This window comes from Chiloscyllium punctatum, chromosome 30 (assembly GCF_047496795.1).
Source record: "Chiloscyllium punctatum isolate Juve2018m chromosome 30, sChiPun1.3, whole genome shotgun sequence".
Classification (NCBI taxonomy): domain Eukaryota; kingdom Metazoa; phylum Chordata; class Chondrichthyes; order Orectolobiformes; family Hemiscylliidae; genus Chiloscyllium; species Chiloscyllium punctatum.
In genome coordinates, this window is record NC_092768.1 from 42,308,479 (window position 1) to 42,450,620 (window position 142,142).

A 142,142-nucleotide genomic window follows, 5' to 3' on the forward strand; every position below is an offset into this window, starting at 1 on the left:
CTGACCTTTTCTGGATGTTACCGTTTGGAGTCTTTTTTTATTGTTGTAATGTTAAATGTCTCTTCACTTGCCTCATGCTCTGCAACTGAATTGTATTGTGGGACAGATCACAGAAACAAGGCTCCTAAATCTGATTTAGCTTCTCATCAGCATCACTTTCGGACAGCTGACTATTTATATCGAGTCTGAGTTGGTGTGAGTCTGGAGTCACATGGGAGCCTAACTAGGATGTTCTTCCCTGGAAGGCATTAGTGAGAAACATATGGGGTTTGATGAAAATCACTCACCATTCGGCTAACACTCAGTGAATGCCATAATTCCAGATTTTGTCCATTGAATTCTAGCTTCACCAGCTGCCATCATGGGACTTGAAACCAGAATATTAGTTTAGCGTTTTGGATTACTAGTCCAGTGACATTACCATGACCTAACATGTGAGACGCTGCTGAAATTTCCCCAGGGACTGCACACTGTGTCCAATTCTGTACCTCTGGTCCCAGTGTGTCTCCAGTGCAAACTGCCGAGCATCACTTTCCAATGTGTGTCCGCACTGGTGAAGGAGGGACACAATGATTAACTGCTCCCCAGTGTATGAACACCAGTGACCTGGAAGGCTACTGTACACACAAAACTGTCTTTGCAAAGGACACACAGTTTATGGGTTGAATATGCGCTGAGCTTGAAAGTCTTGCGATGTGAGTCCCACTTCTGATTACTCATCTGTGACCCCTGCTGGACGGTGTATGGTCGTGCAAGTCTGGTTGTGACCAGCCTCCCAGTGCTAACTCGGCGAAAGTGAGGACCGCAGATGCTGGAGATCAGAGTGGTGCTGGAAAAGCACAGCAGGTCAGGCAGCATCCGAGGAGCTGAAAAAAATCGATATTTCGGACAAAAGGTCCTGATGAAGGGCTTTTGCCCGAAACGTCGATTTTCCTGTTCCTCAGATGCTGCCTGACCTGCTGTGCTTTTCCAGCACCACTCTAACCTTGCTAGTGCGAACTGTTGCAATTCCACACACGTGGCATTCAGGAGAGAAGGGGCGAGTAATCAAGGCACAAAATGAGTGACCTTGACAAATGAATAAACATGACCTAACTGTACAGTTATACATCAACGATGATGACTATACCCTTGGGCTGTAGCTTCTACCACCATAGTCAGCCACTCATCAGGTTCCCCACTCCCGTGCACTGTTCAATCTTCTTGCATAGGAATGCTTCTGTTCATCGGCCCTGATGCTGTACTGAACTCAGAATCTGTGGGCTATCATTGAGAAAACTGCTTGTTCTTGTGAAGTTACATAGTGACTGCTGTTGCTTGACAAAAGTTAGTGAAAATAGCAAGAATATAATATTAAAAATACAAAACAGCCTTAAAATTAAAACATAATTTAGTTATTTTATTATTGACTAGTGGCATGGATTACAATTAAGCAGAATATATTAGATTGATTGATTAATATATTTTGATTATTTGACATTTACAAAGAACTAAACAACAGTCTAATTGTGAATGAATATCACTGGAGTACTAAGTTGTAGCTTCACAAGGTTGGAACTTCAGTTTGAGACATGCCTTCAGCCTATCCTTGCATGTCCTATTGCACTCATCACTGTGCTTGTGAACTAACAGATTGTGGTCAAATACAATTGCAGATGCTGATGGGCCACAGTGCCTCAAATATGTTCACAGTTGAGTTCCTAGATTTTTACTGAATCTTTAGTCGTAGTGTCATAGAACATGAAGGCTAGGTCTGTGCAGTTGTCACCACCAATACTTTATGAACCCATATATCTGCAACAATCAGATGGTGAGATTAAGTAAGTTTTGTTCCTTATTTGTTGCCTCACACTTGCGACAGTCCCAGTCTCAGTGCAGAAATGTCCTTCACTACATGGCCAGTATGGATATGTAGTGGCACTACTAAGCTACTGTTGCTGATTGACATGGGAATCCCTCATCCAGAGTGCATTCTGTATTCTTGCCAATCAAGTAGTATCCAACATAGAAATGTACTGATTCAGCAGCTACTGGAGGGCCAAAGAGAGTAATGGAAGGTTTCTATGCTTGTTTTAGACTTCATCCTGAGAGACAACAGGGCTGTGAAGACAATGTTGAGAACTCATCCTCTGGACTATATACCAATATACTTCCACCCCTCCTGTCTGTGATATAGGACATACCCAAGCTGTTTTCTCAATGATAGCACACAGGTTCTGATTGGGTTTTTAGAACATTACAGCACAGTACAGGCCCTTCGGCCCTCAATGTTTGCTGGGATATTGGCTGTAGATGATGACATTGTGAATACAACAAGTTGTTTCTTGCTGAGGCTGTAGGACTATTTAACATGAAATGTGGCACAAGGTCTCATTTGTTAGTGTGAATTTCACAAATTCTTCAGGTCTAGCTGTGGCACTGCCTTTTCTGGTGTCTTGAGGGATGCTGCGCAGCCTGTATATTTCGATCCATTTTAACCAAGTCCAGAAATATTTTAACAGTTAAATGCTTTTAAGATTGTGGTGGGTCTGAAGTCACATACCAGATTGAGTAAAGACCACAGAATTCCACTCCCCCCTCCAACCCCAATTAAAGCATTTGTGAATGAGAAGCAAAAAAACATCTAATTTTATTTCTATTTTTAACAATAGTCTGGGAATCCCCGAGTCAGCAACCCCAATGCAATATTTCATATTTAAATTCCCCAACTGCCAGAGTTGGATAGAATCGGAGATTCATACAGTACACAAGAAATTTCAGTCAAAAACCTTGACTTTATAAAGAAAAGTTATTTCCTGTGCAGTACGATAAAACTTTAGAAGTAAGCCACATCTACAACTCTTGCACAATCAGAATTGTGTTTTCAAAAAATAGATTTCTGATTTGTAATATTCTCTTCTCGAAGAATATTGGTTTATCCCCAAGCAAAATCTTTGCACTTGCTCATACTAACGAAGGCCCCCTGATCATCTTGTATTCCCAGATTACAGTGATGTAGATCTTTACTTTATCATAGAATCATAAAATCTCAAGAGTGGAAACAGGTCATTTGGCCCAACAAGTCCACACCAAACCCTCCGAAGAGTAACCCACACAGACACATTCCTCTACCCTATTACTCTACGTTTATCTCTGACTAATGCACCTAGCTTACACATCCCGGAACACTATGGGCAATTTAGCATGGCCAATTCACCTAACTTACATATCTTTGGATTGTGGGAGGATATCAGAGCACCCAGAGGAAACCCACACAGACACGGGGAGAATGTGCAAACTCCACACCAACAGTCACCCAAAGCTGGAATCTATCCTGTGTCTCTGCACTCTAAGGCAGCATTACTAACCACTGAGCCACATGCCACTTGGTAATTTATATGATTACCAACGTCTGCCTGTGTGTAAAAGATGCAGTTTCCTCACACTGACTGTCATTACTTCATCTCATTACACAGAGGCCAGATTCACAAAGTAGCAGAGGTTCTGCCAGGGGAATGACCAGGACTGAGTTGGGAAGTTCTGACCAGGGAGTTCCCTTGGTTGGGAAGCTGACGTGAGGAGCCAAGAAGTGAAATTGGAACAACTTCATGCTACACAGTAACACACACTCCAGTCAGTGAGTACACTCCAAATGGTCAGGACAAAAACACTTTCCAACGCAGGCTCTCATCCCCCACTATTCATCATCAAATTCCTTTTTCCTGGCGCTGTTCCTAAATGTGCCTCAATCGTTACTTGTAATATGTGGAATATTCAGCTAGCAGTGGTCACATTCTCCCCAGAATTTGAGACAATCTGTAAGTTACATCTACAGTTCTAAATGACGCAATTTAAGAGGAGCATTATCGCTTGTTCCAGGATAGAATAAAGGAAAGAGTTTTTCGGTGAACATGTCAGTGAAAGTATAGAGAAGGGACATATCTTCAGCATTGTAAAAGATCACCTGTCCTCCCTCATAGTCTAGGTAAACACCAATCATCCTGGGATTCACATTCGGAGTCAGTTGGGCAAATGGACAATCGTTAGCTCTATACTCATTGCCACCGGTAAGCCACACGGTCCAGTAACCGTATTCTGGCCCGAGGTGGAAGCTTCCCTTCCTACTGGATGACTCTTCAGCCACACCCAGTGTCCACTCAGTCTTATCCTCCACTTCCACCTCCCAGTAGTGTTTCCCTGATGTGAATCCCTGTGATCCCATGACAAATGGAACGGTGCCGAATCTCTCCGGATTGTTAGGAAGCATGAATGTGCTGTTTCCGGCTCTCACACTGGTCAGGTCCTTTGACAGGATGAGGTTACGATGTACGGTGTTTGGATCCAGGGTCAGTGAGGCTGGAACTGGCAAAATAAAATAAACATTATGTTCAATATTTTACTGAGGAACATGGACACAATATTCATAATTTCGGAATCAGAAAGTCTTACAGAGTAGATCCAGTATACAGTAATGTTAGGACGTCTATATTACGCCACAAGAGCCCCGACACAAAGCCAAACATTTTTTCCTTAATCAACATGTTCAGATGTGACACACCTCTGAAGTGGTGTGACTTGAACCTGCACCTCCTGACTCAGAAGCAGAGACAGTACCACTGTGTGACAGAAGCCCCTTTACAGAGCAAGGCTTTAATGCAAACTTCTCTCCACCAATTCTGAAGCTGTCCTGGTTTCCCCTTAAAGGGACCTGCACAGGGCTCTCGTGGCACGGTCTCCTATCTTCTAATGGATCGGTAAAACCAGCATGGACTTCTGAAAGGACTGTCATGCTTCATGGTTCTAATCAAATGTTTTGAAGAGGTAAAGTAATGGATAGGAAATGTCAATGGATGCTCTTTATATCAACTTCCAAAAGGCATTCTATAAAAGAACTCACAAACAAAAATTGAAGCTCATGGTACTGATGACAAATTGGCAGAGCACAAGATGCAGAGAGTCAAGACAAAGGAGAAGGAATCTAAATTAGGAATTATGACAAGTGCTGTCCTCGAAGGGGCCTCAATTATGAACCATCTTCATTCCCAACTTTGATAAAGCAATAGAAAATCATAATTCCAATCTTGCTGATGATACAAAGCTGGGTAGCATTATAAGCAATGCAGATGAAAGAGTAAAGCGATAAAAGATACTGACAGACAGAGTAAGTGGACAGAGCTCTGACAATCAGACGCCAATGTTGGAGACTAGGAGATAATTCACTTTTGGCATAAAATGATAGAACAGGGTACTTCCTAAGTGTTTAAGAGCTCTCAGCATGGAGGTGTAACGTTATCTGAAGATCCAGATGTCAGGGATTATTAAAATGTCATGAGCAGGTGGGGAAATTCATTAAAAGAGTGATGGAATGTCAGGCTTTATATCGAGAAGACAAGAAAGCAAGGGAGAACAAGTTATGCTTCAGCAATACAAAATATTCATCATAGCGGATTAAAAACAAGGTACTGTGGGTGATTGAAATCTGAAATAAAAACAGAGAGGGCAGCAGAAGCTCAGCAGCTCAGGCAGTGTCTTCTTTAGACTTTCAAAGCAGTGTCTTCACAGACCCGGAAGTCTGTTCCCCTGCCCACAGATGCTGAGTTTCCCTAGACACACTACACCCAGAGCTCTGCAGGCAATCTGAGCCCTGGCTGGAGCACAGTGTAGATTCACCAGAATGGATACCTGGACTGCAACTGGTAATAATAGGAAGCGAGGTTAGAAAACCTGTGGTTCTTTGTCCATTGGTTTGGGTCAAGGAGGGATTTGATCCAGTTTTCCAAGCAGTTTCTGATTATTTTGTGGCCTTGGGAAACAAATTGGACGAGGGCCTGAAGCTAAACAATAAAATTAGTGTGATTACTGCGAACCGGTGGTGGCCACGTCCAGCTGAATCAAAGAGCCCCTAGAGCACAGAAGCAGGCTATTCAGCCCATCGAGTCCACACCGACTCTTGCAGAGCACCAGCTTGTACTCAATGGATCAGATTGCCTCGTTCTGTGTTGTAACTGTTCGGTACTGGGAGGCCGGGTGCAGTAAATAGGGAGAAACTACGATAACAAATGTGATTACTGTCAGCTAGATTCTCAGACACGATCGTCAAAGTAAAAAAGTTGCGTAAACCGGACAGTAACATTTCCCTGACGCATATTCAAATAGCTGCCAATTTGTGTCTCTACGCAGCCTCATTCCATTTCATGGAGGTACAGGGTCCAGGAAGATCACAACACAGACGGTAAATCCTCAAGAAATGTGAAAGGTCATATTTCCTATGCTTTAACAAAGCCTTGAGACAAGTAGGTGTAGGTTAGCTCACCAAGCTGGTGGGTGGGCATACAGACGTTTCATCACCACAGAATTTAGAACATAAAAGTGAAATACAGGCCCTTCGGCCCTCGATGTTGCGCCGACCTGTGGAACCAATCTTTCCTATACTATTCCATTCTTGTCCATATTCCTATCCAATGACCATTGAAATGCCCTTAAAGTTGATGAGTCTACTGCTGTTGCAGTCGGTGCTTTCCATGCCCCTATTACTCTCTGAGTAAAGAGCCTACCTCTGACATCTGTCCAATATCAATTTAAAGCTCTGTCCCCTCACACTAGCCATCACCATCTGAGGAAAAAGGCGCTCACTGTCCGCCCTATCTAACCCTCTGATCATCTTATATGTCGCAATGAAGTCACCTCTCAAACTTCTTCTAACAAAAAACAGCCACAAGTCCCTCAGCCTTTCCTCAGAAACCTTCCCTCCATACCAGGCAACATCCCAGTAAATCTCCTCTGAACCCTTTCCAAAGCTTCCACATCCTTCCTATAATGCGGTGACCAGAACTGTACGCAATACTCTAAGCACCAGAGTTTTGTACACCTGCAGCATGACATCACGGTCCTGAAACTCAATCTCTCTAACCAATAAAAGCTAACACACCATATGCCTTCTTAACATCCCCATCAACCTCGGTGGCAACTTTCAGGGATCTATGTACCTGGACACAGATCTCTCTGCTCAACTGCACTGCCAAGAATCTTCCCATTAGCCCAGTACTCTCTATTCCTGTTACTCCTTCCAAAGTGAATCACCTCACACTTTTCCACATTAAACTCCATTTGCCACATCACAGCCCAGGCTGCAGCTTATCTATATCTCTCTATAACCTGCAACATCCTTCGTCACTATCCACAAATCCACCGACCTTAGTGTCATCCACAAATTTATCAAACGCCTTACTGAAATCCAGATACACCACATCAAACGCTTTACCCACATCCACCTGTTTAGTCACCATCTCAAAGACCTCAATAAGGTTTGTGAGGCACGACCTACCCTTCACAAACCGTGTTGACGATCCCTAATCAACTTATTCCTCTCTAGATGATTATAAAATCCTATCTCTTATAATCCTTTCCAACACTGTACCCACAACCGAAGTAAAGCTCACTGGTCTTTAATTTCCAGCGTTGTCTCTACTCCCCTTCTTGAACAAGGGAGCAACATTTGCTATCCTCCCAGTCTTCTGGCACTATTCCTGTAGACAATGACTGCATAAAGATCAAAGCCAAAGGCTCGGCAGTCTCCTCCCTGGCCTCCCAGAGAATCCCAGGATAAATCCCATCCGGTCCAGCGGACTTACCTATTTTTCCAGAATTGCTAACACCTTCATTTATGCACCGCAATCCCATCTAGTTCAAAGTTTGTGAGAAGATTTGTAGCTCGGGTGCTCGTTGTTGTGGTTCTGTTCACTGAGCTGGGAATTTGTGTTGCAGACGTTTCGTCCTCTGTCTAGGTGACATCCTCAGTGCTTGGGAGCCTCCTGTGAAGCGTGAAGTGAAGTGGTCAAACCACTACAATTGCCGGAGGAAAGATCACAGAAGTGCTTCACAGGAGGCTCCCAAGCACTGAGGATGTCACCTAGACAGAGGACGAAACGTCTGCAACACAAATTCCCAGCTCGGCGAACAGAACCACAACAATCCCATCTAGTATTGTAGCCTGTATCTCAGTATTCTACTTGACCACATTGTCTTTTTCCCATGTGAATACGGATGAAAAGTTTTCATTTCGTGCTTCCCCTATCTCCTTGGCCTCCACGCACAACTTCCCACCACTATGCCTGATTGCCCTAATCTTACTCTAGTCATCCTTTTATTCCTGATACAGCTGTAGAAAGCCTTAGGGTTCTCCTTGATCCTACCTGCCAATGACTTCTCATGTCCCCTCCTGGCTCTTCTTAGCTCTCTCTTTAGGTCTTTCCTGGCTAACTTGTAACTCTCAAGTGCTCTAACTGAGCCTTCATGTCTCATCCTAACATAGGCCTTTGACAAGAGCTTCAACTTGCTCAGTAAACCACGGCTCCCTCACTCGACAACTTCCTTCCTGCCTGACCAGTATATATTTATTAAGGATGCTCAGTAGCTAGTCCTTGAATAAGCTCCACATTTCACATAGGTAACATCATCACTGCCACTTCCACGTAGTGTTGTTGTTCTACTCAACTTAATATTTCTATGTCCCGATCTGTTAAGGTGATTAGGCAAGCTAACCAACAACCACATTCACAACCTGAACTACAAATGTTCACAAGAACATTGCGACAAGTGTCTGAAAGTCAATTATTGAAAACCAGACTTTGGACTCAGTCACATCTAACCATGAAATAGGCCCCAAACCATTCCTGCCCTCCTGTTAGAGCTTTCAGGAGTAAAATTAGGAAATACTTTCACACAAATGGTACGTGTGTTGGAAGTTTGAAATTCATTTCTGCGAAAAGCAGACTTATTCCTCATTTTAAAATTGAGGCTGGCAATTTATGTTTAACCTTAAGGGATACAGGGAGATGGGACAAGCATGTAGTGAGATGCAAGGTCAGCCACAATCATTGCGAATGGGTGAACAGGCTTGAGGCGAAACAGGCTTCCTCCGGTTGTTAGCCTCACCATTCGGATTCTGAGGTCAGACAGGAACATAATCCACCAGGGCTCCCAAGTCTGATCACTGTCCAGTCAGTCACAGAGGCAAGTGCGAGTGTCTAATTATCAAGTAAGATAGTTCTGAGGAGGGGTCACTCAACCTGAAACACTAACTGATTTCTCTCCAAAGGTGCTGCCAGAGCTCCTGAGCTTTTACAGTAATTTCTATTTTTGGTTCTGATTTACAGCCTCCACAGTACTTTCAGTTTTTATCCAGTAAGATGGTTCCATGACTCCTGCATGCCTGTGTCACATTAAAAAAAATGGTCTCTCTTGAGTGAGATCATAAAGACTGCTGCCCCCTGCTGTTCTGAACTTAACAACAGGCAGCAGTTACAGGAGAGTGGAGAAGAGAAGAGAAGAGCCAGCTTTCCAAAGAGAGGACGCAATACTGTGGGGTTTCTTACCTGGAGAGATCATCTGTTTCATCTCCTTCCACACGGTGTAAAGCAATGGGCCTTGGAATTCTATGTACTTCCCTCTTGGAAATGTCAGTATTTCTTCATCTTCACTGCACTGTGAATCATCCTCTTCATCATCTCCTTCCTCCCCTTCATCCAAGTACCTGTTAAAATGGAACGGACATAGTCACTTGCTGCTAAATAAAAACTGGGATCACAGAGTAAAACCATGTGTGGGTTTGGATTGGATACTTGCCTTTCTCTCAGTCTTTTCAGTTCCTGCAGAACAGAGAAACAGATACACATTATTATACTTGTGATGCTGTTTAGAATGGGTTTATATATAAATGGTGCTTTTAGATAAACGTAATGGGAAGTAGAGGAAATTTTCACAGATTCCAGGAATGCAATACCACGTCTGTCACCATGCACCAGCTCAGCACCCCCACCCTGTAATAGACCCACTCAACAGGACCTCTTTTGTAGAAGGGTCACTGATCAGATCCATGTATTCCAGGTGCCTATTTATTCAGTGACTCAGAGGCTGCCTCGGGTCTGTGCAGCACTGAACTGCTAGCAATGATGTTACACCTTCTTCAGCAACACAAGAGGAGGTTCCCCCTTTCTGTGTTTGTGTCTTGTTTCCTCTGATCTCCCCCCTACCCCCACTGCCATTATCATTATCATCTTCTGCTTTGAAAGATTTTCAATTGCTGTGCCAAATCACAATGATATCGATACAGGCCACCTCTTCCTGCTTCTCCGCAGTTATACTGCAGCCAGGTGTTGACAGTGCAACAGAATCTCCACAATCCTCACTGGGAAATGGGGATTGGGGGAAGCTATTTGAAGGAAAGTCCACGTTTGATATGTGGGAGGCTTTCAAAGATAGGTTGAAGATAGTGCAGGATAGGCATGTCCCTTTGAAAACCAGGGATAGGAAAGGCAAGATTTGTGGACTGTGGAGAAACTGCGCGACTAACCAAGAGGAAAAGGGAAGTGTACATAAGGTCCAGGCAGCAACAACAGAACAGACTTTGGAGGAATTCAGGGGAGTAGGACCAATCTTAAACAAGGAATCAAGCGGGATAAAAGGAGTCATGAAATAACTTTAGTGAGCAGAATTAAGGAGAATCCCAAAGGCTTTTATTCATATATAAGAAGCAAGAGGGTAACTAGAGAAAGGATTGGTCCACAAAAGGATAACGAAGGAAGGCTGTGTGTTGAACCTGAGAGAATGGGTGAGATTCTCAATGATTACTTTGCATCAGTATTCACTGAGGAGAGGGACATGATGAATATTGAGATTAGAGATAGAAGTTTGTTTACTCTGGAGCACGTTGACGCAAGGAGGTAGGATGTGTTGGGTAGGCTAGAGGATATTAGAGTGGACAAATCCCCAGGACTGGATGGAATCTATCCCAAGTTGCTGAGGGAGGTGAGAGAGGAAATAGCTGGGGCCCTGATAGATATCTTTGTATCATCCTTGATAACAGGTGAGGTGCCAGAGGACTGGAAAGTTGCTAATGTTATCCCCCTGTTCAAGGAGGGTAGTGAGGATATTCCAGTTAACTACAGACCAGTGAGCCTGATGTCAGTGGTGGGAAAGCTGCTGGAGAAGGTACTGAGGGATAGGATCTATTTATATTTGCAAGAGAATGGGCTTATCAGTGATAGGCAACATGGTTTTGTGCGGGGGAAATCATGCTTTACCAACTTAACAGAGCTATTTGAGGAAGTGACCAAGTTGATAAATGAAGGAAAGGCTGCAGATGTCATATACATGGACTTTAGTAAGGCGCTTGATAAGGATCACAATGGTAAACTAATGGAGAAAGTGAAGTCACATGGTGTGCAGGGTGTTCGAGCTAGGTGGATAAAGAACTGGTTAAGCAACAGGAGACAGAGAGTAGTAGTTGAAGGCAGTTTCTCCAAATGGAGAAAGGTGACCAGTGATGTTCCACAGGGGTCAGTGTTGGGGTCACTGTTGTTTGTGATATACATAAATGATCTGGAAGAGGGCAGAGTTGGTCTGATCAGTAAGTTTGCAGAAGATACAAAGATTGATGGGGTAGCAGAAAGCATAGGGGACTGTCAAAGAATACGGGAGGTTATGGATAGACAAGAGAGTTGGGCGGAGAAGTGGCAGAAGGAGTTCAATCCAGACAAATGTGAGGTGATGCATTTTAGGAAGTCTATTTCAAGAGCCAACTATACTGTAAACAGAAGAGCCTTGGGAAAAGTTGAAGAGCAGAGAGATCTGGGAGTTCAGGTCCATTGTACCCTGAAGGTGGCTGTAAAGGTTGATAAAGTGGTCAAGAAGGCATATGGTATGCTTGCCTTCATCAGATGGATTATTGAGTATGAGCTGGCAGGTCACGTTAAAATTGTACAAGACTTTGGTTCAGCCGCATTTAGATTATGGTGTACAGTCCTGGTCACCACATTACCAAAAGGATGTGACACTTTGGAGAGGGTGCAGAGAAGGTTTGCGAGGATGTTGCCTGGTATGGAAGGTGCTAGCTATGAAGAGTGGCTGAGTAGGTGAGGATTGTTTACATTAGAACAAAGAAGATTGAGGGGGGACCTGACTGAGGTCTATAAGATCATGATGGGTTCAGACAGGGTGGAGAGAGATAAGCTTTTTCTCAGGGTGACGGATTCAGTAACGAGAGGTCACGCTGTCAAGGTGAGAGGAGAAAAGTTTAAGAGGGATCCATGTGGAAAGTACTTCACACAGAGGGTGGTGGGCGTTTGGAACACGCTGCCAGCAGAGGTGGTAGAGGCAGATATGGTAGGTTCATTTAAGATGCATCTGGACAGATGCATGAGTAGGTGGGGAGCAGAGGGATACAGATGCTTAGGAATTGGGCAATAGGTTTAGACAGTGGATTTGGATCGACATAGGCTTGGAGGGCCGAACGGCCTGTTCCTGAGCTGTACATTTTCTTTGTTCTTTGCTGATACCTAGTTGTCCTCATTGTGGGGTTTGAGCTTCATTATGAAACATTGCTTACAGCTTGGGGATTGGTTATAAAGGGTCACCTTGAGAAAAGCGATTCCATCTTGCTGCTCAATTTCTAGACGAAGGTTCCCTATCTGCTCATCAAGTGACACAACTTCCTCTTCAATTTCTTTCAGATTTTCCTCCATCAGTCGCAGATCTTCCTCCTTTTGTCTCCTCAGCCCTTCCATTAAACGTTTCTCTTTCTCATCAAGATGTTGACGGATTTTTGCAAACTGGGTGGAGATCTCTTGTTCCAGTGACCCAGAGAGTTCCTAAGATAGTGAGAGAGAGCGTTGGAACAGCAGGTTGCTAAAGGCTCATTGTCTTTAAGGGGAAACAAAAATCATACTCACATCCAGTTCAGAAATCTTCCCCTCCTGCTGTCGCTTTAATTCACTCTTATGTCTCTGTTTATCCTCCATGGAATCCAAGGATGCTTTCAGCTGGTCCTATAAATGGAATCAGATCTCACTATAATCCATTGCAATGTCTGCCATTGTATGACAAAATGTGAGGGCAGCCGTGAGGAGCATGTTACTCATTACATTTATGGGAAACTTCTCTTTATAAAAAGCAGAATGAAAAATCTTCCGTGATTCGGATAGGTTCAAACTAATAACCGGTTGACCAGTAACTATTACATAAAACAGATTAATGGATTGGAAAGGTCAGACATAATTATTTATAACTAACTATGTGCTGGTCTTGGGTGTTAAATGGGGATTCTTGAGCCTCTAAATTGGGCATAGACTAAACCTTTAGCAACAAACACAGAGAATGCCGGAGAAACTCAGCAGATCTGACTCTTCTGCAAAACTGAAAAGGGGTTAGAACATTTTTTAATACATTTGACAGAGGCGGAGGAGAAGCGAGGGGAATAAAGGGCATGGGGACCCAGTGCAAACAACATAAGTGTTATTTATTCATTCACAAGACGAGTGCATTGCTGACAAGGTCAGGGGTCAGTTAAGAGACAACCACGTTGCTGTGGGTCTGGAATCACATGTAGGCCAGGCCAGGTAAGGATGGCAGTTTCCTTCCCTTAAGGACATTAGTGAACAGATAGGTTTTTTCCAACAATGGATTCATGTTTGTCATTGGATCTTATTTCCAGATTTTTATTAAATTCAAAATCTTTTCATCGGTCATGGCAGGATTCAAACCCAGGTCCCCAGGACATTACCTGCATTGCTGGATTAACAGTCCAGCGACATTACCAGCAGGCCATCACCTCCCTGATAACGATTGCAGTGAAAGAGAAAGGAGATGTCAAATTGGCGTAATTTCAGGTGTGAAAGGGAAGCAATGGATCCTTTATACCAACAGCAAACCAAGACAGAAACAAAACAGGGCTATTTGTTATGGGGTTCGGGGGAATGGTGGGAGAGGAAAATGAAAGAGAAATGGATAACAGAAACTGTGAGTGATGTCAAAAGTTCTTGAATTCACATTTGAAACCTAAAAAGGGTGTAAATTGTTTCAGCTGAAAATAAGGTGTTGTTCTTTGAGCTTGTGCTGAACAAATCTTAGTCAAGATTATAAAATCAGGTTAGATTCCAAGACGTTGTTTCCCCTCAATCAAGAACACAAGAGCAGATCTCCAGTTTGAAAAACACCCTTCCACTTCTGCTCTCTGTCTTCTATGACAATCCTGTTCCATATCCATCTTACCAGCTCACCGCAGATCCCCTGTAACTTCACCTTTTGTATCAGCCTGCCGTGAGAGGCCTTGTCAAAGGCCTTGCAAAAGTCCATGTTGACAACATCCACTGCCCTCGTCAATCATCTTGGTCACTTCCTCAGAGAACTCAGTCACCTTTGTGAGCCATGACCTCGCCCACACAACGTCTACACTAATAAGTCCACATTTCTGTAAACGTGAGTAAATCCTATCCCTCGGAATGTTTATTTACCCACCACTAATGTAAGACTCGCTAGACTGTAATTTCCGTGATTATTTCTGTTGCCCTTCTTAAACAAAGGAACAAAATTGGTTGTTCTTCAACCCTCTGGGACTTTGCCTGTGACTAAAGAGTATACAAAGTTTTTGTACAGGTTCCCAACAATTTCCTCCCCCACTTCCCTCGGTATTCTGGGACAGATCTCTCAGGTTGTCTACCTTCATGCTTTTCAAAACACCCAATACCTCCTCCTTTGTTTATATTGACATGCCCTAGAATATCAACATACCCCTCTCTAGACTCACTATCCAGCACATCCTTCTCTTTGTAATTACCGATACAAAGTATTTGTGAAGGACCTCACCAACTTCCTCGGGCTCCACTCTTTTAGCCCTCTTAACTCCTTGTTTAAATTCTTTCCTGCTTCCTTTATATTCCTAGAGTGCTCTGGCTGACTTCATATCTCTAAATCTTACACCCGCCTCCTTTTTTTTTGAGGAAGCTCACAATTTCTGTCATCATCCAAGGTTCCCAAATCTTGCCATCCTTATTCTTCATTTTTAAAGGAACGTGCTGGTCCTGAACTCTAATCAACTGGCCTTTTCAAGATACCCACATGCCAGATGTGGACTTACCCTCAAACAGCCTCCCTCAATCTACATTCCCCAATTCCTGGCTAATATTTCTATAGTTAGCCTTCCCCCCAATTCGGTACTTATACCTGAGAACTACCTTGTCCTTATTCATAGATAACTTAAAACTTACAGAATTATGGTCACTGATCACAAATGCTCCTCCACAGAAACTTCAGTCATTTGGCCAGGTTCATCCCCCAGTACTAAGTCTAGTGTGGCCCCTTCCCGAGTTGGGCTGTTGACATATTGCTTTAATAAACCCTCCTGAATCGAAAGAACAGCACCCCCCAGTCATCCAAGCCTCTGGCAATGAGGCAATCCCCAGTCAAAATAGGAAAAAAACTGTTGGTTTTACATTTCTCTCTAACCTGTCCATACATCTGTTCCTCTATCACCCACTGGCTATTGGGAAGCCTGTCATGCAGTACCACCATAGTGACTGCACCCTTCCTATTCCTGAGCTCTAACCAGAAGGCCTCACTGGATGAACCTTCCAAGATGTCCTCCCTCTGTACAGCTAAAATATTCGCTCGAAATTCCCCGTCTTTTACATCCCCTCAATCTTTTTTTTTTATTTCAAAATATACTTTATTCATGTAAATAAATCTTTGGTACTTGTACAATTTTCCATGTCGTTCATAGTTATATACATTGCATGTCTTAACATTACAAAGAACAAATTGAATTAATCGAATTCACAGTTATCCTATTAAGTCACCTTTATTAACTATCCAGTCTCTTGGTATTTGGCTGTGGCTTCAGCGGAACCCACCTACTGAGTGGGTGCCCTGTTATATGAAAGCAAATGAAACTTCTTTAACCCCCAGTTTATGGAGTTACCATTGTCCATTTGACTGTCCTGTCTCTGGGGTGGCTGTCTACATCCCCAAGGTAAGCACGAACTGCTGGACCTTCGCTGGGCTGAGGTAGCTATCCAGCTCCTCACTGGGGTCATTTACCCGCTCTGGTCATTGAGCCAAGGCAAGGGTCCTCCCTGTCCAGTTCTGTGTCTGACAATGGGACTGTCAGAGGATCACAGCTCTCGGTTGCCTGTAGTTGTGGGGCAGTGGGTACCCCCTGGTTCTCACTGGGTGGAGGCTGGACTTCGAGGGGTCCGTTGTTTCCTGGTTGGGAGGAAATGCCCTCCTTTTTACTGACGGCGCTCTGTCTCTTCTTCTGGTGGTGATGGCCTTCTTTGCGTCCATCTTCCCCCTCCGAAGAGCTGGCCATCCCTCCCTGGTGCAGCTGTCTTTTCCCCCTTTGCTGGGAGGCTTTGGGGGCCTGGCAGGATTTCCTCTTCCTGTTTTTAACAGGTATCCACTCCTCCGCCTGCTTGATTACCTCCTCCTCCATTTCTTCCATCTGCCCGGCTAGAGCTAGGATCAGCTGCTGTGTCTCTCCGCTGGCTGCCGCCTCCTCCACTCCAGCCTGTTCTTCTTTCTGGGTGCCACCAGACTCCGTTTCCCTGCTGTCTGGGTGCACCTTACTGGTCTTTGGGAGTCCACGGGTCACATTGCCACCTCCAGCCATCTGTGCGTAAGTGGGCCCCCCCGTCTTGGGCAGGTCTTATACATGTGGCCCGCCTCTCCGCACAGGTTGCAGCTCTTTTCTTCCTGACAGTCCTTAGTCAAGTGACCCTCCTGTTTGCAGTTCCTGCAGATGGTCACTTTGCAATCCGCCGCCACGTGTCCCGACTTCCCGCAGGTTCGGCACACTTTCGGCTGCCCTGCATATGTCAGGTAGCCTCTGCTCCCTCCAATTGCGAAGCTCGAGGGTGGGTGGAGGATGTTCCCACTATCATCGGCCCTCAGAGTTACTCTGACCTGCCGCTTACTGGTCCAGATCCCAAAGGGGTCGATCACATCAGTGGCTTCTCCCTCAACATGGACGTACCTTCCCAGGAAGGTCAGGACATCAGCCGCTGGAACGTAGGGGTTGTACATATGGATTGTAACAACCCGATTCCTCTGTGCAGGAAGCACACACAATGGGGTCGCTGACAAGATGGAAAACAGCGGCTCCCCTTCCTTCTCCTTGAAGACCTTCAGGAGCTGTTCGCACTGCTTCACGCTTCTGAAGGGCACATCGAAGTAGCCTGCCCCAGGGAAATCCTGCAGGTTTTTTTTTATTTCAAAATATACTTTATTCATGTAAATAAATCTTTGTTACTTGTACAATTTTCCATGTCATTCATAGTTATATACATTGCATTTCTTAACATTACAAAGAACAAATTGAATTAATCAAATTCACAGTTATCCTATTAACAGTTACATTAATTAACTATCCAGTCTCTTGGTATTTGGCTGTGGCTTCAGCGGAACCCACCTACTGAGTGGGTGCCCTGCAAATGAAACTTCTTTAACCCCCAGCTTATGGGGTTACCATTGTCCATATGACTGTCCTGTCTCTGGGGTGGCTGTCTACATCCCCAAGGTAAGCACGAACTGCTGGACCTTCGCTGGGCTGAGGTAGCTATCCAGCTCCTCACTGGGGTCATTTACCCGCTCTGGTGTCATTGAGCCAGGGCAAGGGTCCTCACTGTCCAGTTCTGTGTCTGACAGTGGGACTGTCAGAGGATCGCAGCTCTCGGTTGCCTGTAGTTGTGGGGCAGTGGGTACCTCCTGGTTCTCACTGGGTGGAGGGTGGACTTCGGGGGGTCCGTTGTTTCCTGGTTGAGAGGAAATGCCCTCCTCTTTACCGACGGCGCTCTGTCTCTTCTTCTGGTGGTGATGACCTTCTGTGCGTCCATCTTCCCCCTCCGAAGAGCTGGCCGTCCCTCCCTCGTGCAGCTGTCTTTTCCCCCTTTGCTGGGAGGCTTTGGGGGCCTGGCAAGATTTCCTCTTCCTGTTTTTAACAGGTATCCACTCCTCCGCCTGCTTGATTACCTCCTCCTCCTCCATTTCTTCCATCTGCCCATCTAGAGCTAGGATCAGCTGCTGTGTCTCTCCGCTGGCTGCCGCCTCCTCCACTCCAGCCTGTTCTTCTTTCTGGGTGCTACCAGACTCCGTTTCCCTGCTGTCTGGGTGGACCTTACTGGTCTTTGGGGGTCCACGGCTCACATTGCCACCTCCAGCCATCTGTGCGTAAGTGGGGCCCCCCCGTCTTGGGCAGGCCTTGTACATGTGGCCCGCCTCTACGCACAGGTTGCAGCTCTTGTCTTCCTGACAGTCCTTGGTCAAGTGACCCTCCTGTTTGCAGTTCCTGCAGATGGTCACTTTGCAATCCACCGCCACGTGTCCCGACTTCCCGCAGGTTCGGCACACTTTCGGCTGCCCTGCATATGTCAGGTAGCCTCTGCTCCCTCCGATTGCGAAGCTCGAGGGTGGGTGGAGGATGTTCCCACTGTCATCGGCCCTCAGAGTTACCCTGAACTGCCGCTTACTGGTCCAGATCCCAAAGGGGTCGATCACATCAGTGGCTTCTCCCTCAACTTGGACATACCTTCCCAGGAAGGTCAGGACATCAGCCGCTGGAACATAGGGGTTGTACATATGGATTGTAACAACCCGATTCCTCTGTGCAGGAAGCACACACAATGGGGTCGCTGACAAGATGGAAAACAGTGGCTTCCCTTCCTTCTCCTTGAAGACCTTCAGGAGCTGTTCACACTGCTTCACGCTTCTGAAGGTCACATCGAAGTAGCCTGCCCCAGGGAAATCCTGCAGGCAGTACACTTTTTTTTATTTCAAAAATATACTTTATTCATAAATGATTTGATGGTCTGTACATTGGATCATGCCATACATATGTCCATATTTACAAACACAGATTCGACTTTATTCTTGTCCTTTACAATCCTGTGCATTTTTTCAATCTTGTATATATACATATATTTGGCTGAGGCATCAGCAGAGCCCAAAAAAACGTCTGTATGGGCCCCCTGTTCTTCTTTCGGCAGGCCGATCTTACACAGTGGTCTTTCCCCACCGCGCCTTGGCGGCAGCTGCCCCAAGCTTCAGCGCGTCCCTCAACACGTAGTCTTGGACCTTGGAATGTGCCAGTCTGCAACACTCGGTCGGGGTCAACTCCTTCAGCTGGAAGATCAACAGGTTTCGGACCGCCCAGAGAGCGTCCTTCACCGAGTTGATGATCCTCCAGGCGCAGTTAATGTTCGTCTCGGTGTGAGTCCCGGGGAACAGGCCGTAGAGCACGGAGTCCCGCGTCACGGCGCTGCTCGGGACGAACCTCGACAAGCACCACTGCATTCCTCTCCAGACTTCCTCTGCATAGGCACATTCCAGAAGGAGGTGTGTGACAGTCTCGTCCCCCCCGCAGCCACTTCGAGGGCAGCGTGCGGTGCGGCAGAGAGTCCGGGCGTGCATAAAGGATCTCACAGGCAGAGCCCTTCTCACCACCAGCCAAGCCACGTCTTGGTGCTTGTTGGAAAGTTCTGGCGATGAGGCATTCTGCCAAATGGCTTTGACAGTCTGCTCAGGGAACCGCTCGACAGGATCCGCCCTCTCCTTTTCCCGAAGGGTCTCAAGGACGCTACGTGCTGACCACTTCCTGATGGACTTGTGGTCAAAGGTGTTTTTCCTCATAAGTTTCTCCACGAAGGACAGGTGATACGGAACGGTCCAACTACTCGGAGCGTTCCGCGGCAGCGAGGCCAGGCCCATCCTTCGCAACACCGGGGACAGGTAGAACCTCAGTACGTAATGACACTTGGTGTTTGCGTACCGGGGATCCACGCACAGCTTGATGCAGCCACACACAAAGGTGGCCATCAGGGTGAGGGTGGCATTGGGCGTGTTTTTTCCCCCATTGCACCGGTCTTTGTACATAGAGTCTCTTCGGACCCGGTCCATCTTTGATCTCCAAATGAATTGGAAGATGGCCCGGGTGACTGCGGCGGCACAGGTCCTGGGGATAGGCCAGACCTGTGCCACATATAGCAATACTGAGAGTACCTCACACCTGATGACCAGGTTTTTTCCCGCGATGGAGAGCGACCGTTGCCCCCATCTGCCTAGTTTCTGTCTCATCTTCCTGATCCGCTCCTCCCAGGTCTTGGCGCACGCCCCAGCCCCCCCGAACCAAATACCCAGCACCTTCAGGTGGTCAGTCCTGACGGTGAAGGGGATAGAGGATTGGTCGGCCCAGTTCCCGAAGAGCATGGCCTCGCTCTTGCCTCGGTTTACCTTGGCCCCCGAGGCCCGTTCGAACTGGTCGCAGATGCACACGAGTCTGTGCACGGACAGCGGATCCGAGCAGAAAACAGCGACGTCATCCATGTACAGGGAGGCCTTAACCTGCAGGCCCCCGCTGCCAGGAATAGTCACCCCTCTCAGGCTCGCATCCTTCCTGATGGATTCGGCAAATGGCTCTATGCAACACACAAACAAGGCGGGTGAGAGGGGGCATCCCTGCCTGACTCCAGATCTTACAGGGAAGCTATCTGATTCCCACCCATTGATTGAGACTGCACTGACAATGTTGGTGTAGAGCAGTCTGATCCAATTTCCGATTCCCTCCCCAAAGCCCATTTTGGAGAGGACATCCCTCATATATGTATGCGATATCCTGTCAAAGGCTTTCTCCTGGTCCAGGCTGATGAGGCAGGTGTCCACCCCCCTGTCCTGCACGTAGGCGATCGTATCCCTGAGGAGTGCGAGACTCTCAGAGATCTTCCTGCCCGGTACAGCACAGGTTTGGTCCGGGTGGATCACCGATCCCAGAGCAGACCTGACCCGGTTGGCGATGACCTTTGACAGGATTTTGTAGTCTGCATTTAACAGTGAGATCGGTCTCCAATTTCTAATTTCCTCCCTCTCCCCCTTCCGCTTGTAGACGAGGGTGATGATGCCTTTCCTCATGGATTCACTCATGGTACCTGCCCGGAGCATACTGACATACACCTCCAGCAGGTCCTGGCCGATCAAGTCCCAAAGAGCGGAATAAACCTCGACCGGTAAGCCGTCGCTTCCGGGAGTTTTATTCTTTTCGAAGGACTCGAGGGCCTTGGTCAGTTCATCCAGAGATAGCGGCTGGTCCAGCCTCTCTCGTGTTCCGTCATCTAGGACCTCCGTGATAGAGGACAGGAACGACTGGGAGGCCGCGCTGTCGGTCGGCTTCGAGTCATACAGGCTGGCGTAGAAGGATTTGCTGATCCTCATGACGTCAGCCTGAGATGACGTTACCGAGCCATCTTCTTTCTTCAGGCTGCTGAGCACGGAGCTCTCTTTGTGCACCTTCTGGAAGAAGAAACGTGAGCACGTCTCGTCCTGCTTCACGCTTCTGAAGGTCACATCGAAGTAGCCTGCCCCAGGGAAATCCTGCAGGGAGTACACTTTTTTTTTAATTTCAAAAATATACTTTATTCATAAAATGATTTGATGGTCTGTACATTTGGTCATGCCATACATATGTCAACATTTATATGCCAGGTAAATCACACCTGAAACATCTAAGTCTCGAAACATTAAGTAACCAGACTTGTCCCTCTCTCAACCAAGTCTCTGTCATAGCTAACAACATCACAGTTATATGTATTAATCTAAGCTGCCTGACCTGTCATACTCTGAATTAAAACTGGTATACCTCAGACCTCAAGTCCTTGCATGTTCAGTAACCTCTCCCTGTCTGTTCTTCCTCTTATCCTTAGGCTGGAACTCCTCCTCATTGATGTCACTTGCTAACGCACTGCTCTAGTTCCTAAACCCCTGCCATACTCATTTAACCCCTCCTGACTGGTGTGAACTAACTAGCACAGAATATAAAGACAGACAGTAAAAGTTTCTATAAATATATAAAATGAAGAAGAGTGGCTAAAGTAAATGTTGGTCCTTTAGACAATGAGATGGGGCAGTTAGTTATGGGATATAAATGAAATGGCTGAGGCATTGAACAGGTACTTTACATCGGTCTTCATAGTGGAGGATCCTAATATCATGCCAGTAAGTGACTTAGAGACGAAGGTAGGTGAGGACCTGGAAACAATGACTATTACAGAAGAGGTAGTATCAGGTATGCTAATGGAGCTAAGGACAGATAGACCGGATGCGATGCATCCCCGGGTACTAAAAGAGATGGTGGAAGAAATACCTGGTGGACTGGCAGCAATTTTCCAACATTCCAACAAACAAAGGAGGAGGTATTGAGTGTTTTGAAAAGCATGAAGGTAGACAACCTGAGGGATCTGTTCCAGAATACCGAGGGAAGTGGGGGAGGGCACTGTACGAAAACTTTGTATACTCTTTAGTCACAGGCAAGGTCCCAGAGGGTTGGACACTGGGGCAGTCCCAGCAGATTGGAAAATAGAAAATGCGATGCCACTGTTTAAAAAGGGAGGTAGACATAAGATGGGGAATTATACAGCAGTGAGTTTAACCTCTGTAGTGGAGAAGAAGCTTGAGTCTATTACCAAGAAAGAAATAGCAGGGCATCTCAAAAGAAATTACCCTGTTGGGCAGACACAGCATGGGTTCATGAAGGGCAGGTCATGCTTCACATATCTTTCAGAATTCTATGAAGACATTTCAAGCAAGGTGGACAACGGGGACCCAATGGATGTGGTGTACCTAGATTTCCAAAAGGCCTTTGACAAGGTGCCGCACAAGAGGCTGCTGCATAAGATAAGGATGCATGGTGTTAGGGGTAAAGTATTAGCATGGATAGAGGATTGGTTGACTGACAGGAAGCAAAGAGTGAGGATAAATGAGTGCTACTATGGCTGGCAATCAGTAACTCGTGATGTGCCTCAGGGATCGGTGTGGGGACCACAACTATTTACAATTCAGACAAGTGATTTGGAGTTGGAGACCACGTGTAGGGTGTCAAAAGTTTGTTGACACTAAGATGAGTGGCAGAGCTAAGTGTGCAGTGGACTGTGAAACTTTGCAGCGGAACATCGATACATTGAGTGAGTGGGCAAAGATCTGGCAGATGGACTACAATGTTAGTAAATGTGAAGTCATACACTTTGGTAGGAGTAACAGCAAAATAGATTATTACTCGAATGGTAAAAAGTTGCAGCATGCTGCTGTGCAGAGGGACCTGGGTATCCTTGTGCATGAATCACAGAGGGTTGATCACCAGGTAAGACAAGTAATTAGAAAGGCAAATGGAATTCTGTCCTTCATTGTTAAAGGGGTTGAGATTAAAAACAGAGAGGTAATGTTATTACAGCTGTACAGGGTGCTGGTGAGGCCACACCTAGAATACTGTGTACAGATTTGGTCTCCTTACTGGAGAAAGGATGTACTGGCACTGGAGGGGGTACAGAAAAGGTTCATTAGATTGATTCTGGAGTTGAGGGGGTTGGCTTCTGAGGAGAGACTTAGTAGACTGGGATTATATTCATTGGAGTTTGGATGAATGGTGGGGGGGTGGGGGGGGGGTGGGGGGGGGTGGGGGGGGGAGTCTTACAGAAATGTATAAAATTATGAAAGCAATTGATAAAATAGAAATAGATAGGATGTTTCCATGTAGGTGAGACTAGGACAAGAGGGCATGGCCTCAAGGTGAGAGGAAGCAGAATTTAGAACGAAACTGAGAAGGAACTTGTTCACCCAGAGGGTTGTTAATCTATGGAATTCCTTGCCCAGGCAAGTAGTTGACGCTATTTCAGCAATCACTTTTAAAGCTCAGGTCGATAATTTCTAAAAAATAAAGGAATTAAGGGATATGGTCAGTGGAGCGGAGGTCATGAAAAGATCATCCATGATCTTATTGAATGGCGGAGCAGGCTCAAGGGGCCAGACAGCCGACTCCTGCTCCTAGTTCTTCTGTTCTTAAGTTCTGACAAACCTCCCTGCCAGTATATTGATGCCCGTCCAGTTTAGATACAAGCTGTTCCACTTTTGTACAAGTCCAACCTGCCCTGGAAGACATGCCAATAGCCCACACATATGAAGCCCTCCTTCCTACACCAGCTCCTTAGATACACATTTAACTGTTCTATCTTTCTATTTCTCACCTCAGTGACATACGGTACAGATAATAACCCCAAGATGACAACCCCAGGCACCTTGATTTTCTTATTACCTAAATCTGAACTCCCTCTGCAAGACCTCGTCGCTCCTTCTGCCTGAGTCATTTGTACCAATGCGTACCACAATCTCTGGCTGCTCGCTCTTCCTTTTGAGAATGATTTGTGCCCACTCTCACACATCCTTGGCCCTGGCAACAAGGAGGCAACAAGGAGGCAACACATCGTCGTTAGCAAAATTTCAGGACTTTCCCAATGACAAATCCAGTTCACAGGCCTGCTTCCAGTTTCCTGATTCTCTCCTTCCTTCAACAATGGAAAGCATTCTCTTCTTTAATATATGTTGTATAGTATAAGCTTCAACATATCAAACCACCCTGTGCTCTCATCTTGAGTTGCAAAACCAGTTCAACTCCCCAGTCAAATTTTGCAATTGCCTTGTATTTTCCAAAATTCCACTGTCCAACTTCTGACATTATCAACGTGGCTGAGAGAGATCGGATGTGTGTTCACTTCCTATCAGTGCATAGCTATCAGTTCTGCCTTGAATGAATATAACCTTAACTCAAACTGCCCCACACCACAGTAATAATGGAAACACTGAAATGAAGGAAACTTACTTACAGAGTAAACTATCCAGTCACAACAGAATCAGTCTGTAATGAGGAAATTTAAAGATACACTGCAGCTAGAGTTACCAACCCTCCTGGACTGTTGTGGAGACTCCAAGAAAGGAACAATAATCTCCAAAACTCTATAGTGCACAAACCAGGAGGAAAAAAAACGAGTTTTGAACACTTCAAGATGTCAGTGATAGGGAAAAGGGTTGTGTGACTGACAATCAGGTAATGTTCACTTTTCAATTGGTTGGGAAGGTTTGGATGTGGAGGATGGGAACCAATAGCTAGGAGCATGTGGGCAGTGTGTTCACAGACATGTAATTATGGCTGTTCCACAGACAACAGCAATGGCGGAAACACAGCACAGCTGACACTGAAGGAAACTAACTTGAAGCTGCATTAAGATACCAGAAATTATTACTTCCTGTTCAGGGGTTGGGAGGTCATGTTGCAGCTGGGCAGGACATCGGCTAAGCCTCTTTTGGACTACTGTATTCAATTCTGGTCTCTCTGCTACAGGAAAAATGTTGTGAAACTTGAAAGGGTTCATAAAAGGCTTACAAGGATGATGCCAGGGTTGAAGGGTTTGAGTTATAGGGAGAAGCTGAATAGGCTGGGGCTGTTTTCTCTGGAGAGTCAGAGGCTGAGGGGTGACCTTATAGTGGTTTATAAAATCATGAGGGGCATGGACAGGGTAAATGGACAAGGTATTTTCTTCAGGTTAGAGGAATCCAAAACTAGTGGGCATAGGTTTAATGTGAGAAAGGAAAAAGAGATCTGAGAGACAACTTTTATACACAGAGGGTGGTGCATGTATGGAATGAGCTGCCAGAAGAAGTGATGGAGGTTGATGCAATTACAACATTTAAAAGGCATCTGGATGGGCATAAGAAGAGAAAGGGTTCACAGGAATATGGGCCAAATGCTAGCAAATGGGACTAGATTAATTTAATATATCCGGTCGGCATGGACAAGTTGGACCGAAGGGTCTATTTCTGTGCTGTACATCTCTATGACTCGAACAGCAGAATATTTGGAACATCACAATCTAATCATGTACATAAATGATTTGGATTTCAACATAAGAGGTATAATTAGTAAGTTTGCAGATGACACCAGAATTGGAGGTGTAATGGAGAGAGAAGAAGGTTACCTCAGATTACAATGGGACTGTGATCAGATGGGCCAATAGGCTGAGGAGTGGCAGATGGAGTTGAATTTTGATAAATTTGAGGGGCTGCATCTTGGAAAAGCAAATCAGAATGGGGCTTATACACTTAATGGTAAGATCCTAGGGAATATTGATGAAAAAAGAAACCTTGAAGTGCAGGTTCATAGCTTCTTGAAAATAGAGTCGCAGATAGATAAGATAGTGAAGACGGCATTTGGTATGCTTTCCTTTATTGGTCAGAGCATTGAGTATAGAAGTCTGGAGGTCGTATTGTGGTTTGACAGGACACTGGTTAGGCTACTGTTGGAATATTGCATGCAATTCTGGTCTCCTTCCTATCAGAAAGATGTTGTGAAACTTGAAAGAGTTCAGAAAAGATTTAGAAGGATGTTGCCAGGGTTGGATGAATTTTGAGCTATAGGGAAAGGCTGAATAGGCTGGGGCTGCTTTCCCTGGAGCATTGGAGGCTGAGGGGTGACCTTATAGAAGTTTATAAAATCATGAGTGGCATGGATAGGATAAATAGACAGGTCTTTTCAGAACTAGAGGGCATAGGTTCAGGGTGAGAGGGGAAAGATATAAAAGGGGCCTAAGTGGCAACTTTTTCACGCAGAGGGTGATGTGTGTATGGAATGAGCTGCCAGAGGAAGTGGTGGACACTGGTACAATTACAGCATTTAAAAGGCATCTGCTTGGGTATATGAATAGGAAGGGTTTAGAGGGATATGGGCCAAGTGCTGGCAAAATGGACTAGATTAGGACAGGATATCTGGTTGGCATGGACAAGATGGACCGAATGGTCTGATACCGTGCTGTATATCTCTATGACTCTAATCAAGGTGAGTGCGCTTGGCTTCCTAAAAGAGCCACTCCTATTTTATGGTCTTTTCACAAATGATGAATAAATTATCTCGGAGTAGCAGCTTACTGGTAATAATTTTCAGTCCTTGTCATTTGCTGACTAAGGTCCCAAGGTTAGTGACAGAACGAGTCCATATTTGTTCTGAATGCCATGGTATGCGATGGATGTGAGTGCACTGGAGAGACTGCAGATGATTAACAAGAAGGGCTCCAGGGATGAGAAACTTCATTCATGAGGATTGTTCGAAGAAATTGGGACTGATCTCCTTCCAGAGAAGAGGATGGAGAGGAGATTTGATTGAGGTTTTGAAAATCATGAGCGGGTTGGACAGAACAGATTGGGCTAAAATTTCTAAAAGAGAACAAGAACAAGATTTAAAATGATGTTCAAACAAAACAAGGATATGAGTGGAAATAAAGCTTTTCATGGAGCAAGTATAGAATACACTGCCTGAAAATGTCATGTGGGTAGGATAAACTGAGGCCTTCAAGAGGTACTGGGTGATTATTTGGAAAGAAGTGGTGCACAGGCATATGGGGAAAAGGCAGGAGGTGGGGGTAAGGTAGCAGCACCAATGGCCATAATCATACTGCAATTCTGATTTCTCACTGCAGGAGGTCAGCATTGGGCTGAAAGTGAACAAACAGAAGGAATGTGCAAATTTCACCAGGAACTTTAAACTGCCTTAAATACAACCCAGTAAACAATAGAAGATTGGTCCCGGATAACTCTCCTCTCTGCCCCCTACCCCCCCCAACCTTACCTTGTACTTTTGAACCGCCTGCTGTAGTGGCAGGAACCTGTGATCTGAATGGAGGGGGGTACCCACACAACTGGCACAGACCAGAATCTCATCCTCCTCACAGAACAGGATCACCTTCTCCCCGTGTTCCTCACAGACCTGGTGTACACTCTCCCCCTGACCCTCACAGTCAGAGTGACCCTCCGGCAGCTTCAGCTCCAGTAGCCGGGCCTTCCCACAGAGACTAGCCAGCACCCTGTTACTGGTGTAGCTCCTCCGGGAGAGAACGAGCTGACATTGTGGGCAGGACACCGCCTGACGCTGCTTCCCCCAGTATTTCTGGATGCAGCATTTACAGAAGTTGTGCTCACATTGCAACCGCACCGGCTCCACAAACACAGCCAGGCAGAGGGAGCAGGTTAAATCCTCATTCAGGGATAAGATGTGTTTACTGAGGGCCATCTCACCGACTGCTCCTGCTCCTGTCCCTGTCCCTGTCCCTGGCGCTCACTTTACCATCAGTTTCGTTTCTCCCAGTTTGTTGTGAAACTCATTTCCCGGTCAGGCTTCTTAAAGGGACACTGCAAGGGTTTGCCGACCCAAAACGGCAAAGATCTTTCTTTGAATGTGTAAAACACAAATCCGTGAGCCGGAGAGAGATAGTAGATGAAGATAGTAAGGGGAGGGGGGAGGCAGGAATTTGAAGAGCCTTTGATGGGAATGTCGACACAGTTGTACCATGTGGCCACTTCCTAGAATTTGGCAACAAAACCATTTCTACTCTTCACTTGGGGGAAGCTGGTCAAAGTTATTTCCAAAGTAAAGTTAGATTTGATTCACAGTATTAACTGTTTCTCTCTCCACAGTTGTTGCCAGTCCTGTTGAGTTTCTCCGGCGGTTTCTGTTTTTTTTTCAATAAATGCAAAACTCCAACATCTACAATATTGTATTGTAGATACATTAAACGTGGACCTTACTCGTAGGGAGTGAGGAGGTTGCTAACGTTTTGGGGTAAGCCAGGGAAATTTTCCTGGTTTGCTTGTTCTGTTCAGTTTTGGTAGAATGATGTGGGCATCATTGCCTAGGCCAGCATTTTTTGCCAATCCCTAATTTCCTAGAGGGCAGTGTGGAATCAAACCACATTATTGTGGATTTGGAGTTGCATGTACACCAGGCCAAGATGGCACTTTCCTTTCCTAAAGGGCATTATTGAAACAGATGGGTTTTTCCTGATAATGGTCGTCATTAGACTCTTATTATCGGACTTCTTTTTAATTGAACTCAAATTCCACCATCTGCTGTGGCAGGATCTGGACCTGATTTCCCAGAACATTGTCTGGGTGAACAGTCCAGTGGTAAAACCATCACACTGTCACATCACCATGAAAGCACTGCATGTCTTATGACAATAGATCAGAACCTTGAAGCTTTTACAGACTCTTTTTTAAATTCAAAAATGTGTATCATTTTAAACAAGGACTACAGCAGAAACAAAACTGTGGTTGTAAATGCAGTGGCAAAGTTATGTGTGAAGCCCATGGAATGTCACAAAATAAAGTGTCAGGGAACGCTGAAACAAGGAGCGATTTCACAAGATGAGATATGAGGGAACTTATTACACTACATCTCAGCCGTAAGCTATCTCTTAGAGACATTTTATTTACCCTCCAGGGATGTACAGAAACAAGTGTTAGAAACAAAACTCACTTATAAATCAGCCGGAGACAAAGCCATGGAAACAAGGACAATTTATTACAAACTTGCAAGTCCGGACACCCCACTAGCCTGACGACGAGTGCAAAGATATCAGTTATACAATCATTTTTATACAGTTTGTGTGTTGCATGCTTACGCCTCCCTTTGCCCATTGGTCCTATCACAAGTTGGTTACCTCACTTGTTTTTCAATTCCCTTATCTATGTACCAAACCATTCCTGGATTCTGCATTCTTTGTCTTGTTACTATAAGCTTTATTGTGAAAGTACCCTTACTTCTTTTTTTGTGGTCAGCTACAACACTCCATCGTTATTTCCGAGCTTAAAACTATTTTCTTTAAAACTACTTCTTTAAAAGAACCCCTATTCATTAAAGTCTTACCCTTAAATATATTACATGCTACAAGAATTCCATGACCGTTTGTATAATGTCTCACCCCTCCCCCATCTACAGAAATTACACTCTACTAGCACTTGCAACAATTACATTTCTATATCGCCTGCAGAAAACTACATTTCTTATTTCCCACACAAGGGTTAAAAACTGACTGCAATGGTAATCTGTGTATGTTATTAATCTCATCTTCCCTCAAACTGAGTGTAAAATGCAGTCACATTTTGTTCGTTTCTATCTAGAGATGCCTTCACAATGAGGTCATTATTGGATTCTACTTCATTGTATTAGATCTAAAATAACTTGCTGTCATGTTTTAAATGAAACAAGTATTCTTCATCAAAACAACAATTATAATCTTAATGAACGTGGAATGTGAGGGATGAGTTAGACAGCCAGAACTAGAAAAACCAGAAAGAGAGACTGAAGCCCTTCCCAACATGCAATATAAAGAGATTTGCTTCTCTTCCCTATTGTAAGATGGAGGGAAACTGGCAGGTGGGTTACTTGGAAAGTTTTGCCTTATATACTATACCCGTCTATGCCAGGCTGAGGAAGGTTGTTATCATAACTGTAACCATAGGCTGTCTGTGAAAGGGTGCCTTCATTGAGTCCTACTGTTAAAACAAACTGTGAGTGTTCATGAAAATGAGTGTTGTCTCAGTAGCCTGTCCCTCCAACTCAGCCACCTTTTGAGAGGTACTCCCTCACCCCCTGAAGGAAGCATGCCATGGAGATAGCCATAGTGTCATGCCTCCAACAGAGCTCAAGCACAACATCTGGCCTGCGCAAGTCAAATAAATAGACAAGAAGCAAAGCACTCATCCCAATTTGTGGATTAGAGGGAGAGTCACATCAGGGAGAACTGCCATTTTAGCAACCCTCTTGCAGCTCAAACAAAGAGAAGGACTCTCTCTCACACTGGATGTTGGAATTCTGCTACTGTCAAAAGGAATCAGAGCAACAGAAGCTCAACCAACTTTCAAAAATTTAAATTCTAATCTCAGACTTTGTGCATGTTCTCTGCAGCTGAAACATTATACACTTTGCTCTGTTCCATTATCCGAATGCACATTTGTATGATATGATCTACATGCAAAACAAAATTTTTCACTGCACCTTGGTACATAGAGTCATAGAGCTGAACAGCACAGAAACAGACCCTTCAGTCCAACTCATCCATGTCGACCAGATGTGCTATATTTAATCTAGTCCCATTTTCCAGCATTTGGCCCATGTACCTCTAAACCCTTCTTGTTCATATATCCATCCAGATGCCTTTTAAATGTTGTAACTGTAGGCAGCTTCCACTTCTTCTGGCAGTTCATTCCATACATGCACCAACCTCTGTGTGAAAAGGTTGCCCTTCAGTCCCTTTCAAATCTTTCCCCTCTCAACTGAAACCAAATCAAATTTAAGAATCTCAAAAGTAACTGCTCAATTACAAAATTGAAAGATCCGGTACTATCCAATAATTGCTACCATGTCTTCACAACTAATTCATTCCCTTGTTGCCATTTCATTTCATCTTCGGTAATTAATAAATTCACTCTTTGTTGATTTAAGCAAGCCTGGTTAACTGGCTACTTTAAAACATAAGGGAGAAAGGGATCCACTAGGAAAGGAATAAAATTCACCTTGCAGTGATCAATCAGGGATTGGAAGTGGGGTGTGAATGAAGACGGGAAACCAGTTATTGAATCTCTACAGCAAGGAAGCAAGATATTAGGCTCATTGAGCCCATGTTAACAAGCATCTCACCCAGACCTGCCCTATCCATGCAACCCTGGATTTCTCACAGCTCACTCACCTAGCCTGCACATCCCTGAACACTATGGGCAATCCACCAAAGCTGCACATCTTTAAACTGTGGGAGGAAACCAGAGCACCTGGAGAAAACACACACAGACACAGGGAGAACGTACAAATTCAACACAGTCACCCGAGAGGGGGATTGAACCGGGGTCCCTGGTGCTGCGAGGCAACAGTGCTAACCACTGAGCCACCATGCCTCCCTCGTCACCCATAAGTGTGAAAATTTTGGGTATCCCGTGAGGAATTGTAACAAATTGGGCATCGTCGTCAGTTCATTACATAAAGCGCTGCAGCTTTATAATTCATTGCATCTGATCAGAACCACTTGACCTGCCTCAGTTTCCCCCTCTCCAGAGCTAATCAGAATGTTGCTGAAAATGTGTTGCTGGAAAAGCGCAGCAGGTCGGGCAGCATCCAAGGAGCAGAAGAATCGATGTTTCAAGCATGAGCCCTTCTTCAGGAATCTGAAGAAGGGCTCATGTCCGAAACGTCGATTCTCCTGCTCCTTGGATGCTGCCTGACCTGCTGCGCTTTTCCAGCAACACATTTTCAGCTCTGATCTCCAGCATCTGCAGTCCTCACTTTCTCCTAATCAGAATGTTACGGACTTTTGAAGGTCACTTTCACTGCGCTAAATGTGGGAAGGGGTTCAGATGAAAGCACTAACAGTGGAGAGAAAACATATCCCTTTCAAATAAGGAGACTCGATACATCCTGTGGCCTGATGCCAAGCTCACACCAGTTTGACCGTAAGGTGGGTTGGTTCTTGTTCGCATGTTGAAGCACTGCCGAGGGGAGGGATGAGTAAGACTGGTTGTAAAAGACAAAAGGAAAACGTGCATTTTTAAAAATGTCATCAACTCGGTGAAGGACGCTCTCTGGGCGGTCTGAACCTGTTGATCTTCCAGCTGAAGGAGTTGACCCCGACTGAGTGTTGCAGACTGGCACATTCCAAGGTCCAGGACTACGTGTTGAGGGACGCGCTGAAGCTTGGGGCAGCTGCCGCCAATGCGCGGTGGAGAAAGACCACCGTGTAATACCTGCCTGCCTAAAGAAGAACAGGGGGCCCACCCAGTCATTCGGGCTCCGCTGACACCTCAGCAGAAGAGCTGGATAGTAAATGTACAGACCTGTATATAGGAAAAATAAATTTCGATGTCTGTATGTAAAGCAACGTAATGTGTGCACAAGAGTGGCATGACCAATTGTATAGAGATCCAAATAATTTTATGAATAATGTATATTTTTGAAATAAAAAAAGCACTTTAAAAAATGTCATTAAAGTAAAAAGGGCTTTGGAAAATAAGGTGTGAGAGCTGAAACAATGATGCTGAAGTGAAGTATCAATGGAGTCAGGTTCAGTCAGTGAAATCCCAGAAGTTAATAAAGTGCTGGGCTCACACTGTGCCACTGAAACCGAATCAACAGAACCGAGAGGCAACTCGGCTGAAAGAAAAGGGCAGGGATGTTCTGAAATGGAACCAAGCTTGAGGCAAACCAAAGAATTGAGGACCTTGGTGGAATCTGCTGGACAAGGAACTCATCATCTGTTATAGAGACCAGAGTGCCGTGGACTGATCAAAACTGTCCTCTTGAGTCAGCTCCTTTTATGAGTGTGCCCCAAGCAGCTACTGAAGAAATTAAGAAATCATTTTGTTTGAAATGTAAACCTGTTTTGAAAATGCTCGATTATCTGAATATCAATTATCCGAATTTCAGATTATCTGAACAAGCTCTCAAGGTCCCGTAAAAACGCTATCCATTATCTGAACAATCCGTTATCCGCACTCTTAGTTATCCAAACAAAATGCTCCCCGCCCATCTCATTCAGATAATTGAGATTGTTTTGTATTGGCAGTGGAGTTCCTGCAGGAATGGGTGGCATGATGGCACAGTGGTTAGCACTGCTACCTCACAGTGCCAGAGACCCAGGTTCAACTCCAGCCTCAGGCGACTCTCTGTGTGGAGTTTGCACATTCTCCCCCTGTCTGCGTGGGTTTCCTCCGGGTGCTCCGGTTTCCTCCTACAGTCTAAAGATGTGCGGGTCAGGTGAATTGGCCACGCTAAATTGCCTGTAGTGTTAGGTGAAGGGGTAAATGTAGGAGTATGGGTGGGTTGTGCTTTGGCGGGTCGCTGTGGACTTGTTGGGCTGAAGGGCCTGTTTCCACGCTGTAAGTAATCTAATCATTTCTGTTTTCCAGCAGTGATGATCTTCTGAAATTGGCACAAGATTTGTTGTTTTTTTTGGTGGGGTGATGATGGGTTAGATTCCTACTCCCTACAGATCACAAGCAGTGCTGGAAAAATATTTGTGCTAGACCTGGCCGTTCTCTCTTCAGATAGTTCATGGGCTTTCAGTACGCAGGGAGTCCCAGAGAGACAGTGATAAATTTGATTTGGTTTGATTTATTACTATCACATATACCAAAGTACAATGAAAACTGTTTTCTTATACGCTTTACCTGTAGATCATACTATACAAGTGCATCCTGGTAAGAGAACAGAGATGGAGCTGCGGAGAAAGTGCAGAGAGAGAACAACATTATAGGATCCCTACAGTGTAGAAACAGATCCCCCAGCCCGACAAGTCCACACAGACCCTCCGAAGAGTAACCCAGCCAGACCTACACATCCCTGAACACTATGGGCAATTCAGAATGTCCCATTCACTTAAACTGCACATCTTTGGATGGTGGGAGGGAGAATGTGCAAACTCCACACAGACAGTCACCCGAGGCAAGAGTCCAACCCTGGTCCCTGGCACTATGAGGCAACAGTGTTAAACACCGAGCCACCGTGCCACATTGTCACAAAAAAGTTAATAATAATCCCATTTCCCTCAATGTCTGACATGTCAATTTTGGAATCTATAGTTTAAGATGACGCAGTTTAAGAGGAGCAGCATTTCTATCACTGTACGACCCAGTACACATAAAAGGAATGAGTTTCTCAGTGAATGTGCCAGAGTGCATGTAGAGAACGGACATATCATCAGCATTGTAAAAGGACACCAGACCTCCCTCATAGTCCAGGTAAACTCCAATGGTCGTGGGCTTCACACTCGGAGTCCGAATTACTGAGTACTGTCTGGCATTGTATGTATCCCCATTTGTAAGCCCCACAGCCCAGTATCCCTTTTGAGGTTGCAGTTTGAGCTTTCCCTTCCGATTTGCCGACTCTCTGGTCACACCAACATCCCAGTCAGTCTTGTTGCCAACCTCCACCTCCCAGTAGTGCTTCCCCCATGTGAATCCCTCTGAGCACAGGACACACGGATGCTGATCAAATCTCTCTGGGTTATTAAGAAGCAGAAGTGTTTTTTTTGTATTGATTGACACGCTGGTCAGATCCTCAGACAGGACAAGGCTATGATGAGCTGTGTTCGGATCCAGTGTCAGCGAGACTGGAACTGCAGGAAAATAGAAATCGTGTCAAATATTTTATACAGAGGAACGTGGATGGTTAATATCTCTTGCCTTCACACCTGGACTCAGCACCCAGCTCATAAATTCTGCCTGAGAAATACTATCCACTGGAGTAGTGCCAGATGATTGGAGGGTGGCAAATGTTATTCCCTTGTTCAAGAAAGGGAATGGGGATTAGCCTGGGAATTACAGACCAGTCAGTTTTACATTAGTGATGGGCAAAGTATTGGAGAAGATTCTGAGAGAGAGGATTTATGACAACTTGGAAAACCATAGTTTGATTAGAGATAGTCAGCATGGCTATCAAACCCTATTGAATTATTTGAAGGTGTGACAAAACGCATTAATGAAGGTAGAGCAGTGGATATGGTGTATATGGATTTTAGCAAGGCATTTAATAAGGTTCCCCACTGTAGGCTCATTCAGAAAGTATGGAGGCATGGGATACAGGGAAATTTGGTTGTCTGGATACAGAATTGGCTGGCCCATAGAAGACAGAGGGTGGAGGTGCAGATGGAGCTCAGGAACCAGTGGTGTTCCGCAGGGATTGGTTCTGGGACCTCTTTGTAATTTTTATAAATGAAATGGATGAGGAAGTGGAAGGGTGGGTTCATAAGTTTGCTGACGACGTGAAGGTTGGTGGCGTTGTGGAGAGTGTGGAGAGGGCTTTTGTAGCTTGCAATGGGACACTGACAGGATGCAGAGCTGGGCTGATAAGTGCCAAATGGAGTTCAACCTGGAAAAGTGTGAAGTCATTCACTTGGAAGGTCAAAGTTGAATGCAGAATACGGAGTTAAAGGCAGGATTCTTGGCAGTGTGGAGGAACAGAGGGATCTTGGGATCCATGTCCATAGATCCTTCAAAGTTGCCAGCCAAGTTGATCAGGTTTTTAGGAAGGCATATGGCGTGTTCACTTTCATTATCAGGGGCATTGAGTTTAAGAGCTGCAGGTTATCCTGCAGATCCATAGAGCCCTGGTTGGGCCACACTTGGAATACTCAGTTCTGGTCACCTCATTACAGGAAGGATGTGGAAGCTTTAGAGAGGGTGCAGAGGAGATTTATCAGGATGCTGCCCAGACTGAGGGCATGTCTTATGAGGAAAGATTGAGGGAGCTCGGACTTTTCTCATTGGAGCAAAGATGAATGAGAGGTGACTTGATAAAGACGTACAAGATGATAAGAGGCATAAATAGAGTGGATAGCCAGAGACTTTTTCCCAGGGCCGAAAGGTCTATCACAAAATTTTAAAGTATTTGGAGGAAGGTTTAGGGGAGATGTTAGAGGTAGTTTCTTTACTCAGAGAGTAGTGAGTGCATGGAATGCACTACCAGCAGTGGTGGTTAAGTTGATACATTAGGGACATTTAAGCACATGGAAGATAGTACAATGAAGGGTGTGTAGGTTAGTCTGATCTTAGGATACGATAAAAGGCCGGCACAACAGAGGGCCAAAGGGCCTGTACTGTGCTATTCTATGTTCTAGATGTGCAGATCTCTATATCCCTAGAGTCCAGTCGAAGCAGTGGGTGGGCAGGTAATACAGAGACCACTGGAGAAATGCAGCCAGCTTCGTAGCTTCTGTGCAAAGAGAAGCAAAGTTAACACTTTGAATCTAGTTCCCCTTCTTCTGGTTACTATGACAGACTGCAAACACATCAGCGAATACAGGACCCTGATCCTGAGTCCCAGTGGAGTGGCTGGATATTAAACACAATGTTCTGATGCTGTCGTGTTTGAATCGCTCACTCTATGGCCCCCCCATGAAGAAGAACCCCCCCCCAACAAGTGAGAACTCAGGCTACCGCAGCAAACCGTACTCACTACAGGCAGCACTTTCAGGAGAGGGAGGGGATAGAAGAGAGCAGAAAAATCCCCAGAGTGTGGAAATAAAGCTGTGGGGTCTCTTACATGGAGAGATGATCTGTTTCATTTCCTTCCACACTGTGTAGAGAAACGGGCCTTGATATCTTCTGTAATTCTTTCTGGGAAACATCAGTATTTCTTCATCTTCACTTTCCCATTCATCCTCTCCATCCTCTTCCTTCTCTTTGTGCAGGTATCTATTTAAATCAGATTGATTTTATCACATAGCAACAGCTTGATCGCAGTTTAAAAATATTGATGCGTGTAAGTGAGACACTCACCTTTCTCTTACACTTTTCAGTTCCTGCAGGACAATGAAACATCAGAAATGGTTTAATCAGCACACAATGCTGTTTTGGTTTTACATTTTAACACACTCAAATAATCAGTTGGTTTAGTGAAATGTGAAACTGTGTTGGTAGCATTTTCACTCACGATTCCAGTGAGGTGACACCAGTCCAGTTCCTGCTTCCTCACTCCACCCCTTACCCCTCAAATATATCCGACAAGATTTCAGGGTTTTGCTCCACTGCTGATTCATTCATTTTGGTTTGGGTCGTAATTTTCTCTACTTTTGACTTTTATTCCCTGAGAACTTCAGAGCAGCTCTAAGCTGGGAGAAATCAAACCACATCCTCAGCCTCAGCGACCCCTTAAAAAGCGATAGCATCTTGTGTTCCAGATCCTACTCACCCAGGTAGCTGCGGGATAGTGTACACATCAGACATGAATCGCGTTCGCACAGAATTAAATAATCTCCTATCGCTTCATCTTTAAGTGGGTATCGTCTATGAGACTCAAACACATCACTGCTCCCAGAACAAACAAGGAGGGGGAAAGAGAAGCTAAGGGGCTGATAGTGAAGCCCTCAATGGGCCAACCTCAGTACTGGAGCCTGTGGGAGATATTTAGATCATGAGAATGTTAGTAAGGGAGAGATAAATACCTGCTAATATGTGGCAATGTGCATTCTAAAGCTGTTTCTCAATGGAAAAGGTACATTTTTAATGGGAATGTCCAATCCTATTAAATATTATTCATAGTCCTGTGATGTATTTTAAACTCACATCACTGCCTCTGTATCCAGACCTCTGGTTTAATAGTGTAGTATATAACCCAGGCATATATGTTCATAGGAGAAAGTGAGGACTGCAGATGCTGGAGATCAGAGCTGAAAATGTGTTGCTGGAAAAGCGCAGCAGGTCAGGCAGCATCCAAGGAGCAGGAGAATCGACATTTCGGGCATGAGCCCTTCTTCAGGACTGATTTTTAACTTTGTCCACCCCAGTCCAACACCAGCATCCCCGAATTAGGTAATACTCTTGATGTCAATACCATATCTAGGTTGCCTTCTATTTCACAATTGAAGTTTAATTTTGACTTGCATTCTCTATCCTATTCAACCTCATGCCTCAATAAAACCGCCCGCTCTCTCTCTCACACACACACACACACACACACACACACACACACACACACACACACACCAGTTAATGTGGCATTGGTTAATTATGTAACACAGATGATATTGGTTCAGTCAACCTCATAAATACTACCCCGTTCCTGTTCATCTTGAGTTCAAATTGGAATCATTGAATCTCTACAGTTTTAAACCAACACCTCTCTTCTTTCCAAAGCGATATGGACAAGTCTCTACAGTCTTTCCTAAAGGTTAAGACCCAAAACCAAGGACTGACCTCATCGTTTCTCACTTCATTGTCTTATTCCTCAGTGAGTACAGCCCAATGCACAAATGGCTCCAATCGTCAGATCTGGGTCTAAATCCCTACTCCCTATTAAGGTTACCTGCTTAATTACCCAGGAATTTCTGGACTTCTGATCTGAGACCCTTCCTACTAGATGCATTCCAGAAATCTATGCAGGCAGTGTTAGTGTGATGTGATTGCAGGATGTGGGACCTCCTGGATGCCAGTGTGATCCAGGATAAGCACATCTGCAGCAAATGCCTGCAACAAGAGAACAAGGAACAAAGAAAATTTACAGCCCAGGAACAGGACCTTCAGCCCTCCAAGCCTGAGCCGATCAAAATCCACTGTCTAAACCTATCGCCAATTCCTAAGCATCTGCATCCCTCTGCTCCCCATCTACTCATGCATCTGCCCAGATGCACCTTAAATGAATCAAAAGTGCCTGCCTCTACTACCTCAGCTAGCAATGCATTCCAGGCATCTGTGTAAAGTACTTGCCCCTTAAACCTTTCACCTCTACCTTGAATATGTGACCTCTCGTTATCGAATCCTTCACCCTGGGAAAAAGCTTATTTCTATCTACCCTGTCTCTACCCATCATGACTTTGCAGACCTCAGTAAGGTCCCCTGATTGGCTTTGGCTCAGAGTTTATGAGCTGAAGGCTGAACCACAGATCCTTCAACACCTGAGGGATTTGGGAGGTTACCACAATAACAAAGAGTCCATCCGACTACTCAACAATAAAAGCCACTTGTAGCTGCTGATTCCTCATCTTTGGTCCAACTCGTCCATGATGACCAGACAGCCTGAGTTAATGTTGTCCCTTTTGCCAGCACTTGGCCCATATCTCCCCAACCCTCCCTATTCATATACTCATCCAGATGCCTTTTAAATGTTGCATTTGTACTAGCCTCCCGCACTTCCTCTGGCAGCTCATTCCACACACACATCACCCTCTGTCTGAAAACGTTGCCTCCTAGGTCCCTTTTATATCTTTCCCCTCTCACCCTAAACCTATGCCCTCTAGTTCTGGACTCACCCACCCTAGGGAAAAGACCTTATCTATTTACCCTATCCATGCCCCTCATGATTTTATAAACCTTTATAAGGTCACCCCTCAGCCTCTGACGCTCCAGAGAAAACAGCCCTAGCCAATTCAGCCTGTCCCTTTAGCTCAAACCCTCCAACCCTGGCAACCTCCTTGTAACTCTTTTCCAAACCCTTTCAAGTTTCACAACATCCTTCCTATAGCAGGGAGAGCAGAATTATTTCCACCTAATAAATTTATCACAATTTACTGAGTAACTTTCAGAAAAAAACAGTTGTGTAACAAATGAAACTTTGATCTTGCTTCAAGCTATAGCTTAGCTTCTGATTTGTTGTTTTTTATTAATTCTAAAAGAGTGCTCAACAAACTCCACAAGTTCACTGTTCAAAGACCACACTGTGGCCTTGTCTGCTGTGGTCATAATTACTGCATTGGGAGTTATATCCTAAATATAAAGTACTATTTACAATTATACCAACTGTTTGAATATGAGGTTATAAAAAGTCACCTTGAGAAAAGAGATACTGTCTTGCAACTCAATGTGTACACCAAGCTTCACTATGTCTGCCTCAAGAGAGGTTAATTTCTCCTCAATTAGTTTCAGATGCCCCTGTATTGGTTGCAGATCTTCCTCCTTCAGTTTCCTCAGTTCTTTCATTAAGTGCCTCTCTTTGTCTTCAAGATATTGATGGATTTTGGCAAATTGTGCAGCTATGTCTTGCTCCAGGGATGATGTGAGTTCCTATGGTAGTGAGAAAGATTGTTTAAACAGTGGGTTGTTGAATGGTTACAGTAATTATAGGGAGCAGAAGGAATACTCACATCCAGTTCTGAAATCTCCCTCTCCTGCTGCTGCTTTAAGTCTCTTTCTGTTTTTTCTCTCACCTTCATGGAATTCAAGCATGATCGCAACTGGTCCTAAATATTGAAGCAAATCATACAGTGGTCCATTGCAATATTTACTCTCGTACATTATACTAGAAACTGTGAGGACATGTTCAGGGAAGGTGTCATGTGGCACTAATGTTTTGTTTTAAAAAGGGCAAAACAAAAAAAAAATCAACCAGACTAGAGAAGGCTTGAGACTAGATTAGATTACTTACAGTGTGGAAACAGGCCCTTCGGCCCAACAAGTCACACCGCCCCGCCGAAGCGCAACCCACCCATACCCCTACATCTACCCCTTACCTAACACTACGGGCAATTTAGCATGGCCAATTCACCTGACCTGCACATCTTTGGACTGTGGGAGGAAACCGGAGCACCCGGAGGAAACCCACGCAGACACGGGGAGAATGTGCAAACTCCACACGGAGAGTCGCCTGAGGCGGGAATTGTACCCGGGTCTCTGGCGCTGTGAGGCAGCAGTGCTAACCACTGTGCCACTGTGCCACCCACTAACAACAGCTTTTTGGTCCATAAAGTTATATGAATGAATTTGCTCGGGTAGACAGTGTTAATTGTGTTTGACTGTACACCTGCTTTCAATATTAACTGGGGGTTCATTTGAAACTCACTTAATTAGGTACAGTCTAAATCTGTGGCTGTAGTGTAGAGTTGTAATATGTAACACTATAAATAAACTTCAAAATGAGCAAGGACTGTCTCTGGTTTTATCCTTTACTAATTGCTTTTTTTCTGGATATACCACAGTACCTTGTATTCCTGCTCTGTCAAACCTTGTAGGCCCCACTCTGTCTAATCATGCATTGATCGAAATGTCCTTGATTGCTATGATATGCCTGTAGTGCTCCGAAAACAAAGCTCTTTACTGTACTTAGGTGCATGTGACTACAATAAATCAAATCAAATCAGTATGTAAGGGTGAGCTAAAGCCAAAGGCTGGATATTAGGAAGATGGAAAATTACACTCCAATGTTATTGCAGTCTGCACCATATATCCAATGGAAGAATGAAATGGATAAGACGACACATTATGTTGATACCAAAAAGAAAATAAAGTATGGCCTCAGCATTATTGCTTCCTACCAGAAAGAAAATATTTTGTGAGCTGGAAAAATGCATCGGGATGAAGGCTTGGACCTTCTGTTTGGAGTCTTGAATATCATTTACAAAAACAGATCATATTTACGATACATAGCCGGATTCTGGTAGAGTTTGGAAGATGACTAACCATTCCAAGCCCTTCCTGAAGAAGGGCTTATGCCTGAAACATCGATTCTCCTGCTCCTTGGATGCTGCCTGCCCTGCTGCGCTTTACCAGCAACACATTTTTCAGCTCTGGTCTCCAGCATCTGCAGTCCTCACTTTCTCCAAACCATTCCAAGATGTACTATCTCATGCATTTTAAGATATCGCATCAAGATTGACAGGATACAAGTGGATATCCCCAGATCATGACAAGATTTTAAAATGATTAGATTGTGGTGAAGCAACTCATGGGTAAGGTTTTGGTTCTAATTGGTCTCAGAGAGGGGGATACAAGGAGTGCAGAAAGCTCAGAGCAATTAGAAAATCATGGCATATGGATTGCGATACCATGTCCAAGAATAAAGGGAGCGTGCTATAATTGTACAGGGCTTTGGTTCACCACAGCATGAATATTCTGTGCAGTTTAATCTCCAAACCAAATCAAACATTTCCTATTGGAGACAGTACATTAAAGATTCTCCAAACTGGGCCCTGAGATAAAAAGGGTAACCTTTCAAAGCCTGAGTAAATTGGGTCTACATCTGGAATATCATTTTGGAAAGAGGAACAAAATAACAGTGTACTGTTTAAATGGAAACAACTGCAACACAAACTTGTGTACAAAACAAAGGAAGCGAATACACATGTGCAGCAAATAATCAGGAAGTCAAATGGAATATTGGCCCTTATTTCAAAGGGGTTGAAATATCAGATTAGGAAGTCTTGCTGCAACTGTACAAGGTGCAGGTAAGTCCACATTTGGACGACTGTGAGCAGTTTTGTTCCCTTTATTTCAGAGTCGAGAGTGTGGTGCTGGAAAAGCCCAGCAGGTCAGGCACCATCCGATGAGCAGGAGAATTGATGTTTCGGGCATAAGCCCTTCATCAGGAATGAGGCTTGTGGGGCCGGTGGGGGCTGGGAGATAAATTGGGTGGGGGGAGATAAATTGGGTGGGGGGAGCTAGGGCTGGGGGGGAAAGGTGGCTGGGAATGCAATAGGTAGATACAGCCCCACCACACCTCCCATTTATCTCTCAGCTCCCCCAGCCCACAAGCCTCATTCCTAATGAAGGGCTTATGCCTGAAATGTCAAAGCTCCTGCTCCTCAGATGCTGCTTGACCTGCTCCACCCAAATACGCAAGGCGAGAATTGAATCTGGGTCTCTGGCACTGTGAGGCAGCAGTGCCAACCACTGAGCCACCACGAACAGAGTTCCAAACTTAAACCACCCTCTGTGTGCAGAAGTCCTTTCTAACATCTCCCCGGCCCTGAATCTCAGACTATGCCCCCTAGTTCGAGAACCCCCAACTCATGGAAATCATTTGTCTTTACCCACACTGTCTTTTCCAGACCAATAAACAATGAGGAGAAAGTGAGGACTGCAGATGCTGGAGATCGAGCTGAAAACGTGTTGCTGGAAACAATGAGACCAGGTTAGTTCACTCTGTCCCTTACCCTGTGCTTTTGAACAGTCCTCTCCAAGGCCAGGAACCTGTGATCTGAATGGAGGGGAGAATCTACACAATTGACACAGACCAGAATCTCATCGTCCTCACAGAACAGCGCCAGCTTCTCTCCATGTTCCTGGCAGAGGGATTGGTCCCCCTCCCTGCCCTGGTTCACCTTCTCCCCTTGTTCCTCGCCCAGCTCCTGGTTCGGTTGTCGAGCTGACTGGCAGAGACTGGCCAGCGCCCCGTTCCTGGTGTAAGCTCTCCTGGAGAGAACCACTTGGCATTGTGGGCAGGATACCACCTGGCGGCGATGCCCCCAACACTTCTCGACGCAGGATTTACAGAAGTTGTGATAACAGTCCAGCCTCACCGGCTCCACAAACAGAGACAGGCAGAGGGAGCAGGTTAAATCCTTGCTGGCTGTTGAGATCGGCTTACTGGCGGCCATCTCAGGTGCAGTTCTGTCTGTCAGTCTCTGCTGCACATTCAGTTTCGTTTCTTCCAGTTTGCTTTGAACCACACACGGCGATATGGCCTCTCTCAGTTGTTAGGTTTCTGTTCTCCACTGTGTGTGTGTGAGAGAGAGAGAGAGAGAGAAATCAGACACAGACGGGTCTGGTCCCTGGACAGGCATAAGTGAAGAGTGGAATTTCCCTCTCTGGGAGTTTTCTTTTTAAAAATGGGAGCAGGTTTGTCCCAAGGTGCTTACATCTGCAATGGCCATGCATGGAACAGTTCTACTCCCAGGACCTCCCCTCCTTACCTCAGCCCGGAGGCTCGGCCCTTACCTCTACTTCTCCCTTTGCTCGTTCTTCTTTTTATGTTTTACTTTTTTTTTTGTTTTATTTTGAAACTTAAATTGTGGAGAAACCAGCGGTGACAGCATCGGAATAGCTGAGGGCCAATGTCACAGATGGCGATCAGCGTGGAGCGAGTCCAGGCGAGAGAGGGACTGTATCATTTATCTTTTACTTTTCATTCCCTTAATTTATACGATAAAGAACAGTAATGTAGAACTTTCAGATGTTTATTTTCTTTATTTCTCGCTTTTGTACCTAAGATTTGTTTCGTTTTTAAATTTGAAAAATATGCTTTATTCCTAAAAATATTTTTATCTTTCTCTCTCTATGTATATATATTTCACACGCGGTCACAAATTTAGTTTGGATCTGTACAATAATATGTCAAAGAAACGAACATTGGAATTTAATTCTATCCAAGCAAGACAGAGACCGTACATCTCTTAGAGTCATAAAGTCATAGAGATGTACAGCATGGAAACAGACCCTTCAGTCCTACCCTTCATGCCGACCAGATAGCCCAACCCAATCTCGTCCCACCTGCTAGCACTGGACCCATATCCCTCCAAACTCTTCCTATTCATATACCCATCCAAATGCCTTTTAACTGTTGCAATTGTACCAGCCTCCACCACTTCCTCTGGCAGCTCATTCCATACATGTACCACCCTCTGTGTGAAAATGTAGTCCCATAGGTCTCTTTTATATCTTTCCCACCCTCACCCTAAACCTATGCCCTCTAGTTCTGGACTCCCCCACCCCAGTGAAGAGACTTTGTCTATTTATCCTATCCATGCCCCTCATAATTTTGTAAACCACATAAGATCACCCCTCAGCCTCCGACGCTCCAGGGAAAACAGCCCCAGCCAGTTCAGCCTCTCGCTATAGCTCAAATTCTCCAACCCTGGCAACATCCTTGTAAATCATTTCTGAACCCTTTCAAGTTTCACAACATCTTTCCAATAGGAAGGAAACCAGAATGGCATGCAATATTCCAACAGTGGCCTCACCAATGTCCTGTACAGCCACAAAATGACTTCCCAACTCCTGTACTCAATACTCTGACCAATAAAGGAAAGCATACCAAACTCCTTCTTCATTATCCTATCAACCTGCGATTCCACTTTCAAGGAGCTATGAACCTGCACTCCAAGGTCTCTTTGTTCAGCAACATTCCCTTGGACCCGACCATTAAGTGTGTAAGTCCTATTAAGATTTTGGGCGGCACGGTGGCACAGTGGTTAGCACTGCTGCCTCACAGCGCCAGAGACACAGGTTCAATTCCCGCCTCAGGCGACTGACTGTGTGGAGTTTGCACGTTCTCCCTGTGTCTGCGTGGGTTTCCTCCGGGTGCTCCGGTTTCCTCCCACAGTCCAAAGATGTGCAGGCCAGGTGAATTGGCCATGCTAAATTGCCTGTAGTGTCAGGTAAGGGGTAGATGTAGGGGTATGGGTGGGTTGCGCTTCGGCGGGGCGGTGTGGACTTGTTGGGCCGAAGGGCCTGTTTCCACACTGTAAGTAATCTAATCTAATCTAATTTGCTTTCCCAAAATGCAGCACCTTGCAAATATCTGAATTAAACTCCATTTGCCACTTCTCAGCCCATTGACCCATCTGGTCAAGATCCTGTTGTAATCTGAGGTAACCTTCTTCGCTGTCCACTACACCTCCAATTTCGGTGTCAGCTGCAAACTTACTAACTGTACCTCTTATGCTCGCATCCAAATCATTTATATAAATGATATAATTTACCCGTACCAGACTATATTTGCATGCATTGAAGCATCAGAGGGTCCAAAAACTGAACAGATACCCAGTTACCTTCAGCAGGAAGGCCTCAGGCAGTGGGCTTTCCCCACTGCACCTTGGCATCAGCTGCCCCAAGCTTTAATACATCCCTCAGCGCATAGTCCTGGACCTTGGAATATTCCGGTCTGTAACACTCTGAAAGATCATTTGGTTTCGGACAGACCAAAGAGTGCCTTTCACTGAATTGTTGGTTCTCCAGGGGCAGTTGATGTTTGTCTCAGTGTGCTTCCCGGGGAACAGACTGTAGATAATGGAGTCCTGCATCACGGAGCTGCACGGAACGAACTTGGACAAAACCCACTGCATCTTTCTCCAGACTTTTTTTGTAAAGGCACATTCCAGAAGAAAATGTGTCAGTCTCTACCCTCAGCTCCCCCCCCCCAACAACAGCTGCTCCGAGGGCATTGTGCAGTGGCGCAGACCAACCAGACACACCTTGTTGACAAGTTCTGGTGATGAGGCATTTTTGTACCCAATATTTGTAACTAGGTACTTTGTACAGAAGATGACATGTGTGCGTGGTGACATTGTACACATTTCATTGTTCTCATGTACATTTGCACTTAAGTACATGTGACAAGAAAACCTATTTCTAATTCTACCTACATAAGCATGATGCTCTGCAAGATCCTTTGGTGAATCACATGAGAAGTAAACACAGAAGTTGAGAGCCCCCAGCTTTAAAGTTAAAGTACAATAATGTAAGTGAAGTAAGCTAAGGTATTGCAGGGCAGCTCAGATCTCAGGAATGTGTGGGAAATCATGGATGCTACCAATGATCGAGACACCTACGTGTGCAAGGAACTGTCATTAGCAGCTTTGGGTTTCAGAGCTTGAGTCACTGTGGTTGAGGTCTACCAGGATAGCACTGGACCCCAAACTTAGTGACACTGAAAGGGAATGAGGGAGACACCGGGCAGACTGATCAAAGCAGGAAGATAGTGCAGGAGGTCCTGTGCACTAACTAGACATCATGTTCCTCTTCCAATTACAGTCAGGGCCACATTTGAGCACTTGGCTAGCTCTACTGTACAGGAGTGGAGGATTAAGAAAACACCAGGTGGGAATGCAATTTAAGGGAGCAGGCAGGCATTTCTGAGACTGCAGACTTGACACCAGGATGGTATGTTGTTTCCCTGGTGACAAGGTCAAGGCTGTCTACAGTAGAGATTCACCACAATGTTGCCAGCGATGAAAAGTCTCAGTTCGGAGGAGAGACAAGATTGATTAGATTAGATTAGATTACTTACAGTGTGGAAACAGGCATGACTGGGTTTGTTTTCCTTGGAGCAGAGGAGGCTGAGGGTGGGGTCTTATTGAGGTAAACAAAATTATGAAAAACATAAACAGAGTAGATAATGAGAACCTTTATCCAATGGCAGACATGTCAAAGACCAGAGGGCAGATATTTAACGTGGGGAGTAAATGGGTTAGAGGAGATCTGAAGAAAAATTGTTTTGTTTCCCGCAGATGTTGATAGAAATATGGACCATACTGCCTGAGAGAATGGTGGAGGCAAGTACTCTCACAATACTTAAGGAGCATCTGGATGAGTACTTAAAATACCAGGCTATAGAAATACACGGACCAAGTGCAGGGAAGTGAATTTAGTGTCATATGGATGTTTGTTAGTTTGCATAGACACGGTGGGCCAAAGGGTCTGTTTCGGTACTGTATGACTCTATGTGCTCATCTTGTAGCTGGATGAGATTCTGATCTGTGTCAGTAGCGTAGAGTCTCCCCCACATTTAGATGGTAGGTTCCTGCCAGTACAGAAGACTGTTCAGAAGAACAGCAGTCAAGGTCCACATTGGTGTCAATGCTTCAGCTAGGAACGAGGATGAGGTCTTGAAAGCAAATGTTGGGGACCCATGACTCAGATTGATAAGCAGAACCTCAAAAGCAGCAGTGTCAGGTTTAATCATGGAGAATGTGCAAGTCCCAGATAGTAGCCCAAGGGGGGAGTTGAACCCAGGTCCCTGCTGCTGTGAGGCAGCAGTGCTAACCACTGAGCCACCGTGCCACTAATGGTGCCTGGGCCCTCTACCTTCACTCTTTCACAACTCCATCCCCTCCCACCGGTGACTCTAATGCTAGCAGCAAGTCAGGAGGAGGAAAGGGAGAACACTCTCAGCTGGCCTGGGCCAGCATGATTGGAAGGTGCCCAGGAGGAACACGCAAATGTTGAAAGTCACCAGGGTGTTGCTCACAGCAGGATCTCTCTGTCCCAGCTGTGGGTTTGCACCTCTACATACAGGGAGAGAGAGAGAGAAAGATAAAATCATACTGAGAGCATACCAGTGGCACAGGTGTTTAAATATTCATAAATACAACACTTTTGTAACTACATACAGGTATTCACTTGAACCGTTACCATGTTTTCTTGCTCCTATACAGATGAATTGTATTCCAGCAATGAAACAATGTGAAGCAATTTCAACCATCAGGAGGATGTGTAATGCAAGCAGTAAACAGTGACAGTTCCTGCAGAGTTCACCTCTCACATTCAGGTGAGGAGGTGTGTGTGATGATTCCATACATTTTACAACAGAGAGGATTTTCCGATGCCTGCCCTTCTCAAAGTAATGCCATGACATGTAAGGATGTTGATGGCTAGCTCACATGTTCACTTGCATACATTATGCAATGCTTTAGATTAAAACAAGCACAAGTCACCAGTTATTGCAATCATTGCTGTCAGACAGCATACTGAGGCACAGCAAAGGACCATTGCAATCTGAGGCATTGAGGGATTGAATTGAACAGTACTTGGCAAGGAGTATTCTCAATGTGAGTGACAATTTGGTAGTCCTCAGAAAGGAGTGGACTCATTTATTTTTTTTAGAAGGAGGACTGGATGAGTACAAATGCAAGCAAGTGGGAGTAGTCTAATTGTGAAAACTGGATGCATCGTCAAAGTGGGCCGAAGGGCCTGTTTCTATGCTTTAGACTTCTGTAAGATGTAACAGAATGTTCCATTCACTCTGCTCACTGTTTCATTGCTGCTTTACAGCTAATGATGTTTTGGAGAATTCTAGAGTATACATTTAAACTCTGATTGAAGTTATCAGACTGACAATAGACAGAACAAGTGACTTCTTTTATTCACAAGAATCATGCTCAGTAACTTCAGTTGAGATTTGGGACTAAGTAAGATGTGAAACAAAGGGTTGGATGCCTGAAATTACATTAAAACCTACAAGTGGAAAGTTCCTCTTTAACCACAGTATGTTATTTCATCAAAGAACTCCAATAAGTTGATTTAGCATAATTTTCCCTTCAAAAATCCATTGGCCCTATAGTCTTGAATTTCTCAGAGTACCCTGCCATAACACTTCTAATAATAACTTCTAATAATTCTTTTCTTATGCCAAACACGAACGGACTGTGCTGTAGTTTCCTGCTTTCAATTAGCCTCCAGTTTTGAAGAAAGGAGTTCCATTCACTACTTTCCAATCTAATGGAACCGTCTACAATTCTAGGGCATCTTGGAAAATTGAAACAAATGCAACAACAACCTCACAAGCCGCTTTATTTAAGAGCCAAAGAACAGACCCAGAGACCCCATTGTTAGCCAAACAATTTACTCAATTCCACTTCACTGATTCTTCTGGACACCCCTCTCCTATCACAATGGATTCATCCACATTGGAGGGGAGACATCTTTGTGCAGATTAGTGACAATTGCAGGGAAAATCCATGCGATCTATGGGGACACACAACGTGGATGCAGAGAAAGGAACGCTGACTGAGTACACCAGACCAACTTGTAGTTCTAACTGCAACTATGAGTTCAAGTACAAATATTGCTGAGAGTGTGGTGTGAGTATACCTGAGAATTACGAGTATCAAGAAGGAAACTGAGGCCTTATGCCTGAAATGACTCATGTAAGCTGACAGTCATTCCTAAAGATGTAGTACCAAGCCAACGCCAGCAAGGCGATTGTTGATTGTTGATTGTTGGATCAGTCAAGTGAGGCCAAGGAGACACAAGAGTTACAGGAAAGATTCCAAGGGTTTTAATCATATTACAGTCGCTAACCAACGGCCCTTATTCCAGATTTCTGACAGCGAGCTTCCCTGCTGGAATTTGTAACACGAGCTCCAGATTTCTGGGGGACCAGTGGACGGACCAGAGGCTTCCAGGTTTGACAGCTGTTGCAAAGAGCCAGGAATTCACACTGAGGGACATCTTCATCTTGCATGGGGGAACACACCTCCCAGTCAATGATCATAGCCCATGAGCTCAGAGCAAGGAATACGTGCTATACATCAGCCAACACCCTTACCCACATCAAAGGCTGTCAGGGCCCTTTCCCGAAGCTGTTTCCCATCCCAAAGGGGAGGTGACGGCCGAGTTGTTATTGGTGGACCTCTAACTCAAGGGCCCAAGTCATGTTCTGGGCACCCAGATTTGAATCCTCAGATGGCAGAACTTAAATTCAATAAATCAAGGGAAAATCTGGAAATAAGAGTCGACAAGGCGATTGTTGATTGTTGGAAAATGCCATCTGGTTCACTAAATTCCCTTGGGAAAGGAAGCTGCCTTACATGTGACTCCAGGCCCACAGCACTGGGATCGATTCTTAACTGCCCTCTGGGCAATTAGAGATGGGCAATATATCCTGGCCTCGCCAGCATCACCCTCATCCTGGGAATGAATTTTTAAAAAATCTGACAGTTACTTTGTTGGACAGGCAGTATCCCGTCACCAGTGGAGATCCTCTCTCTGTATTCTGATACTTCAGTTTAGGAATGTATGGTCCAAAACTTAGCCAGCTTAAGTGGTGCACAATTGTTATCCTTGTTGTATGATCCAGGAGAGAAAAAGGGAAAGAGTTTTTCGGTGAATGTGTCAATGAATGTGTAGAGAATGGACATACTATCAGCATTGTAAAAGGTCACCTGTCCTCCCTCATAGTCCAGGTAAACTCTGATGGTGCTGGGCTTCACTATCAGAGTCAGGGGGATTTGTGAGCTTTCTGTGACTTCATATTGATTGCCATTTGTCAGCCACAGAACCCAGTAACCACCTTCAGGACAAAGTGTGAGCCGTCCCTTCCTATTTGCAGACTCTGTAGCCACACCCAATCCCCAGTCAGCCTTCTTCCCCACCTCCACCTCCCAGTAGTGTTCCCCTGATGTGAATCCCTGTGACCCCAGGACACATGGAACCCTGTCAAATCTCTCCTCATAATCAAAAAAGATGAATTCACTGCTGCCAAACCTCACACTGGTGCGATCTTTCGAGAGGGTGAGCTTCGGATGTGCTGTTTTTGGGTTTAGAGTCAGCAAGGCCGGAACTGTGGGGAATTAAAAAAAAAGTGTCAAATATTTTAGACAGAGGAGGACGAATGGACACAGTTTAATATCAGATAGCTTTATAACTGGAATCAACAATCAATCCATAATCTCTGCAGAATGGATTAAGTGCACAGTTACATAAATTCCCATATTTAATTGTGTAGTCAACAAAGATAAAACAATGAAAAGTGCATGTAATAGAGAGCGAGATAATCACCGGGAGATCTGATCTAGCTGCTGAAGTCACCTGGTCTGACTCCAGACCTACAGCAGTGTGGTTGACTCTTAACTACCCTCTGAGTTCACACGCAAGCTACTCAGTTGTATCAATCTCAATAAAGTCTCAACAAATTCTCAAAGAGATGGAACCCAATGGACCATCTGGCACCAGCTTGGGCACTGGAAATGATGATGGCGAAAACAGCCATGTTGACCCCACAAAGTCCTCCTCGCTGACATCTGAGGGCTCGTGCCAAAATTTAGAGAGCTGTCTCACAGACTAGTCAAGCAATAGCCCGACAGAGTCATACTTTCGGAATCACGTCTTGACGGAAATTAACCCAGACGCCACCATCGCCATCCCTGGGTATGTCCTGTCCCACCAGCAGGACAGTCCCAGCAGAAGTGATGACGCAGTGGGATATAGTCAGGAAGGAGTTGCCTTGGGAGTCCTCAACATTGAGTCCGGACCCCATGAGGTCTCATGGCTTCAGGTTAAACATGGGAATGGAAATGTAGTGCTGATGGTGATGGAGGGTTGGTTTCCAGACTGGAGGCCTGTGACCAGTGGTGTGCTATAAGGATCGATGCTGGGTCCACTGCTTTTTGTCATTTATATAAATGATTAGGATGTGAACATTGGAAGTATAGTTGGTAAGGTTGCAGACGACACCAAAATTGGAAGTGTAGTAGACAGCGAAGACGGTTACCTCAGCTTACAACGGGATCTTGATCAGATGGGTCAATGGGCTAAGGACTGGCTGATAGAGTTTAATTTAGGTAAATGTGAGGTGCTGCAATAATGGCAGTATTGCAGAACAAAGAGACCTTGGAGTGCAGCTTCATAGTTCCTTGAAAGTGGAGTTGCAGGTAGGTAGGATAGTGAAGAAGGTGTTCCCTTATTGGTCAGACCATTGAATATAGGAGTTGGCAGGTCATGTTGCAGCTGTACAGGACATTGGTTCAGCCACTTTTGGAATAACATGTGCAATTCTGGTCTCCTTGATCCAGGAAGGACATTTTGAAACTTGAAAGTGTTCAGAAAAGGATGTTGCCAGGGTTGAAAAATCTGGGCTAAAGGGAGAGGCTGAACAGGCTGGGGCTATTTTCCTTGGAGTGTCGGAGGCTGAGGGGTGACCTTATAGAGGTTTATAAAATCATGAGGGGCATGGTTTGGGTAAATAGACAAGGTCTTTTACCAGGTGTGGGGGAGTCCAAAACTAGAGAGCATAGGTTTAGGGTGAGAGGGGAAAGATATAAAAGAAAGTTAAGAGACAATGTTTTCACGCAGAGGGCGGTATGTGTATGGAATGAGCTGCCAGAGGAAGTGGTGGAGGCTGGTACAATTGCAACATTTAAAAGGCATCTGAATGGGTATATGAATAAGAAGGGTTCACAGGGATATGGGCCAAGTGCTGGCAATTGGGACGCGATTAATTTAGGATATCTGGTCAGCATGGGCGAATTGTATTGAAGGGTCTGTTTCCTTGCTATATATCTCTATGACTCTATTCCTTTAGTGTGACTGTGTCAAACTATGAGAACTCCCTTTATAACAGCACTGTGGGGTGTCCCTATGCCACAAGGACCTCAGATGATCATGGAAGGTATTTCAATACCAATGTCTCAAAGATAGTTTGGGACAGGGAATAGATTGACAGCGATTTCCATATTTCATAAATAAGTGATTACAGATTAAGTGTAGTCTACCATTGGATGTATTCCCAGACATCAATATGGACAATATTACATGTCCCACTCTGATCAATGTGCACTGGATGTAGAGAGAGAGAGCATCAGCGAGGGCTCCCAGCCTGATCTGGAATTGAGTCCCAGTGGAAAGTCTGAAAATCAACTAAGCTGATGTTCCGCTCAACTCGTGCTCAATCTCTCAATCTGAGGCCCCATGTTTCAAACTGCATCTTTAGTGAGACCCCTGCACCAGTGAATAGAACCCAGCATGAGGCAGCACACTCAGGAGAAATGGAGAGAGGTAGAGAGTGCAGGAACCTCTCTAGAAAGCAGACACAAAGCTGTAAGGTTTCTTACCCGGAGAGATGATCTGTTTCATTTGCTTCCACACCCTGTACTGTAACAGGCCTCGGAATCTTTTGTATTTCCTTCGCGAAAACGCAAGGCTCTCTTTGGAGCATTCACTTCCTTCTGGTTCATCTCCTTTGCAATCCTGGATTTCACTGCCTTCTTCTTCACCTTCATGCCTCTGGGCACTTTTCACTTTGTCCTTTTTGACCAAGTATCTGTTTGAATGAAATTGGTTTAATCACTCAATGCTGACTGCAACATGTGAGCAAAGCTATGCATGGGTTTAAATGAGACACTCACTTTTCTCTCAATCTCTTCACTTCCTGCAGGACAGAGAATCAGAAACATTAATAAACATGCGATACTATTTCGATTGCCCCATCAATGGTGTGGTTGAAATGTGAAAGGACCTGGATGGACATTCTCACTGACAAGTTCTAGTGTAATGTGATATCACAACAGTTAATGTCCCTCCCCACACCTGAATGCATTCAACACATTTCCCTCTGCTGCTGTTCAACAATGACTTACTGCTGCTTTCCCAGTAACCCCGGGTCTGCCCCGGTCTGTGTAGCCTCGAGTGATAATTTACCCAATCTCAGCATGCCCCTGACAGTGAGGCAGCATCCAGGCTACCAGCTCCTGGACACTTTAAGGCAACACATGCGCCTGTGTACACATAAGATGTGAATCGGATTAGGCTCATTGTGGTGCCCCACCCAGTCAGACTACCTCCGTTATTCAAAGGGTCTGAATGGAGTTGACTTCAGGGACTGAACCCCGGCATGTCACGGTCCTTGGCAGGGGTGAGACGCTGAGAAACCTCAGAAGCCAAGTAGGAACCTGCAATAGAGGAAAGCTGAGTCATCCTTGGGAAACAGTCAGATGATGAGCTTGCAAGCTACTTATGAAGAGGGTCAGCCCATTTAGAAGACAGTGCTCCCCTATCCTGCATCAGCTGATTGGTTCCTTGCCCAATATCATCCTTCAGCTCATTGCATTTGTTCAACACTATTATCGGATAGCAACTTCCCCATGTCAGTTCCACACTTACAATCTGGCAATTTACATTGGAGTTTGTATTGCTATCCTCATCCCCTGTTTATGCCTGAATTGACTCTCATAGAACATAGAACAATACAGCGCAGAACAGGCCTTTCGGCCCTCGATTTTGCGCCGACCTGTGAACTATTCTCAGCTCGTCCCCCTACACTATCCCATCATCATCCATGTGCTTATCTCAGGATTGTTTAAATCTCCCTAATGTGGCTGAGTTGACTACATTAGCAGGTAGGGCATTCCACACCCTTATGACTCTCTGCATTAAGAACTTGCCTCTGACATCAGTCTTAAATCTATCATCCCACAAGTTGTAGTTATGCCCTCTCATACAAGCTGACGTCATCATCCTAGGAAAAAGTCTTTCACTGTCGACCCTATCTAATCCTCTGATCATCTTGTATGTCTCTATCAAATCCTCCCTTAGCCTTCTTCTTTCCAATGAGAACAGACCCAAGTCTCTCAGCCTTTCCTCATAAGACCTTCCCCCCAGACCAGGCAACATCCTGGTAAATCTCCACTTGCACCTTTTCCAATGCTTCCACATCCTTCCTGTAATGGGGCGACCAGAACTGTACACAATATTGCACAAGTGTACAAGTGTGGCCGCACCAGTGTTTTGTATGGTTGCAGCATGATGAGCTTGCAAGCTGCTTATGAAGAGGGTCAGCCCATTTAGAAGACGGTGCTCCCCTATACTGCATCAGCTGATTGGTTCCTTGCCTAATACCATCCTTCAGCTCATTGCATTTGTTCAACACTGTTTTGGAGGTGAGGTAATTATGAGACACAGCGCAGTCAATCTCATATATACACACCCCTCCATTCCTGCTCATACTGCATTGAAGCAGGGGAGCTGGGTGTCTGAGCTCATATTGTTTCTGTCACTCAAAGTCAACACTCCCTCCTTTTCTCCAAAGTGACGTGTTCAACTCGCTCCAGTCTTGCTTTGTTGCAGAGTTTCCTGACACTGGGGGTTAACTTCACTGCTTTTTTTATTCCTGACGCAGTGGACGGATCAAGATACACATTGAGTTTCAGATTTTGAAATCAGCATTGTTCAGCTTCAAACGCAAGCTGTGGTTTTCTTTACTGTTTTTGCATGCCTATTACGGGAATGAGTTTTAAACTGAAATAAAACCTTCCACTTGGCACATGCATTGGGTGCTCTATGATCAAAAACAGGATGGAGAATAAACTCTCTTTACATTGTCAGATCAGACCTGTCCCAAGACCAATCCTGCTCTTACTGAATCAGTGGAACATGTTTCATTTCCCGCACCAGTTACCTTTCCTTTCTCCTTGTTGCTACTGACAGTTAGACTGGTGGTTTTTGTACAGGGAGTTCATGCCCATTCAAAGTTACTTGGAAACTAGCCAAACTAAATGACATAGCGCTGCAACAGGGAGAGTGTGAGGACCGCAGATGCTGGAGATCAGAGTCGAAAAGTGTGGCACTGAAGAAACGCAACTGGTCAGGCAGTGTCCGAGGAGCAGGAGAGTCGATGTTTCGAGCATCAACCCTTCATCGAAGCAAGATGAAGGTGGTGCTGGTAAAACACAGCAGGTCAGGCAGCATCCAAGGAGCAGGACAATCGACGTTTCAGGCAGGAGCCCTTCATCAGGAGCGCCTCTTCATCGAGGTGTTGATTGTTCAGCTCCTCGGGTGCTGCCTGACCGGCCGTGCTTTTCCAGCACCACACTTTTTGCCTCATAACACTTTAACAGCAGACAGAGGCTTTCACTCCATTGACTGGGCTTCAGATTGGTTCCACAGGTCAGCGCAACATCAAAGGCTGAAGGGCCTGTACTGTCCTATAATGTTCTATGTTCTATGCTCTCTCCAACTCCCCAACCAGTATATCATGTTTACATGCTGCCCAACTTTTCTTTTCCCAGCACCAGTTTCAAGCCACACACGTACAGGCAGGAAACAGTTGGTTTATGTCTGGGTTTATGCTCTACTCAAACCGCACCCTCATCTCTTCATCTACAAGGACATTATCAGCACAACCTTCGATTCCATTGACATTTGCGTCCATCCGGCTTCTCCTCACATGGTTCAACACTTCCCAGAAGTCACGCAGCCCCAGGTTATAGTCCAACAGCTTTATTTGAAATCACAAACTTTCAAAGTGCAGCTCCTTCATCAGGTGAAGTTGCCAGATGAAGCAGAAGCGTTTGTGATTTCAAATCAACCGGTTGGACTATAACCTGGTGTCGTGTGGCTTCAGACTTTGTCCTCACCAGTCCAACACCGGCACCTCCATGTCGTATCCACACGTGTCAGCCCGCTGCTCCATGTACTAGGTTATAACCTCACCTCGGAGAATGAGGTTTCTCCTTCCTGAATGTATTACTGACTGTCTCACACTGTGGTACTTCTCTGGGTTTTAGTCTCTCCAACAAGTGGAAACACAATAAACAATCCAATCAAGTACTATGTTAGAAATCACACAACACCAGGCTATAGTCCAATTGTAATCAAATACTGCTATCTTTTGAAAGATCTCTTTCACTGCTGAGCGGTCTGTTCTCAAGAGACAAAGAGCCCCAGTCATTTCGGCTCTGGTTTTACCCTAATTAATCTTTTTGGCACCTTCTCTCGTGCCTCTGTATCCTTTTTGCATTCTGAAGACATTCATGTATTATCTCTCCTAGGTTCAACTGTGTGTATGCGTGCTTTTGGTAGTGTATGGGTACGTGTGTTTGTATGAGTACATGTTTGGTGTGTGTTTGTGTGTGCGGGCAATGTGCATATGCGTGTGTGCCTGAAGAGTGTGTGTGGGATGAGTGCAGGTTTGAGTGTGTGTGTGTTTGTGTGTGTGTGTGTGTGTGTGTTTGTGTGTATCTGTGTGTGTGTGAGATGAGTGCAGGTTTGGGGGGTGTGTATGTGTGATGTGTGCACGTTTGGTGTGTGTTTGTGTGAGCTGAGTGCTCGTTTGGGGTGTATGCAATATGTGTGCAATTGGCCGGTGTGCATGTGTGGTGTGTGTGTATATGGTATGTGTACGTATATGTGATGTATGCATACGTACAGTTGTGTGTGTTTATGTGGTATGTGTGTATGTATGTGGTGTGCGTTTGTGTGTATGCATGGATGTGATATGTATGGTGAGTGCATGTGATATGTTTATGTCTGTCTGTGTGTGTGTGTGTGTGTGTGTGTGTGTGGTGTGTGTGGTGTGTGTGGTGCCTTGGTGTCTCTATGTCTGTGTGTGTATACATTGTATGTTTGTCTGTGTGGTATGTGTGTATCTCAGTGTGGTATGTGTGCATGTGTGTTGTATGGTGTGTATGTGGAACCATTTGATAAATTTCTGTTCTCTACTTTGTCTCTCGTGTCTGGATTTCACCTGGGCCTTCTGTCCTTTACCCCATTCTGAATGCTGCCTCAATGTTACACACAAGTCTTTTGGTCTTTCCTGGTTCAGAAACAGTCCATCTCTTCTCTCTCATTCCTTTACTCTGGCTCCATCAAACTGCAGCAGGGTGAGGTAATTAGTCTCATCGAGATGTATAGCACAGAAACAGGCCCTTCTGTCCAACTCATCCATACTGACCAGATATTCTAAATTAATCAAGTCCCATTTGTTGGAATTTGGCCCATATCCCTCCGAACCCTTCCTATTCATGTACCCATCAAGATGCATTTAACTATTGTTATTGTACCAGCATCCACCACTTCCTCTGACAACTCAATCCATACACACACCACCCTCTGTATGAAAAAAAGGTCCCTTTTAGATCTTTCCCCTCCCACCCGAAACCTATGCCCTCTCATTTTGGACTCCACTACCCTGGGAAAAAGACCTTGTCTATTCACCATAACTATTGCTCCTAATGATCTTATAAACCTCTAAGGTCACCAATCCGTCTCCGACGCTCCAGGGAAAATAACCCTAGTCGATTCAGCCTCCTCCTATAGCCCAAAACCTCCAACCCTGGCAACACCTTTGTAAATCTTTTCTTAACCCTTTCAAGTTTCACAACATCTTTGCTACAGCAGGGAAACAAGAATTGAACACAGTATTCCAAAAGTGGCCTAACCAATGTCTGTACAGCCACAAAATGATCTCCCAACTCCTGTACTCAATGCATTGACCAATAAAGGCAAGTGTTCCAATCGCCTTCTTCACTGCCCTGTCTACCTGCAACTCCACTTTCACAGGACTATGAACCTCTTTGTTTGACTATACTCCCCAGGACCTCACTATTAAATGTCTAAGCCCAATCCTGATTTGCCTTTCAAAAATGCAGCATCTCACATTTATCTAAAATTAAAGTCCATCTCCCACTCCTCAGCCCATCTGATCAAGGGCCCAGTACTCAGAGGTAACTTTCTTCGCTGTCCACTACAGCACCAATTTTGGTGATATCGGCAAATTACTAACCATACCTCTTATTTTCACATCCAAATCATTGCTACTTGTGGGATGTCTCTATGAAATGTAGAAGCTCAATTCTCTATGATACCCATTTCTCTATGATTATCCTGCACATTGGGGATTGATGTGATGGGCTCTGAGCCCCATGATTAAGTGCTGTTCACGACTACACCAACACTTTGGGATTTAATTATAACGGATCACCTTGAGAAAAGAGAGATTGTCTTGGTGTTTTGTGGCTGCGCTGATGTTTGAAATCTTCTTCTCAAATGACGCAAGATCCTCATCAAATCTTTTCATATTTTTCTCCATTCGTTGTAGGTCCTCCTTCTTTTGTCTCCTCAGCTGTTCAATTAAATGTTGTTCCTTGTTTTCCACAAATTGATGGATTTTGGCAAACTGTACAGAGATGTTATGTTCCAAGGATCGAGTGAGTTCCTAAGACAGTGAGAAAGATCATTGAGACAGAGTGTTGGCTTGGATCACAGAATTATGACAATTGTACTCACATCCAGTTCCGAAATTGTCCTCTCCTGCTGCTGTTTTAATCCATTCTTACTTTTCTTTTCCTTTTCCACAGATTCCAAGGCTATTTTCAGCAGGTCCTAAGAAAGAAATCAGATTTTACCATGATCCATTGAAATGCCTGATGTTGTGTCATAAACCATGAGGGCATGAGTTCAGGGATTGTAGTACATGGCATTAGTTTGTAATTCTTACTAAGAAACAGCAGATTGAAAAGTATTCAGTTAGATCAGGAGTGGTTTTACACCAATTGTTTTTGTTGTATGAACATATATTTCCTGAAGAAGGGCTTATGCCCGAAACGTCGATTCTCCTGCTCCTTGGATGCTGCCTGACCTGCTGCGCTTTTCCAGCAACACATTTTCAGCTCTGATCTCCAGCATCTGCAGTCCTCACTTTCTCCTATGAACATATATGCCTGGGTTACACACTATGCTATTAAACCAGAGGTCTGGATACAGAGGCAGTGATATGAGTTTAAAATACATCACAGGACTACGAATAATATTTAATAGGATTGGACATTCCCATTAAAAATTAACTTTTTCCATTCCCATTAAAAATGTACCTTTTCCATTTATAAATGGCTTTAGAATGCAGATTGCCACATATTAGCAGGTATTTATCATACATTGTTCTGGAACATGCGACTTGTTTTTATTTATACACTCAAAGCCACGATGCTTCTTTCAGAATATTTTGTATTTGTTAACGTCACTTTTAAAGTATAATGGTGCTATCAAATTAGGAAAATACATTGACAAATATTTCCTCAACAAATTGGTGTCTGCATTCCTGACAAATTAACTTTCAGATTCCTCACAGCAAGGGCTCTGTATTTAGCCAATTGAGAAACATAGGAACTGAACAAAATTCACCAGGAACTTTAAACTGCCTTAAATACAACCCAGTAAACAATAGAAGATTGGTCCCGGATAACTCTCCTCTCTGCCCCCTACCCCCCCAACCTTACCTTGTACTTTTGAACCGCCTGCTGTAGCGGCAGGAACCTGTGATCTGAATGGAGGGGGGGTACCCACACAACTGGCACAGACCAGAATCTCATCCTCCTCACAGAACAGGATCACCTTCTCCCCGTGTTCCTCACAGACCTGGTGTACACTCTCCCCCTGACCCTCACAGTCAGAGTGACCCTCCTGCAGCTTCAGCTCCAGTAGCCGGGCCTTCTCACAGAGACTAGCCAGCACCCTGTTACTGGTGTAGCTCCTCCAGGGGAGAACCATTCGACATTGTGGGCAGGACACCACGTCCCCCTGCTTTTCCCAGTATTTCTGGATGCAGCATTTACAGAAGGTGTGCTCACACTCCAGCTGCACTGGCTCCACAAACACAGCCAGGCAGATGGAGCAGGTTAAATCCTCATTCAGGGATAAGATGTGTTTACTGAGGGCCATCTCACCGACTGCTTCGGTGCCTGGGGCACACTTTATCTTCAGTTTCGTTTCTCCCATGTTGTTGTGAAACTCATTTCCTGATCAGGCTTCTTAAAGGGACACTGTCACCTGGAAAAGCTGTGTGTGGAAAAATGACTCAGACATCACAATTGGTAGACAGTTGCTGGAAATACTTAAGCTGGAGTCTGATGGGCAGGGGTACAGTGGGGGGAGTTCTCCTTAAGGTCAGAAATCTCTAAAGTTTCCAACACAGCCAGGCTTCAGGGTTATCCAGGCTTCGTTACAGGATTTCAAACCTTCTCTAATGCTTGGCAAGTGCTAAAATTGAGCAGAAGTGGTTTCTACAGATGCTGGAGATTAGAGTCAAGATTAGAGTGGTGCTGGAAAAGTACAGCAGGTCAGGCAGCATCTGAGGAGCAGGAAAATCCAGGTTTCAGGAAAAAGCCCTTTATCAGGAATGCGGCTGGGAGCCTCAGGGGTGGAGAGATGAATGGGAGGGGGGGTGGGGGTGGGTCCGGGGAGAAGGTAGCTGAGAGTGCAATAGGTGGATGGAGGTGGGGATAAAGATGAGGGGTCAGAGAGGAGTTTGGGATGGATAGGTGGGAAGGAAGATTTGCAGGTAAAAAGGGAGTTAACGGAGTCTTACATGGATTCATGCAGTTTTTTGAGCCAAGTACAATGTATCTCTGCAAATACAAATTCACCCCACAAACATATATTTGTGCATGTGTGTGTGTGTGTGTCTGTCTGTCTGTCTGGGCTGGGGGGTTGTGAGTGTATATGTGTGTGTATGTGAGTGTGAAGTGTCTAAGTCAGCCAACACTGTCTATCTCATACGCTGCAGGCTAGGATGCCTGGTGTTGTCTGATTCTTAACTTTATTCGTCAGTGAATGGAGTACAGGAGTTGGGATGTCCTGTTGCAGTTGTACAGCACATTGGTCAGGCCACTTTTGGATTATTGTGTTCAATCTGGTCTCCCTGCTAAAGGAACGATGGTGTTAAACTTAAAAGGGTGCAGAAAAGATTTACAAGGATGTTGTAGATGAGTTTAGGATATCTGGTTGGCATGGACAAGTTGAACTGAAGTTTCCATGCTGTACATCTCTATGACTTTATGTGGTTGAATGTAGGATTTCACTTGCTGTCAGCCAGACCAGGTAAGTTTGGGGGGTCCCATTCCCTCAAATGCATGAATGAACCAGATGAGTTTTTCCTAACATAACTATTAGACTCTTAATTCCAGATTTCTAATTGAATCCAAATTCCACCAACTTCCTTGGCAGAATATGAATGTGGGCCCCAGATTATTACCGGGGTCTCTGGATTGATAGTCGAGCAATAACACCACTAGGCCATCACATGTAAAATGTAACAACAGTTAAATTCTTGTTGTAGATTAAAGGCTGAAGATTCAAGGAAAAGATAGAAATTTGAACAAAGACTCATTCAATTTGGATGCAAAATGATTTTCCACCACTCTTCTGCCAGAACACCCACCTTTGTACCTTCAATGCAAGCTGGAGAAGATGGTCATACAGGACTCTGCAGATGACTGCCTCAGTCGTGGGTAAGATCATGGAAATCATTGTGAAGGATGAGATTTCTGAATACTTGAAAGTATGTGGTAAAATAGGGCAAAGTCAGCATGGTTTCATCAAGGGGAGGTCATGCCTGACAAATCTGCTGGAATTCTTTCAGGAAGTAACAAACAGGTTAGACCAAGGAGAGCTAAAGATTGTTATCTACCTGGACTTCAAGAAGGCCTTTGACAAGGTGCCACACAGGAGGTACTGAGTCAGATCAGGGTCCATGGTGTCAGAGGCAAGGTGCTAGCATGGATAGAAGGAAGTGGTTGCTGTGTCCCTTGCTGAGATATTTAAATCATTGATAGTCATAGGTGAGGTGCCGTAAGACTGGAGATTGGCTAACGTGGTACCACTATTTAAGAAAGTTGGTAAGGAAATGCCAGGGAACTATAGACCGGTGAGCCTGACCTCGGTGGTGGGCAAGTTGTTGGAGAGAATCTGAGGGACAGGATGTACATGTATTTGGAAAGACAAGGACAGATTCGGGATAGTCAACATTGCTTTGTGTGTGGGAAATCATGCCTCACAAACTTGATTGAGTTTTTTGAAAAAGTAACAAAGAGGATTCATGAGGACAGAGTGGTAGATGTGATCTATATGGACTTCAGTAAGGCATTTGACAAGGTTCCCCATTGGAGACTGGTTAGCAAGGTCAGGTCTCACAGGATAAAGGGAGAACTAGGCATTTGGTACAGAACTGGCTCAAAGGTAGAAGACAGAGAGTGGTGGTGTCCCCTAGAAATTGGCATTCCTACCCTGGGGAAAAGACTCCGACTATCCGTTCATCCCATGTTCCTCAGAATCCTGTAAAACTGCCACAAACTGTGTGACAGATGGAAAAGGGTCAGTAGACCATACAATGGGCCTTAGGATAATTTGCAGGGCCCTGGGTTATGTACCAGAGCAGTGGGGTTGGAAATGGTCTCGGAAGGTCAAATGATACTGGCAGTAGCACATTGGACACTCATTATAGGCCCGGTCTGATAATTTGTTCACTTGGCATCAAAGCCAACCCCCTGATGGGAATCATTAATAGATTCATCGAGATGTACAGCACAGAAACAAACCCTTTGGCCCAATTTGTCCATGTGAAGCAGATATCCAAAACCAGTCTTGTCCCATTTGCCAGCACTTGGCTCATATCCTGTGAAATGTTCCTATTCATGTGAGCACGGTGCCTCAGTGAGGTGCTGGCATGGTGGCCCAGTGGTGGGGTGGCACAGTGGCTCAGTGGTTAGCACTGCTGCCTCACAGCGCCAGGGATCTGGGTTCGATTCCCGCCTCTGTCATGACTGTCTGTGTGGAGTATGCACCTTCTCCCCGTGTCTGCTTGAGTTTCCTCTGGGTGCCCCGTTTTCTTCTCACAATCCAAAGATGTGCCAGTCAGGTGAATTGGCCATGTTAAATTGCCCACTGTGATAGGTGCATTAGTCAGGGGTAAATATAGGGTAGGGGAATGGATTACTCTTCAGTGGGTCGGTGTGGACTTGTTGGGGCGTAGGGCCTGTTTCCATATTATAGGGAATCTAATCTAATCACGTACCCAATGCATCATAATCAGATGTCTTTTAAATGTTGTAATAGTACCAGCCTCCAACATTTCCTCTGGCAGCTCATTCCATACACATACAGCAATCTCCACCTGTAAGACACTGTCACCATACCCCTTCACCAACTGCAATCTCCTGATACTTTGCATTGGGATTCATGAAACAGAAGGACATGATAGATGGTGAGTTTTGGGACAGGTATAAAGGACCATAAGGCACAGGAACAGAATTTAGGCCATTCAGCCCATCGTGTCTGCTCCACCATTTAATCATGGCTGATAAGTTTCTCCACCCCATTTTCCCACTTTTTCTCAGTAACCCTTGACAGTGAAGAACGTATCTATCTCCATCTTAAGTGTGCTCAATGACTAGGTCTCCACAGCCTTCTGTGGCTGTGAATTCCATAGATTCACCACTCTCTGGCTGAAGAAGTTTCTCATTATCTCCGTTCTGAAATGTTTTCCCTTTATTCTAAGGTTATACTGTTGGGTTCTAGTCTCTCCGACCAATAGAAATACCTTCCCAACATTTACTCTGTCCAGGCCATTCAGTATTCTGTAAGTTTCAATCAGAGCCTCCTCCCCCGCCAACCAATCCTTCTCAACCCCATTGGGTATAGACACAGACTCCTCAATTGTTCCTCATATGTTAAGCTTTTCATTCCTGGGACCATTCTTGTGAACCTCCTCTGAACCTGTTCCCGAGATATCGGGCCCAAAACTGTGCATAATACTCGAAGTATCAGGCAAGAACTTTCAAAAGCTGAATGGGAGCAGATGTTCACAGGTCGAGGGCAGACTGGAAAATGGGCAGCCTTCAAAAATGAGATAACAAGGGTCAAGAGACAGTACATTCCTGTTCGGGTGAAAGGAAAGGCTGGTCGGTGTAGGGAATGCCGGATGACAAGAGAAATTGAGGTTTTAGTTAAGGTAAAGAAGGAAGCATATGACAAGTATACACAGGAGAGATTGAGTGACTCCTTGGATGAATGTTGTGGATTCCAAGTGGCCGACGTGTACTGCCTGGGGCAGGCTATTTTGATGTGACCTTCAGGAGCGTGAAGAATTGTGAGCAGCTCCTGAAGGTCTTCAAGGAGAAGGAAGGGGAACCTCTGTTCTCCATCTTGTCGGCGGTCCCGTTGTGTGTACGTCCTGCCCAGAGGAGTCGGGTTGTAACAATCCAGACGTCCAACCCTCACGTCCCAGCAGCAGATGTCCTGACCTTCCTGGGAAGATACCTGCAGTCGAGGGAGAGAGTACCGATGTGGTCGATCCTTTCGGGATCTGGTCCAGCAAACGACAGGTCAGGGGAACCCTGAGGATCGATGCCAGTGGGAACAGTCTCCACCCACCCTCCAGCTTTGCCATCAGAGGAAGCAGAGGTTACCTGACATACGCAGGGCAGCCAAACGTGTGCTGAACCTGCGGGAGGTCAGGCCACATGGTGGCGGAATGTAAGGTGACCGTCTGCCGAAACTGCAAGCAGGAAGGCCACCCAACCAAGGAATGTAAGGAGGCCAAGAACTGTAATCTGTGCGGAGAGGTGGGCCACAGGTACAAGGCCTGCCCAAGACGAAGGGCCGCCACCTACGCACAGATGGCCGGAGGTGGCAACACGAGCCATGGACTACCTAAGACCAGCAAGGTACCACAAAACAGCACGGGAATGGTGTCTGGAGGCACCCAGAAGGAAGGGCAGGCTGTAGCAGAGCAGACGGCAGACAGCGGGGAGATGCAGCAGCCGACCCAAGCTCCTTCAAGACAGACGGAGGAAATGGAAGAGGAGGGATCAAAGGAGGCAGAGGATTGGATTACTGTCAAAAGCAGGAAGAGGAAACCTCCCAAAGCCACCCAGCGAAGGGGGAAGCAACACCGACACGACAAAGATACAGGCAGCTCTTCTGACGGTGAGGATGGGCGCAAGGAGGGTCATCACCAGAGGAAGAGACAGAGCACCGTGGGGGAAAAGGAGGGCAGCAGCGCCCAAGCAGGAAAAGACGATCCCTCTGAGGGGATGGGTAAAGGACTCCCCCGACCTGGTGAGAACCAAGAGGTACCCACCGGCCCACAGCTCCAGGTAACTGGGAGCAGCGGTCCTGTGACAGCCCTGCTGTCAGATGGATAACTGGACGGTGGGGACCCTGGGCCCGACCCAAAGACACCAGAGTAGGGAAATGGCTCCAGCATGGAGCCGGACAGCTACCTCAGCCCAGGGAGGGTCCAGCAGTTTGCCGTCACCACGGGGATGCACACAGCTACACCAGAGGGGCAAGACCAGCAGCTAATGGACGAAGTGGCTGCGGGGGGGACGAGACTGTCACACACCTCCATCTGGAATGTGCCTATGCAGAGGATGTCTGGAGAGGAGTGCAGTGGTGCTTGTCGAGGTTCGTCCCGAGCAGCGCTGTGACGCGGGACTCCGTGCTCTACGGCCTGTTCCCCGGGATTCACACCGAGACGAACATTAACTGCGCCTGGAGGATCATCAACTCGGTGAAGGACGCTCTCTGGGCGGTCCGAAAACTGTTGATCTTCCAGCTGAAGGAGTTGACCCCGACCGAGTGTTGCAGACTGGCACATTCCAAGGTCCAAGACTACGTGCTGAGGGACGCGCTGAAGCTTGGGGCAGCTGCCGCCAAAGCAGTGGGGAAAGACCACCGTGTAAGATCGGCCTGCCTAAAGAAGAACAGGGGGCCCATGCGGACGTTTTTTTGGGCTCTGCTGATGCCTCAGCCAAATAGATGTATATGTACAAGATTGAAAAATGCACAGGATTGTAAAGGACAAGGATCAATTCGAATATGTGTTTGTAAATATGGATATATGAATGGCATGATCAAATGTACAGACCATCAAATAATTTTATGAATAAAGTATATTTTTGAAATAAAAAAAAAGGTGGCGCTCCCAGGATGAGGCTATCCCATTGCACTTTGGGTGTGCTGACGCCTGCGATGTCCCCAAATGCGGGATACTCGACTGCAAAATTTGTGGTAGTGGGGGACTGCGTTCGCGCTCTCCCCTGATATACAAACTAATGGCAGACTCTAAATTGCACTTTTTCTGTAGGCAGTGCTGTTATACTGCAGCTTGCCTTCTCACGGCTCCGTTAACTTCCCTCTCCAAGCAAGATCCGTCCTAACTTTAAAACCTTAGGCGGCTCCCATACCTCTGCTGCATATGTGACCATTTCCCTCTATTGCCTCACGTTATCTCTCTACATGCTACTTAACCACCTTCTCTCTTAACTGCTCTCAGTCACCATCTGCTCCAAGTCTTACCACCATTTGCTGCTTCGTCAACCTACCAAGCAAGGGCATCAACACCCTGAGCGACAAAGTGCAAAATCCAGCCCACCTCACGCCTGGGGGGAGCAATGCCTCATCTTCCGCCTTCGGACCCTCCAACCACACAGCATCAATGTTGACTTCAGCCGTTTCCTCATCTTCCACCCCCACCTCATCTCAGACGCGCCCCTCCACTTGACTTGTCCCACCTGTCCATTTTCCTTCCCACCTATCCACTCCACACTCCACACTGACCTATCCCCATCAATGCTCCCCAACCCCCACCCACTTGCATGTACCTATCACCTTCACAGCAAGCTTCCCCCAGCTCCACAACCACCTCCAGTCCAATTACCGCTTTCGCTCTGCTCCAAGTCTCCAGTCTGCTCCAATTCAGCTCTCAGCCATTATGTACTGATACAGGCCTCAGCCATTCTGTACTGACCCAGGCCTCGAATCCTGTCGCATCCAGCTCTCAGCCATTCTGTCCTGACACAGGCCTCTAATTCGCTCCCCCCCATCCAGCTCTCAGCCATTCTGTCCTGATACAGGCCTCTAATCCTCTCCAATCCAGCTCTCAGCAATTCTGTATGGATACAATCCTCTAATCCGCCCCCATCCAGCTCTCAGCCATCCTGTACTGACACAGGCCTCTAATCCGCCACCATCCAGCTCTCAGCCATTCTGTCCTGATACAGGCCTCTAATCAACTCCAATCCAACTTTCTGCCATTCTGTACTGATCCAAGCCTTGAATCCTGCCTCATCCAGCTCTCAGCCATTCTGTACTGATGCAGGCCTCTAATCCGCCCCTATCCAGCTCTCAGTCATCCTGTGCTAATCCGGGCCTCGAATCTGCCCCTATCCAGCTCTCAGCCATCCTGTGCTGACCCAGGCCTCGAATCCTGCCCCATCCAGCTCTCAGCCATTCTGTACTGACACAGGCCTCTAATCAACTCCAATCCAACTTTCTGCCATTCTGTACTGATCCAAGCCTTGAATCCTGCCTCATCCAGCTCTCAGCCATTCTGTGCTGACCCAGGCCTCTAATCCTGTCCCATCCAGCTCTCAGCCATTCTGTACTGACCCAGGCCTCTAATCCTGTCCCATCCAGCTCTCAGCCATCCTGTACTGATCCAGGCCTCTAATCCACTCCAATCCAGCTCTCAGTCATCCTGTGCTAATCTGGGCCTTGAATCAGCTCCAATCCAGCTCTCAGCCATTCAAGGCTGTTGCATCTCTCCATCGGCTCTTCTTCACCTCTCAGCTGCTGTGCACTGATCCAGGCCTCTGGCTCACTCTATTCTTCCTTACAGCTGCTGCACACTAATCCAGGCCACCAGCCAATTCTGTTCTGCCTCTCAGCCTCACCACACCACTCTAGGCCTCCAGTCGACTGTGTGCTGGCTCACAGCTGCTCCACACTAATCCAGGCCTCCAGCCCACTCTGTTCTGCCTCTCAGCCTCACCACACCACTATAGGCCTCCAGCCCAATGTGTGCTGGCTCACAGCTGCCCTGCACTGATCCAGGTCTCCAGCCCACTTTGTTCTGCCGCACAGCTGCTCCGCAGTAATCCAGGTATCCTAATTTAATCTTGTCCCATTTGTCAGCACTTGGCCCTTATCCCTCTGAACCCTTCCTATTCATTTCGCCATTCAGATGCCTTTCGCATGTTGTAATTGTACCAACCTCCATCACTTCCTCTGGTAGCTCATTGCGTCCACGCAGCACCCCTCTGTGTGCGATAGTTGCCCCCTAGATCCCTTTGAAATCTTTCCCTTCTCACCCGAGACCTATGCCCTTTAAATTTGGAATCCTTTACCCCAGGGAAAGCAGCAGGTAAATCAGACACGGAAGAAAAGGACGATTACATTTTAATCACAGGCCAGTTTATTTTACACAGAGGGTGGTGAGTGCTCGGAATGTGCAGCCAGACGAGGCGGTGGTCTCAGTTTCGTGTCTCGTCCAACATAATGTTGAAAAATATGTTTCCCTGGCACCCTTAATCTTGGATGTGATTTCAACCTGAAGTCACTAATCTGATTGAAGAGAGATTTGCAAAGCTGCAGCTAGACATTGTAGAAAGTCGAGGCAAATTGGTTTTAAAAACTGCTTCCAGTTTCACAATCAAAGATTGTAAGTTGCTTTTATTCGCGTTGACATCAAATTCGGACGAGTGTTTGAAAAGAAAGTTGGAACTTTCCTTCCTCTTTTTCCGCGAATCAGGAGGCAGCCTGAAGGAAACAGGGGCGGGGCGCGTCCTTTGAAGGGATACATGCAGATAAGCAGTGCAGGCGCAGCCGTGGGTGGTATTTGAGTAAAACGGGAGTCCTGGAGACATTCGGTGATCCATTTGAAGAATGAAGCTGATCGACAGGCAGGGCAGGTTGAGTAAGTGAATGTCCGATGTTGCAAAAGTGAGTGAGTGTGAGAGTGAGAGGGAGCGGCTGTTGTGGGGTGTGAGCGAGTGTGAGCGCTGAGCATACTTACCTGGCAGGGGAGCTGACATGATCAGTGCGGTGGCGCTCCCAGGATGAGGCTATCCCATTGCACTTTGGGTGTGCTGACGCCTGCGATGTCCCCAAATGCGGGATACTCGACTGCAAAATTTGTGGTAGTGGGGGACTGCGTTCGCGCTCTCCCCTGATATACAAACTAATGGCAGAATCTAAATTGCACTTTTTCTGTAGGCAGTGCTGTTATACTGCAGCTTGCCTTCTCACGGCTCCGTTAACTTCCCTCTCCAAGCAAGATCCGTCCTAACTTTAAAACCGTTAGGCGGCCCCCATACCTCTGCTGCATATGTGACCATTTCCCTCTATTGCCTCACGTTATCTCTCTACATGCTACTTAAACACCTTCCCACTTAACTGCTCTCAGTCACCATCTGCTCCAAGTCTGACCACCATTTGCTGCTTCGTCAACCTACCAAGCAAGGGCATCAACACCCTGAGCGACAAAGTGCAAAATCCAGCCCACCTCACGCCTGGGGGGAGCAATGCCTCATCTTCCGCCTTCGGACCCTCCAACCACACAGCATCAATGTTGACTTCAGCCGTTTCCTCATCTTCCACCCCCACCTCATCTCAGACGCGCCCCTCCACTTGACTTGTCCCACCTGTCCATTTTCCTTCCCACCTATCCACTCCACACTCCACACTGACCTATCCCCATCAATGCTCCCCAACCCCCACCCACTTGCATGTACCTATCACCTTCACAGCAAGCTTCCCCCAGCTCCACAACCACCTCCAGTCCAATTACCGCTTTCGCTCTGCTCCAAGTCTCCAGTCTGCTCCAATTCAGCTCTCAGCCATTATGTACTGATACAGGCCTCAGCCATTCTGTACTGACCCAGGCCTCGAATCCTGTCCCATCCAGCTCTCAGCCATTCTGTCCTGATACAGGCCTCTAATACTCTCCAATCCAGCTCTCAGCCATTCTGTATGGATACAATCCTCTAATCCGCCCCCATCCAGCTCTCAGCCATCCTGTACTGACACAGGCCTCTAATCCGCCACCATCCAGCTCTCAGCCATTCTGTCCTGATACAGGCCTCTAATCCACTCCAATCCAACTTTCTGCAATTCTGTACTGACACAGGCCTCTAATCCTCCCCCATCCAGCTCTCAGCCATTCTGAACCGATACAGGCCTCTAATCCACTCCAATCCAACTTTCTGCAATTCTGTACTGATTCAGGCCTCTAATGCAGACTCATCCAGCTCTCAGCCATTCTGTACTGACCCAGGCCTCTAATCAACTCCAATCCAACTTTCTGCCATTCTGTACTGATCCAAGCCTTGAATCCTGCCTCATCCAGCTCTCAGCCATTCTGTACTGACACAGGCCTCTAATCAACTCCACTCCAACTTTCTGCCATTCTGTACTGATCCAAGCCTTGAATCCTGCCTCATCCAGCTCTCAGCCATTCTGTACTGACAGAGGCCTCTAATCCGCCCCCATCCAGCTCTCAGCCATCCTGTACTGACACAGGCCTCTAATCCACCACCATCCAGCTCTCAGCCATTCTGTATGGATACAATCCTCTAATCCGCCCCCATCCAGCTCTCAGCCATCCTGTACTGACACAGGCCTCTAATCCGCCACCATCCAGCTCTCAGCCATTCTGTCCTGATACAGGCCTCTAATCAACTCCAATCCAACTTTCTGCCATTCTGTACTGATCCAAGCCATGAATCCTGCCTCATCCAGCTCTCAGCCATTCTGTACTGATGCAGGCCTCTAATCCGCCCCTATCCAGCTCTCAGTCATCCTGTGCTAATCCGGGCCTCGAATCTGCCCGAATCCAGCTCTCAGCCATCCTGTGGTGACCCAGGCCTCGAATCCTGCCTCATCCAGCTCTCAGCCATCCTGTACTGACACAGGCCTCTAATCCGCCACCATCCAGCTCTCAGCCATTCTGTCCTGATACAGGCCTCTAATCCACTCCAATCCAACTTTCTGCAATTCTGTACTGACACAGGCCTCTAATCCGCCCCCATCCAGCTCTCAGCCATTCTGAACAGATACAGGCCTCTAATCCACTCCAATCCAACTTTCTGCAATTCTGTACTGATTCAGGCCTCTAATGCAGACTCATCCAGCTCTCAGCCATTCTGTACTGACACAGCCCTCTAATCCGCCTTTATCCAGCTCTCAGCCATTCTGTACTGACCCAGGCCTCTAATCCTGTCCCATCCAGCTCTCAGCCATTCTGTACTGACCCAGGCCTCTAATCCTGTCCCATCCAGCTCTCAGCCATCCTGTACTGATCCAGGCCTCTAATCCACTCCAATCCAGCTCTCAGTCATCCTGTGCTAATCTGGGCCTTGAATCAGCTCCAATCCAGCTCTCAGCCATTCAAGGCTGTTGCATCTCTCCATCGGCTCTTCTTCAGCTCTCAGCTGCTGTGCACTGATCCAGGCCTCTGGCTCACTCTATTCTTCCTTACAGCTGCTGCACACTAATCCAGGCCACCAGCCAATTCTGTTCTGCCTCTCAGCCTCTCCGCACCACACTAGGCCTCCAGAACACTGTGTGCTGGCTCACAGCTGCTCCACACTAATCCAGGTCTCCAGTCCACTCTGTTCTGCCTCTCAGCCTCACCACACCACTCTAGGCCTCCAGTCGACTGTGTGCTGGCTCACAGCTGCTCCACACTAATCCAGGCCTCCAGCCCACTCTGTTCTGCCTCTCAGCCTCACCACACCACTATAGGCCTCCAGCCCAATGTGTGCTGGCTCACAGCTGCCCTGCACTGATCCAGGTCTCCAGCCCACTTTGTTCTGCCGCACAGCTGCTCCGCAGTAATCCAGGTATCCTAATTTAATCTTGTCCCATTTGTCAGCACTTGGCCCTTATCCCTCTGAACCCTTCCTATTCATTTCGCCATTCAGATGCCTTTCGCATGTTGTAATTGTACCAACCTCCATCACTTCCTCTGGTAGCTCATTGCGTCCACGCAGCACCCCTCTGTGTGCGATAGTTGCCCCCTAGATCCCTTTGAAATCTTTCCCTTCTCACCCGAGACCTATGCCCTTTAAATTTGGAATCCTTTACCCCAGGGAAAGCAGCAGGTAAATCAGACACGGAAGAAAAGGACGATTACATTTTAATCACAGGCCAGTTTATTTTACACAGAGGGTGGTGAGTGCTCGGAATGTGCAGCCAGACGAGGCGGTGGTCTCAGTTTCGTGTCTCGTCCAACATAATGTTGAAAAATATGTTTCCCTGGCACCCTTAATCTTGGATGTGATTTCAACCTGAAGTCACTAATCTGATTGAAGAGAGATTTGCAAAGCTGCAGCTAGACATTGTAGAAAGTCGAGGCAAATTGGTTTTAAAAACTGCTTCCAGTTTCACAATCAAAGATTGTAAGTTGCTTTTATTCGCGTTGACATCAAATTCGGACGAGTGTTTGAAAAGAAAGTTGGAACTTTCCTTCCTCTTTTTCCGCGAATCAGGAGGCAGCCTGAAGGAAACAGGGGCGGGGCGCGTCCTTTGAAGGGATACATGCAGATAAGCAGTGCAGGCGCAGCCGTGGGTGGTATTTGAGTAAAACGGGAGTCCTGGAGACATTCGGTGATCCATTTGAAGAATGAAGCTGATCGACAGGCAGGGCAGGTTGAGTAAGTGAATGTCCGATGTTGCAAAAGTGAGTGAGTGTGAGAGTGAGAGGGAGCGGCTGTTGTGGGGTGTGAGCGAGTGTGAGCGCTGAGCATACTTACCTGGCAGGGGAGCTGACATGATCAGTGCGGTGGCGCTCCCAGGATGAGGCTATCCCATTGCACTTTGGGTGTGCTGACGCCTGCGATGTCCCCAAATGCGGGATACTCGACTGCAAAATTTGTGGTAGTGGGGGACTGCGTTCGCGCTCTCCCCTGATATACAAACTAATGGCAGAATCTAAATTGCACTTTTTCTGTAGGCAGTGCTGTTATACTGCAGCTTGCCTTCTCACGGCTCCGTTAACTTCCCTCTCCAAGCAAGATCCGTCCTAACTTTAAAACCGTTAGGCGGCCCCCATACCTCTGCTGCATATGTGACCATTTCCCTCTATTGCCTCACGTTATCTCTCTACATGCTACTTAAACACCTTCCCACTTAACTGCTCTCAGTCACCATCTGCTCCAAGTCTGACCACCATTTGCTGCTTCGTCAACCTACCAAGCAAGGGCATCAACACCCTGAGCGACAAAGTGCAAAATCCAGCCCACCTCACGCCTGGGGGGAGCAATGCCTCATCTTCCGCCTTCGGACCCTCCAACCACACAGCATCAATGTTGACTTCAGCCGTTTCCTCATCTTCCACCCCCACCTCATCTCAGACGCGCCCCTCCACTTGACTTGTCCCACCTGTCCATTTTCCTTCCCACCTATCCACTCCACACTCCACACTGACCTATCCCCATCAATGCTCCCCAACCCCCACCCACTTGCATGTACCTATCACCTTCACAGCAAGCTTCCCCCAGCTCCACAACCACCTCCAGTCCAATTACCGCTTTCGCTCTGCTCCAAGTCTCCAGTCTGCTCCAATTCAGCTCTCAGCCATTATGTACTGATACAGGCCTCAGCCATTCTGTACTGACCCAGGCCTCGAATCCTGTCCCATCCAGCTCTCAGCCATTCTGTCCTGATACAGGCCTCTAATACTCTCCAATCCAGCTCTCAGCCATTCTGTATGGATACAATCCTCTAATCCGCCCCCATCCAGCTCTCAGCCATCCTGTACTGACACAGGCCTCTAATCCGCCACCATCCAGCTCTCAGCCATTCTGTCCTGATACAGGCCTCTAATCCACTCCAATCCAACTTTCTGCAATTCTGTACTGACACAGGCCTCTAATCCTCCCCCATCCAGCTCTCAGCCATTCTGAACCGATACAGGCCTCTAATCCACTCCAATCCAACTTTCTGCAATTCTGTACTGATTCAGGCCTCTAATGCAGACTCATCCAGCTCTCAGCCATTCTGTACTGACACAGCCCTCTAATCCGCCTTTATCCAGCTCTCAGCCATTCTGTACTGACCCAGGCCTCTAATCAACTCCAATCCAACTTTCTGCCATTCTGTACTGATCCAAGCCTTGAATCCTGCCTCATCCAGCTCTCAGCCATTCTGTACTGACACAGGCCTCTAATCAACTCCACTCCAACTTTCTGCCATTCTGTACTGATCCAAGCCTTGAATCCTGCCTCATCCAGCTCTCAGCCATTCTGTACTGACAGAGGCCTCTAATCCGCCCCCATCCAGCTCTCAGCCATCCTGTACTGACACAGGCCTCTAATCCACCACCATCCAGCTCTCAGCCATTCTGTATGGATACAATCCTCTAATCCGCCCCCATCCAGCTCTCAGCCATCCTGTACTGACACAGGCCTCTAATCCGCCACCATCCAGCTCTCAGCCATTCTGTCCTGATACAGGCCTCTAATCAACTCCAATCCAACTTTCTGCCATTCTGTACTGATCCAAGCCATGAATCCTGCCTCATCCAGCTCTCAGCCATTCTGTACTGATGCAGGCCTCTAATCCGCCCCTATCCAGCTCTCAGTCATCCTGTGCTAATCCGGGCCTCGAATCTGCCCGAATCCAGCTCTCAGCCATCCTGTGGTGACCCAGGCCTCGAATCCTGCCTCATCCAGCTCTCAGCCATCCTGTACTGACACAGGCCTCTAATCCGCCACCATCCAGCTCTCAGCCATTCTGTCCTGATACAGGCCTCTAATCCACTCCAATCCAACTTTCTGCAATTCTGTACTGACACAGGCCTCTAATCCGCCCCCATCCAGCTCTCAGCCATTCTGAACAGATACAGGCCTCTAATCCACTCCAATCCAACTTTCTGCAATTCTGTACTGATTCAGGCCTCTAATGCAGACTCATCCAGCTCTCAGCCATTCTGTACTGACACAGCCCTCTAATCCGCCTTTATCCAGCTCTCAGCCATTCTGTACTGACCCAGGCCTCTAATCCTGTCCCATCCAGCTCTCAGCCATTCTGTACTGACCCAGGCCTCTAATCCTGTCCCATCCAGCTCTCAGCCATCCTGTACTGATCCAGGCCTCTAATCCACTCCAATCCAGCTCTCAGTCATCCTGTGCTAATCTGGGCCTTGAATCAGCTCCAATCCAGCTCTCAGCCATTCAAGGCTGTTGCATCTCTCCATCGGCTCTTCTTCAGCTCTCAGCTGCTGTGCACTGATCCAGGCCTCTGGCTCACTCTATTCTTCCTTACAGCTGCTGCACACTAATCCAGGCCACCAGCCAATTCTGTTCTGCCTCTCAGCCTCTCCGCACCACACTAGGCCTCCAGAACACTGTGTGCTGGCTCACAGCTGCTCCACACTAATCCAGGTCTCCAGTCCACTCTGTTCTGCCTCTCAGCCTCACCACACCACTCTAGGCCTCCAGTCGACTGTGTGCTGGCTCACAGCTGCTCCACACTAATCCAGGCCTCCAGCCCACTCTGTTCTGCCTCTCAGCCTCACCACACCACTATAGGCCTCCAGCCCAATGTGTGCTGGCTCACAGCTGCCCTGCACTGATCCAGGTCTCCAGCCCACTTTGTTCTGCCGCACAGCTGCTCCGCAGTAATCCAGGTATCCTAATTTAATCTTGTCCCATTTGTCAGCACTTGGCCCTTATCCCTCTGAACCCTTCCTATTCATTTCGCCATTCAGATGCCTTTCGCATGTTGTAATTGTACCAACCTCCATCACTTCCTCTGGTAGCTCATTGCGTCCACGCAGCACCCCTCTGTGTGCGATAGTTGCCCCCTAGATCCCTTTGAAATCTTTCCCTTCTCACCCGAGACCTATGCCCTTTAAATTTGGAATCCTTTACCCCAGGGAAAGCAGCAGGTAAATCAGACACGGAAGAAAAGGACGATTACATTTTAATCACAGGCCAGTTTATTTTACACAGAGGGTGGTGAGTGCTCGGAATGTGCAGCCAGACGAGGCGGTGGTCTCAGTTTCGTGTCTCGTCCAACATAATGTTGAAAAATATGTTTCCCTGGCACCCTTAATCTTGGATGTGATTTCAACCTGAAGTCACTAATCTGATTGAAGAGAGATTTGCAAAGCTGCAGCTAGACATTGTAGAAAGTCGAGGCAAATTGGTTTTAAAAACTGCTTCCAGTTTCACAATCAAAGATTGTAAGTTGCTTTTATTCGCGTTGACATCAAATTCGGACGAGTGTTTGAAAAGAAAGTTGGAACTTTCCTTCCTCTTTTTCCGCGAATCAGGAGGCAGCCTGAAGGAAACAGGGGCGGGGCGCGTCCTTTGAAGGGATACATGCAGATAAGCAGTGCAGGCGCAGCCGTGGGTGGTATTTGAGTAAAACGGGAGTCCTGGAGACATTCGGTGATCCATTTGAAGAATGAAGCTGATCGACAGGCAGGGCAGGTTGAGTAAGTGAATGTCCGATGTTGCAAAAGTGAGTGAGTGTGAGAGTGAGAGGGAGCGGCTGTTGTGGGGTGTGAGCGAGTGTGAGCGCTGAGCATACTTACCTGGCAGGGGAGCTGACATGATCAGTGCGGTGGCGCTCCCAGGATGAGGCTATCCCATTGCACTTTGGGTGTGCTGACGCCTGCGATGTCCCCAAATGCGGGATACTCGACTGCAAAATTTGTGGTAGTGGGGGACTGCGTTCGCGCTCTCCCCTGATATACAAACTAATGGCAGAATCTAAATTGCACTTTTTCTGTAGGCAGTGCTGTTATACTGCAGCTTGCCTTCTCACGGCTCCGTTAACTTCCCTCTCCAAGCAAGATCCGTCCTAACTTTAAAACCGTTAGGCGGCCCCCATACCTCTGCTGCATATGTGACCATTTCCCTCTATTGCCTCACGTTATCTCTCTACATGCTACTTAAACACCTTCCCACTTAACTGCTCTCAGTCACCATCTGCTCCAAGTCTGACCACCATTTGCTGCTTCGTCAACCTACCAAGCAAGGGCATCAACACCCTGAGCGACAAAGTGCAAAATCCAGCCCACCTCACGCCTGGGGGGAGCAATGCCTCATCTTCCGCCTTCGGACCCTCCAACCACACAGCATCAATGTTGACTTCAGCCGTTTCCTCATCTTCCACCCCCACCTCATCTCAGACGCGCCCCTCCACTTGACTTGTCCCACCTGTCCATTTTCCTTCCCACCTATCCACTCCACACTCCACACTGACCTATCCCCATCAATGCTCCCCAACCCCCACCCACTTGCATGTACCTATCACCTTCACAGCAAGCTTCCCCCAGCTCCACAACCACCTCCAGTCCAATTACCGCTTTCGCTCTGCTCCAAGTCTCCAGTCTGCTCCAATTCAGCTCTCAGCCATTATGTACTGATACAGGCCTCAGCCATTCTGTACTGACCCAGGCCTCGAATCCTGTCCCATCCAGCTCTCAGCCATTCTGTCCTGATACAGGCCTCTAATACTCTCCAATCCAGCTCTCAGCCATTCTGTATGGATACAATCCTCTAATCCGCCCCCATCCAGCTCTCAGCCATCCTGTACTGACACAGGCCTCTAATCCGCCACCATCCAGCTCTCAGCCATTCTGTCCTGATACAGGCCTCTAATCCACTCCAATCCAACTTTCTGCAATTCTGTACTGACACAGGCCTCTAATCCTCCCCCATCCAGCTCTCAGCCATTCTGAACCGATACAGGCCTCTAATCCACTCCAATCCAACTTTCTGCAATTCTGTACTGATTCAGGCCTCTAATGCAGACTCATCCAGCTCTCAGCCATTCTGTACTGACACAGCCCTCTAATCCGCCTTTATCCAGCTCTCAGCCATTCTGTACTGACCCAGGCCTCTAATCAACTCCAATCCAACTTTCTGCCATTCTGTACTGATCCAAGCCTTGAATCCTGCCTCATCCAGCTCTCAGCCATTCTGTACTGACACAGGCCTCTAATCAACTCCACTCCAACTTTCTGCCATTCTGTACTGATCCAAGCCTTGAATCCTGCCTCATCCAGCTCTCAGCCATTCTGTACTGACAGAGGCCTCTAATCCGCCCCCATCCAGCTCTCAGCCATCCTGTACTGACACAGGCCTCTAATCCACCACCATCCAGCTCTCAGCCATTCTGTATGGATACAATCCTCTAATCCGCCCCCATCCAGCTCTCAGCCATCCTGTACTGACACAGGCCTCTAATCCGCCACCATCCAGCTCTCAGCCATTCTGTCCTGATACAGGCCTCTAATCAACTCCAATCCAACTTTCTGCCATTCTGTACTGATCCAAGCCATGAATCCTGCCTCATCCAGCTCTCAGCCATTCTGTACTGATGCAGGCCTCTAATCCGCCCCTATCCAGCTCTCAGTCATCCTGTGCTAATCCGGGCCTCGAATCTGCCCGAATCCAGCTCTCAGCCATCCTGTGGTGACCCAGGCCTCGAATCCTGCCTCATCCAGCTCTCAGCCATCCTGTACTGACACAGGCCTCTAATCCGCCACCATCCAGCTCTCAGCCATTCTGTCCTGATACAGGCCTCTAATCCACTCCAATCCAACTTTCTGCAATTCTGTACTGACACAGGCCTCTAATCCGCCCCCATCCAGCTCTCAGCCATTCTGAACAGATACAGGCCTCTAATCCACTCCAATCCAACTTTCTGCAATTCTGTACTGATTCAGGCCTCTAATGCAGACTCATCCAGCTCTCAGCCATTCTGTACTGACACAGCCCTCTAATCCGCCTTTATCCAGCTCTCAGCCATTCTGTACTGACCCAGGCCTCTAATCCTGTCCCATCCAGCTCTCAGCCATTCTGTACTGACCCAGGCCTCTAATCCTGTCCCATCCAGCTCTCAGCCATCCTGTACTGATCCAGGCCTCTAATCCACTCCAATCCAGCTCTCAGTCATCCTGTGCTAATCTGGGCCTTGAATCAGCTCCAATCCAGCTCTCAGCCATTCAAGGCTGTTGCATCTCTCCATCGGCTCTTCTTCAGCTCTCAGCTGCTGTGCACTGATCCAGGCCTCTGGCTCACTCTATTCTTCCTTACAGCTGCTGCACACTAATCCAGGCCACCAGCCAATTCTGTTCTGCCTCTCAGCCTCTCCGCACCACACTAGGCCTCCAGAACACTGTGTGCTGGCTCACAGCTGCTCCACACTAATCCAGGTCTCCAGTCCACTCTGTTCTGCCTCTCAGCCTCACCACACCACTCTAGGCCTCCAGTCGACTGTGTGCTGGCTCACAGCTGCTCCACACTAATCCAGGCCTCCAGCCCACTCTGTTCTGCCTCTCAGCCTCACCACACCACTATAGGCCTCCAGCCCAATGTGTGCTGGCTCACAGCTGCCCTGCACTGATCCAGGTCTCCAGCCCACTTTGTTCTGCCGCACAGCTGCTCCGCAGTAATCCAGGTATCCTAATTTAATCTTGTCCCATTTGTCAGCACTTGGCCCTTATCCCTCTGAACCCTTCCTATTCATTTCGCCATTCAGATGCCTTTCGCATGTTGTAATTGTACCAACCTCCATCACTTCCTCTGGTAGCTCATTGCGTCCACGCAGCACCCCTCTGTGTGCGATAGTTGCCCCCTAGATCCCTTTGAAATCTTTCCCTTCTCACCCGAGACCTATGCCCTTTAAATTTGGAATCCTTTACCCCAGGGAAAGCAGCAGGTAAATCAGACACGGAAGAAAAGGACGATTACATTTTAATCACAGGCCAGTTTATTTTACACAGAGGGTGGTGAGTGCTCGGAATGTGCAGCCAGACGAGGCGGTGGTCTCAGTTTCGTGTCTCGTCCAACATAATGTTGAAAAATATGTTTCCCTGGCACCCTTAATCTTGGATGTGATTTCAACCTGAAGTCACTAATCTGATTGAAGAGAGATTTGCAAAGCTGCAGCTAGACATTGTAGAAAGTCGAGGCAAATTGGTTTTAAAAACTGCTTCCAGTTTCACAATCAAAGATTGTAAGTTGCTTTTATTCGCGTTGACATCAAATTCGGACGAGTGTTTGAAAAGAAAGTTGGAACTTTCCTTCCTCTTTTTCCGCGAATCAGGAGGCAGCCTGAAGGAAACAGGGGCGGGGCGCGTCCTTTGAAGGGATACATGCAGATAAGCAGTGCAGGCGCAGCCGTGGGTGGTATTTGAGTAAAACGGGAGTCCTGGAGACATTCGGTGATCCATTTGAAGAATGAAGCTGATCGACAGGCAGGGCAGGTTGAGTAAGTGAATGTCCGATGTTGCAAAAGTGAGTGAGTGTGAGAGTGAGAGGGAGCGGCTGTTGTGGGGTGTGAGCGAGTGTGAGCGCTGAGCATACTTACCTGGCAGGGGAGCTGACATGATCAGTGCGGTGGCGCTCCCAGGATGAGGCTATCCCATTGCACTTTGGGTGTGCTGACGCCTGCGATGTCCCCAAATGCGGGATACTCGACTGCAAAATTTGTGGTAGTGGGGGACTGCGTTCGCGCTCTCCCCTGATATACAAACTAATGGCAGAATCTAAATTGCACTTTTTCTGTAGGCAGTGCTGTTATACTGCAGCTTGCCTTCTCACGGCTCCGTTAACTTCCCTCTCCAAGCAAGATCCGTCCTAACTTTAAAACCGTTAGGCGGCCCCCATACCTCTGCTGCATATGTGACCATTTCCCTCTATTGCCTCACGTTATCTCTCTACATGCTACTTAAACACCTTCCCACTTAACTGCTCTCAGTCACCATCTGCTCCAAGTCTGACCACCATTTGCTGCTTCGTCAACCTACCAAGCAAGGGCATCAACACCCTGAGCGACAAAGTGCAAAATCCAGCCCACCTCACGCCTGGGGGGAGCAATGCCTCATCTTCCGCCTTCGGACCCTCCAACCACACAGCATCAATGTTGACTTCAGCCGTTTCCTCATCTTCCACCCCCACCTCATCTCAGACGCGCCCCTCCACTTGACTTGTCCCACCTGTCCATTTTCCTTCCCACCTATCCACTCCACACTCCACACTGACCTATCCCCATCAATGCTCCCCAACCCCCACCCACTTGCATGTACCTATCACCTTCACAGCAAGCTTCCCCCAGCTCCACAACCACCTCCAGTCCAATTACCGCTTTCGCTCTGCTCCAAGTCTCCAGTCTGCTCCAATTCAGCTCTCAGCCATTATGTACTGATACAGGCCTCAGCCATTCTGTACTGACCCAGGCCTCGAATCCTGTCCCATCCAGCTCTCAGCCATTCTGTCCTGATACAGGCCTCTAATACTCTCCAATCCAGCTCTCAGCCATTCTGTATGGATACAATCCTCTAATCCGCCCCCATCCAGCTCTCAGCCATCCTGTACTGACACAGGCCTCTAATCCGCCACCATCCAGCTCTCAGCCATTCTGTCCTGATACAGGCCTCTAATCCACTCCAATCCAACTTTCTGCAATTCTGTACTGACACAGGCCTCTAATCCTCCCCCATCCAGCTCTCAGCCATTCTGAACCGATACAGGCCTCTAATCCACTCCAATCCAACTTTCTGCAATTCTGTACTGATTCAGGCCTCTAATGCAGACTCATCCAGCTCTCAGCCATTCTGTACTGACACAGCCCTCTAATCCGCCTTTATCCAGCTCTCAGCCATTCTGTACTGACCCAGGCCTCTAATCAACTCCAATCCAACTTTCTGCCATTCTGTACTGATCCAAGCCTTGAATCCTGCCTCATCCAGCTCTCAGCCATTCTGTACTGACACAGGCCTCTAATCAACTCCACTCCAACTTTCTGCCATTCTGTACTGATCCAAGCCTTGAATCCTGCCTCATCCAGCTCTCAGCCATTCTGTACTGACAGAGGCCTCTAATCCGCCCCCATCCAGCTCTCAGCCATCCTGTACTGACACAGGCCTCTAATCCACCACCATCCAGCTCTCAGCCATTCTGTATGGATACAATCCTCTAATCCGCCCCCATCCAGCTCTCAGCCATCCTGTACTGACACAGGCCTCTAATCCGCCACCATCCAGCTCTCAGCCATTCTGTCCTGATACAGGCCTCTAATCAACTCCAATCCAACTTTCTGCCATTCTGTACTGATCCAAGCCATGAATCCTGCCTCATCCAGCTCTCAGCCATTCTGTACTGATGCAGGCCTCTAATCCGCCCCTATCCAGCTCTCAGTCATCCTGTGCTAATCCGGGCCTCGAATCTGCCCGAATCCAGCTCTCAGCCATCCTGTGGTGACCCAGGCCTCGAATCCTGCCTCATCCAGCTCTCAGCCATCCTGTACTGACACAGGCCTCTAATCCGCCACCATCCAGCTCTCAGCCATTCTGTCCTGATACAGGCCTCTAATCCACTCCAATCCAACTTTCTGCAATTCTGTACTGACACAGGCCTCTAATCCGCCCCCATCCAGCTCTCAGCCATTCTGAACAGATACAGGCCTCTAATCCACTCCAATCCAACTTTCTGCAATTCTGTACTGACACAGGCCTCTAATCCGCCCCCATCCAGCTCTCAGCCATTCTGAACAGATACAGGCCTCTAATCCACTCCAATCCAACTTTCTGCAATTCTGTACTGATTCAGGCCTCTAATGCAGACTCATCCAGCTCTCAGCCATTCTGTACTGACACAGCCCTCTAATCCGCCTTTATCCAGCTCTCAGCCATTCTGTACTGACCCAGGCCTCTAATCCTGTCCCATCCAGCTCTCAGCCATTCTGTACTGACCCAGGCCTCTAATCCTGTCCCATCCAGCTCTCAGCCATCCTGTACTGATCCAGGCCTCTAATCCACTCCAATCCAGCTCTCAGTCATCCTGTGCTAATCTGGGCCTTGAATCAGCTCCAATCCAGCTCTCAGCCATTCAAGGCTGTTGCATCTCTCCATCGGCTCTTCTTCAGCTCTCAGCTGCTGTGCACTGATCCAGGCCTCTGGCTCACTCTATTCTTCCTTACAGCTGCTGCACACTAATCCAGGCCACCAGCCAATTCTGTTCTGCCTCTCAGCCTCTCCGCACCACACTAGGCCTCCAGAACACTGTGTGCTGGCTCACAGCTGCTCCACACTAATCCAGGTCTCCAGTCCACTCTGTTCTGCCTCTCAGCCTCACCACACCACTCTAGGCCTCCAGTCGACTGTGTGCTGGCTCACAGCTGCTCCACACTAATCCAGGCCTCCAGCCCACTCTGTTCTGCCTCTCAGCCTCACCACACCACTATAGGCCTCCAGCCCAATGTGTGCTGGCTCACAGCTGCCCTGCACTGATCCAGGTCTCCAGCCCACTTTGTTCTGCCGCACAGCTGCTCCGCAGTAATCCAGGTATCCTAATTTAATCTTGTCCCATTTGTCAGCACTTGGCCCTTATCCCTCTGAACCCTTCCTATTCATTTCGCCATTCAGATGCCTTTCGCATGTTGTAATTGTACCAACCTCCATCACTTCCTCTGGTAGCTCATTGCGTCCACGCAGCACCCCTCTGTGTGCGATAGTTGCCCCCTAGATCCCTTTGAAATCTTTCCCTTCTCACCCGAGACCTATGCCCTTTAAATTTGGAATCCTTTACCCCAGGGAAAGCAGCAGGTAAATCAGACACGGAAGAAAAGGACGATTACATTTTAATCACAGGCCAGTTTATTTTACACAGAGGGTGGTGAGTGCTCGGAATGTGCAGCCAGACGAGGCGGTGGTCTCAGTTTCGTGTCTCGTCCAACATAATGTTGAAAAATATGTTTCCCTGGCACCCTTAATCTTGGATGTGATTTCAACCTGAAGTCACTAATCTGATTGAAGAGAGATTTGCAAAGCTGCAGCTAGACATTGTAGAAAGTCGAGGCAAATTGGTTTTAAAAACTGCTTCCAGTTTCACAATCAAAGATTGTAAGTTGCTTTTATTCGCGTTGACATCAAATTCGGACGAGTGTTTGAAAAGAAAGTTGGAACTTTCCTTCCTCTTTTTCCGCGAATCAGGAGGCAGCCTGAAGGAAACAGGGGCGGGGCGCGTCCTTTGAAGGGATACATGCAGATAAGCAGTGCAGGCGCAGCCGTGGGTGGTATTTGAGTAAAACGGGAGTCCTGGAGACATTCGGTGATCCATTTGAAGAATGAAGCTGATCGACAGGCAGGGCAGGTTGAGTAAGTGAATGTCCGATGTTGCAAAAGTGAGTGAGTGTGAGAGTGAGAGGGAGCGGCTGTTGTGGGGTGTGAGCGAGTGTGAGCGCTGAGCATACTTACCTGGCAGGGGAGCTGACATGATCAGTGCGGTGGCGCTCCCAGGATGAGGCTATCCCATTGCACTTTGGGTGTGCTGACGCCTGCGATGTCCCCAAATGCGGGATACTCGACTGCAAAATTTGTGGTAGTGGGGGACTGCGTTCGCGCTCTCCCCTGATATACAAACTAATGGCAGAATCTAAATTGCACTTTTTCTGTAGGCAGTGCTGTTATACTGCAGCTTGCCTTCTCACGGCTCCGTTAACTTCCCTCTCCAAGCAAGATCCGTCCTAACTTTAAAACCGTTAGGCGGCCCCCATACCTCTGCTGCATATGTGACCATTTCCCTCTATTGCCTCACGTTATCTCTCTACATGCTACTTAAACACCTTCCCACTTAACTGCTCTCAGTCACCATCTGCTCCAAGTCTGACCACCATTTGCTGCTTCGTCAACCTACCAAGCAAGGGCATCAACACCCTGAGCGACAAAGTGCAAAATCCAGCCCACCTCACGCCTGGGGGGAGCAATGCCTCATCTTCCGCCTTCGGACCCTCCAACCACACAGCATCAATGTTGACTTCAGCCGTTTCCTCATCTTCCACCCCCACCTCATCTCAGACGCGCCCCTCCACTTGACTTGTCCCACCTGTCCATTTTCCTTCCCACCTATCCACTCCACACTCCACACTGACCTATCCCCATCAATGCTCCCCAACCCCCACCCACTTGCATGTACCTATCACCTTCACAGCAAGCTTCCCCCAGCTCCACAACCACCTCCAGTCCAATTACCGCTTTCGCTCTGCTCCAAGTCTCCAGTCTGCTCCAATTCAGCTCTCAGCCATTATGTACTGATACAGGCCTCAGCCATTCTGTACTGACCCAGGCCTCGAATCCTGTCCCATCCAGCTCTCAGCCATTCTGTCCTGATACAGGCCTCTAATACTCTCCAATCCAGCTCTCAGCCATTCTGTATGGATACAATCCTCTAATCCGCCCCCATCCAGCTCTCAGCCATCCTGTACTGACACAGGCCTCTAATCCGCCACCATCCAGCTCTCAGCCATTCTGTCCTGATACAGGCCTCTAATCCACTCCAATCCAACTTTCTGCAATTCTGTACTGACACAGGCCTCTAATCCTCCCCCATCCAGCTCTCAGCCATTCTGAACCGATACAGGCCTCTAATCCACTCCAATCCAACTTTCTGCAATTCTGTACTGATTCAGGCCTCTAATGCAGACTCATCCAGCTCTCAGCCATTCTGTACTGACACAGCCCTCTAATCCGCCTTTATCCAGCTCTCAGCCATTCTGTACTGACCCAGGCCTCTAATCAACTCCAATCCAACTTTCTGCCATTCTGTACTGATCCAAGCCTTGAATCCTGCCTCATCCAGCTCTCAGCCATTCTGTACTGACACAGGCCTCTAATCAACTCCACTCCAACTTTCTGCCATTCTGTACTGATCCAAGCCTTGAATCCTGCCTCATCCAGCTCTCAGCCATTCTGTACTGACAGAGGCCTCTAATCCGCCCCCATCCAGCTCTCAGCCATCCTGTACTGACACAGGCCTCTAATCCACCACCATCCAGCTCTCAGCCATTCTGTATGGATACAATCCTCTAATCCGCCCCCATCCAGCTCTCAGCCATCCTGTACTGACACAGGCCTCTAATCCGCCACCATCCAGCTCTCAGCCATTCTGTCCTGATACAGGCCTCTAATCAACTCCAATCCAACTTTCTGCCATTCTGTACTGATCCAAGCCATGAATCCTGCCTCATCCAGCTCTCAGCCATTCTGTACTGATGCAGGCCTCTAATCCGCCCCTATCCAGCTCTCAGTCATCCTGTGCTAATCCGGGCCTCGAATCTGCCCGAATCCAGCTCTCAGCCATCCTGTGGTGACCCAGGCCTCGAATCCTGCCTCATCCAGCTCTCAGCCATCCTGTACTGACACAGGCCTCTAATCCGCCACCATCCAGCTCTCAGCCATTCTGTCCTGATACAGGCCTCTAATCCACTCCAATCCAACTTTCTGCAATTCTGTACTGACACAGGCCTCTAATCCGCCCCCATCCAGCTCTCAGCCATTCTGAACAGATACAGGCCTCTAATCCACTCCAATCCAACTTTCTGCAATTCTGTACTGATTCAGGCCTCTAATGCAGACTCATCCAGCTCTCAGCCATTCTGTACTGACACAGCCCTCTAATCCGCCTTTATCCAGCTCTCAGCCATTCTGTACTGACCCAGGCCTCTAATCCTGTCCCATCCAGCTCTCAGCCATTCTGTACTGACCCAGGCCTCTAATCCTGTCCCATCCAGCTCTCAGCCATCCTGTACTGATCCAGGCCTCTAATCCACTCCAATCCAGCTCTCAGTCATCCTGTGCTAATCTGGGCCTTGAATCAGCTCCAATCCAGCTCTCAGCCATTCAAGGCTGTTGCATCTCTCCATCGGCTCTTCTTCAGCTCTCAGCTGCTGTGCACTGATCCAGGCCTCTGGCTCACTCTATTCTTCCTTACAGCTGCTGCACACTAATCCAGGCCACCAGCCAATTCTGTTCTGCCTCTCAGCCTCTCCGCACCACACTAGGCCTCCAGAACACTGTGTGCTGGCTCACAGCTGCTCCACACTAATCCAGGTCTCCAGTCCACTCTGTTCTGCCTCTCAGCCTCACCACACCACTCTAGGCCTCCAGTCGACTGTGTGCTGGCTCACAGCTGCTCCACACTAATCCAGGCCTCCAGCCCACTCTGTTCTGCCTCTCAGCCTCACCACACCACTATAGGCCTCCAGCCCAATGTGTGCTGGCTCACAGCTGCCCTGCACTGATCCAGGTCTCCAGCCCACTTTGTTCTGCCGCACAGCTGCTCCGCAGTAATCCAGGTATCCTAATTTAATCTTGTCCCATTTGTCAGCACTTGGCCCTTATCCCTCTGAACCCTTCCTATTCATTTCGCCATTCAGATGCCTTTCGCATGTTGTAATTGTACCAACCTCCATCACTTCCTCTGGTAGCTCATTGCGTCCACGCAGCACCCCTCTGTGTGCGATAGTTGCCCCCTAGATCCCTTTGAAATCTTTCCCTTCTCACCCGAGACCTATGCCCTTTAAATTTGGAATCCTTTACCCCAGGGAAAGCAGCAGGTAAATCAGACACGGAAGAAAAGGACGATTACATTTTAATCACAGGCCAGTTTATTTTACACAGAGGGTGGTGAGTGCTCGGAATGTGCAGCCAGACGAGGCGGTGGTCTCAGTTTCGTGTCTCGTCCAACATAATGTTGAAAAATATGTTTCCCTGGCACCCTTAATCTTGGATGTGATTTCAACCTGAAGTCACTAATCTGATTGAAGAGAGATTTGCAAAGCTGCAGCTAGACATTGTAGAAAGTCGAGGCAAATTGGTTTTAAAAACTGCTTCCAGTTTCACAATCAAAGATTGTAAGTTGCTTTTATTCGCGTTGACATCAAATTCGGACGAGTGTTTGAAAAGAAAGTTGGAACTTTCCTTCCTCTTTTTCCGCGAATCAGGAGGCAGCCTGAAGGAAACAGGGGCGGGGCGCGTCCTTTGAAGGGATACATGCAGATAAGCAGTGCAGGCGCAGCCGTGGGTGGTATTTGAGTAAAACGGGAGTCCTGGAGACATTCGGTGATCCATTTGAAGAATGAAGCTGATCGACAGGCAGGGCAGGTTGAGTAAGTGAATGTCCGATGTTGCAAAAGTGAGTGAGTGTGAGAGTGAGAGGGAGCGGCTGTTGTGGGGTGTGAGCGAGTGTGAGCGCTGAGCATACTTACCTGGCAGGGGAGCTGACATGATCAGTGCGGTGGCGCTCCCAGGATGAGGCTATCCCATTGCACTTTGGGTGTGCTGACGCCTGCGATGTCCCCAAATGCGGGATACTCGACTGCAAAATTTGTGGTAGTGGGGGACTGCGTTCGCGCTCTCCCCTGATATACAAACTAATGGCAGAATCTAAATTGCACTTTTTCTGTAGGCAGTGCTGTTATACTGCAGCTTGCCTTCTCACGGCTCCGTTAACTTCCCTCTCCAAGCAAGATCCGTCCTAACTTTAAAACCGTTAGGCGGCCCCCATACCTCTGCTGCATATGTGACCATTTCCCTCTATTGCCTCACGTTATCTCTCTACATGCTACTTAAACACCTTCCCACTTAACTGCTCTCAGTCACCATCTGCTCCAAGTCTGACCACCATTTGCTGCTTCGTCAACCTACCAAGCAAGGGCATCAACACCCTGAGCGACAAAGTGCAAAATCCAGCCCACCTCACGCCTGGGGGGAGCAATGCCTCATCTTCCGCCTTCGGACCCTCCAACCACACAGCATCAATGTTGACTTCAGCCGTTTCCTCATCTTCCACCCCCACCTCATCTCAGACGCGCCCCTCCACTTGACTTGTCCCACCTGTCCATTTTCCTTCCCACCTATCCACTCCACACTCCACACTGACCTATCCCCATCAATGCTCCCCAACCCCCACCCACTTGCATCTACCTATCACCTTCACAGCAAGCTTCCCCCAGCTCCACAACCACCTCCAGTCCAATTACCGCTTTCGCTCTGCTCCAAGTCTCCAGTCTGCTCCAATTCAGCTCTCAGCCATTATGTACTGATACAGGCCTCAGCCATTCTGTACTGACCCAGGCCTCGAATCCTGTCCCATCCAGCTCTCAGCCATTCTGTCCTGATACAGGCCTCTAATACTCTCCAATCCAGCTCTCAGCCATTCTGTATGGATACAATCCTCTAATCCGCCCCCATCCAGCTCTCAGCCATCCTGTACTGACACAGGCCTCTAATCCGCCACCATCCAGCTCTCAGCCATTCTGTCCTGATACAGGCCTCTAATCCACTCCAATCCAACTTTCTGCAATTCTGTACTGACACAGGCCTCTAATCCTCCCCCATCCAGCTCTCAGCCATTCTGAACCGATACAGGCCTCTAATCCACTCCAATCCAACTTTCTGCAATTCTGTACTGATTCAGGCCTCTAATGCAGACTCATCCAGCTCTCAGCCATTCTGTACTGACACAGCCCTCTAATCCGCCTTTATCCAGCTCTCAGCCATTCTGTACTGACCCAGGCCTCTAATCAACTCCAATCCAACTTTCTGCCATTCTGTACTGATCCAAGCCTTGAATCCTGCCTCATCCAGCTCTCAGCCATTCTGTACTGACACAGGCCTCTAATCAACTCCACTCCAACTTTCTGCCATTCTGTACTGATCCAAGCCTTGAATCCTGCCTCATCCAGCTCTCAGCCATTCTGTACTGACAGAGGCCTCTAATCCGCCCCCATCCAGCTCTCAGCCATCCTGTACTGACACAGGCCTCTAATCCACCACCATCCAGCTCTCAGCCATTCTGTATGGATACAATCCTCTAATCCGCCCCCATCCAGCTCTCAGCCATCCTGTACTGACACAGGCCTCTAATCCGCCACCATCCAGCTCTCAGCCATTCTGTCCTGATACAGGCCTCTAATCAACTCCAATCCAACTTTCTGCCATTCTGTACTGATCCAAGCCATGAATCCTGCCTCATCCAGCTCTCAGCCATTCTGTACTGATGCAGGCCTCTAATCCGCCCCTATCCAGCTCTCAGTCATCCTGTGCTAATCCGGGCCTCGAATCTGCCCGAATCCAGCTCTCAGCCATCCTGTGGTGACCCAGGCCTCGAATCCTGCCTCATCCAGCTCTCAGCCATCCTGTACTGACACAGGCCTCTAATCCGCCACCATCCAGCTCTCAGCCATTCTGTCCTGATACAGGCCTCTAATCCACTCCAATCCAACTTTCTGCAATTCTGTACTGACACAGGCCTCTAATCCGCCCCCATCCAGCTCTCAGCCATTCTGAACAGATACAGGCCTCTAATCCACTCCAATCCAACTTTCTGCAATTCTGTACTGATTCAGGCCTCTAATGCAGACTCATCCAGCTCTCAGCCATTCTGTACTGACACAGCCCTCTAATCCGCCTTTATCCAGCTCTCAGCCATTCTGTACTGACCCAGGCCTCTAATCCTGTCCCATCCAGCTCTCAGCCATTCTGTACTGACCCAGGCCTCTAATCCTGTCCCATCCAGCTCTCAGCCATCCTGTACTGATCCAGGCCTCTAATCCACTCCAATCCAGCTCTCAGTCATCCTGTGCTAATCTGGGCCTTGAATCAGCTCCAATCCAGCTCTCAGCCATTCAAGGCTGTTGCATCTCTCCATCGGCTCTTCTTCAGCTCTCAGCTGCTGTGCACTGATCCAGGCCTCTGGCTCACTCTATTCTTCCTTACAGCTGCTGCACACTAATCCAGGCCACCAGCCAATTCTGTTCTGCCTCTCAGCCTCTCCGCACCACACTAGGCCTCCAGAACACTGTGTGCTGGCTCACAGCTGCTCCACACTAATCCAGGTCTCCAGTCCACTCTGTTCTGCCTCTCAGCCTCACCACACCACTCTAGGCCTCCAGTCGACTGTGTGCTGGCTCACAGCTGCTCCACACTAATCCAGGCCTCCAGCCCACTCTGTTCTGCCTCTCAGCCTCACCACACCACTATAGGCCTCCAGCCCAATGTGTGCTGGCTCACAGCTGCCCTGCACTGATCCAGGTCTCCAGCCCACTTTGTTCTGCCGCACAGCTGCTCCGCAGTAATCCAGGTATCCTAATTTAATCTTGTCCCATTTGTCAGCACTTGGCCCTTATCCCTCTGAACCCTTCCTATTCATTTCGCCATTCAGATGCCTTTCGCATGTTGTAATTGTACCAACCTCCATCACTTCCTCTGGTAGCTCATTGCGTCCACGCAGCACCCCTCTGTGTGCGATAGTTGCCCCCTAGATCCCTTTGAAATCTTTCCCTTCTCACCCGAGACCTATGCCCTTTAAATTTGGAATCCTTTACCCCAGGGAAAGCAGCAGGTAAATCAGACACGGAAGAAAAGGACGATTACATTTTAATCACAGGCCAGTTTATTTTACACAGAGGGTGGTGAGTGCTCGGAATGTGCAGCCAGACGAGGCGGTGGTCTCAGTTTCGTGTCTCGTCCAACATAATGTTGAAAAATATGTTTCCCTGGCACCCTTAATCTTGGATGTGATTTCAACCTGAAGTCACTAATCTGATTGAAGAGAGATTTGCAAAGCTGCAGCTAGACATTGTAGAAAGTCGAGGCAAATTGGTTTTAAAAACTGCTTCCAGTTTCACAATCAAAGATTGTAAGTTGCTTTTATTCGCGTTGACATCAAATTCGGACGAGTGTTTGAAAAGAAAGTTGGAACTTTCCTTCCTCTTTTTCCGCGAATCAGGAGGCAGCCTGAAGGAAACAGGGGCGGGGCGCGTCCTTTGAAGGGATACATGCAGATAAGCAGTGCAGGCGCAGCCGTGGGTGGTATTTGAGTAAAACGGGAGTCCTGGAGACATTCGGTGATCCATTTGAAGAATGAAGCTGATCGACAGGCAGGGCAGGTTGAGTAAGTGAATGTCCGATGTTGCAAAAGTGAGTGAGTGTGAGAGTGAGAGGGAGCGGCTGTTGTGGGGTGTGAGCGAGTGTGAGCGCTGAGCATACTTACCTGGCAGGGGAGCTGACATGATCAGTGCGGTGGCGCTCCCAGGATGAGGCTATCCCATTGCACTTTGGGTGTGCTGACGCCTGCGATGTCCCCAAATGCGGGATACTCGACTGCAAAATTTGTGGTAGTGGGGGACTGCGTTCGCGCTCTCCCCTGATATACAAACTAATGGCAGAATCTAAATTGCACTTTTTCTGTAGGCAGTGCTGTTATACTGCAGCTTGCCTTCTCACGGCTCCGTTAACTTCCCTCTCCAAGCAAGATCCGTCCTAACTTTAAAACCGTTAGGCGGCCCCCATACCTCTGCTGCATATGTGACCATTTCCCTCTATTGCCTCACGTTATCTCTCTACATGCTACTTAAACACCTTCCCACTTAACTGCTCTCAGTCACCATCTGCTCCAAGTCTGACCACCATTTGCTGCTTCGTCAACCTACCAAGCAAGGGCATCAACACCCTGAGCGACAAAGTGCAAAATCCAGCCCACCTCACGCCTGGGGGGAGCAATGCCTCATCTTCCGCCTTCGGACCCTCCAACCACACAGCATCAATGTTGACTTCAGCCGTTTCCTCATCTTCCACCCCCACCTCATCTCAGACGCGCCCCTCCACTTGACTTGTCCCACCTGTCCATTTTCCTTCCCACCTATCCACTCCACACTCCACACTGACCTATCCCCATCAATGCTCCCCAACCCCCACCCACTTGCATGTACCTATCACCTTCACAGCAAGCTTCCCCCAGCTCCACAACCACCTCCAGTCCAATTACCGCTTTCGCTCTGCTCCAAGTCTCCAGTCTGCTCCAATTCAGCTCTCAGCCATTATGTACTGATACAGGCCTCAGCCATTCTGTACTGACCCAGGCCTCGAATCCTGTCCCATCCAGCTCTCAGCCATTCTGTCCTGATACAGGCCTCTAATACTCTCCAATCCAGCTCTCAGCCATTCTGTATGGATACAATCCTCTAATCCGCCCCCATCCAGCTCTCAGCCATCCTGTACTGACACAGGCCTCTAATCCGCCACCATCCAGCTCTCAGCCATTCTGTCCTGATACAGGCCTCTAATCCACTCCAATCCAACTTTCTGCAATTCTGTACTGACACAGGCCTCTAATCCTCCCCCATCCAGCTCTCAGCCATTCTGAACCGATACAGGCCTCTAATCCACTCCAATCCAACTTTCTGCAATTCTGTACTGATTCAGGCCTCTAATGCAGACTCATCCAGCTCTCAGCCATTCTGTACTGACACAGCCCTCTAATCCGCCTTTATCCAGCTCTCAGCCATTCTGTACTGACCCAGGCCTCTAATCAACTCCAATCCAACTTTCTGCCATTCTGTACTGATCCAAGCCTTGAATCCTGCCTCATCCAGCTCTCAGCCATTCTGTACTGACACAGGCCTCTAATCAACTCCACTCCAACTTTCTGCCATTCTGTACTGATCCAAGCCTTGAATCCTGCCTCATCCAGCTCTCAGCCATTCTGTACTGACAGAGGCCTCTAATCCGCCCCCATCCAGCTCTCAGCCATCCTGTACTGACACAGGCCTCTAATCCACCACCATCCAGCTCTCAGCCATTCTGTATGGATACAATCCTCTAATCCGCCCCCATCCAGCTCTCAGCCATCCTGTACTGACACAGGCCTCTAATCCGCCACCATCCAGCTCTCAGCCATTCTGTCCTGATACAGGCCTCTAATCAACTCCAATCCAACTTTCTGCCATTCTGTACTGATCCAAGCCATGAATCCTGCCTCATCCAGCTCTCAGCCATTCTGTACTGATGCAGGCCTCTAATCCGCCCCTATCCAGCTCTCAGTCATCCTGTGCTAATCCGGGCCTCGAATCTGCCCGAATCCAGCTCTCAGCCATCCTGTGGTGACCCAGGCCTCGAATCCTGCCTCATCCAGCTCTCAGCCATCCTGTACTGACACAGGCCTCTAATCCGCCACCATCCAGCTCTCAGCCATTCTGTCCTGATACAGGCCTCTAATCCACTCCAATCCAACTTTCTGCAATTCTGTACTGACACAGGCCTCTAATCCGCCCCCATCCAGCTCTCAGCCATTCTGAACAGATACAGGCCTCTAATCCACTCCAATCCAACTTTCTGCAATTCTGTACTGATTCAGGCCTCTAATGCAGACTCATCCAGCTCTCAGCCATTCTGTACTGACACAGCCCTCTAATCCGCCTTTATCCAGCTCTCAGCCATTCTGTACTGACCCAGGCCTCTAATCCTGTCCCATCCAGCTCTCAGCCATTCTGTACTGACCCAGGCCTCTAATCCTGTCCCATCCAGCTCTCAGCCATCCTGTACTGATCCAGGCCTCTAATCCACTCCAATCCAGCTCTCAGTCATCCTGTGCTAATCTGGGCCTTGAATCAGCTCCAATCCAGCTCTCAGCCATTCAAGGCTGTTGCATCTCTCCATCGGCTCTTCTTCAGCTCTCAGCTGCTGTGCACTGATCCAGGCCTCTGGCTCACTCTATTCTTCCTTACAGCTGCTGCACACTAATCCAGGCCACCAGCCAATTCTGTTCTGCCTCTCAGCCTCTCCGCACCACACTAGGCCTCCAGAACACTGTGTGCTGGCTCACAGCTGCTCCACACTAATCCAGGTCTCCAGTCCACTCTGTTCTGCCTCTCAGCCTCACCACACCACTCTAGGCCTCCAGTCGACTGTGTGCTGGCTCACAGCTGCTCCACACTAATCCAGGCCTCCAGCCCACTCTGTTCTGCCTCTCAGCCTCACCACACCACTATAGGCCTCCAGCCCAATGTGTGCTGGCTCACAGCTGCCCTGCACTGATCCAGGTCTCCAGCCCACTTTGTTCTGCCGCACAGCTGCTCCGCAGTAATCCAGGTATCCTAATTTAATCTTGTCCCATTTGTCAGCACTTGGCCCTTATCCCTCTGAACCCTTCCTATTCATTTCGCCATTCAGATGCCTTTCGCATGTTGTAATTGTACCAACCTCCATCACTTCCTCTGGTAGCTCATTGCGTCCACGCAGCACCCCTCTGTGTGCGATAGTTGCCCCCTAGATCCCTTTGAAATCTTTCCCTTCTCACCCGAGACCTATGCCCTTTAAATTTGGAATCCTTTACCCCAGGGAAAGCAGCAGGTAAATCAGACACGGAAGAAAAGGACGATTACATTTTAATCACAGGCCAGTTTATTTTACACAGAGGGTGGTGAGTGCTCGGAATGTGCAGCCAGACGAGGCGGTGGTCTCAGTTTCGTGTCTCGTCCAACATAATGTTGAAAAATATGTTTCCCTGGCACCCTTAATCTTGGATGTGATTTCAACCTGAAGTCACTAATCTGATTGAAGAGAGATTTGCAAAGCTGCAGCTAGACATTGTAGAAAGTCGAGGCAAATTGGTTTTAAAAACTGCTTCCAGTTTCACAATCAAAGATTGTAAGTTGCTTTTATTCGCGTTGACATCAAATTCGGACGAGTGTTTGAAAAGAAAGTTGGAACTTTCCTTCCTCTTTTTCCGCGAATCAGGAGGCAGCCTGAAGGAAACAGGGGCGGGGCGCGTCCTTTGAAGGGATACATGCAGATAAGCAGTGCAGGCGCAGCCGTGGGTGGTATTTGAGTAAAACGGGAGTCCTGGAGACATTCGGTGATCCATTTGAAGAATGAAGCTGATCGACAGGCAGGGCAGGTTGAGTAAGTGAATGTCCGATGTTGCAAAAGTGAGTGAGTGTGAGAGTGAGAGGGAGCGGCTGTTGTGGGGTGTGAGCGAGTGTGAGCGCTGAGCATACTTACCTGGCAGGGGAGCTGACATGATCAGTGCGGTGGCGCTCCCAGGATGAGGCTATCCCATTGCACTTTGGGTGTGCTGACGCCTGCGATGTCCCCAAATGCGGGATACTCGACTGCAAAATTTGTGGTAGTGGGGGACTGCGTTCGCGCTCTCCCCTGATATACAAACTAATGGCAGAATGTAAATTGCACTTTTTCTGTAGGCAGTGCTGTTATACTGCAGCTTGCCTCCTCACGGCTCCGTTAACTTCCCTCTCCAAGCAAGATCCGTCCTAACTTTAAAACCGTTAGGCGGCCCCCATACCTCTGCTGCATATGTGACCATTTCCCTCTATTGCCTCACGTTATCTCTCTACATGCTACTTAAACACCTTCCCACTTAACTGCTCTCAGTCACCATCTGCTCCAAGTCTGACCACCATTTGCTGCTTCGTCAACCTACCAAGCAAGGGCATCAACACCCTGAGCGACAAAGTGCAAAATCCAGCCCACCTCACGCCTGGGGGGAGCAATGCCTCATCTTCCGCCTTCGGACCCTCCAACCACACAGCATCAATGTTGACTTCAGCCGTTTCCTCATCTTCCACCCCCACCTCATCTCAGACGCGCCCCTCCACTTGACTTGTCCCACCTGTCCATTTTCCTTCCCACCTATCCACTCCACACTCCACACTGACCTATCCCCATCAATGCTCCCCAACCCCCACCCACTTGCATGTACCTATCACCTTCACAGCAAGCTTCCCCCAGCTCCACAACCACCTCCAGTCCAATTACCGCTTTCGCTCTGCTCCAAGTCTCCAGTCTGCTCCAATTCAGCTCTCAGCCATTATGTACTGATACAGGCCTCAGCCATTCTGTACTGACCCAGGCCTCGAATCCTGTCCCATCCAGCTCTCAGCCATTCTGTCCTGATACAGGCCTCTAATACTCTCCAATCCAGCTCTCAGCCATTCTGTATGGATACAATCCTCTAATCCGCCCCCATCCAGCTCTCAGCCATCCTGTACTGACACAGGCCTCTAATCCGCCACCATCCAGCTCTCAGCCATTCTGTCCTGATACAGGCCTCTAATCCACTCCAATCCAACTTTCTGCAATTCTGTACTGACACAGGCCTCTAATCCTCCCCCATCCAGCTCTCAGCCATTCTGAACCGATACAGGCCTCTAATCCACTCCAATCCAACTTTCTGCAATTCTGTACTGATTCAGGCCTCTAATGCAGACTCATCCAGCTCTCAGCCATTCTGTACTGACACAGCCCTCTAATCCGCCTTTATCCAGCTCTCAGCCATTCTGTACTGACCCAGGCCTCTAATCAACTCCAATCCAACTTTCTGCCATTCTGTACTGATCCAAGCCTTGAATCCTGCCTCATCCAGCTCTCAGCCATTCTGTACTGACACAGGCCTCTAATCAACTCCACTCCAACTTTCTGCCATTCTGTACTGATCCAAGCCTTGAATCCTGCCTCATCCAGCTCTCAGCCATTCTGTACTGACAGAGGCCTCTAATCCGCCCCCATCCAGCTCTCAGCCATCCTGTACTGACACAGGCCTCTAATCCACCACCATCCAGCTCTCAGCCATTCTGTATGGATACAATCCTCTAATCCGCCCCCATCCAGCTCTCAGCCATCCTGTACTGACACAGGCCTCTAATCCGCCACCATCCAGCTCTCAGCCATTCTGTCCTGATACAGGCCTCTAATCAACTCCAATCCAACTTTCTGCCATTCTGTACTGATCCAAGCCATGAATCCTGCCTCATCCAGCTCTCAGCCATTCTGTACTGATGCAGGCCTCTAATCCGCCCCTATCCAGCTCTCAGTCATCCTGTGCTAATCCGGGCCTCGAATCTGCCCGAATCCAGCTCTCAGCCATCCTGTGGTGACCCAGGCCTCGAATCCTGCCTCATCCAGCTCTCAGCCATCCTGTACTGACACAGGCCTCTAATCCGCCACCATCCAGCTCTCAGCCATTCTGTCCTGATACAGGCCTCTAATCCACTCCAATCCAACTTTCTGCAATTCTGTACTGACACAGGCCTCTAATCCGCCCCCATCCAGCTCTCAGCCATTCTGAACAGATACAGGCCTCTAATCCACTCCAATCCAACTTTCTGCAATTCTGTACTGATTCAGGCCTCTAATGCAGACTCATCCAGCTCTCAGCCATTCTGTACTGACACAGCCCTCTAATCCGCCTTTATCCAGCTCTCAGCCATTCTGTACTGACCCAGGCCTCTAATCCTGTCCCATCCAGCTCTCAGCCATTCTGTACTGACCCAGGCCTCTAATCCTGTCCCATCCAGCTCTCAGCCATCCTGTACTGATCCAGGCCTCTAATCCACTCCAATCCAGCTCTCAGTCATCCTGTGCTAATCTGGGCCTTGAATCAGCTCCAATCCAGCTCTCAGCCATTCAAGGCTGTTGCATCTCTCCATCGGCTCTTCTTCAGCTCTCAGCTGCTGTGCACTGATCCAGGCCTCTGGCTCACTCTATTCTTCCTTACAGCTGCTGCACACTAATCCAGGCCACCAGCCAATTCTGTTCTGCCTCTCAGCCTCTCCGCACCACACTAGGCCTCCAGAACACTGTGTGCTGGCTCACAGCTGCTCCACACTAATCCAGGTCTCCAGTCCACTCTGTTCTGCCTCTCAGCCTCACCACACCACTCTAGGCCTCCAGTCGACTGTGTGCTGGCTCACAGCTGCTCCACACTAATCCAGGCCTCCAGCCCACTCTGTTCTGCCTCTCAGCCTCACCACACCACTATAGGCCTCCAGCCCAATGTGTGCTGGCTCACAGCTGCCCTGCACTGATCCAGGTCTCCAGCCCACTTTGTTCTGCCGCACAGCTGCTCCGCAGTAATCCAGGTATCCTAATTTAATCTTGTCCCATTTGTCAGCACTTGGCCCTTATCCCTCTGAACCCTTCCTATTCATTTCGCCATTCAGATGCCTTTCGCATGTTGTAATTGTACCAACCTCCATCACTTCCTCTGGTAGCTCATTGCGTCCACGCAGCACCCCTCTGTGTGCGATAGTTGCCCCCTAGATCCCTTTGAAATCTTTCCCTTCTCACCCGAGACCTATGCCCTTTAAATTTGGAATCCTTTACCCCAGGGAAAGCAGCAGGTAAATCAGACACGGAAGAAAAGGACGATTACATTTTAATCACAGGCCAGTTTATTTTACACAGAGGGTGGTGAGTGCTCGGAATGTGCAGCCAGACGAGGCGGTGGTCTCAGTTTCGTGTCTCGTCCAACATAATGTTGAAAAATATGTTTCCCTGGCACCCTTAATCTTGGATGTGATTTCAACCTGAAGTCACTAATCTGATTGAAGAGAGATTTGCAAAGCTGCAGCTAGACATTGTAGAAAGTCGAGGCAAATTGGTTTTAAAAACTGCTTCCAGTTTCACAATCAAAGATTGTAAGTTGCTTTTATTCGCGTTGACATCAAATTCGGACGAGTGTTTGAAAAGAAAGTTGGAACTTTCCTTCCTCTTTTTCCGCGAATCAGGAGGCAGCCTGAAGGAAACAGGGGCGGGGCGCGTCCTTTGAAGGGATACATGCAGATAAGCAGTGCAGGCGCAGCCGTGGGTGGTATTTGAGTAAAACGGGAGTCCTGGAGACATTCGGTGATCCATTTGAAGAATGAAGCTGATCGACAGGCAGGGCAGGTTGAGTAAGTGAATGTCCGATGTTGCAAAAGTGAGTGAGTGTGAGAGTGAGAGGGAGCGGCTGTTGTGGGGTGTGAGCGAGTGTGAGCGCTGAGCATACTTACCTGGCAGGGGAGCTGACATGATCAGTGAGGTGGCGCTCCCAGGATGAGGCTATCCCATTGCACTTTGGGTGTGCTGACGCCTGCGATGTCCCCAAATGCGGGATACTCGACTGCAAAATTTGTGGTAGTGGGGGACTGCGTTCGCGCTCTCCCCTGATATACAAACTAATGGCAGAATCTAAATTGCACTTTTTCTGTAGGCAGTGCTGTTATACTGCAGCTTGCCTTCTCACGGCTCCGTTAACTTCCCTCTCCAAGCAAGATCCGTCCTAACTTTAAAACCGTTAGGCGGCCCCCATACCTCTGCTGCATATGTGACCATTTCCCTCTATTGCCTCACGTTATCTCTCTACATGCTACTTAAACACCTTCCCACTTAACTGCTCTCAGTCACCATCTGCTCCAAGTCTGACCACCATTTGCTGCTTCGTCAACCTACCAAGCAAGGGCATCAACACCCTGAGCGACAAAGTGCAAAATCCAGCCCACCTCACGCCTGGGGGGAGCAATGCCTCATCTTCCGCCTTCGGACCCTCCAACCACACAGCATCAATGTTGACTTCAGCCGTTTCCTCATCTTCCACCCCCACCTCATCTCAGACGCGCCCCTCCACTTGACTTGTCCCACCTGTCCATTTTCCTTCCCACCTATCCACTCCACACTCCACACTGACCTATCCCCATCAATGCTCCCCAACCCCCACCCACTTGCATGTACCTATCACCTTCACAGCAAGCTTCCCCCAGCTCCACAACCACCTCCAGTCCAATTACCGCTTTCGCTCTGCTCCAAGTCTCCAGTCTGCTCCAATTCAGCTCTCAGCCATTATGTACTGATACAGGCCTCAGCCATTCTGTACTGACCCAGGCCTCGAATCCTGTCCCATCCAGCTCTCAGCCATTCTGTCCTGATACAGGCCTCTAATACTCTCCAATCCAGCTCTCAGCCATTCTGTATGGATACAATCCTCTAATCCGCCCCCATCCAGCTCTCAGCCATCCTGTACTGACACAGGCCTCTAATCCGCCACCATCCAGCTCTCAGCCATTCTGTCCTGATACAGGCCTCTAATCCACTCCAATCCAACTTTCTGCAATTCTGTACTGACACAGGCCTCTAATCCTCCCCCATCCAGCTCTCAGCCATTCTGAACCGATACAGGCCTCTAATCCACTCCAATCCAACTTTCTGCAATTCTGTACTGATTCAGGCCTCTAATGCAGACTCATCCAGCTCTCAGCCATTCTGTACTGACACAGCCCTCTAATCCGCCTTTATCCAGCTCTCAGCCATTCTGTACTGACCCAGGCCTCTAATCAACTCCAATCCAACTTTCTGCCATTCTGTACTGATCCAAGCCTTGAATCCTGCCTCATCCAGCTCTCAGCCATTCTGTACTGACACAGGCCTCTAATCAACTCCACTCCAACTTTCTGCCATTCTGTACTGATCCAAGCCTTGAATCCTGCCTCATCCAGCTCTCAGCCATTCTGTACTGACAGAGGCCTCTAATCCGCCCCCATCCAGCTCTCAGCCATCCTGTACTGACACAGGCCTCTAATCCACCACCATCCAGCTCTCAGCCATTCTGTATGGATACAATCCTCTAATCCGCCCCCATCCAGCTCTCAGCCATCCTGTACTGACACAGGCCTCTAATCCGCCACCATCCAGCTCTCAGCCATTCTGTCCTGATACAGGCCTCTAATCAACTCCAATCCAACTTTCTGCCATTCTGTACTGATCCAAGCCATGAATCCTGCCTCATCCAGCTCTCAGCCATTCTGTACTGATGCAGGCCTCTAATCCGCCCCTATCCAGCTCTCAGTCATCCTGTGCTAATCCGGGCCTCGAATCTGCCCGAATCCAGCTCTCAGCCATCCTGTGGTGACCCAGGCCTCGAATCCTGCCTCATCCAGCTCTCAGCCATCCTGTACTGACACAGGCCTCTAATCCGCCACCATCCAGCTCTCAGCCATTCTGTCCTGATACAGGCCTCTAATCCACTCCAATCCAACTTTCTGCAATTCTGTACTGACACAGGCCTCTAATCCGCCCCCATCCAGCTCTCAGCCATTCTGAACAGATACAGGCCTCTAATCCACTCCAATCCAACTTTCTGCAATTCTGTACTGATTCAGGCCTCTAATGCAGACTCATCCAGCTCTCAGCCATTCTGTACTGACACAGCCCTCTAATCCGCCTTTATCCAGCTCTCAGCCATTCTGTACTGACCCAGGCCTCTAATCCTGTCCCATCCAGCTCTCAGCCATTCTGTACTGACCCAGGCCTCTAATCCTGTCCCATCCAGCTCTCAGCCATCCTGTACTGATCCAGGCCTCTAATCCACTCCAATCCAGCTCTCAGTCATCCTGTGCTAATCTGGGCCTTGAATCAGCTCCAATCCAGCTCTCAGCCATTCAAGGCTGTTGCATCTCTCCATCGGCTCTTCTTCAGCTCTCAGCTGCTGTGCACTGATCCAGGCCTCTGGCTCACTCTATTCTTCCTTACAGCTGCTGCACACTAATCCAGGCCACCAGCCAATTCTGTTCTGCCTCTCAGCCTCTCCGCACCACACTAGGCCTCCAGAACACTGTGTGCTGGCTCACAGCTGCTCCACACTAATCCAGGTCTCCAGTCCACTCTGTTCTGCCTCTCAGCCTCACCACACCACTCTAGGCCTCCAGTCGACTGTGTGCTGGCTCACAGCTGCTCCACACTAATCCAGGCCTCCAGCCCACTCTGTTCTGCCTCTCAGCCTCACCACACCACTATAGGCCTCCAGCCCAATGTGTGCTGGCTCACAGCTGCCCTGCACTGATCCAGGTCTCCAGCCCACTTTGTTCTGCCGCACAGCTGCTCCGCAGTAATCCAGGTATCCTAATTTAATCTTGTCCCATTTGTCAGCACTTGGCCCTTATCCCTCTGAACCCTTCCTATTCATTTCGCCATTCAGATGCCTTTCGCATGTTGTAATTGTACCAACCTCCATCACTTCCTCTGGTAGCTCATTGCGTCCACGCAGCACCCCTCTGTGTGCGATAGTTGCCCCCTAGATCCCTTTGAAATCTTTCCCTTCTCACCCGAGACCTATGCCCTTTAAATTTGGAATCCTTTACCCCAGGGAAAGCAGCAGGTAAATCAGACACGGAAGAAAAGGACGATTACATTTTAATCACAGGCCAGTTTATTTTACACAGAGGGTGGTGAGTGCTCGGAATGTGCAGCCAGACGAGGCGGTGGTCTCAGTTTCGTGTCTCGTCCAACATAATGTTGAAAAATATGTTTCCCTGGCACCCTTAATCTTGGATGTGATTTCAACCTGAAGTCACTAATCTGATTGAAGAGAGATTTGCAAAGCTGCAGCTAGACATTGTAGAAAGTCGAGGCAAATTGGTTTTAAAAACTGCTTCCAGTTTCACAATCAAAGATTGTAAGTTGCTTTTATTCGCGTTGACATCAAATTCGGACGAGTGTTTGAAAAGAAAGTTGGAACTTTCCTTCCTCTTTTTCCGCGAATCAGGAGGCAGCCTGAAGGAAACAGGGGCGGGGCGCGTCCTTTGAAGGGATACATGCAGATAAGCAGTGCAGGCGCAGCCGTGGGTGGTATTTGAGTAAAACGGGAGTCCTGGAGACATTCGGTGATCCATTTGAAGAATGAAGCTGATCGACAGGCAGGGCAGGTTGAGTAAGTGAATGTCCGATGTTGCAAAAGTGAGTGAGTGTGAGAGTGAGAGGGAGCGGCTGTTGTGGGGTGTGAGCGAGTGTGAGCGCTGAGCATACTTACCTGGCAGGGGAGCTGACATGATCAGTGCGGTGGCGCTCCCAGGATGAGGCTATCCCATTGCACTTTGGGTGTGCTGACGCCTGCGATGTCCCCAAATGCGGGATACTCGACTGCAAAATTTGTGGTAGTGGGGGACTGCGTTCGCGCTCTCCCCTGATATACAAACTAATGGCAGAATCTAAATTGCACTTTTTCTGTAGGCAGTGCTGTTATACTGCAGCTTGCCTTCTCACGGCTCCGTTAACTTCCCTCTCCAAGCAAGATCCGTCCTAACTTTAAAACCGTTAGGCGGCCCCCATACCTCTGCTGCATATGTGACCATTTCCCTCTATTGCCTCACGTTATCTCTCTACATGCTACTTAAACACCTTCCCACTTAACTGCTCTCAGTCACCATCTGCTCCAAGTCTGACCACCATTTGCTGCTTCGTCAACCTACCAAGCAAGGGCATCAACACCCTGAGCGACAAAGTGCAAAATCCAGCCCACCTCACGCCTGGGGGGAGCAATGCCTCATCTTCCGCCTTCGGACCCTCCAACCACACAGCATCAATGTTGACTTCAGCCGTTTCCTCATCTTCCACCCCCACCTCATCTCAGACGCGCCCCTCCACTTGACTTGTCCCACCTGTCCATTTTCCTTCCCACCTATCCACTCCACACTCCACACTGACCTATCCCCATCAATGCTCCCCAACCCCCACCCACTTGCATGTACCTATCACCTTCACAGCAAGCTTCCCCCAGCTCCACAACCACCTCCAGTCCAATTACCGCTTTCGCTCTGCTCCAAGTCTCCAGTCTGCTCCAATTCAGCTCTCAGCCATTATGTACTGATACAGGCCTCAGCCATTCTGTACTGACCCAGGCCTCGAATCCTGTCCCATCCAGCTCTCAGCCATTCTGTCCTGATACAGGCCTCTAATACTCTCCAATCCAGCTCTCAGCCATTCTGTATGGATACAATCCTCTAATCCGCCCCCATCCAGCTCTCAGCCATCCTGTACTGACACAGGCCTCTAATCCGCCACCATCCAGCTCTCAGCCATTCTGTCCTGATACAGGCCTCTAATCCACTCCAATCCAACTTTCTGCAATTCTGTACTGACACAGGCCTCTAATCCTCCCCCATCCAGCTCTCAGCCATTCTGAACCGATACAGGCCTCTAATCCACTCCAATCCAACTTTCTGCAATTCTGTACTGATTCAGGCCTCTAATGCAGACTCATCCAGCTCTCAGCCATTCTGTACTGACACAGCCCTCTAATCCGCCTTTATCCAGCTCTCAGCCATTCTGTACTGACCCAGGCCTCTAATCAACTCCAATCCAACTTTCTGCCATTCTGTACTGATCCAAGCCTTGAATCCTGCCTCATCCAGCTCTCAGCCATTCTGTACTGACACAGGCCTCTAATCAACTCCACTCCAACTTTCTGCCATTCTGTACTGATCCAAGCCTTGAATCCTGCCTCATCCAGCTCTCAGCCATTCTGTACTGACAGAGGCCTCTAATCCGCCCCCATCCAGCTCTCAGCCATCCTGTACTGACACAGGCCTCTAATCCACCACCATCCAGCTCTCAGCCATTCTGTATGGATACAATCCTCTAATCCGCCCCCATCCAGCTCTCAGCCATCCTGTACTGACACAGGCCTCTAATCCGCCACCATCCAGCTCTCAGCCATTCTGTCCTGATACAGGCCTCTAATCAACTCCAATCCAACTTTCTGCCATTCTGTACTGATCCAAGCCATGAATCCTGCCTCATCCAGCTCTCAGCCATTCTGTACTGATGCAGGCCTCTAATCCGCCCCTATCCAGCTCTCAGTCATCCTGTGCTAATCCGGGCCTCGAATCTGCCCGAATCCAGCTCTCAGCCATCCTGTGGTGACCCAGGCCTCGAATCCTGCCTCATCCAGCTCTCAGCCATCCTGTACTGACACAGGCCTCTAATCCGCCACCATCCAGCTCTCAGCCATTCTGTCCTGATACAGGCCTCTAATCCACTCCAATCCAACTTTCTGCAATTCTGTACTGACACAGGCCTCTAATCCGCCCCCATCCAGCTTTCAGCCATTCTGAACAGATACAGGCCTCTAATCCACTCCAATCCAACTTTCTGCAATTCTGTACTGATTCAGGCCTCTAATGCAGACTCATCCAGCTCTCAGCCATTCTGTACTGACACAGCCCTCTAATCCGCCTTTATCCAGCTCTCAGCCATTCTGTACTGACCCAGGCCTCTAATCCTGTCCCATCCAGCTCTCAGCCATTCTGTACTGACCCAGGCCTCTAATCCTGTCCCATCCAGCTCTCAGCCATCCTGTACTGATCCAGGCCTCTAATCCACTCCAATCCAGCTCTCAGTCATCCTGTGCTAATCTGGGCCTTGAATCAGCTCCAATCCAGCTCTCAGCCATTCAAGGCTGTTGCATCTCTCCATCGGCTCTTCTTCAGCTCTCAGCTGCTGTGCACTGATCCAGGCCTCTGGCTCACTCTATTCTTCCTTACAGCTGCTGCACACTAATCCAGGCCACCAGCCAATTCTGTTCTGCCTCTCAGCCTCTCCGCACCACACTAGGCCTCCAGAACACTGTGTGCTGGCTCACAGCTGCTCCACACTAATCCAGGTCTCCAGTCCACTCTGTTCTGCCTCTCAGCCTCACCACACCACTCTAGGCCTCCAGTCGACTGTGTGCTGGCTCACAGCTGCTCCACACTAATCCAGGCCTCCAGCCCACTCTGTTCTGCCTCTCAGCCTCACCACACCACTATAGGCCTCCAGCCCAATGTGTGCTGGCTCACAGCTGCCCTGCACTGATCCAGGTCTCCAGCCCACTTTGTTCTGCCGCACAGCTGCTCCGCAGTAATCCAGGTATCCTAATTTAATCTTGTCCCATTTGTCAGCACTTGGCCCTTATCCCTCTGAACCCTTCCTATTCATTTCGCCATTCAGATGCCTTTCGCATGTTGTAATTGTACCAACCTCCATCACTTCCTCTGGTAGCTCATTGCGTCCACGCAGCACCCCTCTGTGTGCGATAGTTGCCCCCTAGATCCCTTTGAAATCTTTCCCTTCTCACCCGAGACCTATGCCCTTTAAATTTGGAATCCTTTACCCCAGGGAAAGCAGCAGGTAAATCAGACACGGAAGAAAAGGACGATTACATTTTAATCACAGGCCAGTTTATTTTACACAGAGGGTGGTGAGTGCTCGGAATGTGCAGCCAGACGAGGCGGTGGTCTCAGTTTCGTGTCTCGTCCAACATAATGTTGAAAAATATGTTTCCCTGGCACCCTTAATCTTGGATGTGATTTCAACCTGAAGTCACTAATCTGATTGAAGAGAGATTTGCAAAGCTGCAGCTAGACATTGTAGAAAGTCGAGGCAAATTGGTTTTAAAAACTGCTTCCAGTTTCACAATCAAAGATTGTAAGTTGCTTTTATTCGCGTTGACATCAAATTCGGACGAGTGTTTGAAAAGAAAGTTGGAACTTTCCTTCCTCTTTTTCCGCGAATCAGGAGGCAGCCTGAAGGAAACAGGGGCGGGGCGCGTCCTTTGAAGGGATACATGCAGATAAGCAGTGCAGGCGCAGCCGTGGGTGGTATTTGAGTAAAACGGGAGTCCTGGAGACATTCGGTGATCCATTTGAAGAATGAAGCTGATCGACAGGCAGGGCAGGTTGAGTAAGTGAATGTCCGATGTTGCAAAAGTGAGTGAGTGTGAGAGTGAGAGGGAGCGGCTGTTGTGGGGTGTGAGCGAGTGTGAGCGCTGAGCATACTTACCTGGCAGGGGAGCTGACATGATCAGTGCGGTGGCGCTCCCAGGATGAGGCTATCCCATTGCACTTTGGGTGTGCTGACGCCTGCGATGTCCCCAAATGCGGGATACTCGACTGCAAAATTTGTGGTAGTGGGGGACTGCGTTCGCGCTCTCCCCTGATATACAAACTAATGGCAGAATCTAAATTGCACTTTTTCTGTAGGCAGTGCTGTTATACTGCAGCTTGCCTTCTCACGGCTCCGTTAACTTCCCTCTCCAAGCAAGATCCGTCCTAACTTTAAAACCGTTAGGCGGCCCCCATACCTCTGCTGCATATGTGACCATTTCCCTCTATTGCCTCACGTTATCTCTCTACATGCTACTTAAACACCTTCCCACTTAACTGCTCTCAGTCACCATCTGCTCCAAGTCTGACCACCATTTGCTGCTTCGTCAACCTACCAAGCAAGGGCATCAACACCCTGAGCGACAAAGTGCAAAATCCAGCCCACCTCACGCCTGGGGGGAGCAATGCCTCATCTTCCGCCTTCGGACCCTCCAACCACACAGCATCAATGTTGACTTCAGCCGTTTCCTCATCTTCCACCCCCACCTCATCTCAGACGCGCCCCTCCACTTGACTTGTCCCACCTGTCCATTTTCCTTCCCACCTATCCACTCCACACTCCACACTGACCTATCCCCATCAATGCTCCCCAACCCCCACCCACTTGCATGTACCTATCACCTTCACAGCAAGCTTCCCCCAGCTCCACAACCACCTCCAGTCCAATTACCGCTTTCGCTCTGCTCCAAGTCTCCAGTCTGCTCCAATTCAGCTCTCAGCCATTATGTACTGATACAGGCCTCAGCCATTCTGTACTGACCCAGGCCTCGAATCCTGTCCCATCCAGCTCTCAGCCATTCTGTCCTGATACAGGCCTCTAATACTCTCCAATCCAGCTCTCAGCCATTCTGTATGGATACAATCCTCTAATCCGCCCCCATCCAGCTCTCAGCCATCCTGTACTGACACAGGCCTCTAATCCGCCACCATCCAGCTCTCAGCCATTCTGTCCTGATACAGGCCTCTAATCCACTCCAATCCAACTTTCTGCAATTCTGTACTGACACAGGCCTCTAATCCTCCCCCATCCAGCTCTCAGCCATTCTGAACCGATACAGGCCTCTAATCCACTCCAATCCAACTTTCTGCAATTCTGTACTGATTCAGGCCTCTAATGCAGACTCATCCAGCTCTCAGCCATTCTGTACTGACACAGCCCTCTAATCCGCCTTTATCCAGCTCTCAGCCATTCTGTACTGACCCAGGCCTCTAATCAACTCCAATCCAACTTTCTGCCATTCTGTACTGATCCAAGCCTTGAATCCTGCCTCATCCAGCTCTCAGCCATTCTGTACTGACACAGGCCTCTAATCAACTCCACTCCAACTTTCTGCCATTCTGTACTGATCCAAGCCTTGAATCCTGCCTCATCCAGCTCTCAGCCATTCTGTACTGACAGAGGCCTCTAATCCGCCCCCATCCAGCTCTCAGCCATCCTGTACTGACACAGGCCTCTAATCCACCACCATCCAGCTCTCAGCCATTCTGTATGGATACAATCCTCTAATCCGCCCCCATCCAGCTCTCAGCCATCCTGTACTGACACAGGCCTCTAATCCGCCACCATCCAGCTCTCAGCCATTCTGTCCTGATACAGGCCTCTAATCAACTCCAATCCAACTTTCTGCCATTCTGTACTGATCCAAGCCATGAATCCTGCCTCATCCAGCTCTCAGCCATTCTGTACTGATGCAGGCCTCTAATCCGCCCCTATCCAGCTCTCAGTCATCCTGTGCTAATCCGGGCCTCGAATCTGCCCGAATCCAGCTCTCAGCCATCCTGTGGTGACCCAGGCCTCGAATCCTGCCTCATCCAGCTCTCAGCCATCCTGTACTGACACAGGCCTCTAATCCGCCACCATCCAGCTCTCAGCCATTCTGTCCTGATACAGGCCTCTAATCCACTCCAATCCAACTTTCTGCAATTCTGTACTGACACAGGCCTCTAATCCGCCCCCATCCAGCTCTCAGCCATTCTGAACAGATACAGGCCTCTAATCCACTCCAATCCAACTTTCTGCAATTCTGTACTGATTCAGGCCTCTAATGCAGACTCATCCAGCTCTCAGCCATTCTGTACTGACACAGCCCTCTAATCCGCCTTTATCCAGCTCTCAGCCATTCTGTACTGACCCAGGCCTCTAATCCTGTCCCATCCAGCTCTCAGCCATTCTGTACTGACCCAGGCCTCTAATCCTGTCCCATCCAGCTCTCAGCCATCCTGTACTGATCCAGGCCTCTAATCCACTCCAATCCAGCTCTCAGTCATCCTGTGCTAATCTGGGCCTTGAATCAGCTCCAATCCAGCTCTCAGCCATTCAAGGCTGTTGCATCTCTCCATCGGCTCTTCTTCAGCTCTCAGCTGCTGTGCACTGATCCAGGCCTCTGGCTCACTCTATTCTTCCTTACAGCTGCTGCACACTAATCCAGGCCACCAGCCAATTCTGTTCTGCCTCTCAGCCTCTCCGCACCACACTAGGCCTCCAGAACACTGTGTGCTGGCTCACAGCTGCTCCACACTAATCCAGGTCTCCAGTCCACTCTGTTCTGCCTCTCAGCCTCACCACACCACTCTAGGCCTCCAGTCGACTGTGTGCTGGCTCACAGCTGCTTCACACTAATCCAGGCCTCCAGCCCACTCTGTTCTGCCTCTCAGCCTCACCACACCACTATAGGCCTCCAGCCCAATGTGTGCTGGCTCACAGCTGCCCTGCACTGATCCAGGTCTCCAGCCCACTTTGTTCTGCCGCACAGCTGCTCCGCAGTAATCCAGGTATCCTAATTTAATCTTGTCCCATTTGTCAGCACTTGGCCCTTATCCCTCTGAACCCTTCCTATTCATTTCGCCATTCAGATGCCTTTCGCATGTTGTAATTGTACCAACCTCCATCACTTCCTCTGGTAGCTCATTGCGTCCACGCAGCACCCCTCTGTGTGCGATAGTTGCCCCCTAGATCCCTTTGAAATCTTTCCCTTCTCACCCGAGACCTATGCCCTTTAAATTTGGAATCCTTTACCCCAGGGAAAGCAGCAGGTAAATCAGACACGGAAGAAAAGGACGATTACATTTTAATCACAGGCCAGTTTATTTTACACAGAGGGTGGTGAGTGCTCGGAATGTGCAGCCAGACGAGGCGGTGGTCTCAGTTTCGTGTCTCGTCCAACATAATGTTGAAAAATATGTTTCCCTGGCACCCTTAATCTTGGATGTGATTTCAACCTGAAGTCACTAATCTGATTGAAGAGAGATTTGCAAAGCTGCAGCTAGACATTGTAGAAAGTCGAGGCAAATTGGTTTTAAAAACTGCTTCCAGTTTCACAATCAAAGATTGTAAGTTGCTTTTATTCGCGTTGACATCAAATTCGGACGAGTGTTTGAAAAGAAAGTTGGAACTTTCCTTCCTCTTTTTCCGCGAATCAGGAGGCAGCCTGAAGGAAACAGGGGCGGGGCGCGTCCTTTGAAGGGATACATGCAGATAAGCAGTGCAGGCGCAGCCGTGGGTGGTATTTGAGTAAAACGGGAGTCCTGGAGACATTCGGTGATCCATTTGAAGAATGAAGCTGATCGACAGGCAGGGCAGGTTGAGTAAGTGAATGTCCGATGTTGCAAAAGTGAGTGAGTGTGAGAGTGAGAGGGAGCGGCTGTTGTGGGGTGTGAGCGAGTGTGAGCGCTGAGCATACTTACCTGGCAGGGGAGCTGACATGATCAGTGCGGTGGCGCTCCCAGGATGAGGCTATCCCATTGCACTTTGGGTGTGCTGACGCCTGCGATGTCCCCAAATGCGGGATACTCGACTGCAAAATTTGTGGTAGTGGGGGACTGCGTTCGCGCTCTCCCCTGATATACAAACTAATGGCAGAATCTAAATTGCACTTTTTCTGTAGGCAGTGCTGTTATACTGCAGCTTGCCTTCTCACGGCTCCGTTAACTTCCCTCTCCAAGCAAGATCCGTCCTAACTTTAAAACCGTTAGGCGGCCCCCATACCTCTGCTGCATATGTGACCATTTCCCTCTATTGCCTCACGTTATCTCTCTACATGCTACTTAAACACCTTCCCACTTAACTGCTCTCAGTCACCATCTGCTCCAAGTCTGACCACCATTTGCTGCTTCGTCAACCTACCAAGCAAGGGCATCAACACCCTGAGCGACAAAGTGCAAAATCCAGCCCACCTCACGCCTGGGGGGAGCAATGCCTCATCTTCCGCCTTCGGACCCTCCAACCACACAGCATCAATGTTGACTTCAGCCGTTTCCTCATCTTCCACCCCCACCTCATCTCAGACGCGCCCCTCCACTTGACTTGTCCCACCTGTCCATTTTCCTTCCCACCTATCCACTCCACACTCCACACTGACCTATCCCCATCAATGCTCCCCAACCCCCACCCACTTGCATCTACCTATCACCTTCACAGCAAGCTTCCCCCAGCTCCACAACCACCTCCAGTCCAATTACCGCTTTCGCTCTGCTCCAAGTCTCCAGTCTGCTCCAATTCAGCTCTCAGCCATTATGTACTGATACAGGCCTCAGCCATTCTGTACTGACCCAGGCCTCGAATCCTGTCCCATCCAGCTCTCAGCCATTCTGTCCTGATACAGGCCTCTAATACTCTCCAATCCAGCTCTCAGCCATTCTGTATGGATACAATCCTCTAATCCGCCCCCATCCAGCTCTCAGCCATCCTGTACTGACACAGGCCTCTAATCCGCCACCATCCAGCTCTCAGCCATTCTGTCCTGATACAGGCCTCTAATCCACTCCAATCCAACTTTCTGCAATTCTGTACTGACACAGGCCTCTAATCCTCCCCCATCCAGCTCTCAGCCATTCTGAACCGATACAGGCCTCTAATCCACTCCAATCCAACTTTCTGCAATTCTGTACTGATTCAGGCCTCTAATGCAGACTCATCCAGCTCTCAGCCATTCTGTACTGACACAGCCCTCTAATCCGCCTTTATCCAGCTCTCAGCCATTCTGTACTGACCCAGGCCTCTAATCAACTCCAATCCAACTTTCTGCCATTCTGTACTGATCCAAGCCTTGAATCCTGCCTCATCCAGCTCTCAGCCATTCTGTACTGACACAGGCCTCTAATCAACTCCACTCCAACTTTCTGCCATTCTGTACTGATCCAAGCCTTGAATCCTGCCTCATCCAGCTCTCAGCCATTCTGTACTGACAGAGGCCTCTAATCCGCCCCCATCCAGCTCTCAGCCATCCTGTACTGACACAGGCCTCTAATCCACCACCATCCAGCTCTCAGCCATTCTGTATGGATACAATCCTCTAATCCGCCCCCATCCAGCTCTCAGCCATCCTGTACTGACACAGGCCTCTAATCCGCCACCATCCAGCTCTCAGCCATTCTGTCCTGATACAGGCCTCTAATCAACTCCAATCCAACTTTCTGCCATTCTGTACTGATCCAAGCCATGAATCCTGCCTCATCCAGCTCTCAGCCATTCTGTACTGATGCAGGCCTCTAATCCGCCCCTATCCAGCTCTCAGCCATCCTGTGGTGACCCAGGCCTCGAATCCTGCCTCATTCAGCTCTCAGCCATCCTGTACTGACACAGGCCTCTAATCCGCCACCATCCAGCTCTCAGCCATTCTGTCCTGATACAGGCCTCTAATCCACTCCAATCCAACTTTCTGCAATTCTGTACTGACACAGGCCTCTAATCCGCCCCCATCCAGCTCTCAGCCATTCTGAACAGATACAGGCCTCTAATCCACTCCAATCCAACTTTCTGCAATTCTGTACTGATTCAGGCCTCTAATGCAGACTCATCCAGCTCTCAGCCATTCTGTACTGACACAGCCCTCTAATCCGCCTTTATCCAGCTCTCAGCCATTCTGTACTGACCCAGGCCTCTAATCCTGTCCCATCCAGCTCTCAGCCATTCTGTACTGACCCAGGCCTCTAATCCTGTCCCATCCAGCTCTCAGCCATCCTGTACTGATCCAGGCCTCTAATCCACTCCAATCCAGCTCTCAGTCATCCTGTGCTAATCTGGGCCTTGAATCAGCTCCAATCCAGCTCTCAGCCATTCAAGGCTGTTGCATCTCTCCATCGGCTCTTCTTCAGCTCTCAGCTGCTGTGCACTGATCCAGGCCTCTGGCTCACTCTATTCTTCCTTACAGCTGCTGCACACTAATCCAGGCCACCAGCCAATTCTGTTCTGCCTCTCAGCCTCTCCGCACCACACTAGGCCTCCAGAACACTGTGTGCTGGCTCACAGCTGCTCCACACTAATCCAGGTCTCCAGTCCACTCTGTTCTGCCTCTCAGCCTCACCACACCACTCTAGGCCTCCAGTCGACTGTGTGCTGGCTCACAGCTGCTCCACACTAATCCAGGCCTCCAGCCCACTCTGTTCTGCCTCTCAGCCTCACCACACCACTATAGGCCTCCAGCCCAATGTGTGCTGGCTCACAGCTGCCCTGCACTGATCCAGGTCTCCAGCCCACTTTGTTCTGCCGCACAGCTGCTCCGCAGTAATCCAGGTATCCTAATTTAATCTTGTCCCATTTGTCAGCACTTGGCCCTTATCCCTCTGAACCCTTCCTATTCATTTCGCCATTCAGATGCCTTTCGCATGTTGTAATTGTACCAACCTCCATCACTTCCTCTGGTAGCTCATTGCGTCCACGCAGCACCCCTCTGTGTGCGATAGTTGCCCCCTAGATCCCTTTGAAATCTTTCCCTTCTCACCCGAGACCTATGCCCTTTAAATTTGGAATCCTTTACCCCAGGGAAAGCAGCAGGTAAATCAGACACGGAAGAAAAGGACGATTACATTTTAATCACAGGCCAGTTTATTTTACACAGAGGGTGGTGAGTGCTCGGAATGTGCAGCCAGACGAGGCGGTGGTCTCAGTTTCGTGTCTCGTCCAACATAATGTTGAAAAATATGTTTCCCTGGCACCCTTAATCTTGGATGTGATTTCAACCTGAAGTCACTAATCTGATTGAAGAGAGATTTGCAAAGCTGCAGCTAGACATTGTAGAAAGTCGAGGCAAATTGGTTTTAAAAACTGCTTCCAGTTTCACAATCAAAGATTGTAAGTTGCTTTTATTCGCGTTGACATCAAATTCGGACGAGTGTTTGAAAAGAAAGTTGGAACTTTCCTTCCTCTTTTTCCGCGAATCAGGAGGCAGCCTGAAGGAAACAGGGGCGGGGCGCGTCCTTTGAAGGGATACATGCAGATAAGCAGTGCAGGCGCAGCCGTGGGTGGTATTTGAGTAAAACGGGAGTCCTGGAGACATTCGGTGATCCATTTGAAGAATGAAGCTGATCGACAGGCAGGGCAGGTTGAGTAAGTGAATGTCCGATGTTGCAAAAGTGAGTGAGTGTGAGAGTGAGAGGGAGCGGCTGTTGTGGGGTGTGAGCGAGTGTGAGCGCTGAGCATACTTACCTGGCAGGGGAGCTGACATGATCAGTGCGGTGGCGTTCCCAGGATGAGGCTATCCCATTGCACTTTGGGTGTGCTGACGCCTGCGATGTCCCCAAATGCGGGATACTCGACTGCAAAATTTGTGGTAGTGGGGGACTGCGTTCGCGCTCTCCCCTGATATACAAACTAATGGCAGAATCTAAATTGCACTTTTTCTGTAGGCAGTGCTGTTATACTGCAGCTTGCCTTCTCACGGCTCCGTTAACTTCCCTCTCCAAGCAAGATCCGTCCTAACTTTAAAACCGTTAGGCGGCCCCCATACCTCTGCTGCATATGTGACCATTTCCCTCTATTGCCTCACGTTATCTCTCTACATGCTACTTAAACACCTTCCCACTTAACTGCTCTCAGTCACCATCTGCTCCAAGTCTGACCACCATTTGCTGCTTCGTCAACCTACCAAGCAAGGGCATCAACACCCTGAGCGACAAAGTGCAAAATCCAGCCCACCTCACGCCTGGGGGGAGCAATGCCTCATCTTCCGCCTTCGGACCCTCCAACCACACAGCATCAATGTTGACTTCAGCCGTTTCCTCATCTTCCACCCCCACCTCATCTCAGACGCGCCCCTCCACTTGACTTGTCCCACCTGTCCATTTTCCTTCCCACCTATCCACTCCACACTCCACACTGACCTATCCCCATCAATGCTCCCCAACCCCCACCCACTTGCATGTACCTATCACCTTCACAGCAAGCTTCCCCCAGCTCCACAACCACCTCCAGTCCAATTACCGCTTTCGCTCTGCTCCAAGTCTCCAGTCTGCTCCAATTCAGCTCTCAGCCATTATGTACTGATACAGGCCTCAGCCATTCTGTACTGACCCAGGCCTCGAATCCTGTCCCATCCAGCTCTCAGCCATTCTGTCCTGATACAGGCCTCTAATACTCTCCAATCCAGCTCTCAGCCATTCTGTATGGATACAATCCTCTAATCCGCCCCCATCCAGCTCTCAGCCATCCTGTACTGACACAGGCCTCTAATCCGCCACCATCCAGCTCTCAGCCATTCTGTCCTGATACAGGCCTCTAATCCACTCCAATCCAACTTTCTGCAATTCTGTACTGACACAGGCCTCTAATCCTCCCCCATCCAGCTCTCAGCCATTCTGAACCGATACAGGCCTCTAATCCACTCCAATCCAACTTTCTGCAATTCTGTACTGATTCAGGCCTCTAATGCAGACTCATCCAGCTCTCAGCCATTCTGTACTGACACAGCCCTCTAATCCGCCTTTATCCAGCTCTCAGCCATTCTGTACTGACCCAGGCCTCTAATCAACTCCAATCCAACTTTCTGCCATTCTGTACTGATCCAAGCCTTGAATCCTGCCTCATCCAGCTCTCAGCCATTCTGTACTGACACAGGCCTCTAATCAACTCCACTCCAACTTTCTGCCATTCTGTACTGATCCAAGCCTTGAATCCTGCCTCATCCAGCTCTCAGCCATTCTGTACTGACAGAGGCCTCTAATCCGCCCCCATCCAGCTCTCAGCCATCCTGTACTGACACAGGCCTCTAATCCACCACCATCCAGCTCTCAGCCATTCTGTATGGATACAATCCTCTAATCCGCCCCCATCCAGCTCTCAGCCATCCTGTACTGACACAGGCCTCTAATCCGCCACCATCCAGCTCTCAGCCATTCTGTCCTGATACAGGCCTCTAATCAACTCCAATCCAACTTTCTGCCATTCTGTACTGATCCAAGCCATGAATCCTGCCTCATCCAGCTCTCAGCCATTCTGTACTGATGCAGGCCTCTAATCCGCCCCTATCCAGCTCTCAGTCATCCTGTGCTAATCCGGGCCTCGAATCTGCCCGAATCCAGCTCTCAGCCATCCTGTGGTGACCCAGGCCTCGAATCCTGCCTCATCCAGCTCTCAGCCATCCTGTACTGACACAGGCCTCTAATCCGCCACCATCCAGCTCTCAGCCATTCTGTCCTGATACAGGCCTCTAATCCACTCCAATCCAACTTTCTGCAATTCTGTACTGACACAGGCCTCTAATCCGCCCCCATCCAGCTCTCAGCCATTCTGAACAGATACAGGCCTCTAATCCACTCCAATCCAACTTTCTGCAATTCTGTACTGATTCAGGCCTCTAATGCAGACTCATCCAGCTCTCAGCCATTCTGTACTGACACAGCCCTCTAATCCGCCTTTATCCAGCTCTCAGCCATTCTGTACTGACCCAGGCCTCTAATCCTGTCCCATCCAGCTCTCAGCCATTCTGTACTGACCCAGGCCTCTAATCCTGTCCCATCCAGCTCTCAGCCATCCTGTACTGATCCAGGCCTCTAATCCACTCCAATCCAGCTCTCAGTCATCCTGTGCTAATCTGGGCCTTGAATCAGCTCCAATCCAGCTCTCAGCCATTCAAGGCTGTTGCATCTCTCCATCGGCTCTTCTTCAGCTCTCAGCTGCTGTGCACTGATCCAGGCCTCTGGCTCACTCTATTCTTCCTTACAGCTGCTGCACACTAATCCAGGCCACCAGCCAATTCTGTTCTGCCTCTCAGCCTCTCCGCACCACACTAGGCCTCCAGAACACTGTGTGCTGGCTCACAGCTGCTCCACACTAATCCAGGTCTCCAGTCCACTCTGTTCTGCCTCTCAGCCTCACCACACCACTCTAGGCCTCCAGTCGACTGTGTGCTGGCTCACAGCTGCTCCACACTAATCCAGGCCTCCAGCCCACTCTGTTCTGCCTCTCAGCCTCACCACACCACTATAGGCCTCCAGCCCAATGTGTGCTGGCTCACAGCTGCCCTGCACTGATCCAGGTCTCCAGCCCACTTTGTTCTGCCGCACAGCTGCTCCGCAGTAATCCAGGTATCCTAATTTAATCTTGTCCCATTTGTCAGCACTTGGCCCTTATCCCTCTGAACCCTTCCTATTCATTTCGCCATTCAGATGCCTTTCGCATGTTGTAATTGTACCAACCTCCATCACTTCCTCTGGTAGCTCATTGCGTCCACGCAGCACCCCTCTGTGTGCGATAGTTGCCCCCTAGATCCCTTTGAAATCTTTCCCTTCTCACCCGAGACCTATGCCCTTTAAATTTGGAATCCTTTACCCCAGGGAAAGCAGCAGGTAAATCAGACACGGAAGAAAAGGACGATTACATTTTAATCACAGGCCAGTTTATTTTACACAGAGGGTGGTGAGTGCTCGGAATGTGCAGCCAGACGAGGCGGTGGTCTCAGTTTCGTGTCTCGTCCAACATAATGTTGAAAAATATGTTTCCCTGGCACCCTTAATCTTGGATGTGATTTCAACCTGAAGTCACTAATCTGATTGAAGAGAGATTTGCAAAGCTGCAGCTAGACATTGTAGAAAGTCGAGGCAAATTGGTTTTAAAAACTGCTTCCAGTTTCACAATCAAAGATTGTAAGTTGCTTTTATTCGCGTTGACATCAAATTCGGACGAGTGTTTGAAAAGAAAGTTGGAACTTTCCTTCCTCTTTTTCCGCGAATCAGGAGGCAGCCTGAAGGAAACAGGGGCGGGGCGCGTCCTTTGAAGGGATACATGCAGATAAGCAGTGCAGGCGCAGCCGTGGGTGGTATTTGAGTAAAACGGGAGTCCTGGAGACATTCGGTGATCCATTTGAAGAATGAAGCTGATCGACAGGCAGGGCAGGTTGAGTAAGTGAATGTCCGATGTTGCAAAAGTGAGTGAGTGTGAGAGTGAGAGGGAGCGGCTGTTGTGGGGTGTGAGCGAGTGTGAGCGCTGAGCATACTTACCTGGCAGGGGAGCTGACATGATCAGTGCGGTGGCGCTCCCAGGGTGAGGCTATCCCATTGCACTTTGGGTGTGCTGACGCCTGCGATGTCCCCAAATGCGGGATACTCGACTGCAAAATTTGTGGTAGTGGGGGACTGCGTTCGCGCTCTCCCCTGATATACAAACTAATGGCAGAATCTAAATTGCACTTTTTCTGTAGGCAGTGCTGTTATACTGCAGCTTGCCTTCTCACGGCTCCGTTAACTTCCCTCTCCAAGCAAGATCCGTCCTAACTTTAAAACCGTTACGCGGCCCCCCATACCTCTGCTGCATATGTGACCACTTCCCTCTATTGCCTCACGATATCTCTCTACATGCTACTTAAACACCTTCCCTCTTAACTGCTCTCAGTCACCATCTGCTCCAAGTCTTACCACCATTTGCTGCTTCGTCAACCTACCAAGCAAGGGCATCAACACCCTGAGCGACAAAGTGCAAAATCCAGCCCACCTCACGCCTGGGGGGAGCAATGCCTCATCTTCCGCCTTCGGACCCTCCAACCACACAGCATCAATGTTGACTTCAGCCGTTTCCTCATCTTCCACCCCCACCTCATCTCAGACGCGCCCCTCCACTTGACTTGTCCCACCTGTCCATTTTCCTTCCCACCTATCCACTCCACACTCCACACTGACCTATCCCCATCAATGCTCCCCAACCCCCAGCCACTTGCATCTACCTATCACCTTCACAGCAAGCTTCCCCCAGCTCCACAACCACCTCCAGTCCAATTACCGCTTTCACTCTGCTCCAAGTCTCCAGTCTGCTCCAATTCAGCTCTCAGCCATTATGTACTGATACAGGCCTCAGCCATTCTGTACTGACCCAGGCCTCGAATCCTGTCCCATCCAGCTCTCAGCCATTCTGTCCTGACACAGGCCTCTAATTCGCTCCCCCCCCATCCAGCTCTCAGCCATTCTGTCCTGATACAGGCCTCTAATACTCTCCAATCCAGCTCTCAGCCATTCTGTATGGATACAATCCTCTAATCCGCCCCCATCCAGCTCTCAGCCATCCTGTACTGACACAGGCCTCTAATCCGCCACCATCCAGCTCTCAGCCATTCTGTCCTGATACAGGCCTCTAATCAACTCCAATCCAACTTTCTGCCATTCTGTACTGATCCAAGCCTTGAATCCTGCCTCATCCAGCTCTCAGCCATTCTGTACTGATACAGGCCTCTAATACTCTCCAATCCAGCTCTCAGCCATTCTGTATGGATACAATCCTCTAATCCGCCCCCATCCAGCTCTCAGCCATCCTGTACTGACACAGGCCTCTAATCCTGTCCCATCCAGCTCTCAGCCATTCTGTACTGACCCAGGCCTCTAATCCTGTCCCATCCAGCTCTCAGCCATCCTGTACTGATCCAGGCCTCTAATCCACTCCAATCCAGCTCTCAGTCATCCTGTGCTAATCTGGGCCTTGAATCAGCTCCAATCCAGCTCTCAGCCATTCAAGGCTGTTGCATCTCTCCATCGGCTCTTCTTCAGCTCTCAGCTGCTGTGCACTGATCCAGGCCTCTAGCTCACTCTATTCTTCCTTACAGCTGCTGCACACTAATCCAGGCCACCAGCCAATTCTGTTCTGCCTCTCAGCCTCTCCGCACCACACTAGGCCTCCAGAACACTGTGTGCTGGCTCACAGCTGCTCCACACTAATCCAGGTCTCCAGTCCACTCTGTTCTGCCTCTCAGCCTCACCACACCACTCTAGGCCTCCAGTCGACTGTGTGCTGGCTCACAGCTGCTCCACACTAATCCAGGCCTCCAGCCCACTCTGTTCTGCCTCTCAGCCTCACCACACCACTATAGGCCTCCAGCCCAATGTGTGCTGGCTCACAGCTGCCCTGCACTGATCCAGGTCTCAAGCCCACTTTGTTCTGCCGCACAGCTGCTCCGCAGTAATCCAGGTATCCTAATTTAATCTTGTCCCATTTGTCAGCACTTGGCCCTTATCCCTCTGAACCCTTCCTATTCATTTCGCCATTCAGATGCCTTTCGCATGTTGTAATTGTACCAACCTCCATCACTTCCTCTGGTAGCTCATTGCGTCCACGCAGCACCCCTCTGTGTGCGATAGTTGCCCCCTAGATCCCTTTGAAATCTTTCCCTTCTCACCCGAGACCTATGCCCTTTAAATTTGGAATCCTTTACCCCAGGGAAAGCAGCAGGTAAATCAGACACGGAAGAAAAGGACGATTACATTTTAATCACAGGCCAGTTTATTTTACACAGAGGGTGGTGAGTGCTCGGAATGTGCAGCCAGACGAGGCGGTGGTCTCAGTTTCGTGTCTCGTCCAACATAATGTTGAAAAATATGTTTCCCTGGCACCCTTAATCTTGGATGTGATTTCAACCTGAAGTCACTAATCTGATTGAAGAGAGATTTGCAAAGCTGCAGCTAGACATTGTAGAAAGTCGAGGCAAATTGGTTTTAAAAACTGCTTCCAGTTTCACAATCAAAGATTGTAAGTTGCTTTTATTCGCGTTGACATCAAATTCGGACGAGTGTTTGAAAAGAAAGTTGGAACTTTCCTTCCTCTTTTTCCGCGAATCAGGAGGCAGCCTGAAGGAAACAGGGGCGGGGCGCGTCCTTTGAAGGGATACATGCAGATAAGCAGTGCAGGCGCAGCCGTGGGTGGTATTTGAGTAAAACGGGAGTCCTGGAGACATTCGGTGATCCATTTGAAGAATGAAGCTGATCGACAGGCAGGGCAGGTTGAGTAAGTGAATGTCCGATGTTGCAAAAGTGAGTGAGTGTGAGAGTGAGAGGGAGCGGCTGTTGTGGGGTGTGAGCGAGTGTGAGCGCTGAGCATACTTACCTGGCAGGGGAGCTGACATGATCAGTGCGGTGGCGCTCCCAGGATGAGGCTATCCCATTGCACTTTGGGTGTGCTGACGCCTGCGATGTCCCCAAATGCGGGATACTCGACTGCAAAATTTGTGGTAGTGGGGGACTGCGTTCGCGCTCTCCCCTGATATACAAACTAATGGCAGAATCTAAATTGTACTTTTTCTGTAGGCAGTGCTGTTATACTGCAGCTTGCCTTCTCACGGCTCCGTTAACTTCCCTCTCCAAGCAAGATCCGTCCTAACTTTAAAACCGTTAGGCGGCCCCCATACCTCTGCTGCATATGTGACCACTTCCCTCTATTGCCTCACGATATCTCTCTACATGCTACTTAAACACCTTCCCTCTTAACTGCTCTCAGTCACCATCTGCTCCAAGTCTTACCACCATTTGCTGCTTCGTCAACCTACCAAGCAAGGGCATCAACACCCTGAGCGACAAAGTGCAAAATCCAGCCCACCTCACGCCTGGGGGGAGCAATGCCTCATCTTCCGCCTTCGGACCCTCCAACCACACAGCATCAATGTTGACTTCAGCCGTTTCCTCATCTTCCACCCCCACCTCATCTCAGACGCGCCCCTCCACTTGACTTGTCCCACCTGTCCATTTTCCTTCCCACCTATCCACTCCACACTCCACACTGACCTATCCCCATCAATGCTCCCCAACCCCCAGCCACTTGCATCTACCTATCACCTTCACAGCAAGCTTCCCCCAGCTCCACAACCACCTCCAGTCCAATTACCGCTTTCACTCTGCTCCAAGTCTCCAGTCTGCTCCAATTCAGCTCTCAGCCATTATGTACTGATACAGGCCTCAGCCATTCTGTACTGACCCAGGCCTCGAATCCTGTCCCATCCAGCTCTCAGCCATTCTGTCCTGACACAGGCCTCTAATTCGCTCCCCCCCCATCCAGCTCTCAGCCATTCTGTCCTGATACAGGCCTCTAATACTCTCCAATCCAGCTCTCAGCCATTCTGTATGGATACAATCCTCTAATCCGCCCCCATCCAGCTCTCAGCCATCCTGTACTGACACAGGCCTCTAATCCGCCACCATCCAGCTCTCAGCCATTCTGTCCTGATACAGGCCTCTAATCAACTCCAATCCAACTTTCTGCCATTCTGTACTGATCCAAGCCTTGAATCCTGCCTCATCCAGCTCTCAGCCATTCTGTACTGATACAGGCCTCTAATACTCTCCAATCCAGCTCTCAGCCATTCTGTATGGATACAATCCTCTAATCCGCCCCCATCCAGCTCTCAGCCATCCTGTACTGACACAGGCCTCTAATCCGCCACCATCCAGCTCTCAGCCATTCTGTCCTGATACAGGCCTCTAATCAACTCCAATCCAACTTTCTGCCATTCTGTACTGATCCAAGCCTTGAATCCTGCCTCATCCAGCTCTCAGCCATTCTGTACTGATACAGGCCTCTAATACTCTCCAATCCAGCTCTCAGCCATTCTGTATGGATACAATCCTCTAATCCGCCCCCATCCAGCTCTCAGCCATCCTGTACTGACACAGGCCTCTAATCCTGTCCCATCCAGCTCTCAGCCATTCTGTACTGACCCAGGCCTCTAATCCTGTCCCATCCAGCTCTCAGCCATCCTGTACTGATCCAGGCCTCTAATCCACTCCAATCCAGCTCTCAGTCATCCTGTGCTAATCTGGGCCTTGAATCAGCTCCAATCCAGCTCTCAGCCATTCAAGGCTGTTGCATCTCTCCATCGGCTCTTCTTCAGCTCTCAGCTGCTGTGCACTGATCCAGGCCTCTAGCTCACTCTATTCTTCCTTACAGCTGCTGCACACTAATCCAGGCCACCAGCCAATTCTGTTCTGCCTCTCAGCCTCTCCGCACCACACTAGGCCTCCAGAACACTGTGTGCTGGCTCACAGCTGCTCCACACTAATCCAGGTCTCCAGTCCACTCTGTTCTGCCTCTCAGCCTCACCACACCACTCTAGGCCTCCAGTCGACTGTGTGCTGGCTCACAGCTGCTCCACACTAATCCAGGCCTCCAGCCCACTCTGTTCTGCCTCTCAGCCTCACCACACCACTATAGGCCTCCAGCCCAATGTGTGCTGGCTCACAGCTGCCCTGCACTGATCCAGGTCTCCAGCCCACTTTGTTCTGCCGCACAGCTGCTCCGCAGTAATCCAGGTATCCTAATTTAATCTTGTCCCATTTGTCAGCACTTGGCCCTTATCCCTCTGAACCCTTCCTATTCATTTCGCCATTCAGATGCCTTTCGCATGTTGTAATTGTACCAACCTCCATCACTTCCTCTGGTAGCTCATTGCGTCCACGCAGCACCCCTCTGTGTGCGATAGTTGCCCCCTAGATCCCTTTGAAATCTTTCCCTTCTCACCCGAGACCTATGCCCTTTAAATTTGGAATCCTTTACCCCAGGGAAAGCAGCAGGTAAATCAGACACGGAAGAAAAGGACGATTACATTTTAATCACAGGCCAGTTTATTTTACACAGAGGGTGGTGAGTGCTCGGAATGTGCAGCCAGACGAGGCGGTGGTCTCAGTTTCGTGTCTCGTCCAACATAATGTTGAAAAATATGTTTCCCTGGCACCCTTAATCTTGGATGTGATTTCAACCTGAAGTCACTAATCTGATTGAAGAGAGATTTGCAAAGCTGCAGCTAGACATTGTAGAAAGTCGAGGCAAATTGGTTTTAAAAACTGCTTCCAGTTTCACAATCAAAGATTGTAAGTTGCTTTTATTCGCGTTGACATCAAATTCGGACGAGTGTTTGAAAAGAAAGTTGGAACTTTCCTTCCTCTTTTTCCGCGAATCAGGAGGCAGCCTGAAGGAAACAGGGGCGGGGCGCGTCCTTTGAAGGGATACATGCAGATAAGCAGTGCAGGCGCAGCCGTGGGTGGTATTTGAGTAAAACGGGAGTCCTGGAGACATTCGGTGATCCATTTGAAGAATGAAGCTGATCGACAGGCAGGGCAGGTTGAGTAAGTGAATGTCCGATGTTGCAAAAGTGAGTGAGTGTGAGAGTGAGAGGGAGCGGCTGTTGTGGGGTGTGAGCGAGTGTGAGCGCTGAGCATACTTACCTGGCAGGGGAGCTGACATGATCAGTGCGGTGGCGCTCCCAGGATGAGGCTATCCCATTGCACTTTGGGTGTGCTGACGCCTGCGATGTCCCCAAATGCGGGATACTCGACTGCAAAATTTGTGGTAGTGGGGGACTGCGTTCGCGCTCTCCCCTGATATACAAACTAATGGCAGAATCTAAATTGTACTTTTTCTGTAGGCAGTGCTGTTATACTGCAGCTTGCCTTCTCACGGCTCCGTTAACTTCCCTCTCCAAGCAAGATCCGTCCTAACTTTAAAACCGTTAGGCGGCCCCCATACCTCTGCTGCATATGTGACCACTTCCCTCTATTGCCTCACGATATCTCTCTACATGCTACTTAAATACCTTCCCTCTTAACTGCTCTCAGTCACCATCTGCTCCAAGTCTTACCACCATTTGCTGCTTCGTCAACCTACCAAGCAAGGGCATCAACACCCTGAGCGACAAAGTGCAAAATCCAGCCCACCTCACGCCTGGGGGGAGCAATGCCTCATCTTCCGCCTTCGGACCCTCCAACCACACAGCATCAATGTTGACTTCAGCCGTTTCCTCATCTTCCACCCCCACCTCATCTCAGACGCGCCCCTCCACTTGACTTGTCCCACCTGTCCATTTTCCTTCCCACCTATCCACTCCACACTCCACACTGACCTATCCCCATCAATGCTCCCCAACCCCCACCCACTTGCATCTACCTATCACCTTCACAGCAAGCTTCCCCCAGCTCCACAACCACCTCCAGTCCAATTACCGCTTTCACTCTGCTCCAAGTCTCCAGTCTGCTCCAATTCAGCTCTCAGCCATTATGTACTGATACAGACCTCAGCCATTCTGTACTGACCCAGGCCTCGAATCCTGTCCCATCCAGCTCTCAGCCATTCTGTCCTGACACAGGCCTCTAATTCGCTCCCCCCCCATCCAGCTCTCAGCCATTCTGTCCTGATACAGGCCTCTAATACTCTCCAATCCAGCTCTCAGCCATTCTGTATGGATACAATCCTCTAATCCGCCCCCATCCAGCTCTCAGCCATCCTGTACTGACACAGGCCTCTAATCCGCCACCATCCAGCTCTCAGCCATTCTGTCCTGATACAGGCCTCTAATCAACTCCAATCCAACTTTCTGCCATTCTGTACTGATCCAAGCCTTGAATCCTGCCTCATCCAGCTCTCAGCCATTCTGTACTGATACAGGCCTCTAATCCACTCCAATCCAACTTTCTGCAATTCTGTACTGACACAGGCCTCTAATCCTCCCCCATCCAGCTCTCAGCCATTCTGAACCGATACAGGCCTCTAATCCACTCCAATCCAACTTTCTGCAATTCTGTACTGATTCAGGCCTCTAATGCAGACTCATCCAGCTCTCAGCCATTCTGTACTGACACAGCCCTCTAATCCGCCTTTATCCAGCTCTCAGCCATTCTGTACTGACCCAGGCCTCTAATCAACTCCAATCCAACTTTCTGCCATTCTGTACTGATCCAAGCCTTGAATCCTGCCTCATCCAGCTCTCAGCCATTCTGTACTGACACAGGCCTCTAATCAACTCCACTCCAACTTTCTGCCATTCTGTACTGATCCAAGCCTTGAATCCTGCCTCATCCAGCTCTCAGCCATTCTGTACTGACACAGGCCTCTAATCCGCCCCCATCCAGCTCTCAGCCATCCTGTACTGACACAGGCCTCTAATCCACCACCATCCAGCTCTCAGCCATTCTGTATGGATACAATCCTCTAATCCGCCCCCATCCAGCTCTCAGCCATCCTGTACTGACACAGGCCTCTAATCCGCCACCATCCAGCTCTCAGCCATTCTGTCCTGATACAGGCCTCTAATCAACTCCAATCCAACTTTCTGCCATTCTGTACTGATCCAAGCCTTGAATCCTGCCTCATCCAGCTCTCAGCCATTCTGTACTGATGCAGGCCTCTAATCCGCCCCTATCCAGCTCTCAGTCATCCTGTGCTAATCCGGGCCTCGAATCTGCCCCTATCCAGCTCTCAGCCATCCTGTGGTGACCCAGGCCTCGAATCCTGCCTCATCCAGCTCTCAGCCATCCTGTACTGACACAGGCCTCTAATCCGCCACCATCCAGCTCTCAGCCATTCTGTCCTGATACAGGCCTCTAATCCACTCCAATCCAACTTTCTGCAATTCTGTACTGACACAGGCCTCTAATCCGCCCCCATCCAGCTCTCAGCCATTCTGAACAGATACAGGCCTCTAATCCACTCCAATCCAACTTTCTGCAATTCTGTACTGATTCAGGCCTCTAATGCAGACTCATCCAGCTCTCAGCCATTCTGTACTGACACAGCCCTCTAATCCGCCTTTATCCAGCTCTCAGCCATTCTGTACTGACCCAGGCCTCTAATCCTGTCCCATCCAGCTCTCAGCCATTCTGTACTGACCCAGGCCTCTAATCCTGTCCCATCCAGCTCTCAGCCATTCTGTACTGACCCAGGCCTCGAATCCTGTCCCATCCAGCTCTCAGCCATTCTGTCCTGACACAGGCCTCTAATTCGCTCCCCCCCATCCAGCTCTCAGCCATTCTGTCCTGATACAGGCCTCTAATCCTCTCCAGTCCAGCTCTCAGCCATTCTGTATGGATACAATCCTCTAATCCGCCCCCATCCAGCTCTCAGCCATTCTGTACTGACACAGGCCTCTAATCCGCCACCATCCAGCTCTCAGCCATTCTGTCCTGATACAGGCCTCTAATCAACTCCAATCCAACTTTCTGCAATTCTGTACTGACACAAGCCTCTAATCCGCCCTCATCCAGCTCTGAAGAAAGAAGATGGCTCGGTAACGTCATCTCAGGCTGACGTCATGAGGATCAGCAAATCCTTCTACGCCAGCCTGTATGACTCGAAGCCAACCGACAGCGCGGCCTCCCAGTCGTTCCTGTCCTCTATCACGGAGGTCCTAGATGACGGAACACGAGAGAGGCTGGACCAGCCGCTATCTCTGGATGAACTGACCAAGGCCCTCGAGTCCTTCGAAAAGAATAAAACTCCCGGAAGCGACGGCTTACCGGTCGAGGTTTATTCCGCTCTCTGGGACTTGATCGGCCAGGACCTGCTGGAGGTGTATGTCAGTATGCTTCGGGCAGGTACCATGAGTGAATCCATGAGGAAAGGCATCATCACCCTCGTCTACAAGCGGAAGGGGGAGAGGGAGGAAATTAGAAATTGGAGACCGATCTCACTGTTAAATGCAGACTACAAAATCTTGTCAAAGGTCATCGCCAACCGGGTCAGGTCTGCTCTGGGATCGGTGATCCACCCGGACCAAACCTGTTCTGTACCGGGCAGGAAGATCTCTGAGAGTCTCGCACTCCTCAGGGATACGATCGCCTACGTGCAGGACAGGGGGGTGGATACCTGCCTCATCAGCCTGGACCAGGAGAAAGCCTTTGACAGGATATCGCATACATATATGAGGGATGTCCTCTCCAAAATGGGCTTTGGGGAGGGAATCAGAAATTGGATCAGACTGCTTTACACCAACATTGTCAGTGCAGTCTCAATCAATGGGTGGGAATCAGATAGCTTCCCTGTAAGATCTGGAGTCAGGCAGGGATGCCCCCTCTCACCCGCCTTGTTTGTGTGTTGCATAGAGCCATTTGCCGAATCCATCAGGAAGGATGCGAGCCTGAGAGGGGTGACTATTCCTGGCAGCGGGGGCCTGCAGGTTAAGGCCTCCCTGTACATGGATTACGTCGCTGTTTTCTGCTCGGATCCGCTGTCCGTGCACAGACTCGTGTGCATCTGCGACCAGTTCGAACGGGCCTCGGGGGCCAAGGTAAACCGAGGCAAGAGCGAGGCCATGCTCTTCGGGAACTGGGCCGACCAATCCTCTATCCCCTTCACCGTCAGGACTGACCACCTGAAGGTGCTGGGTATTTGGTTCGGGGGGGCTGGGGCGTGCGCCAAGACCTGGGAGGAGCGGATCAGGAAGATGAGACAGAAACTAGGCAGATGGGGGCAACGGTCGCTCTCCATCGCGGGAAAAAACCTGGTCATCAGGTGTGAGGTACTCTCAGTATTGCTATATGTGGCACAGGTCTGGCCTATCCCCAGGACCTGTGCCGCCGCAGTCACCCGGGCCATCTTCCAATTCATTTGGAGATCAAAGATGGACCGGGTCCGAAGAGACTCTATGTACAAAGACCGGTGCAATGGGGGAAAAAACACGCCCAATGCCACCCTCACCCTGATGGCCACCTTTGTGTGTGGCTGCATCAAGCTGTGCGTGGATCCCCGGTACGCAAACACCAAGTGTCACTACGTACTGAGGTTCTACCTGTCCCCGGTGTTGCGAAGGATGGGCCTGGCCTCGCTGCCGCGGAACGCTCTGAGTAGTTGGACCGTTCCGTATCACCTGTCCTTCGTGGAGAAATTTATGAGGAAAAACACCTTTGACCACAAGTCCATCAGGAAGTGGTCAGCACGTAGCGTCCTTGAGACCCTTCGGGAAAAGGAGAGGGCGGATCCTGTCGAGCGGTTCCCTGAGCAGACTGTCAAAGCCATTTGGCAGAATGCCTCATCGCCAGAACTTTCCAACAAGCACCAAGACGTGGCTTGGCTGGTGGTGAGAAGGGCTCTGCCTGTGAGATCCTTTATGCACGCCCGGACTCTCTGCCGCACCGCACGCTGCCCTCGAAGTGGCTGCGGGGGGGACGAGACTGTCACACACCTCCTTCTGGAATGTGCCTATGCAGAGGAAGTCTGGAGAGGAATGCAGTGGTGCTTGTCGAGGTTCATCCCGAGCAGCGCCGTGACGCGGGACTCCGTGCTCTACGGCCTGTTCCCCGGGACTCACACCGAGACGAACATTAACTGCGCCTGGAGGATCATCAACTCGGTGAAGGACGCTCTCTGGGCGGTCCGAAACCTGTTGATCTTCCAGCTGAAGGAGTTGACCCCGACTGAGTGTTGCAGACTGGCACATTCCAAGGTCCAAGACTACGTGCTGAGGGATGCGCTGAAGCTTGGGGCAGCTGCCGCCAAGGCACGGTGGGGAAAGACCACCGTGTAAAATCGGCCTGCCTAAAGAAGAACAGGGGGCCCATGCGGACGTTTTTTGGGCTCTGCTGATGCCTCAGCCAAATATATGTATATATACAAGATTGAAAAATGCACAGGATTGTAAAGGACAAGAATAAAGTCGAATCTGTGTTTGTAAATATGGACATATGTATGGCATGATCCAATGTACAGACCATCAAATCATTCTATGAATAAAGTATATTTTTGAAATAAAAAAAAAGTGTACTGCCTGCAGGATTTCCCTGGGGCTGGCTACTTTGATGTGACCTTCAGAAGCGTGAAGCAGTGCGAACAGCTCCTGAAGGTCTTCAAGGAGAAGGAAGGGGAGCCGCTGTTTTCCATCTTGTCGGCGACCCCATTGTGTGTGCTTCCTGCACAGAGGAATCGGGTTGTTACAATCCATATGTACAACCCCTACGTTCCAGCGGCTGATGTCCTGACGTTCCTGGGAAGGTACGTCCAAGTCGAGGGAGAAGCCACCGATGTGATCGACCCCTTTGGGATCTGGACCAGTAAGAGGCAGGTCAAGGTAACTCTGAGGGCCGATGACAGTGGGAACATCCTCCACCCACCCTCGAGCTTCGCAATCGGAGGGAGCAGAGGCTACCTGACATATGCAGGGCAGCCCAAAGTGTGCCGAACCTGCGGGAAGTCGGGACACGTGGCGGTGGATTGCAAAGTGACCATCTGCAGGAACTGCAAACAGGAGGGTCACTTGACTAAGGACTGTCGGGAGGAAAAGAGCTGCAACCTGTGCGGGGAGGCGGGCCACATGTACAAGGCCTGCCCAAGACGAGGAGCCGCCACCTACGCACAGATGGCCGGAGGTGGCAACACGAGCCGCGGACCGACAAAGTCCAACGAGGTACCGCGAATCAGCAAAGGAACGGTGCCTGGAGGCACCCAGAAGGAAGGGAAAGGTGTAGAGGAGCAGGCGGCAGACAGCGGGGAGATGCAGCAGCCGACCCAAGCTCCTGCAAGACAGACGGAGGAAATGGAAGAGGAGGGATCAAAGGAGGCAGAGCAGTGGATTATCGTTAAGAACAGGAAAAGGAAACCGCTAGAGGGCCCCAAAGCCACCAAGCGAAGGGGGAAGAGACACCTCCAAGAGGAGGATACAGGCAGCTCCTCCGAGGGTGAGGACGGGCGCAAGAAGGGTCGCCTCCGGAGGAAGAGGCAGAGCGCCGTGGGGAGAAAGGAGGGCAACACCGCCCAAGAAGGAAAAGACGATCCCTCTGAGGGGATGGGTGAAGGCCTCCCCCTACCCGGTGAGAACCAAGGGGTACCCACCGGCCCACAGCTCCAGGGAACTGGGAGCAGCGTCCCAGTGACAGCCCTGCTGTCAGATGGAGAACGGGGCGATGCGGACCCTGGGTCTGACACGATGACACCAGAGCGGGGAAATGACTCCAGCGTGGAGCCGGACAACTACCTCAGCCCTGGGAAGGTCCAGCAGTTTGCTGTCACCACGGGGATGCACGCAGCTACCCCACTGGAGCAAAACCAGAAGCAAATGGACACTGGGAACCCCGTAAACTGTTAAAATGGGGTTTAAAATTGCCAGCATAAATGTGCGTAGCATTAAAGCGGCTACGCGATGTGTTTCAATGCTGGCCTTCCTGGCCAACGTCAAAGCCGATATCCTGTTTCTGCAGGAGTGTGGGATACCGCACCTCAGCAGTTACAGGAGATGGTCGAGCTTGTGGGCCCACGGGCCGTCAGTGTGGTCGGGGGGCAACGATAGCCGCGCCTCCGGCCTGGGTATCCTGTTGCGGGGAGGCAACTTCACCATCTCCGAGGTTAAGGAGGTGGTGGGCGGGCGCCTCCTCGTCGCGGACGTTAAATACAGAAACGCTCCCGTGAGACTAATCAACGTGTACGCCCCAGTGGGTAAGAGTGAACGGTTGGCCGTCCTGCAACAGCTTCCACTGCTGCTGGCTACGTCCAGGCCGGTCATTCTGGCCGGAGACTTCAACTGCATCATTGATGCAGATGGACGATCCGGCGGGGGGGACAGTAAACCGGACGCTACGTCCAGGGCCCTGATGGAAACGGTCAAAGACGCCAAGCTGCACGACGTCTTCAGCGCCCCTGCAGATGGAGCGCAGCGTAGATACACCTGGTCACGGGCAGACGGGTCTATCCGCTCAAGGATAGATTACCTGTTTGTGTCCCGAACGCTCTCGGTCAGATCCACCGACGTCAAGCCGGTGTTCTTCTCTGACCACTGCCTCCTGCTGGCCGACTGTCACCTACAGTACGAACAGCGGGCGGGCAAGGGAACGTGGAAACTGAACACTAAGCTGTTGACCCCGGGAAACATCGAAGAGCTCAAGAGGGATTACGCAGGTTGGGGAACCGTGAAGCCCCTCTTTGAGTCTCCAGCGGACTGGTGGGAAACGGTAAAAGGGAACATCAAGAGGTTCTTCATCCTCAAAGGTGTCCAGGAGGCGAGAAAGAGGCGGGGAAAACTGTCCCAGCTCCAGGAAAGTATGCAGAACCTGCTCCTGCTGCAGACGATGGGGGTGGATGTCACGGAGGACCTCAAGGAGGTGAAGGGCCAGCAAGCCTCGCTCTTCGCCTCGGAGGCCTCCAGGATAATCTTCCGGTCCAGGGTCCGCTCGGTGGAGCAGGACGAGACGTGCTCACGTTTCTTCTTCCAGAAGGTGCACAAAGAGAGCTCCGTGCTCAGCAGCCTGAAGAAAGAAGATGGCTCGGTAACGTCATCTCAGGCTGACGTCATGAGGATCAGCAAATCCTTCTACGCCAGCCTGTATGACTCGAAGCCAACCGACAGCGCGGCCTCCCAGTCGTTCCTGTCCTCTATCACGGAGGTCCTAGATGACGGAACACGAGAGAGGCTGGACCAGCCGCTATCTCTGGATGAACTGACCAAGGCCCTCGAGTCCTTCGAAAAGAATAAAACTCCCGGAAGCGACGGCTTACCGGTCGAGGTTTATTCCGCTCTTTGGGACTTGATCGGCCAGGACCTGCTGGAGGTGTATGTCAGTATGCTTCGGGCAGGTACCATGAGTGAATCCATGAGGAAAGGCATCATCACCCTCGTCTACAAGCGGAAGGGGGAGAGGGAGGAAATTAGAAATTGGAGACCGATCTCACTGTTAAATGCAGACTACAAAATCTTGTCAAAGGTCATCGCCAACCGGGTCAGGTCTGCTCTGGGATCGGTGATCCACCCGGACCAAACCTGTGCTGTACCGGGCAGGAAGATCTCTGAGAGTCTCGCACTCCTCAGGGATACGATCGCCTACGTGCAGGACAGGGGGGTGGACACCTGCCTCATCAGCCTGGACCAGGAGAAAGCCTTTGACAGGATATCGCATACATATATGAGGGATGTCCTCTCCAAAATGGGCTTTGGGGAGGGAATCGGAAATTGGATCAGACTGCTCTACACCAACATTGTCAGTGCAGTCTCAATCAATGGGTGGGAATCAGATAGCTTCCCTGTAAGATCTGGAGTCAGGCAGGGATGCCCCCTCTCACCCGCCTTGTTTGTGTGTTGCATAGAGCCATTTGCCGAATCCATCAGGAAGGATGCGAGCCTGAGAGGGGTGACTATTCCTGGCAGCGGGGGCCTGCAGGTTAAGGCCTCCCTGTACATGGATGACGTCGCTGTCTTCTGCTCGGATCCGCTGTCCGTGCACAGACTCGTGTGCATCTGTGACCAGTTCGAACGGGCCTCGGGGGCCAAGGTAAACCGAGGCAAGAGCGAGGCCATGCTCTTCGGGAACTGGGCCGACCAATCCTCTATCCCCTTCCCCGTCAGGACTGACCACCTGAAGGTGCTGGGTATTTGGTTCGGGGGGGCTGGGGCGTGCGCCAAGACCTGGGAGGAGCGGATCAGGAAGATGAGACAGAAACTAGGCAGATGGGGGCAACGGTCGCTCTCCATCGCGGGAAAAAACCTGGTCATCAGGTGTGAGGTACTCTCAGTATTGCTATATGTGGCACAGGTCTGGCCTATCCCCAGGACCTGTGCCGCCGCAGTCACCCGGGCCATCTTCCAATTCATTTGGAGATCAAAGATGGACCGGGTCCGAAGAGACTCTATGTACAAAGACCGGTGCAATGGGGGAAAAAACACGCCCAATGCCACCCTCACCCTGATGGCCACCTTTGTGTGTGGCTGCATCAAGCTGTGCGTGGATCCCCGGTACGCAAACACCAAGTGTCACTACGTACTGAGGTTCTACCTGTCCCCGGTGTTGCGAAGGATGGGCCTGGCCTCGCTGCCGCGGAACGCTCCGAGTAGTTGGACCGTTCCGTATCACCTGTCCTTCGTGGAGAAATTTATGAGGAAAAACACCTTTGACCACAAGTCCATCAGGAAGTGGTCAGCACGTAGCGTCCTTGAGACCCTTCGGGGAAAGGAGAGGGCGGATCCTGTCGAGCGGTTCCCTGAGCAGACTGTCAAAGCCATTTGGCAGAATGCCTCATCGCCAGAACTTTCCAACAAGCACCAAGACGTGGCTTGGCTGGTGGTGAGAAGGGCTCTGCCTGTGAGATCCTTTATGCACGCCCGGACTCTCTGCCGCACCGCACGCTGCCCTCGAAGTGGCTGCGGGGGGGACGAGACTGTCACACACCTCCTTCTGGAATGTGCCTATGCAGAGGAAGTCTGGAGAGGAATGCAGTGGTGCTTGTCGAGGTTCGTCCCGAGCAGCGCCGTGACGCGGGACTCCGTGCTCTACGGCCTGTTCCCCGGGACTCACACCGAGACGAACGTTAACTGCGCCTGGAGGATCATCAACTCGGTGAAGGACGCTCTCTGGGTGGTCCGAAACCTGTTGATCTTCCAGCTGAAGGAGTTGACCCCGACCGAGTGTTGCAGACTGGCACATTCCAAGGTCCAAGACTACGTGTTGAGGGACGCGCTGAAGCTTGGGGCAGCTGCCGCCAAGGCGCGGTGGGGAAAGACCACCGTGTAAGATCGGCCTGCCTAAAGAAGAACAGGGGGCCCATGCGGACGTTTTTTTGGGCTCTGCTGATGCCTCAGCCAAATATATGTATATGTACAAGATTGAAAAATGCACAGGATTGTAAAGGACAAGGATAAAGTCAAATCTGTTTGTAAATGTGGACATATGTATGGCATGATCAAATGTACAGACCATAAAATCATTCTATGAATAAAGTATATTTTTGGAATAAAAAAAAGGTGGCGCTCCCAGGATGAGGCTATCCCATTGCACTTTGGGTGTGCTGACGCCTGCGATGTCCCCAAATGCGGGATACTCGACTGCAAAATTTGTGGTAGTGGGGGACTGCGTTCGCGCTCTCCCCTGATTTACAAACTAATGGCAGAATCTAAATTGCACTTTTTCTGTAGGCAGTGCTGTTATACTGCAGCTTGCCTTCTCACGGCTCCGTTAACTTCCCTCTCCAAGCAAGATCCGTCCTAACTTTAAAACCGTTAGGCGGCCCCCATACCTCTGCTGCATATGTGACCATTTCCCTCTATTGCCTCACGTTATCTCTCTACATGCTACTTAAACACCTTCCCACTTAACTGCTCTCAGTCACCATCTGCTCCAAGTCTTACCACCATTTGCTGCTTCGTCCACCTTAATGCTTTTAAATAAAGGCCCCCAACCCCACCTCTTGTTTAATGTTGAAATGCCCGGAGTACTAACATACCTGTCCCTAAACTTCCCACCCACTATGCCCTTCTGCTTTGTGAATACTGATGCAAAGTATTCGCTCCCAACATCACCCACTTCCACCAGCTCCACTCATCGATTAAGTTCTACTGTGTCACGTGTACTCAAGTACAGGAGTACGGTGGACAGTATATAATGTCGCCACACACAGGGTCACCTTCCAAATGAACTGTAGCACTAACTATTAAAAGTTTAAACGAAAAACACCACCCAACACCAGGTTATAGTCCAACAGGGTTTATTTGGAAACACAAGCTTTCGGAGCAGAGACAGAGGACACAGAATTTGTACCAAAAACACCGGCGTCTCCAAATCATCACCGAACATAGTTCGAGGCTGGGGATCAGGCCTTGATCGCGGATGGAGATAAGTCCTTAATCGCGGATGGAGATAAGTCCTTGATCGCGGATGGAGATCAGGCCTTGATCGCGGATGGAGATCAGGCCTTGATCGCGGATGGAGATCAGGCCTTGATCGCGGATGGAGATAAGGCCTTGATCGCGGATGGAGATAAGGCCTTGATCGCGGATGGAGATAAGTCCTTGATCGCGGATGAGGATCAGCCGTTGATTGGAGAGTTGAGTCTTTCACACCCAGAGCCAGATCCCAGGCAGGGATCAGCAAACAATCTGGCGCCTTCGGTGACCTGTGGGGAAAGGAAACAAAGTGGTTAAGGTTTCAACTTGCATCTGGACAGCATTATCACGGCCGCACTGCTCGAGTAACTAACGTAACTAACTCAGTCATAACAGAAAAGTCAACCTTCCCCTAGCACCGCCTCCATCAGACACACTTGGGAAAGGGACAGCACCAGGTTAAGGAAAAGGAAGATAAAAGAAAACATCCATTAATCTCGAATTGAAGTCAAAGTTGTAGTGACTCTGAAATAACCAAATAAGATAGCTTACCTCGAACTCTGTCCCCACCAACCACGATTAGCCAGACCTGTGGAAAACATTCGGCCCCTCGCTGAGCTCCAACATGTCCTGCTGGAACGAAGAACTGCAGCCGCTGGAAACCTGAAACAGAAAAGACTGGAGAAGGGAGAAAGTGTAGTTCAGTTGGAGACTCCCGACTCGAAACCGGTTACTTTCTGAGCTAACCTTTCAAAAAAAAGAGGAAGTAAGATGGAAGAGAATGGCAGAAGATAAGGTAGAAGTAGAGGGAAAGAATGAAGGTAATCCATACAGGCTGGATCCCAGCTGAGACTAGCAGAGGAGTGATTTCGGTGGGAAAGCCACAGCAAATCCTCCTGAGCTGAGTCTCCAGCTGCAGATGCAGATATTGACGTGTTGAGCAGCTGGATTTCGTCCAAGTGAAGTGAAGAGAGCGCTGAGCTTGGGTAAAGCCTTTGCTTGATGCAGCCGCCCGAGTGGTTGGTGTCCTCGAAGAGTCCCAGCAGGCAAAGTCTGGCTGGCTTCTTGCAGGACCATGAGGGCCGAGCTCTGGAAGCGCAGGTGGGTCTTGAAGCCCTGGGCGATGTCCCGTCGCAGGCGCTGGAAGGGCAGCTTGCGGATCAGCAGCTCGGTGGGGTTCTGGTAGCGGCGGATCTCTGGCAGTCCCACGGTCCTTTCCCCTCCCAGTGAACTTCAGCACACTCACACTCACACTCACACTCACACTCACACTCACACTCACACTCACACTCACACTCACACTCACACTCACACTCACACTCACACTCACACTCACACTCACACTCACACTCACACTCACACTCTCTCCCCTTCCCGCCCAGTGTCTCACTCACACCGCCCCTCCTTTTATACAGTCCTGAGCCGCTGGCGGCTGGCGCCCGGCGTTTTGTGATTGGTCCAGTAAAACCCGCGTCTGATTGCCGCATAAAGCGCCCCCGCTGATCTCACTGATTGGTTGATATTGCGCTTTGTGATTGGACGGTTTGACAATCCGGGAACAATCACCCCCATATTTGGGAAACTCTGTGTTGTTGGACAGAATTGCATCAGGCTGCCTTATTAGGTTATGATGCTCGTGTTCAGCACAGGGTGCTGTTGTTTTGAGCGCAAAACTTTGTTTCTATTTTGTATGCTTTGTTCATACAAATCTTTGTGAGATTCACAGCTGATGGTGCCATTCACATTCAGAGAACAGGTTCAGTCGTGGATATCACTGGATTAAATGCCCACCCTCTTGGCTTCAGCTTGGGTCACTCAGCACATCGTCCTGGACCTTGGAATGTGCCAGTCTGCAACACTCAGTCAGGGGCTGGGAGATTTGTCAGAACCAAAGCAGTTATTTTGTCACATACGAAAAGCCTGGAAACCATTTTGAATCTTATGTTAGTGTCTTGTCTGTCATACACTGTTCCCTGGCTCAGTGAGGTGGTTGAACTTGCAGCTGCATAAATACCTAACAGTGAAGTCTTTCCCAGCTCTTCCTTTACAAGAACCTCTTGTGTACAGACACTTGCTTATCAGCAACTAACCAACACTGTCCAGACACTATGTGACTGAGGTTAGTGACTGGGCAAAGTGCCTGAACTCGCCTTATTCTGCAATTAACAGTTGATGCTGCTAGATTAGCAGGACGCATGATGTGGTGGGGGAAGTCTTGGGCTGGAGTGAACAAAGTTAAAAATCACACAACACCAGGTTCTGGTCCAAGAGGTTTACTTGGTTCACTAGCGTTCAGAGTGCTGCTCTGTTTGAAACAAATTTAATAAAATTTAGACGAGACCACCAAAACTGGAAACAAGACAATTTATTCTACGATCTTGCAAGAAAGGGCATCGAATGCATAAGAAAATGAGCAATGAACATTCAAACTAGTACACAGTGATACTTTTGAGCTGCGTGAAGTCACCTTTTCTGACTCCTACATTACTCAATCAACTTTATTCTCTGACTAACTTGCGAACCGTTCTTTTTATCCCCCCCCCGCCTCCTCCAAGTTGGCGACCCTTCCCTCTGTAAATGCTAGCGTAAGGAAGATTTTGCTAAACTTGGATCTTGATGTTCCTTTCACTTTATCTGTTTTGCTTGTAACATCTTCCATTGTTCAGAGGTACATTCCATTCCTGAATATACATTTTAACAATGTGTCTTTTCTTGCCTAGTTTATGTGTTTCAGCTACCTCAGCTATTTATGAGACTAAATTATTTAAACTATCACGATGAAAGAAATTATTGAATAGAATAATTATGCACTAAAGTTAGTACCCAATTATACATTTCCCTAGTGCTTGCTGATTTAATCATTGTCTACAGCTGCCCTTTACACTCAATTTATCAGCACTATACTTCAGCTTATTATCACTACCTTTTTGCGAAAACAACACACTTCCCCATTTCTTACATGCTCCATCATCAGGTTGCTGTGGAGAATAGGACCAAGACACATAATTTATCGTGAAAGATTACAGCGTCATGCAACTGAAATGATATATTGAACAAACCTGGATTGCTGTTAAGTCTTTCATCATTTAGAATATTTTGATTCATTAATTGTAAATCCCAGAACTTCTTTTAAGTCACCTTTTCAAGATAACTTAAGGTTTCATAACAAATGGTGACAACTCAGCTCAGACAATGCATTCAAGGTGTGAGGTTAGAGTCTGTCTGTATCCCGACCTTTCATGAAGAAGGGCTTATGCCCGAAATGTCGATTCTCCTGCTCCTCGGATGCTGCCTGACTTGCTGTGTTTTTCCAGCACCACACTCCCGACTCTGATCTCCAGCATCTGCAGTCCTCACTTTCTCCCATATGTCCAAATTTTGAGTCAGACTGGTTCTATTTCCAAAGTGGAATTTACAAAATGTTACATATATTGACTGCCTACAGATTTGTGAGTAAAATAGAATGTATCTGCAAATATAATTCTGCCAATACAAATTCACCCCATCGACTAATATGTGTGCACGTCTTTTAGAGAGAGAGAGCGAGGGTATGTGCATGTGACTGGGTGAGTGTGAGTGAAAGTGAGAGTGTGTGTTTGCATGTGTGAAAGCTTGGTGAAAGTGTGTATGTAGATGTGATGGAGTATAAGCCTGTGAGAGGGTGAGTATGGGAGGTGTATGTTTGTGTGTACGAGAGAGAGCTTGTGTATAAGAGAGGATCTGCATGACTGTGTGAGTATGTAAGAGTGTTTGTGTAAATGTGAGAGAGTGTGTATCGTGTAGTGGGGTCACCTGTGGTCCAGGTTGAAGCCATTCCCATGGATACCGAACTTAGTTATCAGCCTCTGCGAGGCCACTCTGAGTTGTTGTATAGCCCAAAGTCCTCCTTGGAGGATGTTCACCCGTTGATCTGAGGCCAAATTTCCCTGACTGCTGAAGTGTTCCCCAATTGGGAGCGAACACCCTGCCTGGTGATTGCTGTGTGGTGTCATCTGTTGTTGTAGCATCTGCTTGGTCTCACCAATGAACCATACCTCGGGGCATCCTTGCCTGCAGTGTATGAGCTAGACAGCGCTGGCCGAGACAAAGATTGGGATACAGCCAGACCTGCTGCGTACACGGTGCGTGGTGTCCCCACGTATAATGGTGGTATCTGACATGTCTTGCAGGGTTGCCATGATAGGGCTGTACAGTATTGTGGTCTGTTTAAGGTTTGGCAGTTGTCTAAAGGTGAGAAGTGGAGGCGTAGGGAAGGTCTTGGCGATAACGTGTTGCAAGCTGTGAAGAACATGGTGTCGTTTTCACCAGCCTGAAAAAGAAGCCCTTAACTCCACTCGTTGTTTCTTGCCCAATAGTCAATTCTGTAGCTAGGTCGAAATGCGTCAATGTGAACATCCTAACCTAACCAAACCCACCCCCCTACCTACCCTATAACCCTGCATTTCCCAGTGGCAATGCACCCTAAGACTGTGAGAGGAAACCCACACAGACCGAACCGAACCTGGATTTCTGGCGCTGTGAGGCTGCAGTGCTAACTACTGAGCCACTGTACCAGCCGGGTTTCCAAATCATTGATTCAGGTTAAGGAGCTGCCACAGACAGGAAATGATGTCAAGCTCGGAGTTTTTAACAAATGGGCATCTTTAAATTTGGGGAGGAACCGGGCGTACAGAAACCATTCCTGTTTTTCGGATAACCCCAGAGGAAACCCTGACAATTATTGCTTGGGAAAGAGCATGGAACTTTGGAGGATTTGTTTCCATGTCGTGTTGCAGGTAGGTAATTCCCCACAGAATGGAGCGTTTGAAGCAGTCTCCATCCATCATTTTGACAGAAAGTTTGATCCATTCGTGACATAAAAGGGAAAAAGAGCGTGGCTTTTTGGGGAGGCGATGGGATATTGGGACTAACCACAGCTCAGGAGATATTCTGAGGTGCAGGTTCCAATCCCCTTGTGACCGATGCTGGAATTTGAATCCTAAAAAAAATCAGGAATTAGATGTCCTTAAAGGTTAGATTTTGAAGTATCATTAGTAAAAGGGACTATGGCGATAGTGCGAGTAAATGGTAACTGTTCAATCAGCCATGGCTACATTAAATGGCGGGATAAATGGTCTGCTGTCCCTGTGTTCCTGGGGATGAGAGGTGGTAATCAAAACAGGAGCAGGTTTGTGAGGTGTACTGATAATAACGTAGGAGAATGTGAGGACTGCAGATGCTGGAGAGTCAGAGTTGAAGAGTGTGGTGCTGGAAAAGTACAGCCGGTCAGGCAGCATCCGAGGGGCAGGAGAGTGGACGTTTCAGGCATAAACCCTTCACGAGGAAGGGCTTTTCACTTGTCTTTGTGCTGGAACTTCAACTGGCCGTTATGTGCAGTGCAGGGGTTACTCCAGCAGAGGGAGGCAGTGGTCCATCTGCTGCGGTCTGTCGAGCTGACTGTGACTGGAGCTGACCGTTTTCCAGCATTAAGGAAGATATTCACCCCAGCTGCCTGCACAGTTACAATGCTCCCCTCACAAGATAGCAACAAGAGTAGACCATTCAACCTATAGATTCTGCCCCACCGCTCATTTAGGTTATGGCTTTACATCATTTCTCCCAATGATGTGGATGTGAATTAAGGAGATATGGTTATTAAGTTTGCAGATGATGCCAAAATTGATGGTACAGGGTAACTTTCACTCTCTCCCTCCCCTGGTTTACAAGATTTGGGCTGACAAGTGACAAGTAACATTCACACCACACAAATGCCAGGCTATGACCGTCATCAATGCGAGACAATCTAACCATGCCCCTTCCCATTCAATGGCGTTACCCTCACTGAATCCCCCACTATCAACATCCTGGGGGTTATCATTGACCAGACACTCAACTGGACTTACCACATAAACACAGCGGCTACAAGAACAGGTCAGAGGCTAGGAATATTCTGGCGAGTAACGCATCTCTTGAGTCCCCAAAGCCTGTCCACCACCTACAAAGTGCAAGTCAGGAGTGTGATGGAATACTCCCCACTTGCCTGGATGGGTGCAGTTCCAACAACACTCAAGAAGCTTGACACCATCCAGGACAAAGCAGCCCCGCCTTGTTTGGCAACACATCCACAAGCATCCACTTCCTCCACCACCGATGCTCTGTAGTAGTAGTGTGTACTATCTGCAAGATAGAACATAGAACATTACAGCGCAGTACGGGCCCTTCAGCCCTCGATGTTGCACCGACCTGTCATACCAATCTGAAGCCCATCTAAGCTACAGTATTCCATGTACATCCATATGCTTGTCCAATGACGACTTAAATGTATTTGGCCCAACAAGTCCACACCGACCCTCTAAAGAGTAACCCAGCCAGACCCATTTCCCTCTGACTAATGCACCTAACACTATAGGCAATTTAGAATGGCCAATTAACCTGACCTGCACATCTTTGGACTGTGGGAGGAAACCGGAGCACCTGAAGGAAACCACACAGACACAGAGAGAGAGTGTGCAAACTCCACAATTCCGCCCATGGCTGGAATTGAACCTGGGTCCCTGGTGTTGT

The 142,142-nt window shown here is 48.7% G+C and overlaps 3 protein-coding genes, 1 long non-coding RNA gene, 16 other non-coding genes and 2 pseudogenes across 20 annotated transcripts; 18 read left to right on the forward strand and 4 right to left on the reverse strand.

Annotated features, from left to right (window-relative positions):
* Positions 1 to 1,420: 1,420 nt before the first annotated feature.
* On the reverse strand, positions 1,421 to 27,871 carry LOC140455442 (zinc-binding protein A33-like). The gene is made up of 6 exons (XM_072550316.1): positions 27,239 to 27,871; positions 12,708 to 12,803; positions 12,393 to 12,626; positions 9,604 to 9,626; positions 9,354 to 9,511; positions 1,421 to 4,341 (listed from the first exon to the last, which is right to left on the reverse strand). Exons 1-6 carry the CDS (start codon positions 27,677 to 27,679, stop codon positions 3,809 to 3,811), a joined length of 1,485 nt encoding a protein of 494 aa, XP_072406417.1. The 5' UTR covers positions 27,680 to 27,871; the 3' UTR covers positions 1,421 to 3,808.
* Positions 27,872 to 33,459: 5,588 nt separating this feature from the next.
* LOC140455445 (zinc-binding protein A33-like) lies at positions 33,460 to 43,238 on the reverse strand. The gene is made up of 6 exons (XM_072550319.1): positions 42,795 to 43,238; positions 40,011 to 40,106; positions 39,697 to 39,930; positions 36,712 to 36,734; positions 36,476 to 36,627; positions 33,460 to 34,550 (listed from the first exon to the last, which is right to left on the reverse strand). The coding sequence occupies exons 1-6, from the start codon at positions 43,236 to 43,238 to the stop codon at positions 34,009 to 34,011; spliced, it is 1,491 nt and encodes a 496-aa protein (XP_072406420.1). The 3' UTR covers positions 33,460 to 34,008.
* Positions 43,239 to 49,394: 6,156 nt separating this feature from the next.
* Positions 49,395 to 60,351, reverse strand: LOC140455443 (zinc-binding protein A33-like). The gene is given in 7 exon segments (XM_072550317.1): positions 49,395 to 50,701; positions 52,971 to 53,179; positions 53,265 to 53,287; positions 58,616 to 58,849; positions 58,921 to 59,016; positions 59,910 to 59,966; positions 59,968 to 60,351. Coding segments are annotated over 7 exon segments (1,557 nt in total). The 3' UTR covers positions 49,395 to 50,147.
* A 6,023-nt stretch (positions 60,352 to 66,374) lies between these two features.
* On the forward strand, positions 66,375 to 66,512 carry LOC140455765 (U1 spliceosomal RNA; annotated as a pseudogene).
* Positions 66,513 to 69,257: 2,745 nt separating this feature from the next.
* Positions 69,258 to 69,421, forward strand: LOC140455698 (U1 spliceosomal RNA). Its single transcript, XR_011952962.1, has one exon. It is a non-coding gene; the product is annotated as a U1 spliceosomal RNA (small nuclear RNA).
* A 3,575-nt stretch (positions 69,422 to 72,996) lies between these two features.
* On the forward strand, positions 72,997 to 73,160 carry LOC140455700 (U1 spliceosomal RNA). Its single transcript, XR_011952964.1, has one exon. It is a non-coding gene; the product is annotated as a U1 spliceosomal RNA (small nuclear RNA).
* Positions 73,161 to 76,784: 3,624 nt separating this feature from the next.
* LOC140455701 (U1 spliceosomal RNA) lies at positions 76,785 to 76,948 on the forward strand. Its single transcript, XR_011952965.1, has one exon. It is a non-coding gene; the product is annotated as a U1 spliceosomal RNA (small nuclear RNA).
* A 3,624-nt stretch (positions 76,949 to 80,572) lies between these two features.
* Positions 80,573 to 80,736, forward strand: LOC140455702 (U1 spliceosomal RNA). Its single transcript, XR_011952966.1, has one exon. It is a non-coding gene; the product is annotated as a U1 spliceosomal RNA (small nuclear RNA).
* A 3,722-nt stretch (positions 80,737 to 84,458) lies between these two features.
* On the forward strand, positions 84,459 to 84,622 carry LOC140455703 (U1 spliceosomal RNA). The gene has a single exon (XR_011952967.1). It is a non-coding gene; the product is annotated as a U1 spliceosomal RNA (small nuclear RNA).
* A 3,624-nt stretch (positions 84,623 to 88,246) lies between these two features.
* Positions 88,247 to 88,410, forward strand: LOC140455704 (U1 spliceosomal RNA). Its single transcript, XR_011952968.1, has one exon. It is a non-coding gene; the product is annotated as a U1 spliceosomal RNA (small nuclear RNA).
* A 3,624-nt stretch (positions 88,411 to 92,034) lies between these two features.
* Positions 92,035 to 92,198, forward strand: LOC140455705 (U1 spliceosomal RNA). The gene has a single exon (XR_011952969.1). It is a non-coding gene; the product is annotated as a U1 spliceosomal RNA (small nuclear RNA).
* Positions 92,199 to 95,822: 3,624 nt separating this feature from the next.
* Positions 95,823 to 95,986, forward strand: LOC140455706 (U1 spliceosomal RNA). Its single transcript, XR_011952970.1, has one exon. It is a non-coding gene; the product is annotated as a U1 spliceosomal RNA (small nuclear RNA).
* Positions 95,987 to 99,610: 3,624 nt separating this feature from the next.
* LOC140455872 (U1 spliceosomal RNA) lies at positions 99,611 to 99,774 on the forward strand. The gene has a single exon (XR_011953090.1). It is a non-coding gene; the product is annotated as a U1 spliceosomal RNA (small nuclear RNA).
* A 3,624-nt stretch (positions 99,775 to 103,398) lies between these two features.
* Positions 103,399 to 103,562, forward strand: LOC140455707 (U1 spliceosomal RNA). Its single transcript, XR_011952971.1, has one exon. It is a non-coding gene; the product is annotated as a U1 spliceosomal RNA (small nuclear RNA).
* A 3,624-nt stretch (positions 103,563 to 107,186) lies between these two features.
* On the forward strand, positions 107,187 to 107,350 carry LOC140455708 (U1 spliceosomal RNA). The gene has a single exon (XR_011952972.1). It is a non-coding gene; the product is annotated as a U1 spliceosomal RNA (small nuclear RNA).
* A 3,624-nt stretch (positions 107,351 to 110,974) lies between these two features.
* Positions 110,975 to 111,138, forward strand: LOC140455709 (U1 spliceosomal RNA). The gene has a single exon (XR_011952973.1). It is a non-coding gene; the product is annotated as a U1 spliceosomal RNA (small nuclear RNA).
* Positions 111,139 to 114,713: 3,575 nt separating this feature from the next.
* On the forward strand, positions 114,714 to 114,877 carry LOC140455719 (U1 spliceosomal RNA). Its single transcript, XR_011952983.1, has one exon. It is a non-coding gene; the product is annotated as a U1 spliceosomal RNA (small nuclear RNA).
* Positions 114,878 to 118,501: 3,624 nt separating this feature from the next.
* Positions 118,502 to 118,665, forward strand: LOC140455716 (U1 spliceosomal RNA). The gene has a single exon (XR_011952980.1). It is a non-coding gene; the product is annotated as a U1 spliceosomal RNA (small nuclear RNA).
* A 2,699-nt stretch (positions 118,666 to 121,364) lies between these two features.
* Positions 121,365 to 121,528, forward strand: LOC140455711 (U1 spliceosomal RNA). Its single transcript, XR_011952975.1, has one exon. It is a non-coding gene; the product is annotated as a U1 spliceosomal RNA (small nuclear RNA).
* Positions 121,529 to 124,471: 2,943 nt separating this feature from the next.
* On the forward strand, positions 124,472 to 124,635 carry LOC140455712 (U1 spliceosomal RNA). The gene has a single exon (XR_011952976.1). It is a non-coding gene; the product is annotated as a U1 spliceosomal RNA (small nuclear RNA).
* Positions 124,636 to 134,730: 10,095 nt separating this feature from the next.
* LOC140455760 (U1 spliceosomal RNA) lies at positions 134,731 to 134,868 on the forward strand (annotated as a pseudogene).
* A 596-nt stretch (positions 134,869 to 135,464) lies between these two features.
* Positions 135,465 to 136,995, reverse strand: LOC140455447 (uncharacterized). The gene is made up of 2 exons (XR_011952849.1): positions 136,152 to 136,995; positions 135,465 to 135,889 (listed from the first exon to the last, which is right to left on the reverse strand). It is a non-coding gene; the product is annotated as an uncharacterized lncRNA (long non-coding RNA).
* Between the last annotated feature and the right edge of the window lie 5,147 nt (positions 136,996 to 142,142).

Coding starts and splice junctions, on each gene's coding strand:
- LOC140455442 (XM_072550316.1), bottom strand. CDS start 27,679: ATGGCCCTCAGTAAACACATCTTATCCCTGAATGAGGATTTAACCTGC. Junction 12,627..12,707: donor GGAAGATTTCTGAACTGGAT/GTGAGTATGATT, acceptor TCACTATCTTAG/GAACTCTCTGGGTCACTGGA. Junction 9,512..9,603: donor CTGAAAAGACTGAGAGAAAG/GCAAGTATCCAA, acceptor CCATTTTAACAG/GTACTTGGATGAAGGGGAGG.
- LOC140455445 (XM_072550319.1), bottom strand. CDS start 43,238: ATGGCCGCCAGTAAGCCGATCTCAACAGCCAGCAAGGATTTAACCTGC. Junction 39,931..40,010: donor GGGAGATTTCAGAACTGGAT/GTGAGTATTCCT, acceptor TCACTACCATAG/GAACTCACATCATCCCTGGA. Junction 36,735..39,696: donor ACAGTATCTCTTTTCTCAAG/GTGACTTTTTAT, acceptor ATTGTCCTGCAG/GAACTGAAAAGTGTAAGAGA.